The sequence below is a fragment of the Berghia stephanieae genome, chromosome 5 (assembly GCF_034508935.2).
Source record: "Berghia stephanieae isolate SIO BIC M18660-M18661 chromosome 5, UCSD_Bste_1.3, whole genome shotgun sequence".
NCBI lineage: Eukaryota > Metazoa > Mollusca > Gastropoda > Nudibranchia > Aeolidiidae > Berghia > Berghia stephanieae.
In genome coordinates, this window is record NC_088364.1 from 25,060,895 (window position 1) to 25,205,073 (window position 144,179).

Consider the following 144,179-nt stretch of genomic DNA (forward strand, 5'->3'; position numbering starts at 1 on the left):
TTATTATTTATATTATTATTATTATTATTATTAGTAGTAGTAGTAGTAGTAGTAGTAGTAGTAGTAGTAGTAGTAGTAGTAGTAGTAGTAGTAGTAGTAGTAATAGTAGTAGTAGTAGTAGTAGTAGTAGTAGTAGTATCGTTATTATTGTTGTTGTTATTATTATTATTACTACTAATAATAATAATAATAATAATAATAGATACTGCTATTCTTGGCTTATTAAAAGATAAAGTTACCGAAAAGAATTATTTCAAACAAATAAATATGTAATAATCTCGTTATTGTGGTATCTTGTTATTTGGGGTGCAGGGGGTACAATAATGAAGCCTCTTTGTAGTTTTCTTCAAGTTACGTGTAGTTTTTAATGAGGAAGGCGTAAAAGGCTCCATACACGCACGGTTTTGATAGGCGTCCGAACCACGATCAGGCAAACCGGGGTGAAAACGCAATGTGTGTGGCCAAATACCTGGCCGATAAACCTAGGTACGGTCGATCGCCCGCACAGCCCGCTTTGCTTAATATTTTTCGAGGCGATCGGCGATCGGGGGTGTGGCAGTATAAAAAATTGGACAATTTTTTTCGGATTTTCGCTGTTTTGACGTCAGATTCGTGATCAGCGTCGAATTTACAATAGGTTTGATACCAAGAACTATGTTTTTACTCCAAAAATTGATGAAATTAGAAATAAATTTTAATTAATATTGAGGCTATGTGGCCGACAGAAAAGTGCCCCTCCCTGTTTTGTGATGGATCAAGTGGTATGACTCTCGCTTTCGGATCGGAAGGTTCAGGTTTCGAGACCCGCTCTGAGTGGCGCAGAGTTGAGTCCTTGGAAAAGGCTCTTTACTCACATTCTCTCACCGTACTCAGGTGTAAAATGAGAACATGGCCGTTCGTTGTCTTTGTTGGGAAAAAATGTCACATCGCCTGACAGGCGTCATGTCTCGTCTTTCAAGTCTAATATTGCTGTTGCCTTGGGACCCCTTGTAAAGCGCTTTGAGCACGTGGATATTGCGCCAAATAAATGCTGTTATTTTTTTTTTTTTTAATAATATTTTTATAAATGTTGCGCCAGGAAGAGGTAGATGGCAAAAGTTTCGTTCTTGTTCACCGTAAAACTTATAAAGGATTTCATACAAAATAAAAAATAGTTTTCATAATTTTCAATGTAATGATATAATAATATGCCAGTTCTTTTTTTTTTTTTTTTCCTCCTCACCCGTTGACGCGACATGACGGTCGACCTTGACACAGACATTTGGGATTGGCAGATGCCAAAAAGCCTTGGAATGGGGTGGGCATTGTAACCTTGAATTATAATCTACAAACAACGCCCCCCCCCCCCCCCCCAAAAAAAAAAAAAAGAAAAAGAAAAGAGCTGTGTGCGTGTGTGTGGTGGTGGTGGTGGTGGTGGGGGGAGGGGGGGGGGGTGCGAATGCGAGTAGTCCCGAGGAGTACCCGTTTAACCTGCCACGGGAACACTGTCGATTTGTTTTATAAATAATAATAATAATAATAATAATAATAATAATAATAATAATAATAATAATAATAATAATAATAATAATAATAATAATAATAATAGTAATAATAATATAATAATAATAATAATAATAATAATAATAATAATAATAATAATAATAATAATAATAATAATAATAATGACGATAAATAAAAAATCTTTATTGTCCACAAAATGGAAAAATTTCCGTGGTCTACGTTGCTTTTAAACTTAAATCGGATTGCAAATGTATTGATGTTATGCGTATTGGAAAAATACTCACGACATCTCCATCGGGGTATAACATATTAACACACAAAACTGCAAACGCGAACGTTCATTGTCTGATTGATATAACTTAGTGATAAGTTAATTATAAAATGCTGTCTAAAAGCAATAACAACGGGTTGACTAACGTCAAATTCATTCCTTCTATTGATGCTCTGTGTTAAATTAAAATACTCACAAAGTCCGCCAGCCATAAATATCACTCCAGCCCAAAGATCTACATGGAACCTTGAACGTTATAGTCTGATATATTTTAATGAGAACTAATCATAAAAATGGGTGTCAAAAAACAATAACAATGAGATGAGTGACGTCAATTTGGTTCCTTCTATAAATATCCAAGAACTTTACTCACTCCATCCGCTCTCTCCTCCTTCAATACATATGAATCTATTCTCTCATCACTTTTTTGTGCGGCTATGCTTGTGATCTTGTGAAATGACACTCGCCTTTGGATCGGACGGTACTGGATTCGAGTCCCGCTCTGAGTGGCGCATAATTGAGTCCTTGGAAAAGGCTCTTTACTCGCATTCTCTCACCTTGTTCACTGTTAAAATGAGTACCTCGCTGTTTACAGCGTCGTCTCTGTCGGGAAACAATTGCAATATCGCTTAACAGTCATGTCTCGTCTAACATGTTTTTATGTTGGCCAAAGACCCTTATAAAGTGATTTGAGCACCTTTATTGAATATAGCGGTATATATAGCGCAAGTAAATTTTTCTCTCTTTCTCTTTCTCTCTCTCCCTCTCTCTCTTCTCTCTCTCTCTCTCTCTCTCTCTCTCTCTCTCTCTCTCTCTCTCTCTCTCTCTCTCTCTCGACATGTTAGATTATTATAGCTATTGCTACATATGATGCGAATATCTTGGACGGTTATTGATGCTATGAGTTTAGGTAAAATGCTCGCAACATCCACCAGTCGGAAATAACGTACCGTCATACAAAACTACGAGTAACCTTGAACGTTAAAAGTCTGATTGATATAATTTAGTGAGAACTAATTACCAAAATGACTGCCTTAATACAATAACAAAGAGTGGAATGATGTCAATTTCGTTCCTTCAACAGTCTAATTGATATAATTTAGTGAGAAGTAATCACTATTGTGGCAAGACGAAAGATAGAATAACAGACAGTAACTGGGATCGGTTCTGTCGGCCACATAGCCTCACTATTAATTAAAATTTATTTCGAATTTCACCAATTTTTGGAGTAAACACACAGTTCTTAGTATCAAACCTATTGTAAATTTGACGCTGATCACGAATCCGACGTGAAAACAGCGAAAATCCGAAAAAAAAATTGTCCACTTTTTTATACTGCCACGCCCCCGATCGCCGATCGCCTAAAAAAAAATAACTCCCCGTATGTGGGCAAAAATCATCTGCGATAAACGCAGGATGGGTCATACAAGGCCCGCTATATAGAGGCCTTGGTCAAAGCGATAGGTCATCCGTCCCGCTACCAGCGGATGTCGGCGTCTATGGGGGGGCTTCATATAGTCGATGGAGTAAATGAGAGAGATTTGATAGGGAGGATGTATGGAGTTGTTCTGAGAGGTTTGGTGGCGAGATTTTCTTGATAATGAGGTGTAGTTTTTGTTGTTGAGAATGAGATGTAGTTGCCAGTGCCGCTATTTTGGCAGGCAACGTGGCAGGCTTCTTGAGGCTTGGGATGAATGAAGAGGGAGTGATAGAACAAAACAAGATCTTATTTTGCGCAAGAGATATGCTGAGTTTTTTTTTCTCTCGCGCAATGCTCAGGGTCGTGATTGGTTCTAAGGAAGGGCGACACTGTCAAATAAAGAAATAGAAATAACACACTATTAAATCTTACTATCTAATAGTTTTATTTCAATTAGGATTGCCCTCAACGTGAGTCGGGAGGCGAATGACGTTGAAGCGAGGTGCGCCACTAGTTTTATCCTTTCTCCCCACGCAACCAAAATGTGCGTGGTATGTGCGACGGCGCGCAGCATACCGCAAGACGAATAGAAAGAGACCATAACAGAAAGTGCTATAAAAAAAAATACAAGAAGTATGAAACCATCATACTACATACTTCCCCCTCAAGACAAAAATCGTCCCCGATTTTCTTAATAAACTATAAGCAACTAATCCCAGATAAAGAGGAAAATATACATAAAAAATAATAATATAATAGCAATTAATAAAATAGCAATTATCGCAATGCCCATGCAATCATGTATGAGCGCTCATAATGGAATACAGACATATACATTACATAAAAAATTGACCTCAGCAATACAGAGCAATGAAATATACAATCCAAAAAAAATGAACAGGACAAAAAAAAAACAACGTAAGACTGCATAGGATCTGGTGCATAAACAATCTATTTTTTTAAAAACACTATCAGGAATAATAACCATATACAACAGGAGTGGCATGTCATGATTCTTGACATTTAAAGTTTCATCATATGTCTTATTCGGGATTTGAATCTGGATGACGCATTCGCTATGCTGGATTTAAGCTCCAATAATGGCTGCGCCATAGCAAATTCACCGGAGGTCATCCAATTCGGTCGTCTTCTCTGTCTCTGGGTCGATCAGGCATTTCGCTAGATTCTGATCCAGCCAAGGACCCCAGACTGTCGTTATCATTGTCGTCAAAATTGAGTTTTCCGTCCAGAGTACTGTCTATGTCAGAAACATTTGTCTGGACGTCGTCATCATGGGAAAAATTATCCTGAGGCAAAACCAGCACCAAATCGTCATGATCACTGGAGTCTGTTGGTACCATAACAGAGGGTGATCTATTTACAGGCAATTGGCAGTTGTTGGAAGAATCAGCGGACTCCTGTCCATCACCGCGATGCGCAGCCCGCTTATTCTTACTAGTGCTTGCCAAAGGTTCGGTATTACAAGGCAACTGGGAGTTGCGAAGAGTAATGTCACAATCATATGGCCAGAAGGTTGCGATGCAAAGTTTTTAGCCTACCCTTGCCGTCAGCTCATTTGACTGTGTACACGGGGATATCGTTATCAGGCTGACTGACCACAATAAATACATCAGACAACCATTTGTCGTCCAATTTGTGTTTCCCCTTATGTGCCAGGTTTCTAACCAGTACACAGTCACCAATTGAAAGGTTTGCACCTTTAGTTTGACTATCATGGTGTGTCTTTTGCACAGTTTGAGCTTTGTCTGTGTTAGCCTTAGCAATTTGGTGTGCGTATTCCAGGCGGTCTCGCATGAAGCTGACATAATCTGGATAGTTTTGGGACAGATCTTCTTGCCCATATGCTAGCGGAAAATCAACATCTATTGGCATCCTCGGCTCTCGACCAAACATAAGGTAAAAAGGAGAGAAACCAGTGCTAGCATGTTTTGTACAATTGTAGGCAAAGGTAAGCTGAGGAATAAAATCTTTCCATTTCGATTTTTGTTGGGCAGTTAAAGTTCCCATCATTCCTAACAGAGTACGATTGAATCGTTCAGTCTGCCCATTCCCTTGAGGATGGTACGGGGTGGTGTGCGACCTTGTGATGCCCGCCATTCGGCACAAGGACTGTATTATCTTGCTTTCAAAAGATCGACCTTGGTCAGAATGGAGGCGTTCAGGAAACCCATAATGTACCACAAAGTTATCAAACAGTAATTTTGCTGTTGTTTGAGCCGTTTGATTCCTAGTAGGGTAGGCCAGACTGTATTTGGTAAAATGATCAGTTATGACCAAGATGTTTTCCACACCACCAGAGCATGGCTCAACAGTGAGATAATCCATGCAGACTAGTTCCATTGGCCTAGTTGTTTTAATTGAAACTAGTGGTGCAGTCTGTGATGTGTCGCCTTTCCGACAAATGCATCTTTGACATCGGCCAATATGCTTCTGGACATCACTACACATTCTCGGCCAATAGAACCTTCGTCGCAAAACATCTAGAGACCGATCAATCCCAAGATGTCATTCGTGAGAGTACTCCATAGCTTTGAATCTAAAATGACTAGGAAGTACCAACTGATAAATATCCTGGCCGTTTTCCTGTCTTTTACGGTAGAGTACATCGTCTCGAATGGCCAGTCTCTTCTTTGTGCGCAGAAGGATGCGTGCATCCTTTTGACATAAACGAAGACCAATCTTTTGAGAAAGGTATGAGATAGTCTGAACTATCGACTTGTCTTTCTTTTGTTCTTCTGCCCAGTCAATAGAACTACTACTAAACAAGGTGTACTCATTGTCACCTTTGTCACATTTTACATCGTCCGTGTCTTCTAGGTCACTGCTTACCGCAAACAACGCAGCTTGAACTACCTCAGCGTCAATAGACCGCTGTGGCCATTTGATACGGGATAAGCCGTCAGCATCACGATTAGCAGTTCCAGGACGATAAACTATTTCAAAATTGAAGTCGGCAAGTGCTGTGACCCATCGTTGGCCAGTAGCATCAAGTTTTGCCGAGCTCAAGACATAGGTTAATGGGTTATTGTCTGAGTAGGCTGTGAAATGATGGCCATAGAGAAAATCATAAAACTTTTTGGTCACCGCCCACTTGAGGGCTAGAAATTCAAGTTTATGAGCAGGGTAATTTTTCTCTGATTTTGTCAGACTTCTGCTCGCGTAAGCGATTACACGCTTGACTCTATCTTGCTCCTGGTATAATACCGCGCCAAGAGAATCACATGAGGCGTCAGTGTGAAGGATAAAGCTCTTGGAGTAATCTGCATACCCCAGAATAGGTGCACTTGTAACTAGCTGCTTCATTTTATCAAAAGCTAATTGGTGCTTCGACTCCCAAGCGAGCTTCACAGGCCTTTTCTTCTCCGAAGCGTCCTTCAGGAGATTTTGCAAAGGTCTGGCTTCAGCTGAAAACTTGGGTATAAAGCGGCGATAAAACCCAACAAATCCAAGAAAACTGTGAAGTTCTTTAGATGTTTGCGGGACTGGCCAGTTTTCTACACAAGATACCTTTTCAGGGTCACATGCCACTCCTGATTCGGATACCACGTGTCCTAAATACTTTAATTCCTTCTGCAGTAAGTTACATTTAGAGGGTTTCAATTTCAACCCAGCTGCATCTAGTTTGCTTAGACCAAGATCCAACTTATCGAGATGTTCTTTGAAAGTCCGACTGAAGACGATAATGTCGTCTAGATACAATAGACAGGCGGTGAGATATGCATCACCCATGCATGTTTCCATACATCGCTGAAAAGTGGCAACTCCGTTTGTGACGCCAAAGGGTAACCTGCGACATTCATAAAACCCTAAATTTCCTACAGTAAAAGCTGTTTTATGAATGTCTTCTTCCTGCATTTCGATTTGCCAGTAACCGGATTTTAAATCTAGGGAACTGAAATACTTTGAGCCGTGGAGGGCGTCAAGAGTTTCTTCAATCCGTGGTATGGCGTAGGCATCCTTCACTGTCCGTGCATTTAGCTTGCGATAGTCGATACAAAGGCGTAACGACCCATCCTTCTTTCTAACAAGAACACAATTAGAACTGAAGGAACTTTGAGAAGGACGAATAACGCCAAGCTCAAGCATTTCCAAAATTTATTTCCGAACCTCTTCGACCATTGCAGGGGGAATGCGTCGGTGTCTATCTTTGAAAGGAGTGTCGTCTGTGAGTTTGATTCGGTGTTTAATTATGTCTGTATGGCCAAGATCAAGGTGGTGCTGTGATAGGACGTGCCTATATTTGTTTAAAACACGTGCTACCTGTGACCTTTGACAGTTATCAAACTCAGACGACATGCTATTGAGCATAATTTCCACTGGGTCAGAATCCGAGTCTAAATTGTTAGACGAATTCTGTGGGGTCGCGATGCTTGCCACATGTATTGAACAAATACTTGTGCGAGATGGAATCGTTACAGGTTTGCATGAGGAATTCCTGACAAGGACATGCACATCTTTGTGACCATCCACTGGCCGCAACCTCGTGAATGTTGGTGACACCTGAATACCGCCTGGGATACATGTACCGTTTTCCTCATATATTACGTCGCAGTACGTATCAAGGGAACGGCTCGGTCTACCAGGCAACATTCTAATTTCACCAGGTTGTAAAGTCACCTCAGATATGGTATGAACTGAAGCTATGGGTCCATCTGCACTGGTGACATTCAAATGGTTTTGTATGGCATTCAAAGCCATATGCCACCCAGAGGGAATTGATGGAATATTCCGAGCCGGTACTAACTCTCTAAGGACATTCATCCCGACAAGTACAGGGACACGTGAATTGTAGCGAGTATCCGGCACAACAAGAAAGAGGGAAGGATAAGTTTTAGCACAGAAATGCACTGTCAAGTCACATTCACAGACTCCACGGTACTTGATGTTGGAGCCATCAACCCCAACAACACGTAGAACAGAATGTAATGGGTCGATTTTTATACCTCTGTTCAAACAAAAACTTTCCGAGACACAAGATACCATGGAACCTGTATCTAACAGAGCCATTGCTTCGAAGCCATTAAGTGAAAGTAGAGTTTCATTGGCTTCTCCAATCAATCTCTGTTTAGGGCCTTGACATTGAAAAGAGCCTAATACCCGCCCCTTTGGTTTTGGCTCTGTGCGTTTAAAGGGCAGTCGCGTTGGCGGTGTCCTTCCTCACCACATCTAAAACACCGACCTCTGACCCCTTGTCGCTGATGAGAAATTGGAGCTCTGGACCGAAAAGATGGAGCATGCAGATTACGAAGGGAGTCAGCAAGATTCTCAACCTTTTGCTCTAGCCGAGCAATTGCAGTTTTATCCGGTGTCGCAACCTGTCCGGCTGCTAACACAACTGCCACATTTGATCTTGCTCTCACCTCCTCGACACGAGCTGCTACAAGGAGCTCTTCAAAAACGACACCAGCGTCGTATTTGAATTTGAGGGCATTTTTCACGGGTCCCTCTAACATTCCGTGAAAAAATCGAGACCTCAACATGTCCGCTCCACCTTCAGCAGTAATGAGAGGTGGCACTTTGCCTGCCACCTGTGCCACCAAGGCTTGAAGCCTAACAGCCCAAGCTGTGACTGCTTCATTCTCTACCTGCGACGCGATGGCAATTCTTTGCAAGAGATCGGAAGAAGGCAAAATATTACCATAAAGTCGATCAAGACTTTGAATGATCGCATCGCAAGTCACTTCCTCCCCCATCTGAAGAATGAGGTCGGCCGGTAGACCTTTTAGAGAGCGTCTCATGGCCGCCACAAGGATGCGGTCCGAGAACATATTAGAACACTGGAGGTCTTTAACTTCCAGTTTCCATTGCAGAAAGGAGCAATGAGAAGGGGACCCGTCATCCCCGGAAAAGGTGGAAAGTCGTGGAGCGTCAGCTCTAACGGCTGAGCAGGGACGGCTGGTAATAATGGGCAGGGTGGGCAAATACCAGCCTGTTTTTTCAAGTTATATGCTGTATTACCAGGTCCGAAATAATCAAATTTAAATTAGATAATTTCAAAAGTTACTACTTAAACTTGATGCTTCGTACTGAAATAAATATGTGTGTATTTTTGATAGATTGCGAATCACAATGCACCCCGTAATGCATAAACCAGGATACGCTCCTGGGGTCTGATTCATGGAGCGGGACTATGGTAGTCTCAGACTAAAGCAAAGTCTGAGACTTTGTAGTCTCAGACTTTGGGAAGTCAGAGACTACGGAAAGTAAGCTATTCATGGGGTCAGACTTCGTCCCTGACTATCAAGTCTCTGACTACGCTTGCGAAGTCTCAGACTACAGAGGTCAATCTATTTTTAACCGGGGATTCCTCGGAAACGTATCACAAAACGTCATAGAAATGTGTTACTTTTCCAGCTGCGCATGCGTCATACGAAGTGGCACAGAAATCATATCAATTTCTTCTTCGTGTTTGTTTTGATCGTTTTTTTGTTGTTGTTTTTTGTTTTGTTTTTGCCCCACAAATAAAAATGGTGTGAGACAAGTTTAAGGTGTAAAAATTGTTTGAGAATGTGTGTGTGTGTAATGTTTTTAGTAAATATAAATAACGATGGCACTTAAATGATTCTTAATCAACGGTGTAGCATTGTTCTAAGTCGAGAGCGGTGGGCGCTGTCTGAAGCATGGGGTCCCGAAAATACTAACGAAAGAGTGAAGATGGATGGAAGCGGTGGAAACAATACAGACAATGGGCGTTTCGGGTACAAACCCTTCGTCGGCACAACAATAAACAAATAAACGTTGAAAACAAATAAGAAGAAATTGCATCGTCTGTACTCAACGATGGTTGGAGTGTGAACGAATCGTTAGCGTGGTGTGATAGAAATGATGAGGCCAGTGAGAGACGTGAAGTTTCTAGAAAAAAATAATGGGCGATAAAGACATAATAGAAATGTAATAGCAGTAGTAGTAGAGTAGTAGTAGTAGTAGTAGTAGTAGTAGTATTAGTAGTAGTAGTAGTAGTAGTAGTATAGCATAGTAGTAGTAGTAGTAGTAGTAAGTAGTAGTAGTAGTAGTAGTAGTGTATTAGTGTAGTGTAGTAGTAGTAGTAGTAGTAGTAGTAGTAGTAGTAGTAGTAAGTAGTAGTAGTAGTAGTGGTAGTAGTAGTGGTAGTAGTAGTAGTAGTAGTAGTAGTAGTAGTAGTAGTAGTAGTAGTAGTAGTACTAGTAGTAGTAGTAGTAGTAGTAGTAGTAGTAGTAGTAGTAGTAGTAGTAGTAGTAGTAGTAGTGGTAGTAGTGGTAGTGATAATAGTGAAAGTAGTAGTAGTAGTAGTAGTAGTAGTAGTAGTAGTAGTATAGTAGTAGTAGTAGTAGTAGTAGTAGTAGTAGTAGTAGTAGTAGTAGTAAGTTACTATGAAACAGTATGTGTACCTGGAAAGGGAAAGTGTTTGAATGGACAAGATGAGGAGTGTATGTGCGATTGTTGAATCTTCGAGAAAATAAAATAAAATAAAACAAAACCAAAAAAAATAGAAATAAAAAAATAAATAAATAAAAATAAAATCAAAAACTGTCGGGTAGCCTTGTTCTAATCGCAGTACAATTACTCCCACCAGCGTATAGCACATATTATGATTTTGAAATTTAGTCTCAGACTACGATATTTACACCTGCTAAATCGCGGGTGTAAATTTCACCCGTTTAGTCCCTCGTTTAGTCTGAGACTTCGCGTAGTCCGGCTTCATGAATATCTTACAACGCCTTTTAGTCTGAGACAACGGATTTAGTCTAGGACTATCGTCGTAGTCCCGCTCCATGAATCAGAGCCCTGATCTTTTTATCATCAACCCCCCCCCCCCCCCCCGCCCCAACCACTCCACTCCACTCCGCCTTCATCGTCATCTTATCGTCACGTCGTCTGACGGTGAACTAACTCAGATTTTTGCTGTCTGGCCTCTCTAGTACTAGGTCGGGCTAATTCAAATGAGCCCACCTTATTAACCAGTGAACACTAAATAGAGATTTTGGCAAACGAACTTTTTCTTATTTATTGCCTTACTTGTGCTGGGAAGGTTCCAGTATTGAATTAAATTTATTAATTTACTAATATTATATCAATTTAGTATTAATTTGTGTTGTTTTTATATATTTGTTTATCCATTTAAATTATTTCTTTTTTTTTTCTCGTTTTCTTTAGTGTTTCTCAAAACTCATTTATTTAAATTGTTTTCTTATGTGCTTGTTGTTGTTTTTTTGTTGTTTTTTTTTTGTTTTGTTTTTTAACAAATTAATTAGTTCTTTTTTTTAATTCTTAAAGTAATTACCGCAGTATTTTTATTGCCAGACTAAATCATTTTGCAAAACAATGTAATTTTCTATTGTATTCCCTCTGATAAAACAAAACACTTTTATTCAAAAGTCACGACTAAATAAATATATAAAATACAACCACCATTTTGGTTTTCTCAACAATTGAATTAGTATACGAGAAATACTCTTCTGAGAAAGGAGAGAGTTGAATTCTAACTAAGTTATAGAGGAAATAAAATACGTTTAAAGGAAGGGTGGGCAGATTCCGTACTTGCCCGTCCTGAAACTAATACATACATAAGATGGTTCGCGATGAAGAGGCGGGAAGCTTGAGCTTGGTGGGTAAGGAGCAAAGATAACACGGTCGTTATTGTGACGATAGTCAAACGAATGCATGAGGAGCAGTGACTTCTTATAGGCTATAGTACTATCAGTAGACAATGATGAGGAGAGATTGGTAACATTATTTTTGTCTTAATTGTATTGTATGAAGTATTGTTTTTGTTTGTCTTATTTTGACTATGGAACTGATACTTGTCATAGCAGACCTGCCTACTTTAAATAGGAAAATAAAAATCGTAGTTTTCAGGGCTAATAAAATCGTAGATATTTTAACTACCTTTAAAAAAAATCACCGGAAATTTCGTCTGTTTTGATAGATATCAAATTTTAAAAAACGAGAAAAAATAATTGGAAACGTAATAATGATGGTGATGGTGGTATAGTGGTAGCGGTGGTGGTAGCAGTAATGATGATGGTAATATTATTATGGTTATTATTATTATTATTATTATTATTATTATTATTATTATTATTATTATTATTGTTATTATTATTATTATTATTATTATTATTATTATTATTATTATTATTATTATTATTATTATTATTATTATTGTTATTATTATTATTATTATTATTATTATTATTATTATTATTATTATTATTATTATTATTATTATTATTATGATCATTATTATTATTGTTATTGTTATTATTTTTTTTTCCACTTCCATGTATGTGGTCATCAAATTGTATGCTTTATTGGCGAAAGCATAAGATTGAATAAACTTTGTAATATCGTATGGTAACCATCATCATCATCATCATTAACAACAACAACAACAATATTAACAACAAGTACAACAATAGCAATAAAAACAATATCAACATCATCATACAATTTCCGTCATCGTCTCCACAACTATCATTCTAACCAACAGCACCACCAAGACCACTACCATAATTTACATCCTCCCTCACCGCCTCGTCTTCCTTCTCCTCCTCCTCCTCCTCCTCCACCACCACCATCGCTACCACTATTCCAACCACTACCACCACCGGCACAATCATTCTAACCACCAAGACAGCAGTAAAAATGATGCAATTTGAGCTCTGAATGAAACTCGAGTCATATCGCTGTTGTTGCTTCTCGATGAAAACTTTAAGGTTACTACGTACTACTGAAAACCAGAAATATGTAACCGAAATATTAATCTCGCCGTTGAGGGATTAAAGCATCTCTTTAATTTTTCGAGTGAACGGAATGGACTTGTATTGTCAAGGTGTTGTCGCATTATGTCTCGTCGCTTTATTTTTAGTTGTATTCTCTTTCGTGATTCATTTTTGATTACGTTTGGAATAATTAAAATCTACTGGTATTGTCATTTCATTGTGAAAGTGATTATTTGTGGTTGAAATATTTTTTGTTTAAAGGTGAAAAAAAAATTATTAAAAAAAAAAAAAAACAATAAAAAAAATTAATAAATAAAAAATATAATATATATATATATATATATTTATATATATATATATATATATATATATATATATAAAATATATATATATATATATATATATATATATATATATATATATATATTATATATGACCGAATCATCTTTGCCCCACCACTGTAAATAGGCTAGAACCGCCACTGAGACATTGACAGGTTGCTCCGTTTTCTTTGTTTCCTGCACTGCACTGAGCAATTCCATTCTTTGCTCGTTCGACAGAGCAGCGATGCCGTCGATCAAATTCTGAATCGACTCAGCCATTTTACTAGAGCGTTGGATATATATATATATATATATATATATATATATAATATATATATATATATATATATATATATAGAGAGAGAGAGAGAGAGAGAGAGAGAGAGAGAGAGAGAGAGAGAGAGAGGTAGTGAGACAGAGAGAGAGAAGGGGGGGGGGTGGAGTTGTAAGGACTGCAAAAGTGATTAACAATATGTGATGAGTGAGTGACGGGGAAGAGGGAGTGGAGGGAGGTGGATGAGGGGCGCGTAGAATGGTGAATGTCAGTACAAAGTAAAATAAAATTAAGAAATGAACAGCCAAAAGGGGAGAAAATCGGAATGCGGGAATTCCAACTAAGCCCCCAAACAAAGAAATGCATTTTCAAAAGTCACACTTCGTCTCTAACAAAAGAACAACTAAGTCCACTAAGTCCTGTCTGAAATTGATAGCAGGCAGGAGAAAAGGGAGACAGAAGGGCTTGTTTCCGGATTTACTTGGAATCCAATACTTGAGATATCTGAATAAAGCAAAAGAGGAGTTGTTGAATGTCTGACACCTAACCCAGTCAGCGAGTCTTAGTGTGCGCAATCAACCAGAAAGTATGACCTAACATTAACAACTGTCTTCCAAAAGAAGGAAAGATGGAAAAGTATTATTATTTCCATTTACTTGGAGGTTACGTTCTACTGATCATAACATACGAAATGATAAGTGTTCTGAGCACTCATGCTGTGAGTGAAGTGCTTGACACACGCAAACATATGTTATCAATTTCATGGTACTGCCCACAGACCAGAAAGGTACAAGTCAAAAACATAAACAAAATCACTATAAAATTTGCGTGCATGGACAAAGTGTCAAGAACAAATAAATGGAGCAATTATAAAATGAGCATAGTGAAAAAAATGTAACGGAAGAGAGATAAAAATACGAATTAAAAATTCATAATAATAAAAGCAAACAAACGAGGTAAATATTCACGTGGAGAGGGGACGAGGAGGTACTGGAGGTGGGGGGGGGGGGGGGTGGAAATATAAGAAAAAAATTAAAACAAATATGTCTCACCACTCGGTTGATCAGACCGGGCAGCGAAACAAAAGGCAAAAGAAATGAAATACAATGATACGTTAAAACACACAACAAAAAATGAAAGGAAATATAAAATAAAATTATCAGGCCTGATGTAAAGAATGTTTCTAAACATAATATTTTCACTGATTAGAGAAAATACGATTAACACCGCACATCAGATCATTCACTTCATTTCTTTGTCTCAGCGTGGGTTGTCATCACTGTTATCTAGGGTTGTCATCGGATGCCCTCTCTTGGTTGCTATGCATCCAACATCGCTATCATTTGGGCCTATTGCACAGTCAAAGCGGTCCTTATTTTCACAGTGTCGGGCCTTCCCATACGCTGGGCGCCAATGTAATAATCTTGTTATTGTGGTATCTTGTTATTTGGGTTGCAGGGGGTACAATAATGAAGCCTCTTTGTAGTTTTCTTCAAGTTACGTGTAGTTTTTAATGAGGAAGGCGTAATATAGTCGATGGAGTAAATGAGAGAGATTTGATAGGGAGGATGTATGGAGTTGTTCTGAGAGGTTTGGTGGCGAGATTTTCTTGATAATGAGGTGTAGTTTTTGTTGTTGAGAATGAGATGTAGTTGCCAGTGCCGCTATTTTGGCAGGCAACGTGGCAGGCTTCTTGAGGCTTGGGATGAATGAAGAGGGAGTGATAGAACAAAACAAGATCTTATTTTGCGCAAGAGATATGCTGAGTTTTTTTTTTTCTCTCGCGCAATGCTCAGGGTCGTGATTGGTTCTAAGGAAGGGGCGACACTGTCAAATAAAGAAATAGAAATAACACACTATTAAATCTTACTATCTAATAGTTTTATTTCAATTAGGATTGCCCTCAACGTGAGTCGGGAGGCGAATGACGTTGAAGCGAGGTGCGCCACTAGTTTTATCCTTTCTCCCCACGCAACCAAAATGTGCGTGGTATGTGCGACGGCGCGCAGCATACCGCAAGACGAATAGAAAGAGACCATAACAGAAAGTGCTATAAAAAAAATACAAGAAGTATGAAACCATCATACTACAAATATATTCACCGATTGGTGTAAACAAAATCAGCTTGAATTAAATGTTGAAAAAACGAAAGAACAGGTGTTTTGTGTAAATAATAAAAACGACTTAAAGTGTGTGACGATCGGTAAAGATGATGTTGAGATAGTTGACTATTTTAAATATTTAGGAATAACCATTGATAGTTCCCTCAATTTCTCTCAACATATTAATATAATATCTAAGAAAGCTGCTCAAAGATTATACATCCTAAGGAAATTTAGAACATTTCAAGTAAGGAAGAAAACGATGTTAATAGTTTATGACTCATTGATTAAAAGTGTAATTGCGTTTGGCTGCACCATATGGTTTGGCGGATGCCGACTTAAAGATAAATCAAAAATTTCAAAATCTATCAAAGAGGCATAAAAATAATAAACCATCCTCTTGATGGAGTAGAAAGAATTCATGGAAAAGCAATAGAAAGGAAAGCATTCTCAATTACCAACAATAAAAAACAAATTTTATATACCATGAATTTAGTCTTTTACCATCTGGGAGAAGGTTTTGTCAGATTAAATGTAGAACTAACAAGTATAAATCAACGTTCGGCCATCAGCAATAAAAATTTTGAATATTTCATATGGTACAGAAAAAAACAAGGATTGATTCGTTGACTGATTAACTGATTATTTTATTTAATGTTAGATTAACTGACCAATTGATAATAATGATAATTTTTTGTGTCGAGTTGCCACAATTGTAACAAATTGAAGAGAGGAAGAGAGAGAGAGAGAGAGAGAGAGAGAGAGAGAGAGAGAGAGAGAGAGTGAATGAGAGAGAGAGAGAGAGAGAGAGGGAGAGAGAGAGAGAGAGAGAGAGAGAGAGAGAGAGAGAGAGAAAATAAATAGGAGTGAAATATCTGTTCAATGTTACAGTTATCATTTAACGTTATAACAAGTGTAACTAAATGACAAATTGCCATATTTATGGACAATAAAGATCTATTATTATTTTTATTATTATTATTATTATTATTATTATTATTATTATTATTACTATTATTATTATTATTATTATTATTATTATTATTATTATTATTATTATTATTATTATTATTATTATTATTATTATTATTATTATTATTATTATTATTATTATGGTAGTAGCAGCAGCAGTAGTAGTAGTAGTAGTAGTAGTAGTAGTAGTAGTAGTAGTAGTAGTAGTAGTAGTAGTAGTAGTAGTAGTCGTATCGTTATTATTATTATTGTTATTATTATTATTATTATTACTACTACTACTACTACTACTACTACTACTACTACTACTACTATAATAATAATAATAATAATAATAATAAATAATAACAATAAATAGTAATGATGTACTACTACTACTACTACTACTACTACTACTACTACTACTACTACTACTACTACTATTACTACTACTACTATTATTACTACTACTATTTGTGGCGGGTTGTGTGTTATTTTTGTGGGTTCGAGTCCAACCGATAGCTAAATGGTCTGGGTTCGAACTAGTATGCGCGCTATGGCTCTCGTTACCAGCTGCGCCACTCAACCTATACCACAAACGGCTCAGGTTTAATCTAGGGGTGATTAGGAATTGCCTTAGGGTCCCTTATACCTTAATTGTATTAATTACAAGTGAGTCAAGACAATAGTAACGCCCAATACAAAAATAACAATTCTATACATAAAGTTTAATTAGATTGTTACAGGAAAAGATAGAGAAATAAGTGTTTAGTTTGTATCAGGAAGAATGGCTCTAATTCAGTGGATCTAATCTATTATCTATTTATTTATTCACTTTAATATAATCATATGTGTCGGTATGTGATTCATTTGAAAATGGTATAAGCCCGTTTGGCTTATTTTTATCCTGCCGGCTTGCTTGATTGAGGCAAATGTATCAGCTAGTTCCAGGGTTGGCTCCTGCTTGCAGGGTTTTCTGGACTTCACAAAAGTGTGTTGTAGTTATGGGCTGACAGGAAGGTTCTGGTGTCGGCGATGACTGATTGGGTGCCTCAAGGATTGGGTACGGAGTAAAGATGGTTGATAGCCACGGATGGTGACAGCCAAAGGCCTTCAATTAAGAGTTAAAACAACAAGGTCTTAGAGCCAATCGAGTTTGTCTTTCGCCACCGGATCGTCCTTGAGCGACACATCATAATAGCTTTTATTTGCCGACAAAGGCAAGGAGAAGCAGTAACTCCATGATAATGGTTAGTTATTGCATTTGTATCAAACATCAACTGACAGTTTGAACTATCTTACATGATGAGAATTTAACAGGAATGTGTCCGTTATATTTTATAATTTATTTATTTTTATCAATTATAATTGTGATTATTATGATGTGTGACCGGGGATGGGCGGTAGAGTACAGACATCAAGCAACATACATATTGAATATAAATGAAATAATAGCATAGATCATAAACAATGTTAACTATAGTATAATATATATAGATATAGTTTGTACAAGTATTTCAACTTACGAACATCCATGGAATAGCACAATTAAAATATATACAAAAACTATAATAGTAAATTAAGCATTGAATTCACAGTAATATCTCGTTCCACTTTGAATGTTAACCAATAATTTATTTTCCTTCAACCGAGAGAAGAAAAACTTTTACAAGTTTGAAATTGGAGGGATAGCTCTTCTTTCTTGGGATTCTTAGCGTGTGTGTGATTCAATTCAGAGATGAATTTGATTTTGTGAATTAAAGGGACGTTTGGAATTATGGGAATAGCCAATCAGAAGAATGTTCCTGTTTTAGATAGCCAATGATATTCAGATGCTTTGATTAATACTGAGTAAGGAAGAATTAACGGAGAGCTAGAACCTTAATTGCAATTTTAGCTACTCTTGAACGAGACAAGAACCTCAGGGTATATGCACGTTGGAGTCTTGTTTGGAAAAGGTAATTAGCAGGAGATATGAATACAATGGGCAGACAATTTGAACAGGTAAATAAGCCTTAAGCTGAAAGTGAGTGTTCCGTTATACAATGGGAAGGTTTCCCATATATTGACCAAATTTTCCGTTAGCAAAATTTAGAGCTTTATTGGAGAAAAGACTGTCCATGTTTTGAGTATTTTAACTCGAGGTGTTAATCTGCCTTGGCAAATATATATTGTCCACTAAGTTTGAAGTGGCTTTGAATGAGACGCTGACGAATGATAAAGAAATCGTTCGTCACACTATTACTACTACTACTACTACTACTACTACTACTACTACTACTACTACTACTACTACTACTACTACTACTGCCATTGCTACTACTACTACTACTACTACTACTAGTACTACTACTACAACAACAACAACTACTACTAATACTACTACTACTACTACTACTACTACTACTACTACTACTACTACTACTACTACTACTACTACTACTACTGTAGGCATCCTTCCGTCTCAAGAGATGATGGTTTGCGCCCTGTATGGCTTTGGTCTCATCAGTCTTGTTGAGAGCAGCGACGGGTGTGACTCAGCAGACCAATCCTTGCATGGCAGTCTCTACCGCAGTTGTTGCATACGTAGTTTGACTGTGTGTTTGGTGTTTGGATCTGCTGCCTCTCTTTCCTCCTTGCTCTCCTCTCCTCAAACTTCTTCTTTCTCCTCTCCTCACCTCTCTTCACTCCCTCCATCATCACATATCTCCAGCCGCTGCGGTCGTCAGCAAGCGATTCCCATGTGTTTGGGCCAATGTCTGTCAGTTTCATGTCTCGTTTGCAGACATCATAGAAGTGCAGAGCTGGATGGCCAGTTGGTCGTCGTCCAGAAGCTAGTTCACCGTACATGATGTCTTTGGATATGCGTCCACCGTCCATCCTGTGTACGTGACCAAGCCATCGCAAACGTCGCTGGCAGAGCATGAGATGCATACTGAGGGAGTTCGCTCTTTCTAGCACTGCATTGTTAGTGAGTCTGTCCTGCCACCTGATGCCTAGAATTCGTCGTAGACAGCGAATGTGGAAGTTTTCCAGGCGGTTCTCCTGTCGAGCATATGTTGTCCAGGATTCACTGCCATACAGTAGGCTACTGAGTACACATGCCTGGTAGACTTTGAGTTTTGGTGTTCAAAGTGCGTTGGTTGTTGGTCCACACTCTCTTGCTCAGGTGTGCCATGACAGCGGCAGCTTTGGCGATACGCTTGTCTAATTCTGCATCAAGTGAGAGGTTGCTGGTGATGGTTGTGCCCAGGTATGTGAAGTGATCAGTGACTTCTAGCTCCTCGTTGTCAATGCGAATTGCTGGTATAGAGGGGACATCCTGACACATTACATTTGTTTTCTTGATGCTGATCGTCAGCCCGAATTCCCTGCATGCGTGGGAAAACCTGTCCATCAGCCGTTGGAGGTCTTCCTCGGTATGCGCGCATAGAGCTGCATCATCTGCAAATAGCATTTCCTTTATGAGGACTGTGCGAACCTTGGTCTTTGCTCTCAGCCGTGCCAGATTGAACAGCTTTCCATCACTTCTGGTGTGTAAGTCGACTCCTTCTGGGGACTCTTTGAATGCAAACTTCAGCAGTAAGGAGAAAAATATACCAAAAACGTCTGTGCGAGGACACAGCCTTGTTTCACGCCGCTGCGCATGGGAAAGGCTTCAGAGGCTCCACCGTCGTAGCTGATTGTGCACATCATGTCGTCGTGGAAGGAGGCAATGATGCTAAGCTGTTGTGGAGGACAGCCAATCTTCTTTAGCAGCTGGAAAAGGCCCTTCCTGCTAACAAGGTCAAAAGCCTTTGTAATGTCAATAAATGCAATGTAGAGGGGCATCTGCTGTTCTCTGCATTTCTCTTAAAGCTGACGTACTGAGAAGATCATATCCACTGTCGACCTCTTGGCTCTGAAGCCACACTGCGACTCTGGGTAGATACGTTCGGCGAGGACAACGCGCGCAAAGACTTTACCCACAATGCTCAGTAGAGAGATTCCCCCATAGTTATTAGTCACTACTGTCTCCCTTGTTTTTGTAGAGGGTGATAATCTTGGCGTCGCGCGTATCCTGGGGTACCTTGCCTTCTCTCCAGCAAAGACACAGGAGTTTATGTAGTGGTTCCAAGAGGGCTGGCTTTCCACATTTGATGATTTCGGGTGGAATGCTATCTTCACCGGGTGCTCTGCCACAGGCCAGAGCATCCATTGCTTTCTGAGCTCCTTCATAATTGGTTCTGCGTCTAGCTCTTCCAGTACCGGCAGTTCTTCAATTGCGTCTAACGCTTTTTGGGTGACAGAGTTTTCTCTGGCGTAGAGTTCCAAGTAGTGCTCTACCCATCTTCCCATCTGCTTGTCCTTGTCTGTGATGGCTTCCCCTGTCTTTGATTTAATAGGCGCAGTTTTCTTTGTAGATTTGCCTGTCGCCTGTTTGATGCCCTCATACATGGCCCTTATGTTGCCACTGTCCGACGCCTGCTGGATTTTGTCCGACAACTGAAGCCAGTAGTCGTTGGCGCAACGTCGTGCTGTTTGCTGTGCTTTGCTGCGTGCAGCTCGCAACGCCTGCAGGTTCCTCTGACTTGGTTCACGTTTAAAGTTGACACGTGCGCTGCGACATCAATAACTGGCTCCATCTCAGTAATACTGACTTCAAACCAAACATTACTCTTGCGCTCCTTTTTGCCGTACGTCAGAACTGCAGTGCTGTAAATGACATTTCTAAGAGAGTTCCAGCTGTCCTCTGCGTTTTGTTCTGCTTTTCTATGAGCTGTGTTGAGAGTCTTCTCAAGTTGTTCGTTGAACTCTATGTTCTTTTCCCGGTTACCTGTCTTGCTGATGTTGATCCTGGGCTGGCCCTTTCTCTTTGAGTAATGAAGTGTCAGTTGGTGTCAGTTTCACCCTTGTGGCAACCAAGGAGTGATCGGTGTCGCAATCAGCGCTTTGATAGGACCTGGTGTTGCAAACATTGTTTATAGAATCGCGCTTAGTGATGATCATGTCCAGCTGATGCCAGTGTTTTGACCTTGGATGTCTCCATGACACATTGTGACATGCCTTGTTCTGAAAGTAGGTGTTCGTCACGCATAGTTTGCGATAGCAGCAGAGTTCAAGAAGCCTCTGACCGTTCTCATTCATCTTTCCTACGCCTTGGTGCCCCAAAACGGTTGGCCATGATTCTCTGTCGGCACCAACTCGCGCGTTGAAGTCGCCAAGAAGGTAGATATGCTCCACGTCTACTACTACTACTACTACTACTACTACTACTACTACTACTACTACTACTACTACTACTACTACAGCTACTGCTACCACTACTACTACTACTACTACTACTACTACTACTACTACTACTACTACTACTAATAATAATAATAATAATAATAATAATAATAATAATAATAATAATAATAATAATACACAATAATATATTGTGTTTATGTGTAGATGGTGTGTGAGTTTGCGTGTGTATCATCAGTTTTAATTTAATCTACCTATCAATTTTATTTCATTAAAATGAAATATTTATTGCAGTTAACCATCTTCCTCCTATATTCTTACTACTAATAAACTACTCTCTCTCTCTCTCTCTCTCTCTCTCTCTCTCTCTCTCTCTCTCTCTCTCTCTCTCTCTCTCCAACATGCCATCAATTTTTTTTCAGGACGATAGCGCCGTGCGTGGCACAAGGCTGAGTGCCATATCCCGTAGTTTATTTCCTCCATGATGTACATTGACTTTATTTCATATTATAATTTTATGTTTAAAACTATCTATAGTCCGTTCCACAACCCACGCGCACGCGTTGACGTGTACATCTTCACAACCTTCTGATGGATTTTATTTAAATTTGGCTCGAACCCTAGAATTGTTAGTGACATTAAGCAGATTTTTTCCCCAGAGGTTACAGTACCGTACTTTGGGATTTTTATTCTTTATGGTATATAAAAAAAACAAAACGAATGGTCTTGGATGAAGGAAAAAATGGATGGTTTACAATACACAGTGAAATATGTTGTGATTACGATCACTGAACTCTCCACAAATTTGACCAGGGGGTTACTTTTCACGAGATTCATATGCACTACTCATACTAACATTCTTGGATTCAAAATGACACAGAAAATCTACATTTATAAACATTGACAATAATATGGATTAAACATGCAAATTTGTCACAATGAGGAAACTTTTCAAGTATTTCTCCAGTGAGGTGAAGCGCGGAATTCTTTTGCATAGCATGAAATGAATAGCAATACTGTTAATAGATTGCCCACAACCAGGAACTCAAAGTGGAGAAGACAAATTAATAATTATGTAATTTTGATTATGCACCTCTTGAAAACTGCGGTTCCTTTGAACGGTTAAATTGTACAACAATTACATGGAATCTGGTGTTAAAGAAGTTTAGAGTCAGTGATATTTCACATTATCACATTGAAAGCCCCGCTCCAATGTGAACATAATTCAAGAATGGCAAACATGCACCCTGCTCGATGGGTGACCAGTGAGTTTTGTGCGAACTTTATGAGTTATCTTGCTCAACAGTTGGTCGGGGGTTATGTCTTTGTGAAAGGCATTTCTCCTTGTTCTATCGAAGACGGGCGTAAAAATTCGGAGCCTTTTTAATTTTTTTTTTTCACACCAATGTATTTGTCTGACAAATGTATAAGCACCTCACGGGCTGCTTGTGTCGTCCAATATATTACATGTCCGTTGTCCACCAAGGAAGAGATAACTTATAAACGCTATGAGCTTTTTTTCAACACTGTTAAGTACCTACTGAATAAACGATACTAGGCGGGTGGTTGGATGGGAGCATCACCCTTGAATCATATACCTATGATGTTCGCATGGGTGTACGATCCGATAGTGATGTCGTTTTCTTCTTCTCTTTACTAGCCTATCCTGCTTCTTTGGTTTGTGATTGTATTTTTGACAGGGGATATTTTTTCCCCTGTAAATCCTCTGCCTGTTTGTTCTTTGTTATTTATAATTTAGCTTATGATATCTTTAGGTTATGCTTTTGATTGACATTTGTACTATTTTGTTAGATTGCTTGTTTTTTTTGTTTCAGCGGTCTCTCATATAACCTCAATTGTGTTGGAAGAGACCTAAAGCAACAAACAAAAAAAAACGATACTAGGTCTACCTATTGTTACATCAAATAACCAAAAATTATTTGTTAAGCTACGCCACTGAACGCATCTTTGTTGTGAATAATTTCCCTACACAGGAAAGAGAATCAACACACCATTACTGTAAACATTTTAAGGTTTGAGTCATATTATTTTTTATTGCAAACAATGAAAAAATCAAAGGAATTCGGCACTGTGCGAAAGCTGTTTGGTCAAGATATCACTATCGGTATTCAAAATTCGTTATGTCACTTTATCAGCCCGCATGCAAAAAATCATGGCATCACATTAATTTCGTAACTTTGGAGGAATTTGCGGTATTCCGTGCGCACCTTCCTACCACTACGTTGGTGGTTGAAAACGCGAAAATATATTTTTAAAAAGCTCTCTTTTTCCACAATGCTTTATTATTAATCACCGGGAAAATTAAATTGGTCTGAAATTTGGCTCTCTTTTTATCTTTTCATTGTTTCATCACCACGAATTTGGCATTTCCGGCTCGCAACTCGCAACTCTCAACCCTTCCTTACTTTACATCCGGTTATAAAAAATTGACGAACGTCTTCCATGAGAGCAGCCTTGCACAGTCTATATATATTCTATTTGAAGGTAACTATTTAAAAGAAGAAAAAAAAAAAACCGCTTCAAAATGAAGGCACTGGTCAGCAGTAAACCTATAAGCAAGGCCCTTTAACTTTGCTTTTTGATTGAATTTCGTTGTCGGTGTTCATCATTCTTGGCTTGGGAGTTGAGAAGTTGATGAAAAAAATTGGGCCAAAACAATAAACAGAATTTTGTTTCTATCTTGATTCTTGATTGGAAATGTAGTTACGACAGTTCAAAGTCTGAAATTTCGGACTGATTTTTTTGCCGTTAATATGGGGTAGAGGCTAGGGAGACCAAGATTTTGGTCTCCCTAACTCTAACTCTAACTCTAACCTGAGAGGTGCGCCGGTGGAACCCAGGCTGTCATTATTCGATTCCCAGACGCCTGTCTGGGGATAATGAAAATTGGTTATCCCCAGACGCATGTAGCAAGTGGGCAGAAAGATTTTATGCAAAATGCCAAACTAGGTGTGAAAAATACCAAATATTCTGGAAAAAATACTAGTGGTTGTGTCCCAAAACAGTTAATATATCAAGTGATATTTAACACAAGTAGGTACTTTGGTAAAAGATTCAAATTGGATTGAGCTCAATGAAACCTTTATCATTTTAAAGTGCTTTTCAACACGATTCTAATGATACCAAAATTGTGAAAATCAGATAAGCAGGAAAAAAGTTATGTTAGTTTAAAGGCTGAAAAATGGTCTTCTATTTGCCTTTGTTATTTACTGACGGACTTTGTGACCTGAAAATTGTTGCATTTCCGGTAGTAACCACCATTTGGATTTCAAAACTGGTCTAAAATGGCCGCTAAGATTTGAGTAAGGATTTTACTGGAACGAATTTCATGGATGCGGTATACAACTTTGCCCTGAATTTAATTTTATAAAAAAGTAAAGATGTTAAATAAACGTGCCAGCATGAAATTTTGATTTACCAAGTTCTAATCTTTTAATTATCCAAAGCTAAATTATACCCTATTTTATCCATAATCAAAAGTTATACTAAATTGTCATTGATTTTAAAATAAACTACACCAAACGATAGAGTAATTTCTCCTGAAGAAAATAAGACATCAATCATTAAAATCCATCCATAAACAAAAAATCTATGGAACTTTTTCTGAGACCCATCACTCAAAAGTCCAAAAAATCGGGTCACAGCCACTAGGCCATTTATCGGCTCTCTGCTGGAGGGCCAAATGGACGTTTACCAAAGTACCTAACACAAGATGAAAGTAAATAGTGATCAAATGTAAAATCCAGCTCTTTTAAAAGAATTATTTTAAAGCAAATGGATCAATGAAATTTCTTTTGTTACTTTGATCTGAAAACGTCAAACTGGCAATTCGACTTTTTATTTTCATCCAGGAAGAAAGTTGTTAATCATCAAATCTGTTCATAGTCCACCAACCATTTAAATTTTCACTACCTACTTACCTGTTAACTTTATTGATCATCTCTTGTTTCTATAATTTGCTCATTCTGGCCACAATTTTGGGGATGACCGGGAACTTTTTTATTTCGCGGACGAATTCCTAGGCCATGGTGTTGTTCGCCCCAAAGCCCAAAACCGACACCTGTTATTTTTCTGTCTTCTTCGCACAAGACAATACAATTTAGTATCACACGTCCACAAAACTAGATCCAACAACATATTTTTATTCGAATCAGAGATGAAAATAACTACCAAAACGAGGAAGCAGAAATGGTGGAAATATGTTTAGCTCATATATGAATTTAAGATATTCCGATAGCGGTGTGGATAGACAGCTCAGTGGGTTAGGCCACCTTTCATTTTACTCCTTTTCGAACCAGTCGCGCCCCCCCCCCCCCCCCCCCCCCCCACACACACACACACACACACACACACTTTTTTTTTTTTTTTTTACTTTTTCTTTCTTTCTTCCCAATTGATTTTCATTGTTTTCACTTTTGTTCCGAGTTCCGAGCAAGAGTTTTTTTTAATCAGTTGAATTTTTTATATCTCCGATAATGTTATTTCATTATTTGATTTGCTCTAGATCTATTATTGTTTTTTTTTTGTTTTGGTCAAATGATAATATTAATAATAATAATAATAATAATAATAATAATTGTTATTATTATTACTATTACCATCATAATCATTATTATATTATTATCAATAATAATATTATTTTTATTATTAATACTCTTATTATCATACTATTACTATTATTATTATTATTATTATTATTGTTAACACTATTCCCTGCTCCGAGGGAAATCTCTCTTTTTCTTTTTTTCTTTTTATATTTTGACCTAAACCTTAGAGTTTTTTGTTTGCTAAACCTTTATGTAAATGTTCCATTTCTGAGCATGAATTTCTTAAATTGTTTTTATTTTTAAAACAATTATTGTTTTTTTTTCTCCTCTATCTGACCATTTGGTCGCTCTCTGAATATTTCTGGTTGTTTGCTTTTTAATTATTTATTCTTTTTAGACACTATTTGAGATCGGAGTGGGGACGAATATATTTGCTAGAAACTAGAAATAAACCAAGAGAGAGAGAGAGAGAGTTTAATATAAAAAAAAAAAAAAGAGGTGGGGGGAGGATGGATGGGACATTTATCCCTTTCAACGTTCTGTAAAAAGAAGACGGAATTTAAAAAAAAAAAAAAAAAAGTTACGTTACCAGGATTCGAACCCACAACGTCGATTCTGGTCAACCTTCCAGGGCAGACGACTAAACCATTCGGCCATGACACCCACTTCGAAGTCGACGCATATTGTGTATATGAAGTAGGGAAAATCCATGAAAATGTCAACCGAAGGGGTGTTTTACAAATTCTTAAGAACATATTAAAATTTGGTACCAATTTGTTGGAAAATCATTCAGGATTATGAATATAAGGATATTTCGTGCATATTTGTGGTACAGAATGCTTATTATAGCTTAATGTAAGGGTATCCTGTATTTGAAGAACGAAAAGAATATTTTCTCAATATTATAAATCTTGCAACTTCTACAAAATTATAACCACCTTTGCTGTTGTTTATTGATATTAAAACAATTATAAGTATCAGGAACCTATATAAACATTCAAATTTACGATTTTAATGAAATGTTGTCCTCATCGGTCGTTTTAATGACCTTGGGAAATTGTATGTCAGTCCGTTACCATTAAAACAGTATTTTTTCATCTACGAAAGATGTGATTGTTGTACAGACTCACTATTTCAGATTTTCTGTCCTTACATGAATGGCTTTAGCACTGTAAGATAATTTTTCAAGAAATTTATCATTTAAGGTACTTTTGTTGGGTAACGGACTGACATTTTTTAGGGTAACGGCCTGACAGTAACAGACTAATTCTATTTTAATTCAAAGACAATATATAAAAGTTGTTTTTTAAGTCTCAAGAGTAATGTCCACTCCAATGTGTTTCAACTGATCAGGCAGCCATTTTATAAACATTTGGATCATAAAATTTCAAAACTGGTCTTCAACATCAAGCCTGCTATTTTGCAATAGGTAAGTTGAATCTTTTAAAGCTTGTGAATCTTTTGATCACTAGAAGATTTTTGCTATGTTTGAATTAAGGGAAAAACACTGTTTATTGTTCTATAATATCCTTATGACAATGGAGCCAGTAGTAGTCTTCTATTAAAGGGGCAAGGAGCCCTGGGAGAAATAAAAAGAAAATCAAACATTTAAATTAATGTGAAAAACTTTTGAGTCACTTTAAATGTAGTGGGTCAGCAAGCTGTTTAGCTGTGTATAATGTCAATATTTTAGTTGTTACAAAGTAATATGATACAAGTTAAAAATGAGTTTTATTTTCTTAGTTTTGCTGTATTATTTTTAAGAAAACAAGATTTGCTTTTTATTCCGATTTGTCTTTCATAGCTTATGATGTAATTTCGCTCAATTTTCTTTATTCACAGGTTCAAGTTTCCTACTCTATCCATGGTTCAAATTATCAAGAAAGACTGAAAACTGATGGGTATTACATTGTTTATGAAAAAGATAGGCAACAAAAGCAGGAGTCTCAAAGAAAACTTGAAAGTGATTGTAAAGGACTCTTAAAAGAAATAACAGGATTTTTTCAAGCAAAATGGAAAAAAAAAGAGAAAAGCCGATCAAGTTACAACTCCAAAAGAAAGTAAACCAAGCACACCTAAATCCACATCTGCCTCACATTTCAGCACAGGAAAGTAAAATACTGAATTCAACTTTGAGGGTCTACAATCCTCCAAAAAAAATTTTAAAAAATTAAACTATGCCCGTCCTGCTAAGGGCATCCAATACATCAACCAATGGTTTTTGAAATATTTTAATCATGGAAATGGGGTTTCAAGATGAAATAAAATAATTTGATCGAAAATTTCTATTTGGACAAGAAGTAGGTACTCTTGGCGAGCACCAAGTGAAAAAGATTTCATAATTGTGAGAGATGAAAAAAGAGAAAGGACGAAAATTCAAAAAAGTTTCGTGTAAAAAACCCTGAAAAAGAGGTTGTCGATTGTTAGTGAATTTCATCCAGGAATCAAAATTGGCTTAAGTTTATTTTTCTCCCTCAGAACCTCAGAATGTACTTCTAAGAGAAATCCCACAATCTGCATAAGAAAATTGTAACAATCAAGGATAAAATGGTCCAAATGAAAATTTTGAAGATCTTTCTCAGATCTTATAACTGGCTTTCTGGTCAAGTGCAGATGAGGAAGAGATTGACTTCCAATTCTATCGACCAGTTTGAAGTGACGGCCATGCCTATTGACAATTCCTAAGCTTCAGGAATCAAGATGAAATACAGAATAAAAATAAGCTTCAAAAATAAGTACCAAATGAATGTTAAACCTTCCCCAGTTTTTAAGTCCTTTTTATCTACATTTTTTTTTTTTTTTTTTGGATAATTTAATTTCATAGTTGAAATAAAGTTCCTGTTTGGCTGTGACAGAATAGATTTCAACTCCGCGAATCATTATTTCATTATTTAATTTTTTCAAAAGCAAAGTTGGGATTGAGGTAATCAGATGTCACCCATCAAGTTACTCATCATGCCCAATGTAGCTTGACATCCATATAAGGAAGAGTATTGGTTTGATCAATCACAATGGGTATTCAGTGTTGCTCCTAATTACATAATTTGTTCTTTGCTCTGGATTTTATGTATTAACCGTTATTCCGAGTAATAAAATTCAGAGGTGTCAGTCCGTTACCATCCATTTGTCAGTCCGTTACCGACACTTTTTCAAAGACTGCAGATTCAAATTTTAGACAATCTTTTAAATATTGCTAGTGTGTTGTAGAACAACATCTCGTGGTTACTATAAAAGAACTTATTTGTTACTGGAATGTTTAACTTCAGAAAGTTTGATCCATCTACATATAAAATTGAAAAAGATGGATTTTCTGATGTCAGTCAGTTACCAATTTTATAATGTCAAAAAAATTCAAGTTGATAAAGATTCATCTTTATCCTTTTGATATATGATAAGGGCAGACATGATACATGTCCATGGGAAATATTAGCTCCATACAATAAATACATTGCATTTCAGAGCACCAAATGTATGCATTTTTGGTCTGATTTGTCAGTCCGTTACCCGTGGAATTTCCCAGTAACAACTGATTTTAATGTTGGTTAATTTTATGTTTTTATAGATATTTTATTAACTTTCCTTATTTCTATGTGTATCTGGAAACATTCCATATTCTGGAATGTGGATTATTGTTTAAAAGAGCGGAGTTTCAAATATGCGTTTGGGGATAATGAAAATTCGTTATCCCCAGACAGGTGTCTGGGGATAACGAATTTTTATTATCCCCAGACAGGTGTCTGGGGATAATCACAACGGTGGAACCCATGGCCCATATTTCATATATTCATATTTAGAGATATTTAGAAAGTAGGTACTTTGGTAAAAAAAAAAAAATACAAATTGGATTGAGCTCAATGAAACATATCATTTTAAAGTGCTTTTTAACACGATTCTAATGATACCAAAATTGTGAAAATCAGATAGGCTAAGCAGAAGAAAAGTTATGTTAGTTTAAAGTTAAATAAATGCTGAAAAATGGTCTTCTACTATTTCTATTTAATTTGCCTTTGTTATTTACTGACGGACTTTGTGACCTGAAAATTGTTGCATTTCCGGTAGTAACCACCATTTGGATTTCAAAACTGGTCAAAAATGGCCGCACTTAGATTTGTGTAAGGATTTTGCTGGAACAAATTTCATGGATGCGGTATACAACTTTGCCCTGAATTAAATTTTATATAAAAGATAAGATGTTAAATAAACATGCCATCATGAAATTTTGATTTACTAAGTTATCCAAAGCTAAATTATACCCTATTTTATCCATAATCAAAAGTTATTCTAAATTGTCATTGATTTTAAAATAAACTACACCAAACGATAGAATAATTTCTCCTGAAGAAAATAAGTCATAAATTTAAATCATTAAAATCCATCCATAAACAAAAAATCTATGGAACTTTTTCTGAGACCCGTCCAAAAAATCGGGTCACAGCCACTAGCCCATTTATCGGCTCCCTGCTGGAGGGCCAAATGGACGTTTACCAAAGTACCTATTGAAAGGTCCCAATCATTCGTTTAGACAGAAGAAGAAAAAACCCTGCGATTTTGGCTCCCTGGCATAAAACCGTATTTTCGTTTACGTAGTGTTTTTATGCACCTCCGTTGACAGTGTATCTTAACGGATCGTTTTTATACACCTCCGTCACGCATGCGCATTCCACCCAATTTCATTTGCGATATTGTGTTTCTGTATTTGGACATGGCGAAAGTTATATTGTGACATCTGTAGGATGTTTTTGTTAATAAATTTATATAAAAATAATAATTAAAAAAATCGAAATATTAAACCAGAAAATAGAAGTTGCGTTGAAGGTAAAATAATATTTTAGAAAGACCTTATTAAATGTGATGAACAGTCAGGTGGCTCCGTAGTGCAGTGGACACGCTGTCAGACTCCAACATTGAAAGTACTGGGTTCGATTCCCATTGTTGACATTTTTTTTTTGTTGATTTACTTTGTTTTTGTTTGTTTTTTTTTCTTTCTTTTTTTTTTTTTTTTTTTAAAAAAAAAACTTTTTATCATGTTGTTAAAAAACTTCGGTTTTAATTTTCTAAAATTATTTATTTATTTGAGATCAGTATTTGTGTGCCATGTTTCTTTTTACTTTTGATTTTTTAAATTATTGTTATTATTTTTTAATTTATTATCATTGTACATCGGTAATCACTAAGCAGCGTGCTAAACTACAATCTAAAACTATTTAAACCTCATGGACGTATGCAGCAACATTTTCATTAATTTACCATCACTGCCAACGGAGGTGCATAAAAACGCCACCTTTCGTTTAGGCGTTTATGGAACTGTTTCTTTATGTTGAAGAGGCGAGTTTTTTCTTCTATTTATTTATTGCTTGTGTTGCTCTTCTTGTTCTAGCTTTTTTTTTTCGGAGTGACTATGTACACGTACAAGGTAATCGGGCACCTAGCATCAGGATCTACATACACGGTAACCTTGTACCGTGCTTTGGGCGGGAGGGGCGAAGATGGCATTGAGCTTGGTGCACAGTAACTTATGACCTTGATTGTTTTCATTCCTACTCCTACCCCGTCCTTTGTTTGGTTGTGTGTTTGTATGTTATAGGCAGAACGTAAGCAATAGCTGGGCTGCCAGACGGCCAAATGCCTGATTAAATTGGCCAAACAGAGAATCTATAGTCAGTATTAGACACCCACTACCCGATGTCTTGGTTTGTAATTCATTAGCTTAGGCCTAGTGAGAGACAAATCCTACATGTATTTGCAAGCCGAGCTGAAAGTTTTCCTTTCACCGTGAGATGCGAAGGGGAAGGGATGACACTATGACAAGAAAGGGGGAGTATTGGGTAAGATGAAAGAAACAATGGGTCGCCTGATGACGTAGATCAAAGGGGTGTTACGGAGTGCTTTACGATATATGATGAGGTACTTTGGTAAAAAATTCAAATTGGATTGAGCTCAATGAATCCTATATCATTTTAAAGTGCTTTTCAACACGATTCTAATGATACCAAAATTGTGAAAATCAGATAAGCAGAAGAAAAGTTATGTTAATTTAAAGGTTGAAAAATGGTCTTCTTTTGCCTTTGTTATTTACTGATGGACTTTGTGACCTGAAAATTGTTGCATTTCCGGTAGTAACCACCATTTGGATTTCAAAACTGGTCTAAAATGGCCGCTAAAATTTGAGCAAGGATTTTGCTGGAACGAATTTCATGGATGCGGTATACAACTTTGCCCTGAATTTAATTTTATATTAAAGTTAAGATGTTTAGTAAACGTGCCATTAAAAAATTTTGATTTACTAAGTTCTAATCTTTTAATTATCCAAAGCTAAATTATACCTTATTTTATCCACAATCAAAAGATATACTAAATTGTCATTGATTTTAAAATAAACTACACCAAACGATAGAGTAATTTCTCCTGAAGAAAATAAGACATAAATCATTAAAATCCATCCATAAACAAAAAATCTATGGAACTTTTTCTGAGACCCATCACTCAAAAGTCCAAAAAATCGGGTCACAGCCACTAGCCCATTTATCGGCTCCCTGCTGGAGGGCCAAATGGACATTTACCAAAGTACCTAATATGATTCGTGCAATTTTAACCTCTTAACAGCGACGCTTTTTATAATTGCCGTGTCTGAACACATCCCAGTGTATTTTCACCCAGCCTTCGCGAAATTATTTTTTCACTTTCCAAACCCATCGTGATCCCAATGATAGCCAATTTTAACTGAGCCGCAGAGCGATAAATTTCACTGTTTCGTCTTAGCCGAAATTGATCACATTTACTTGGTGGAACCTAAAAGTATGAAAAAGTTTAATGCAAACGCCGGAAGTGCGTTTTGAAGACACCTTCAAATCGAAAGTTATATGATTGCTACAAGCACATCTTGATTGCCTCACGTTGTAAACAAACTGGTTGACCGTTTCTTCACTGATTGGCGTACCTAATTATAAGAAACAATGGTTAGTAGCCTAATTAATTCCGACATAATTAGTTTTCTGCCATTGTTTTGCTCAAGCGAGTTTGCTGTTTACTATTCATTTCGATTCTTTGGATTTTTCTGATACGAAGAGTTTCAGTGAGTTTCAGTTTCAGTCAATTTTTATAGAGCTCATTTACAGGTCTAGTTAAAGTAAGATTGAATCTCGCTTTTTATAGGTTAAATTGTATTGTTTGATTTTTTTTAAATCACATACACGCACACAAATACACATACACAGAGCGAGGCCCATCCACTGCTTGTATTGCAGCAGCAAACCAGTTACCGAAGTTATCGTGTACTTAGACACTGAGGCAAGGTGCCCTGTTACCGTGTACGTAGACACTGCCTTTATGGGGGGCGTTCTTTTTTGGGTAATAATGACGCCTCTCCCGATCCCCACTCCGCACCAAAAAAAAATGTCAGAGGAGAGATTGCAAGTTATCGGCCGGTCGCCCACACAAAATTTAATTTAGTTTTGTTTTTTTGACAATATTTCTAATTAGCTTTTTGCTAGGTTAGCCGTGTAAGTGTTTTCATTTATGGAACTGCTTCTTCATGATGTGGAGTGGGTTTTGTTTTTTAAATTTTATTATTATTTTTAAAAAATTATTGTTCTTTATTTATTGGTTTGTTTTTAGGCCGTCCAATACGAAATATATTTTTATTCTCTTTTTTTAAAAATTCAATTTTGGTAAGATATACCATGATTTTGGCTCCCAAGATAAAGCCGTGTTTTCATTTATGGAATTGTTTCTTGTACTATTATTGTGTTGAGAAGGTCAGTTTTTTATTTATTAAAAATTTTTTTTACTTGTTTGTTTTTGTTGTGGCCCTTTTATAGGCCTTGTAATAATATCATGCCCCTCGGCCCACCAAGAGAGAGAGAGAGAGAGAGACAGAGATTGTAAGTTATCAGCCGCCCATCACAAAAAAAAACGTTCCAAAACATGTTTACTTTTCTGGGGGGGAGGGGTTTACTGTTGAGTACAATGCAGTACAACGACGAATGTATGTAAGGGGGAGCCAAAATTTTGATCTCCCGAGTCAAAACGGGTCATTTTGGCTAGGGAAACCAAGATCTTGGTCTCCCGAGACACTTTCTTATTATTAGCAGTTTAGTGAGCAGTGGCAGTCAAATTGTGACCCAACTCGCCCATAGGAAAGTTGTGACTGGAAATTGCCGTTCACGTTTAAGGCAGTTCAAATAAAGATGCATAACTTCGTTGTAAAGAGGAATATCGCAGATATTTTGTATCATTATTTTTGTCTTTTCAATTTCCTTTTAAATGGTGCCAAGTAAAAAAAATTCATCAAAAATTTCAGGAGTTATATTATGAATTTAAAATTTGGCAATTTTCAAATGCGTTTATTTTTTTATTTACAGCGTGTGTTTTTAAAATAAAAAGCTGGTTTTTGAATGACATCTAAGCTTTTTCATGCCAAATTTCAGGGCTCTATGCGCAGACACTTTATAACTCTGCGCTGAAATGCCATGTTTTCATTATCTTCTCATCGTGGCTGCCCGATGACATCGATATTCATATCGATATTTTTAATGTAGTTATTTATTATTTTCAATTTAGTCCACAATATTTTCAGTCCTCTTATTTAATATGTTTTTATTTTGAATACATACTCAGGATCACTAGCATAGGGGCCTCTTAAGTTTGAAAACAAAAACAACAATCCCATTTTCAAGTGTTTTTATTTCTTGTCTTTAGAGTTGATCAACCAATCCTCAAGAATTTGACCATGGCAGACAGTGAGCCTCCAAATGTTGAGAGTGGGGAAACTTTTGATGCTGTGAACCATTCAGAAGATGTCACAAAGTTGGATAATGTAGAGACAGAGACAGAACTTATGACAGTTGACAATGAAGTCAAAGATGATCCTGTAACACCGGTCATAGAAATTGTTGGTGATGATGGAGAGGAGAAATCTTATGATTTTGTTTTAACTGGGGATTTAACTGAAGCTGACATATTAGATGAGACTTGTATGGATGATGATGGGGATGATGAGGATGGGAAAGAAAATCATGAAGGGGACGGTGATCATGAAGATATCAAGGATGAAGCGATGGAAGAGGATGAAGAGGAGGACGAGGATGATGATTCCAATGAACAAAGTCACCAAGATCCAAATGTTTTGCCACAAGTCAATGTGTCTGTTTTGGCTCGTAAGTATCATGATCAACATATTAAAAAATGTTATGCTATTTTTTTGTTTAAATATATGAGCACTCCACTAACCAATTTGTTGAAATAGGCTGTGGAGTGCAGGGATATTTGAGATTTAAAAAATATTGCGTGTTGGGGAGGGGGGGGGGGGGTTTAAAAGAGAGAATGAAATAACATTTTATGCATAAGAGGAGTGATGGCAATAATTAAAATAAATATTGAGAGGAATAGACATTATTTTTCCACAAAAATGGAAGTATAGAAGTCGAAAACGGAAGAATGAAATTAAGATAGAACAATAAAAGCTAAGTCGGGTGAAAATTGTCTTCCACAATATCACTGGCACAAAAGCGACTACATGTTTGTTTTTTTATAATGATGATAAATGGCATTTATATAGCGCTTTACCATGTTGTCACAGGCTTTAACCGCTTTACATTGATATAAAAAAAGAAATGTATTACAGTAAGACAAGTGTTAATGGAAAAGTGATACGAATTCAATTTAACAACAACAAAATATGATAATAGTATTGCATCTTATGACACAAAAAGATAAAACTTTAGGAGATGAAAGTGTTTAATGATGATAAATGGCATTTATATAGCGCTTTACCATGTTGTCACAGGCTTTAACCGCTTTACATTGATATAAAAAAAGAAATGTATTACAGTAAGACAAGTGTTAATGGAAAAGTGATACGAATTCAATTTAACAACAACAAAATATGATAATAGTATTGCATCTTATGACACAAAAAGATAGGAGGGACTGTTGGTGCACAAGGATTTGTAGACAACAGTACAAATCTTATAGGCAACTCTTTTTTTCCACAGGAAGCCAATGTAACTCATGGAGAAGGAGAGTTGCTAACGGGTATTTTTGATTATTGCGTACACAGAGTCTGGCTGCGTTATATTTTGAGCAATTTGAAGTTTACTCATTTTGTCTTTAGCTAAATTCGCTTGTCATGGAAAGATCTTTATCAATGATGACGCCAAGGTTTTTTTGTTTATTTGAAAATTCTATTGTACTATTTACAAGAGTAATAGGTGATTTATTTGCCTGTTTAATTTCAGTTTTGCTGTAATTTAATCTTTACTTGTTATGGTACATCCAAGATTTACTCTAATTAAAATAGCTCGAAATTCGTTGTATTAAGAATTGTAAATTACTTAGGGGTGCTGAATCATACATTTGCATATCATCTGCATAAAAATGATAACTCAAGATTGAATCTGGACATCACACTAGAAAGGGGCTGCATATAAACAGTAAAAAGGACAGGGCCAAGAACAGAGCCTTGTGGCACTCCAATTGAGACAGACCTGCCAACCTGTGTGACTCTGCGTATTTTAGTACAATTTTGCACCCAAATATGTGGATATGATTCCAAAGGATTTTTTTGTAATATTTTTTCCCAAAGTTGAAAATGATACATTTGATGCAATGGTACACACATGCATGTCCTACGTCAACTGTTGTATGATGCGTCACATTTTGTAAATTTGTACTAATTTTATAATTTCAGTTATATAATGTTGGTTTTCACTAATCTTTTTCTCATACCTTTAAGAGGATTTGCATAGTACAGGATTATGCATGTAAGCTTATTTTATAATTTAAATGGCCTCAGGGCTCGGGTCACATTTAAGCTGTTACTTCTTGTTAAATAGAAAATTTTAAGTGGAGATTAAATTGAACCAATATAGATACATATCTTGTTGTAGACTGCTTAAAAAATAGAAAGGAAAAATACCCATAAAAACTATTCAATCTGCTCTGCAATTAATTTTTTTTTTTTTTCATCTGAATGTCAATTCTTAAATGATTGTCTGCAGAGCGCAAATGGCAAGTCAAAGTGTACCCACTCAAACCATCTGACTTCACAAATGGTCAGATTTCTCGTGTTTTCAAACATGCAAGGGAAAGTCTTCTCTATCTGCAGAGCCCAGGAAGAAATTGTAGAGGGTAAGGACAAATTATTTGGAATTGAAAGCAGTATTTGTTAAAGCCTGATCTGTTAATGGGAATAGCTTATATGTCCCATATAATTTTTCACTGCACAACTTTGAATTTGAGTTGAGATCTTTACCGTCAAATATTTACAAGTTGTACCTTGTAAGGTACTTTAAGATATTGGAAATTAATTTTTTTGTTTTTTCTTTAATTAAAAAAGAAATGATTTGATTATATGATGACATTGCCTTTAAGGACAGTCGTATTTCCAGTCACTATAGAGATTTTTCACCTTGATGCATTCTAATCAGGTCAACCAATGTAAGTGTCTTTAAGACAAAGGGAAAAATTATTTTCAGTTCTAAAGTGTTTTGTTTTTGCATTAAAAATTGTCCTCTTTCATAATATTACAGTGAAAATAATCAAAAGCAGAGTTGAAATTGTTTGACCCAACGAGAAGCTGGTATTGAATCAACTTAGAGAAATCCCTCTAGAACTCAAGTTAATGAAAATAAATTTTTGAATTTAGGGTGCTATAGAATATATTATAGGAGCTTCTGTTTATTTCTTGTTGGGTTCGTCAGACAAGCCAGATATACACAGATTTGATTATATACCTGGTACTGATTTTTAAAAATCGAATTATCAGAGGATAGTGAGTGAAATTATTGTTTTTAAAATTTGGTATGTGTCTATATCGAACTACATCTATTCCATATCATTTTGTAAAAACAATTCACATATATATGAAGATGGATAACTTCTATTTTAGATCGAGACTTTTTAAAAACAATCTCTTTTGAAAATTCAAATTATTATGTTTGTTGCCCAGACCTGATTGGAATCCTATGTCTTCTGTTTAAAAAAAACAAACTACCCTTTTTCCTGTTTTCTCTTGTCTCATGATAGTACAGTTCTAGACCTTTGATCTTTTAAGTATTCAATCTTCCTTCATCTGGTGTTAAAGTAAATGCTGTGAAATTCCTAATAACAAAGACAGTATCTTGATTTGATATCATTTAACTCAGACATTTCTGAAGTGCCTAAAGAGGATATATTCTTTTTTTTTTTTTTCCCCAGGAAAGGTGAAATGTATGTATCATCAGCAAATCAAGCGGTTAGATGTGTGCTCAGTCTCATGCGTTTAGAGTTTTTCTACCCAGAGATAAATGTGGAAATCATTAGAAAGAATGAAGAAGGAGCCATTGAAGAAAAAGGTAAAGTTGCCACCTGCTTTACATTTTTGATCCATTTAGGAATGCATGGGTGTTAAAGGCTCCATACACGCTCAGTTCTCATCAAGGGTCGATCGCCAATCAGACAAATCGGAGTGAAAAATGGCCAAATACCAGGCCGACGAGCAGAGGGTCGGTCGCTCGCAAAGCCCGCCTTGCTTAATATTTTTCGAGGCGATCGGGGGCGTGGCAGTATAAAAAATTGGACAATTTTTTTCGGATTCTTCGCTGTTTTGACGTCAGATTCGTGACAACATCAAATTTACAATAGGTTTAATACCAAGAACTGTGTTTTTACTCCAATAATTGATTAAATTAGAAATAAATTTTAATTAATAGTGAGGCTATGTGACAGATGGAACAGTGCCCTTCCCTGTTCTGTGATGGGGTCTAGTGGTATGGCTCTCGCTTTCGGATTGGAAGGTCCAGGTTTCGAGACCCGCTCCGAGTGGCACAGAGTTGAGTCCTTGGAAAAGGCTCTTTACTCACATTTTCTCACCTTACTCAGGTGTAAAATGAGTACATGGCTGTTCGTTGTCTTTGTCGGAAAAAAAAATTGTAATATCGCCTGATAGGCGTCGTGTCTCGTCCTTCATGTTTAGTACTGCTGTTGGCATGGGACCTCTTGTAAAGTGCTTTGAGCACGTCTAGTGGATATTCCGTCAAATAAATGCTGTGTTATTTTATTTTTAAAAAATAATATTTATATAAATTTTGAGTCAGGAAGAGGTAGATGAACAAAAGGTTTCGTTCTTGATCACCATAAAATTTATAATGGATTTCATACAAAATGAAACAGTTTTCTGACTTTCGTAATTTCCAATGTAATGACATGATATGACAGTTATCATAATTAACCTTTTTAATTAAAATTCTTTTTGTTTTTGTTGTACTTCTTTTTTTTCTTTTCCTTTTCTCCTCGTTGACGCGACATCACGGTCGACCTTGACACAAACATAATTTGGGATTGGCAGATGCCAAAAATTCTTGACTACGTGATGACAGGGGTGGGCATTGATACCAACTCTCAAAATTGGATGTAACACCTTGAATTATAGTCTACAAACAACACCCCCCCCCCCCCCCCCCCCCAAAAAAAAAAAAAAAGAAAAAGAGCAGTGTGGGGGAGGGAGAGGGGGGGGGGGGGTGCGAGTATCTGCCACGGGAGCACTGTCGATTTGTTTTATAAATAATACTAATACTAATAATAATAATGCTTATGATGATCTCTCTCTCTCTCTCTCTCTCTTTGTTGTCCACAAAATGGAAAAATTTCCGTGGTCTACGTTGCTTTTAAAATTAAATCTGAATGCAAATGTATTGATGTTATGCGTATTGTAAAAATACTCACGACATCTCCATCGGGGTATATGATACTAACACACAAAACTGTGTAACCTCGAACGTTTATAGTCTGATATAATTTAGTGATGAGTTTATTATAAAAATGGCTATCCAAAAGCAATAACAACGGGTTGACTGACGTCAAATTCATTGATTCTCTTTGTTAAATTAAAATACTTACAAAGTCTGCCAGTCGGAAATAACGCTCCAGCCCAAAAATCTACATGGAACCTTGAACGTTTGTAGTCTGATATATTTTAATGAGAACTAATCATAAAAATGGGTGTCTAAAAACAATAACAAGATGAGTGACGTCAATTTGGTTCCTTCTATAAATATCCAAAGAACTTTACTCACTCCATCCACTCCCTCCTCCTTCAATATAAATGTATCTATTCTCTCATCACTTTCTTGTGCTGCTCTGCATGTGGTCTTATGATATGACACTCGCCTTTGGATCGGACGGTACTGGGTTCGAGTCCCGTTCTGAGTGGCACATAATTGAGTCCTTGGAAAAGGCTCTTTACTTGCATTCTCTCACTTTGTTCACGTTTAAAATGAGTACCTCGTTGTTTACAGCGTCGTCTCTGTCGGGAAACAATTGTAATATTGCTTTACAGTCATGTCTCATCTAACATGTTTTGTTGTTGGCCAAGGACCCTTATAAAGTGATTTGAGCGGGGTCCTTTATTGAATATAGTGGTGTATATAGCGCAAATAATCTCTCTCTCTCTCTCTCTCTCTCTCTCTCTCTCTCTCTCTCTCTCTCTCTCTCTCTCTCTCTCTCTCTCTCTCTCTCTCTCTCTCTCTCTCTCTCTCTCTCTCTCTCTCTCTCTCTCTCTCTCTCTCTCGACATGTTACATTATTATAGCTATTGCTACATATGATACAAATATCTTGGACGGTTATTGATGCTGTGAGTTTAGATAAAATGCTCACAACATCCGCCAGTCGTAAATAGCGTACCGTCACACAAAACTACGGGTAACCTTGAATGTTAAAAGTCTGATTTATATAATTTAGTGAGAACTAATTACCAAAATGGCTGCCTTAATACAATAACAAAGAGTTGAATGATGTCAATTTCGTTCCTTCAACAGTCTAATTGATATAATTTAGTGAGAAGTAATCACTATTGTGCACAAGACGAAAGATAGAATAGAGAGACAGTAACTGGGATCGGTTCTGTCGGCCACATAGCCTCACTATTAATTAAAATTTATTTCTAATTTCACCAATTATTGGAGTAAACACACAGTTCTTAGTATCAAACCTATTGTGAATTTGACACTGATCACGAATCCGACGCGAAAACAGCGAAAATCCGGGGGAAAATGTCCACTTTTTTTATACTGCCACACCACAGATTCTCAAAAAAGATCTCACTGTGTGTGGGCAAAAGTCATCTGTGATTAACACAGGGAATGGGTCACAGCGACCCAGCAGTGCCTGTTCGGCGATCGTCCCTCGATAAGATCTGTGCGTGTATGGGCCCTCTTAGGGAGGTATTTTGTTATCCTTGTTTTGGAATGAGACCATTTACTTTTGCTTAGGCATTTCTTGCGTCTTTTGCTGGGAGGGAGACAGTCACATGGATCAGTATTGATGGTTTTCCTCGGATCTGCAGGGTCAGACAGGGTGTCCAGGCAAGTTGGATAACCGGTTTTTGGTCGGATAAATCAGTGATGATAATCTTCCATGGAATTCCGAGGTTTTGAGAGTTTCTCAGAAATTTTCTGCTGAATTTGCCCTGTCATACATTTTCCTCAAAATCACAAAATCCCCATTATGTCTTATGTCATATTTTGACACCTGTGCTCAGTCTTGTGAAATTTGTGAAGGTCTTGTTTTTATGACGTTGGGCCAGACAGAATGGCACCTGTTGTCACAATTGACACAGAAGACCAGTGGTGTTCTTTGATTAGTTAGTTGAAGTGGAAGGGGAGGGACAAATGGGTCTGGATTTTTTTTTTTCTCTGTTGTAGGTGCCTATTGCCTTTTTAATCTCTCTCTCTCTCTCTCTCTCTCTCTCTCTCTCTCTCTCTCTCTCTCTCTCTCTCTCTCTATATATATATATATATATATATATATATATATATATATATATATATATATATATATATATATATATATATATATATATATATATATACGAGGGCTCTTTCATAATTAACCGAAAAATGCCTGTAAAATCAGCGTTTTTTATGCTATCAACAAAATTCTTGCACGTGTACATACCTTGACTCGTCCTTCATTTTTCTACGTAACAGCCAAGTCTGTCGACACACTTCTGCCAACGCCGCACCATGGAATAGATACCTTCTCGGAAGAAATTTCCGTCAAAGTTTTGTAGCCATTTCCGCACATGGTCAACAAGCTCTTCATCGACATCAAAGCGCTTTCCTGCCAGCTCATGTTTTAGTGGCCTAAAGAGGTGATAATCAGATGGTGCAAGGTCTGGACTGTGTGGTGGGTGTGGCAAAATCTCCCATCCATATTTCTCTAGCCAACCTTGCGTCACTCGTGCTGTTTGGGGTGTAGCGTTGTCGTGTTGCAAAATGACCCCGTTGGTCAACTGCCCTGGGCGCTTTCTGAGAATGGCCTCCCTAAGCTTGTCAAGAGTTTGGCAGTAACTTGCACCTGATTGTTTCTCCAGGTTGTAAGGTTTCGAACAGAATAACACCACGACTGTCCCAGAAAACAGTTCCCATTATTTTCTTTGCTGACCGCATGACTTTGAATTTCTTCGCGACAGGTGAGGATGGATGTTTCCATGTCATCGAATCTTGCTTTGTTTCTGGGGTGCAATGGTGCAACCAAGTCTCATCACCGGTGACTATGCTGTCAAGAAAAGTCACATCGTACCCTAGAAAGTCTCCGCCGGCGTTGGCAGTATGCCCGTGAACCCTGCGTGAGCTCTTGCTTCTTCTCAAAAGTTCCCTGCAGTTGTCCAATCTTTGTTCTTTATGATTGTCTGTCAATTGCTTAGGAACCCATCTTGCGCTGACTTTTCTGTAGCCAAGTTCATCAAATACAATTCTATGGGCAGAAGTTTCCGAAATTTCAAGACTGTTTGCGATTTCATGAAGTTTCAACCTCCTGTCTTGACGAATAAGCTCATCAACTCGCTTCACATTGTCTTCTGACGTCGCAGTTATCGAACGCCCTCTCCCTTCCCTGTCTGTCAAGTCGGAATGGCCGGCTTCAAACAAATTACACCAGTGATAGACTTGTGTACGGCTTATAACATGCTCACCATATACACTCTGAAGTTCTTTATGAATTTCGGTAGGATTCAGACTTTTGGCGTTCAAAAAACGTATGACAGCTCTGATTTCCTCCTTTGACCAAGTTTCAAGGTGGGCCGCCATCTTTAAAATCGTCTAGAAATTAATTGTGCAAAATGATGCACTTCATAATTTCTGGGAATATCCGTAAGGAAATAAGGAATATCATGTCATTTACAGAATTAAAAAATCTCCACTGGTTGCTGAGCAATGGGCATTTTTCGGTTATTTCTGAAAGAGCCCTCGTATATATATATATAATGTAAATTTTCACTCACATTTTTTTTGCCGAGACGACTCGTTTCTGTGTTCCTTACACTTCCTCAGTCGGCATAATCCATTTCTATAATATTAATATATATATATTTCTTTCCCAACTATCCATTAAATCATCTGGTTATGCAGAGATAACATATTAGAATAAAGCATGGTGATTGGCTTAATCTACTCTTCTTTTTTTAACCTTTGGACTATGGTTTGAAATTTGAGAGATTCTTGGGTTGTATTTATTAACTGCATAACTTCTAGGTTTCAGTAACAAAGATATTGTAGCCTGCTTTATAAAGTAAAAATCAAAACATCACTTTTTGGCCTTTTATTTTATAATATTGTAGTAGGCCTTTTTGGCCTTTTATTTGAATAATATTGTAGTAGGCCTTTAAAATGTGGAAAAGACAGTTTATTAAATGTTTACAAAAAGTAAATTGATGTCTAATGATAAGAATGGATTTATACTGGTAGTAGTAATATCTTACATCATACTAATACAAAACTATTTTTACATTTTGCTTGTGTTTGATAGACCGAGAAATTTTCCTCCTTTTTGACAAATTGCTATTATCATCACTGACAGTTACAAGAAGGACAATCTAAAATATCACTAACACACACACACACACACACACACACACACACACTTTCAGTTATTACTCAAAATGAGATTATTTTTCTTGTGAATATTGTTGTGGTACTTGTGTTTATTATTGTGTTGCTTTATTTGGTAGTGTAACCATTGAAATGACCTAGAATGTTTTAAGTGCCATGTCTCGCATTTCAGCCCAGTTGTTGATAGCTATTAGCAGCCATAAAAGTCTTCCGGCTGCAGCTGGTCATTCTGACCGTCCATGCCAAAATTACAAGCTTTCCCGGCCATTGGCTGGCCTTGCTAAACTTCAATACACTGAGATATTTTTTTTTCTTGTAAATCATCTCTTCATTGTGTATTGATAATTATGCTGCTATGTGTCTTGTGGTATAAAACTCGCCTTCGGATTGGAAGGTCCTGGGTTCGAGCCTCACTCAGTGCATAGTTGAGTCCTTGGAAAAGGCTCTTTACTCACATTCTCTTATCATACTCAGGTGTAAAATGAGTGTCTGGTCGTTAACAGTGTTGTCTCTGTCGGAAAAGATATTTATAATATTGCGTCGTGTCTTGTTCTACACGTTTCGTGGAGCTGTTGATCAGGGACCCCCTGTAAAACTCTTTGAACACATGTAGTGGTTAGTACGCTATATAAAAGCTTATTTTTTTAAATTTTTTTTTCTAATTATGTATTCTGTTTAGGATATATTCTGTAAACATTAGATTGTATTCCTCTTAGTGGGATCCTGTGCTTATGTCTGGATGAGACATCAGGTGATCTCAAACTAGTACATTGATGGTGTGTTCTTGAAATTTAAATCTGTTCCCTTTTTGAAGCAATTCCCCTTTGACTTACTTTTACTTTGGTGCTTTAGTAGTAAATCTATAGATTTTTTTTACTATTCCATTTTCTTCTTTTTGCTGACGCTGATATGCCCTAAATGTGTTGGAAGCACCGTAAAACACTTTAAAACAAAACAAACAAATTGTTATGGTTAAATTTTACCTGCTTTTTCTTTTATTTACCCATTCAATTTGTGATTGTTCATGTTTGACTATTCTGAAATTCCCTATTTTTGCATTTTGAAAAGTTGGCAAGTTATCAATAGTTCCTTTATATTGGCCTCCATTTCAAATGAATGAAAACAAGAAAACATCATTTCACAGCTTGTCAGCACTGCTGTTCTAGATGAAAGATATTTCAGTTTTATTAATGTTATTAATTTTCCCTGGTCGTGACTATAACTTTGGAATTTTAAAAATGTCAACTGATTTTGGAAATTTCATCTGAGTCAAAGATGTGAAAACTTTAGGTGAAAAAGATTAATGAAATGATACATTTTAGTTTATTCCTTTCATATATATTTTTTTCAAGTATTTGATAGGAAGATAATCGAAGGAAACAAATCCACATTAATGGTTTATAATCTCTTTCATGTTTCAGCCTATCTTAGGTTTGACAGTAAACTGACACAAATTCTCACCATGCGCCCATTCCGTAGGGGGCAAGGAGGTAAGTATAGATGTGTACATTTTTTACTCTGAATCATTCCACCTCTATGTGATTGCTAAATATCAGTCAGATTGACAGGATTTAATAACCATGTATACAAATCCTTGCATATTAGCTAAAGTTTGGTTGCAAGTTCAATGATAAAGTTGCATACAATCCAACTTTATAATATGATCTTGACATGCAGTAATTCTAAATAGGCATTAATGGAACAATTTAATTGGGAGAAAAAAGGTCAAATTTCGGTCATGGATCACTGTTCTGTAAAGACCAAAGGTCACTGCATATCATTTCCGTTTTTAAAAAATAGTAATAGCGTAGCCATCATATTTCCAATGTGAGCGTAGGTATGCTAAGAAGAGAAGCTTCTTTGAAAAGATTGACCAAGCCAGTGCATTTGTAATCATTTTAATTTTTAATTTCCAGTTATAATTATGTATCTGATATCAGATTTTGGTTGACTGATAACCTGTAGGAATGATTTTTATTTAATACTATTTTCTAACAACAGATTTTTATTCATTCAGCAAGTGAATTCAAACTTAACCTTCATGAACCCTGAGCCTGAAGGCTTCTCCAAATATGTGGATCCTGAATGTCCCAGGTGCATCGGTTTTTGAACTTTTGTCTACAGTGACCATCTGATAATTCAAAGAATTCCTGGGAAATCATTCATCTTCATCCATTGATTGGATTCTCATATTTTACAATTGTTGTCATCAAGCCACCATTTGCCTTGCTACAGGTCAGATTGTTCCAGATTTGCCAACTAGAAGGAAATTGCTTATTCTAATAAACAATTTTTGGCAAAATACAGAAAGAAAATTTACAAGAACATGCCAAGATAAAAAGGAGCAAAATGTTTCACTATCTGTAGAAATTGATTGTCTTGTATTGTGACACATTCAAGAGATGAAGAGTGATACATACAGTTATAGCAGGGCAGGTCTTGAGCTCTCAAAGAATATTAAGGCTCCCCTACTCTCAGCTGGCTCAATCCATCCCTGATGTTATGACATTTGTTGTTGAATTAGATTTTGCACCATGCTTCTGGAAATGAAAATATGTCATATTTTGTTTTAATAAGTGTGAAAATTTTTTAAACACATAAAATGCAAGCAAAAGTAATTACAATTTTCCTCATTCAATGCATTGGATGGGATATTGTCTCTGAGCTTGATTTTTAGCATTGGGATGCGAAATCAGAGCAAATCCATGAAAAATTTTGCGATTTTCAAAACTAACTTAGGTTAATTTCAAAACTTGTGAAAATGGACAGTTTTTTAAAGGGGTGTGAAAGTTTGTTTTATTCATCAATTTTCAACCCCCTGTTTTGAGGATTCCATGGCTATTTTTCAGCATTCATGTTTTTTATTTTAAAAAACGAAAAATGATTTGTTCATTACATTTCGTTCTTTAGTACTTGCAAGGCACGCCTCTATTTGTGACATTCCTTTCACCATTGCAGTTTATGTATTCTAATCCCAGCTTTACGTGGGGTCATTTTATATAATAGCTGCATTCCAGGGGTTGTCCCAATTATTCTCCTCATTATTTTTGGTTGCTGATATTTCTTCATTTCTTTGGTCTTCCTGGCATGAAAATTTAAGAATTGATATGTTTCAAATTTGATCCTACGAATCACCAAAGATTGTCCAGAAAAATAAGTAAGCTTTTGGATTCTACGAGGCTTTAAAACGTAAGCTTTGAGAGTACTCTAATCCAAGTAATCCTCCAGCCTTTCTCATGGGATGCTGTACAGGATAATTTTGCAATCTTATCCAAGACGCATTACAACTTTTTGAGCTAAATTATTGTAAGACACAAGACTAATGTACAATGAATGCTTTTATGGTTGTTGGGGGAGTCAGATGTGTGCAAGTGATTTAATCAATTTTTCCCCGTTTTCTAAAAGTTTGTGATCCAAGAATATGATTGTGAACTTCAACAATTCTATGTGCAATCAGTTTGTGCCAGCCTTCCCTGCCATGGTTTGCAATTAAACCCTTTGCCACATCACTGATGAGATTTTGCTTCCCTGGTTTCTTGGAGTGTTTGTGCCCTCCATTTAATAGGACAGGATCTCACCAGTTGTGGTCTTCACAGTGTTTCTTGTTTCATCTCCGTCAGGCAGGAAAAGGGACAGAATGATTGGTTCGGTTTTTTTGAAAAACTTACCTGCAGGAACCACCAAAGATACCCTTCGTGTAATGTTTCCATTTGCTCAAGAAATTAATTACAACCCTGAGAAATTTAAAGAGTGGTAAGTTGATAGTGACAATAAAAATGTCACGCTTTGTTTCATTCTCTAATATAACAAAATGGTTTGAGATTTAAAGAAAGCAGAACTGTTTTCAAGGTGTAATGAGACACCACTTCTGTTTACACAATTATACCAGTCTGACCTTCATGATTAGAGTACAGTCAAACCTGTGTCCAAGACTGACTAGATTTCAATTACATCTTGGACCTAGTCATTTTTTTTTTTAGATTTCATCAACCTCAAACACATTTTCTGGGATTCTCTTTGCTAGCAACCCACAATATATGATTAGAACGTTATTATCACCATCAATTTGGGGCTCGATGGCTCACACAATGAGGGCATGCAAAATGCTCATGATATGCTGGAGTTGTTATCAGATCATAGTGGACATGGCCACAATCCAGCATCCCAGACAGATACAAAAATCATTTACATTACAAGGATGTCAGTGAAAAGTGGTGGCTGCTGTTGGAGGAGGATTTTTGGGACAGGTTTGACTGTACATTTTGTTTGCAATCAGCAATCTGCAAGAATGCTGAGAACTAGTAAAAGTGGATTCAAACGAATTCTGTATATCATCAAAATCGAGATGTGGATCAAGAGTAGCTTAATGATTCTCTTCCATTTTTTGAAATATTAATGTTACCACCCAAGTCCAGTTTTAAACTTTATGGGCAAAATCCATAAATTCAGAATTTTTCTTTATAATGTCATAAGTCAAGGCATCTTGCATCGAACACAGAAAGTATTGATTCATGACATTAAAAGAAATCAGTTTCTAAAGGAAACTGATTCTTTACACGACTGATGAATGATAATTTTACCCTCATTTATAAGTGTAGTTGTCCATGACTTGGTTCTTTGTGAAGTCCTTTTCAAATGTTCTATGGATCATGAAACAGGCCAATTATCTGCCAGTGCCCTCAGTATTGTTTTGCTGCACTTATGATGATGATCAAGTTGCCGGACCAACGTACATTCTTTAAATTTTACCCAAAAAATCTGTCCTGGAAACATCTTCAGTATTTTGTCATAGCAACAAATTCATTGTTTGTGAAATTATCCATTTATGTCGAGATTGTTTAACATTATCAATTTGATGCCATACCACATTTATTTGATAATGTTTGGCAACGTTTTTGACTAAGTGATAGTTTTGTGATGTTGTCTTTTATTCCTGCTCATTCTCATGGGGTTGCAAAATGTGGTCTTGACTTGGTCGGTTCATGTATAAATTATTGGAGAAAAAAAGTTATAGCATCAAGTAATAAGAACACTTAACAAATCAAGTTTAATTTATTGGTTTTATATTAATTAGGTTTAATAAATTTTTTTCCTCCTAACCCCCTGTACTTAAAAAAAAATAATTAAAAATTGTATATATATATATATATATATATAATATATATATATATATATATATATATATATAATAATATATATATAATAATATATATATATATATATATATATATATTCATAAGTTCATTAGAGTCTCCCCTTAAAGAGTGATTGGGCCTTTATAAATTTTTTATTTGATGGAGAGTGCATTTCAATAAACCAACAAGTCTATCTTGTCCAATGTGTCAACGGTGCTTTCTTCCTTGCATCTTAGAGAAGAGAGAGGGATAAAAGCTGGCTTCATTTAAAATGTTGCCTCTCAAGGCCTTTTGGGTTTTTTTTTTTTTTTTGTCAGCCTCACTTGTTTTGTATTTTTGCACTCACAAAAAAAAAAGGATGTGCATTTCATCAGAGAAATGTTTGCACATCTTGTTGTCTTAACTGGTTCATTTTGACTTATCTATTATTAACCGTCTGGCGACTGCACCAACTGGGCTTGCCACTAACTTTGAAAATGTGTGTTGTATCAACAATTGTCCAAAATATCACTTGAAGTAAGAAATTCAACTTTTAGAAATCAGTACAAACCAATTGAACCTGAAGAAGCTTATACAAAAAAAATGTCAAATTCAATAAATCAAAAATAATTCAAGGTCCTGTCAATTTTAGTGTCTTAAAAAAAAATCTCTTTATAATAATCCAAATCATAAGTTCCCATATACTGTTGCCTATCTAAAGAAGTTTGTTTCTCATTTACTGTTTACGGGTTTGATTTTTTTTTTTTCTAAATGAGGTGATTTTTATGTCTTTGGTGTCATATACTTTGCTCAAACTAGCATTTTTTCATACCTTAGTTATTTGTGTGCTACTTTTCAAGGGCCGTTTAACTTTGTATATAAAAGTGTCAGTTCAGAGAGGAAAAAAAAAATTGCAGTTTTGATTAATGAGGACCATCCTTTTAATTTCCCCTTATTTTTAGTTACATTGAGAAAAAAGAGGTACAGTACAAATAATTTAAATTGCTTGGGAGTATTAAAAAAATATTTTCTTAATTTGGACTTATTCAGTGATGCATTTTGAGTTGCAAGACAGTATGAACTGTAAAATGACATTCATGCCTTCTTGCCCTCTGCTAATCTGATCCATCATTAATGTTATAAGTTACATATTTATTGGTAACTTCGATATTGCATTATTGCCTATTGAAATCGGAATATAAAATAGTTTTGAAATATATATTTTTTAAATTAACAATCGTTTAGTGGTAAATCTTGAATTGATTGAAGTCACATGATAGCCTCTGGTTGATAAGACTGCTCTGCACTGAGAATTTTAAGATTTTCTCTTGTGATCTGGTTTGAGCTTGAGCTTTAAAAAAAAATTATATGTATATCGCGCAATATCCATTACACGTGCTCAAAGTGTGTTACAGGGGGTCCCAAGCTAACAGCAACATGGAAGGTGAGGCTTGTTTCAATTTTTTTTTCGACATAGACAATGCTGTTACTAACCAGGTACTTATTTTACACCTGAGTGCAGTCAGAGAATGTGAATAAAGAGCCTTTTCGAAGGACTCAACTTTGTGCTGTCCAGAGCTGGACTTTAACCTGGGACCTACCAGTCCAAAAGAAGAGTCATACCATTAGCTCATAAACCCCCATCAAGTCTCTACCAACAAACAGTGCCTCTTGTTGTTTTGTTTCCAATAGTTGTGTACCGAAATTCAGGTAATTACAATGCTGATTAAATTTTTCATTTTGGTTGAATGAAAATTATTGATTCATCTCCTTGCTGTTTTGTTTCCAATAGTTGTGTACAGAAATTCAGGTAACTGCAATGCTGATTAAATTTTTCATTTTGGTTAAATGAAAATTATTGATCCAACTAATCACTCTTTTGTTTTTAAGCACTGCTCGTTTAGTGTTGCCATACAGAAGTCATGTAATTCCCTGTCTCAAAGCTTTTGCGAAAGTTGAACTTGGAGGAAATGTGCTGGAGTTGTATCCGCTAACCAGTGAGTAATATTACTAAACTAGTTTGTAATGCTTATATTTCAAGTCTCTGTATTTTAAATTTTTATAAGTATTTTTTTTTTTTAATGTTTATCGAATATCAGTAGTAGGCTTTTTTTTTGGCTCAATTTTAAAAATGATTATGATTGATAACTGAAGATTCATATAAGATACCCTGGCATTTCTCTTTATTTGTGTAACAATTTTAGTTCTGGTGTATCCATTTTGGTTGGGAAAGGGTATTTTATGTATAGTTGGGACTGCTTATTACTTCAGGCTAAATAAAAAGAGAGTACTCTTGGGATTTTTTTCTTCCCTCTTTAATCTGGTTCCATTTGCCTTATTGGTTTGTAAACAATCTATAATATTTTAACCGTCCAGTTATCTTCTGATTTCATGGTGTCGGAAGCTCCCCTTCCGTGGTGTTGACAGACCTGTTTAAGTTAAAACCATCAAGCTTCAAGGTTGATAATGTACAGTTAAAAATATTTAATAAGGTGTTAATTAATTTTGCTATTTTCACTTTATTCAGAATCTTTTTAAAAATTACTTTAAGGTAGGCGGAGTTCTCCTTTTAGGGCAGGGGAGCATTATCTGCCTGGGCCAAATTTCTTATTTTCCTTTTATCTGTTTCTTTTTTATGTGGCTTTGTTTCCTTGTTTTTAGAATAATGGAACATGTTTTCACCTTGGCCCTACCATTACCCTGGCATTTTGCAACTGTGACCATTTCAAAACTAATGTGCTGTTAGAAGTGGTCCTGAAAACTGAATTGGTTAACAATTTGCCTTAAAAGCAAAGGCACTGGTCTTGGTACTGGGTGCAGTAGGTGCATTTTATTCTTATCTCTGTTTATCTAGCAGGGATTAGATAGCTGGATTTGTTAGATTTAGTGGAAAGTACTTTTCAATGAACTAGTCTCTTATCCATTTAATTTAAGTAAGCATTTGTTACCATCCTGTTAACGCCAGAGAAGCTGGACAATACTCGATTTATGGGCTCTGAGGGATTACTTTTCTTTTTATTGTGTCTCTCATGTCTAAATGTCAAGGTACAATGGTAACTTATGATTCAACCTATTAGTAGAAAAAGAATAAAAATGAATAGAGAGGAAAACAAAACCACATTATCATACCAACATTCACAACATCACTGCCACAGAATCATCTTGTATAAACATGGGTGCAGTTGTCCCCGGCTATTTGTCAACCATGAATGGCGCTTTCACTGGGGAAAAATTTCGGTTGGGATCTAAAAATACATCACTACCACAACCACCTCCACATCATCCCTACTACAACCCCAACAAATCATCATCACCATTGCAACCACTGCTGCAAAAGCCACCAAGCTATCATACCACACATCATCATCATCACTACCACAACCACTACCTCATCATCATTATCGCCACCACTACTTATTCAACCTCTACCACTAGTACAACCATCACCTCTACCACTATTACAGCCAACACCTCATCATCGTTATTACTACCAACATTACTGCAACTACCACTTCATCATCATTATTACTACCACCACTACTACAACCACCACCACCACATCCTCATCGCGAATGTCGTCATCATTACCAGTTGGTGTGGTTGGTGACATTCTGTCCACATAAAAGTCATTGGTACTAGCAACCATGTATACAATAACACCCCCATTCTATCTGGACTTTTGAGCTTTTTCTTTTACTGGCCTTTCCTTCAGAAACTGAAATTGACTATGCAGGACCCCTACTTTTATGTCAGTAGTCTTAATATTATTACTGTTATTAATTTGTAAACTTTATTTTAGTTATTTGCTTACAATATGTATGTTATCATAAAATATAGTTTGAAAGTGTTTAAATTATACCTTTGCCATGTATTTTGATTTTAAATGTTTCCATTTATTATTATTATTATTATTGTTATTATTAGCATGCATTCCTGTTCTACGAACAGAGATGGGGAGGGCTAAGCTACCTGATTTGCAAAACACATAACACGCATTGACTATAAAAAAAAAAGTGAACTGAAACCGAAACGTTTTCAAGATGTAGATCTACATCTAAATCTAGAAATTCTAACTTCTGTCTGAGTCATTGGGTCATTCATGCTAGGATTGATTTTTGATCTAGAAGAGTGACCTAGAATCTTGACTTCGTAAAAATTATGTTTATAAATCTATAAAGATACATGAAATCTATAGAGCTACAGTGTTTGGGGCTTAGCTCCATTATGATATTATTATTATTATTATTATTATTATTATTATTATTATTATTATTATTATTATTATTATTATTTAATCTGTAAATTCTCAGTCAATTAACTGAAATCAGTCAATTTGTCAAATTCAAATATTTAAAAAAAGGAAAGAAATGAAGAAAGAAAGAATTTACAAATCGTAGTCGAATGACCGTAAAGTAATTAGGAGTGTTCCACAGCGCTACGCATAGCTCATGGGGCCGTTTATATTGACGATGGATATATTGCCAAGGCTAAGCGACGCTTTTTAGAATTGGCGTGTCTGAACACATCCCTGTATTTTCACACAGCCTTTGTTAAATTATTGTTTCACTTTCCAAACCTGTCGTGATCCTAACGGTAGCCAATTTTAACTGAGCCGCCTAGCGATAAATTTCACCATTTCATCTAAGCCGGGATGCCACTTTTCCGGTTTTAGCCGGAAATCCGGTTTTTTTACCACCAGCCGGTTTTAATCCAGAACCTCCAGTTTTTGTCCGTCGTCACTATTCAAAAAAAGAATAATTTTTTTTTAAAGAAGAAGAAAAAAATCGCGGTAGTTTATCTCCGCCCATCCCCATCACTGAATTTGCCGTGTCAAACATTTCCCTCAAAACCACAAAATCACCATTATGTCTTATGTCATATTTTGACACCTGTGCAATAGTCTCGTGAAATTTAGTGACTGTCGCGTTTTTATGACGTCGGGCCAGACTGAATGGCACCAGATGTCACAATTGACACAGACGACCAGTGGTGTTCTTTGATTAGCTAGTAGTTGATGGTTTGGTTGAAGGGGAAGGGAGCGACAAATATCTCCTCTCTCTCTCTCTCTCTCTCTCTCTCTCTCTCTCTCTTTCTCTCTCTCTCTCTCTCTCTCTTCTCTCTCTCTCTCTCTCTCTCTCTCTCCTCTCTCTCTCTCTCTCTCTCTCTCTCTCTCTCTCTCTCTCTCTCTCTCTCTCTCTCTCTCTCTCTCTTTCCCCTTGCCTTTCTTTCCATTTCTCTTTTCTTCTTTTTTTTTTTTGATATAGAATTCCTAAGATCAATTCATAAATTATTCTCTCTTTCGCAACCATCCATTAAATCATCTGGTTATACAGAGATAATACATTAGCCTAGAATAAAGCAATGGTGGTTGGCTTAGTTTATTCTTCTGTCTTTTTACATTTTGACTATGGCTTTTGTGAGATTCCTGGGTTGTATTTATAAGCTGAATAACCACTAGGTTTCGGTAAAAAATAAAAGATATTGTAGCCTGCTTTATAAAGTAAAAATCAAAACAAAACTACACTTTCTGGCCTTTTATTTGAATAACATTGTAGGCCTTTAACATGTGGAAAGGACAATTCATTAAATGTTTACAAAAGTAAATTTATGTTTAATGATAAGAATGGATTTATACTAGTAATAGTAATATATTACATAATACCAATACAAAACTATGTTCCTGTTTTTTTTTTACACTTGGCTTGCGTTTGACTGATAGACGGAGACATTTCCTCCTTTTTGACAAATTGCTATTATTATCACTGAATGAAAAACACTCACCAAAACCACTACATCATCTCTAGCACCACTACTATTACAACCACCACCACATCATCATCCCTACCAACACTACTACTGCAAATAACACCACATCATCCCTACCACCAGTACTACTACAACTACCACCACATCATCATTCCTACCACAACTATTACAACCACCACCACACAATTATCTCTAAAAGACCACCACTACTACAACCACCACCAGATTATCATCCCTACCACCACTACTACTACAACCACCATCACATCATCATCTCTAAGACCACTACTACTACTACTACTACTACTACTACTACTACTACTACTACTACTACTACTACTACTACTACTACTACTACTACTACTACTACTACTACTACAATCACCACCACATCATCATCCCTACCACCACTACTACTACTACAACTACCACTACATCAGCATTCCTACCACAGCTACTACAACCACCACCACACAATCATCCATACGACCAGTACTACTACAACCCCACCACATCATCATCCCTACTACAACCACCAAATGTAATTACACTTTCAACTTTTGAAATTCTCCGAGTCGTGTCAGGAATTGCTGCGAGCCAAATTTTGGATCGCATCTCAGTGAATTTGAGTGAAGTTCAAATTTAAAGGTTATGGTTGCATGGTGGGGCATGATCTTCACAATGAAAAAGTTTCTCCTTTTATGTGACCAGTCATTCTCACCCTGATAGCTATATAATTTGTCTGTATTTTGTTTTCAGCACCTTATTTTATCAATTTGAAAAACTGTTAACTCCCTTTCTTTTGTGTGTTATTTGCTCTCAATTGCAATGATAAGTACTGAAACAATATTCCAAATTTGATATTTTCAAATCCCTACAAAGCCTTGACGTTGATTTGTATCTCGTCGCGCAAGTTTTCAGGCTTTTTTAATTTGCCTGGTGGCATCCCTCATCTAAGCCAAAATTGGCCACATTTACATGGGGGGTTGTAAAAGAATGAGACTGTAAAATGCGAACCTTCAAATCGAAAATTAGGATAGATTGCTACAAGCACATCTCGATTGCCTCATGTTGTAAACAAACTGGTTGACCATTTCTTCACTGATTGGGTTCCAAATTATAAGGAACAATGGTAAGTAGCCTAATTAATTCCCGCGTAAATTAGGACATTTCTGCCATTGTTTTGCTCAAACGACCTTGCTGTTTACTGTGGCGATTTACCATTCATTTCGATTCTTTGGATTTTTCCGCTACGGCCACGCCTGCCGAAGTTTCTTCATATGCTGATAATTCACTTCTCCTACTTAATGATTCAGTGTATTGGCCAGAAGTCATATTTATTTCAGTTTTTTTTCCTGTCATTTACTGATTGAAAATCAAGTTTGCTCATTGCTACATTATTTTAATTAATGTGCTCACATTGCCTGAGCTGTTCGTGGATCGCAATTCAGACTTGTTGAGCATCGATAAAGATGTGAGGAATAAATTCAATTGGTCATGGCACTAGAAGTTAAAGATGATAATGGTGATTATTTTTGTCAGAAAAATTCAAAATTTTGTGAATTCTTTCTTTGATGATGTCATCTTTACTTATATGAATGACATGCTTATTTAGCATTCCTTCTACATCAAATCAATGGCAGTCATACTTCCAGTAAGTAATAACACCCACTATTTTAATGTATTGTATTTATCACTCTCCTCACCAATGATGCCCTTATTTAAAAAATAACAAACTTGACTCTTCAGTTTGTCGAAGAGTTTCAGTCAATTTTTATAGAGCTCATTTACAGGTCTATATTATTATTATTATTATCATTATTATTCAGAGAGGAAAAGAACACGAACAGATGACGATAATGATGCATCTGAAGCAAAACAAAGAAGGAAATCAGATGACGCTAAGGAAGAAAAACCTGTAAAACCTGAGGAAAGTAAAGGTGATTCAAGGAAACCATCTGTTAAAAAGAATGGAGCCAATCGAGATGCTTCAAAGGACTCAAAAGAAAGATCTAATATTAAAACAGGACAAACCAGAGACAAAGATGAAAAGGATAAAAAACCACCTCCAAAATCGTCTCAAACAAAGAAACCTGGAGGAAGATTTTCTCATTTTAGAAAGGTAAGCATGTTAGTATTTATAGTTTTGTAAACAGATTGTGAAAATATATGGTTGCAACACATCTTGGCATTAGCCTGGAAAAATCTGGTTTGGAATGATCATTCAATATGTTTGCACTTTATACGTGTCCTTCAGCACATAGAGGCACCTAAAGTTTTTATTGTATAAATCATCATTTTAAGGGTAAAGAATGTTGATTTTTATTTTATTTGTTACAATTTTCAGGACCAGAGAAATGACAATAGCACAGGTAAGGAGAGAAACTCCTTATCTTTTACAGCACCATCAAACAAAAGTGGAAAACCAGCCAGTAGAGGTAGAGGGGGAAATGTAAATCGGTCACGACAGGATCGCTCCCCTGCCTCATCAACTCGAAGTTTCAGGAATGATAGAAATAGCAGAGATTTCAGATCTTCATCATCACGCCTTGGGAGCAACAGAAACCCTCGTATGGGAGGTGGTGATCGTATTGGCAGACAGTCTCAAAGCAGTGTGGGAAGGTCAGGCTATGGTGGAGTTTCCAGTGGTTTTGGAATGGGAGCTATGTCTGCTTCTGATGCAAGTGAGTGTAGTTTTTATGACTCTTTTACAAATGATTAGTTTTGCTTTGTTTAAATGTTAAGCAACTGTGGGCATTCACCTGGAAAAGAATATAAATGCCATTACTAACATCTATTTACAAAAAAAAATTTAAAAAAATAAATATTACATCAAAATACGGAACAATTTTGTCCTAAATCCCTTCAGCCAAAAATGTTAAAGAACACACAAAATGGTTGTGCTTAATATTAAATCCAGAAAGAGGGAAGTAAAGTTCTGTCCAGTCAGGAAGAATGGTGGTGAAAAGTTGCTTTTCTTGTAAATTCCATTTTGGGAAATAATACAGTGTTTCATTCACATTTTAACAAAATCATAGTGCAATAGCATGTCTTACTCCCTGAAGGAATTCGATGATTCCATTACTTAAGTTCGGGTTCATGTAACTTTGGTCAACTGAAATTGAGAATTTTTTTCCAGATTCAGATTTCTAAAACAAAATTCATGAGAAATATCAATGTTAGTTAATAGAAATGGATTTATCACAAACTTAAGTGGTCATTATGGTCAGTACACCTGCTCTTTGATTGGATGTGTCAAGCAGGGATGCCACTTTTCCGGTTTTAGCCAGAAATCCGGGGTTTTTTTAGCACCAGCCGGTTTTAATCATGAACCTCCGGTTTTGTCCGTGGTCACTATTCTAAAAAAATAAAAAATAAAAAAGAGGGAAAAAATCGCGATCGAGATATGAGCCAGAACTTTTTCGCCTGGTGAATAATTTGGGCTGTCACCGCCGGTCGAATATTCGGGCACCTAAATGGCCGTTTATCTCCGCCCATCCCCATCACAATTCCTCCTTTTTCAAATTAAAAAAAAATAAACAGTGATTTTGAGAATTTCTCAGAAATTTTCCGCTGAATTTGCCGTGTCAAACATTTTCCTCAAACCCACAAAATCACCATTATGTCTTATGTCATATTTTGACACCTGTGCATAGTCTCGTGAAATTTAGTGACGGTCCCGTTTTTATGACGTCGGGCGAGACGGAATGGCACCAGATGTCACAATTGACACAGACGACCAGTAGTGTTCTTTGATTAGCTAGTTGATGGTGGAAGGGGAGGGACAAATCTCTCTCTCTCTCTCTCTCTCTCTCTCTCTCTCTCTCTCTCTCTATCTATCTATCTATCTATCTATCTATCTCTCTCTCTCTATCTCTCTCTCTCTCTATATATCTCTCTCTCTCTCTCCTCTCTCTCTCTCTCTCCTCCTCTCTCTCCTCTCTCTCTCTCTCTCTCTCTCTCTCTCTCTCTCTCTTCTCTCTCTCTCTCTCTTCGTCTTTCCTTTTGCCTTTCTTTCTATTTCTCTTTTCTTCTTTTTTTTTTTTGATATAAAAAAGTAAAATAGAGTAAAAATCACAACAAAACAACACTTTCTGGCCTTTTATTTGAATAACGTTGTAGGCCTTTAACATGTGGAAAGGACATTTCATTAAATGTTTACAAAAAGTAAATTTATGTTTAATGATGAGAATGGATTTATACTAGTAATAGTAATATATTACATAATACCAATACAAAACTATGTTCCTGTTATTTGTTCACTTTGCTTGTGTTTGACCGCTAGACGGAGACATTTTCCTCCTTTTTGACAAATTGCTATTATTATCACTGAATAAAAAACACTCACCAAAACCACTACATCATCTCTACCACCACTACTATTACAACCACGTCATCATCCCTACCAACACTACTACTACAAATAATACCACATCATCCCTACCACCACTACTACTACAACTACCACCACATCATCATTCCTACTACAACGACCACCACATCATCAGCCCTACTACCACTACTGCAACCACCACCACACCATCATCCCGAGCACCACTACTATAATCACTACCACATCATCCCTACCACCACTACTACTACAACCACCACCACATCATCATCCCTACTACAACCACCAAATTTAATTACACTTTCAACTTTTGAAATTCTCCGAGTCGTGTCAGAAATTGCTGCGAGACAAATTTTAGATCGGATCTCAGTGAATTTGAGTGAAGTTCAAATTTATAGGTTATGGTTGCATGGATGGGTCATGATCTTCACAATGAAAAATTTCCTCCTTTTATGTGACCAGTCATTCTCACCCCTAATAGCTATTGATATTAATTTGTCTATATTTTGTTTTCAGCACCTTATTTTATCAATTTGAAAACTGTCAACTCTCCTTTCTTTTGTGTGTTATATTTGCTCTCAATTGCAATGATAAGTACTGAAACAATATTCCAATTTTGATATTTTTCAAAGCCCTACAAAGCCCTTGACGTTGATTTGTATCTCGTCCACGCAAGTTTTCAGGTTTTAAAAAATTTGCCTGGTGGCATCCCTGGTCAAGGGTCTTAAATCCAGATAAAGTGTAGGTAAAGGTTTTGTGAGTGTTGTGAAATGGAACTGATTTCAGGGGTTTTTACTCTCTCTCTCTCTCTCTCTCTCTCTCTCTCTCTCTCTCTCTCTCTCTCTCTCTCTCTCTCTCTCTCTCTCTCTCTCTCTCTCTCTCTTCCCCCCCCCCCCCCCAATCATTTATTGCTCATACTGTTGTGTTACCTCTGCTGGACATTTAAAAATTATTTTTTATTATATAGCTGATGAACGTGTTCTTATACGTCTGATGGCATGACATTTCACTTCCTGGTACCGCGCATCTGATATCAACAGTTTGAATTTTAGACAGTTGGTGCTGTAAAATGCTTGTTGCCTCGTTTGCTACAGATGTTATAAATTGAATCAAGGCTGTCAGATTGATAATTTTTATATTCCCTGATGATTAGTTGAAATTGGCATCTTTGCTTATTGAAGCAGGCTCTGTACCATACTGTAATTTCCTTTGTTGGAACCAGGGAGTTTTTGTGCAGTTCAAACAATTATAGTTTCTTTAAGATGTATAGGTGTTGGATACATTTGTTGTGAATAATAATGTGTCTTGAAGCGGAGGTCTTTGTCAACGGTGATACATGATATTTGAAATGGTCAATAGTTTCCACAGTATGGTCTTGAAATTTTGTAGGGTTTTCTGGATGCTGTTTTGTCATAAGTCAAAAATTTGCTCTTTGGTCTTGGATATGTATTGTTGATACACCATGAAGGAAATTTGTTAATTTGCTGGTGGTATACATTTTCTGACTGGCTCTCATTCAGGCTAAGCACAGCTGGTTTGTCGGCATATTTCACGATGTTGCAATATGGTGTCTCTGATACACAGTCATATGTGTAGATAATACAATGTAACACGCTTTGTCGAAAACACATTGGAGACATTCTTTGTTCAATGAACAAGGACAGATTTCCCAAATGATGTCCTTCATTGTCTTAGTGAATTTTTTATGGCATCCACAGACTGCTCCACGAAAGAAAAAAAACTGATTTACCCCCACACATTGACATTGCTCATGAAGTGAAAGAGAGAGCGCAAGCGCACTGTGCGCTGTTCCATAGTATTCGTGACCATATTGCCTGAACCTGACCCCCAAAAAATATATTAATATTAAACAATCAAGTCCTAAAATAAGACGATTGTGAAAAGAAAATTAATTACTGTGAGCAAAAGCTCAACCATGGTTTCATTTATTCCTTGATCACCACTAACAATAACTCTCCCTTTTAATGTGACACAGTTTGTGATTAGTGCTTTTTCAAGGTAGATCCTTTTATATCTGTTATCAACTAAAGAGACGTCCTTAGAAAATTCTTCAAAAACAACAAAGTTTTCAACCAGTCCTGAAAGACTTTCACTCTGAATCCCAATAGAATCAAGTTTCAAAAACTTCTGAGAATGGACTCTGTTTGTTCTTGAGCCCAACAAAACAAAGTAGAATTATTTTTATTCCCATCAAACACATTTTCATTGTCCTTCTTATAACTGCTGGAAACCATCCACCCAAATGTTGTGTTCTGAACCACTAATCCCTATTAATGTTTCATATCATCCAATATTGATCTAACCCAATGACTCCCATAGCGGGCAGGGAGGTACTTGCTGTGTCTTCTATCCCCTCATCTGTTTTCCAATTGCTTTCTGTCTTTGTCTTGGAGTGAGATTGCTTGGTTTAGTCCTGACCTTGGTCGGAGTCCTTGGCTGAGAGGGAAACAGTCGAATGTGTAGTTATAGTTTTGGGAGATGATATTTTTTTCCTTGTAAATCATCTCTGTTATGTACTGTTACTCTTTTAATTTTTAACATATGGTTTGTAGACATTTGAGTGTATTCCTCTTAGTGGGGGCCTGTGCTTGTGTCTGGATGAGACTTTTAGGTGATCTCAAACTAAGTACAATGATAGTGTGCTCTTGGAATCTACATCTGTTTCCTATTTGAACCAATTCCCCTTTGTCTGCCTTATTCTTGGATGCTTTAATTGTAATTCTGGAACTTTTTACTATCCCATTTTCTTCCTTTTTACTGGCGCTGATATGACCTTAATGTGTTGCAAGCGCCGTAAAACCCTTAAAAACAAAACATAACCCAATGAGAACATCAATTTTTTCCATTGGCTGACAAATAGTATCTATGGCATAAAGTATTATTTTTTCACTCTTTAAAATCATTTCATAAATAAAACATTCTCTTTGTCCTTGTCATGCAGCAAATATTGAAAAAGAGAGAAGTTCTTCTCCAATACAATTCAATTTGAGTCATTCGGCACAAGTGTTTGTCATATAACTGGAATCACTTCTTGAATAAAAAAGAAAATGTGTTCCATCCACCAAGTGACGTTTGAACGCACTGCATCAAAGTGCTCTTATTTGTCCATTGATCCGTTTTACACATCACACAGGTTGAAATGCTAGGTCCTGTTCGTCCACAGCCGGTTCCTTTGCCCTCCCATGGTGGGCAGGAGGTTGCGCTGTGTCTCCTATCCCCTTATATCTATTTTTCGGGTTGCTTTCTGTCTTTGTCTTTCAGAGCTGAGAATCTTCCATCTAAATGGTGGTTTATCTCTGCCCATCCCCATCACATTTCTTCCTTTTTCAATTTTTTAAAATGAATAAAAACCACTACATCAACATCACTACCACCACTACTATGACAACCACCACAACATCATCATTATCCCTACAACCACTGCATCATCATCCCTACCACCACTACTGCTACAACCACCACCACATCATCATCATCATCCCACATCATCATCATCATACTACAACCACCACCACTTCTATAACTATCACCACATCATCATCCCTACCACCTTCACTACTACAACCACCATCACATCATTATCAATGCCACGACCACTACAATCATCACCACGTCATCATCCCTACTACTAAAACTACCACCACATCAACATCCCAACCACCACTAATACTACAACCACCAACACATCATCATCCCTACCACCTCTACTACTACAACCACCACCACGCCATCATCCCTACCACTACTACTACTTCAACTACCACCACATCATTATCCCTACTACAACGACAACCACCACCAGATCATTATCTCTACCACCACTACTACTACAACCACCACCATATCCACATCCCTTCAACCACTACTACTACAACCACCACCATGTCATCATCCCTACCACCACTACTACTACAACTACCACCACTTCATAATCTATACCACCACTACTACTACAACCATCACCTCATCATCATCCTTACCACAACAATGACTACAACTCCCACCACATCATCATCCCTACTACTACTACTACTACTACTACTACTACTACTACTACTACTACTACTACGACTACTGCTGCTGCTGTTGCTACTACTACTACTACGACTACTGCTGCTGCTGTTGCTACTACTACTACTACTACTACTACTACTACTACTACTACTACTACTACTACTACTACTACTACTACTACTACTACTACTACTACTTCCTCCACCACCACCTTAGTCTTGATCTATGCGCTGAAAAATTTCCTCTTTTTTGTGACCAGTCTTGGAATGAGATTACTTAGTTTTGTCCCTGATGGCAGCTGATTTAAAATCAAGGGGACTAACACCAGTCTATAATTTGAATTGTTAACATCGAAAGCTGCCAAAGACCATACATGAACCTGAGTTTCTTCATATGAAGTCCATAAATCCTTATTTTTGTGAGAAATATCCAATAATTATTGAATGTGAGTGTGAGAATTAATTATCTTTTCTTACCTCCCAAATCTATTAACTAGAAGTTATTTAGCTTCTTTGTAATTTGCCTCAGTTAGATCAAGTCCTTGTAATCAAATCCTGGCTTCACCTGTGTTGGATGTTTTTAGATATGAGAATTTATCAATCTCTGACAAGTGTGTTATTATATCAACAAAATTATCCCAAAAACTCTGCCATTCTACAAATTCGCCTGAAAATGTTGGCAAATTAAGCTAGGGTAGTTTGGCATCAATGTTTACTTTTTATTTGCATTTTGTGCTGTTTACCAAAATATGAATCTACTTCACATGTCTAACTTCTTTAAACAAAGTTCTGCTTTCAAAAGAATTCCTACTTTGGTCTGTCTGCATTCAGCTGCGTAATAAATTTCCTTTTCTATTTCTTCTAACAAAAGTTCATACTTGGATTGGCTTTCATCGTATTTTCAAAAGTTTTTCCTTAAAATCATTGATGGAATGCACCAACCTGGTCACTTCATATTCTTGATTCAGCAGTTCTGTATTATCACATAATGTTTCTAATTCAATCCCACATCTTGTGAGATGAATCTTACACTGCATTCTCTTTTTCTTGATATCAATCATTTTCAATGACTTAACACATAGTTTTTCTTTCAACAGATATAGGGGCTATTCAAATTCAAACCAAAATACAATCTCGATATACTGCCAGTTAAGATTGATTACGTCATCAGTCAGTAATCCACTGTTTTGTCTGTTTGATACAAACTTGTCTAGTCAATCAAAACATCCCAGGTTTCATTCACTATGAAATACAATCTAATCTAAAGGCAGTACAAAATCAGTATTGATTGACACCTTATATTTAAATCCAAGCATTCAACAACATCATGATTCTCTAGTGAAAGCACTCTTCTGCCATCTTTGTTCAACCAACAATAACCATCCAAAAAAAAAAAAAAAAAACAGATTCAAAGGATTTAACTCAATAATTAAAACGAACTAGATCATTGCGGGTGGTTGGATGGGAGCATCACCCTTGAATCATATACCTATGATGTTCGCATGGGTGTACGATCCGATAATGATGTCGTTTCTTCTTCTCTTTACTAGCCTATCCTGCTTCTTTGGTTTGTGATTGTATTTTTGACAGGGGATATTTTTTTTCTGTAAATCTTCTGCCTGTTTGTTCTTGGTTATTTATGATTTAGCTTATGATATCTTAAGGTTATGATTTTGATTTACATTTGTACTATTTTTGTTAGATTGCTTGTTTTTTTGTTTCAGCGGTCTCTCATATAACCTCAATTGTGTTGGAAGAGACCTAAAGCAACAAACAAACAAAACAAAAAACTAGATCATTACAAATTACTAAGCAGTGTTTCTTTCTTCTTCTTCTTCTAGGTTCCATGCCTGGTCCAGGCTTCGGATACTGCATGAATTATCTCTCTCCATTCCTCCCTGTCTCTTGCTTTTTCAAACAGCTCTTGGATTGTTAGGTTGGTGAAGCCCTTCAGTTGGTCTATGAGTGTTTTTCTTTGTCTCCCCCGGGCGCGTTTACCAGGTATTTTTCCACAACTTGCCAGGTATTCATTCTTATCTTTCCTTACTATGTGTCCGAAAAAGGATAGTTGTCGATCCGCTATTAAGGGCATTAGTTTCCTTTGTTGGTATGTTTGTTTTAGCACTTCTTCGTTCGTTTTGTGTGCAGTATCCTGCATCCTTCTCCAACACCACATTTCAAAAGCTTCAATGTTCTTTTGTGTTTCTGCATTTGTAGTCCAGCTTTCGCATCCGTATAACAAGATTGGCCACACGTAGCACTTCAAGACTCGGAATCTAATCCCGAACGACATCTGTTTGTTTTTCAAAATGTTTCCGAGGTCCATAAAGGCCTGTTTGGCTTGAGTTATTCTTGCTCGTATGTCTCGGTTACATGTTCCATCTGTTGTCACTATTGAACCCAGGTATTTAAAACTTTCTACGTTGGTAAGTTGCTCGCCGTGAATCGTTATATTGCAGGTGTTGTTGTTTTCGGGGTTTTTTTGTATTACCATGCATTCCGTTTTGGTGATATTCACTTCCATTCCCTTGGCTTCACTATCTACTACCACTTTGTCAACAATCTTTTGAAGTTGGATTTCTGATGTTGCAACGAGTACCGTATCGTCTGCATATCTTATATTATTTATGTTGTGACCTCCTACTTTTATTCCCTCCATATTAGTTATGCCCCTCATGATTGTTTCTTGGTATAGATTAAACAGATCTGGTGAAGCAACACACCCTTGACGGACTCCTTTCTTAATAGGAATGGAATTTCCTGTAGAGTTTCCGATTTTGATAGATGCCTGCTGGGTTTCTTTACAGCATGTAAATAAGCAATGGTAGTCGCTATTTTGCCAACAAAAAGGCATGAAATTACGAGACCAGGATACACAAACATTGAGATCATATACTTATACAGTAGGCTACATCACAGTTTGAGCCTCTTGTCTTACAGACGTGTTCATGGATTCAGGGAAACAGGGATTCTATTAACTTTTCTGTCTGTCCGTGTAGTTTGGTGATTATGTGTTGCACTGTATACAACATTACGAACTTAATCACCCTTGAGGACATCCCTTTGAAAGGGATTTTGACGCTGATGTGTGACAATTTTTTTTGCAGTGTGCAACATATGTGTACAGAAATTGATTCTTTTAAAATACTTTTATATATCTTTTATACATGTGATCTCCAAATGTTTCCTTCAATCTTTCGACCAATATGGTTAATTTTAAAAAGTTTTGTCTAGCATGCATATAAAGTTGGATGGATTTTTTCCCCTTTATAAATTGATTATACATTACTTATGTTAAAGTCAATGTCAGTTTTTTTGTTAGAATGCTTTTTTTGTGACCATCCGAGTTTATCCCTTTTGGCAGAGATCCTAGTGTTTTCAGATTAGCATAGGGATATACTATTCTGTTTCACTAGTCCCCTTTGTCTTAAAGTTGCTTTGCTGCTTGAGTGATAAACCTAAATATATTTGAACCTTCAGTTATCGTATTTTTTTACCTGGTGCTGAAATGACCTAACTTGTGTTGCAATCGCTGGGTAACATTAAAAACATGTTTTCTGTGAGTAGATTTCACTAAATGTAAGAAATGCATTAAACCAAATGAAAGTATTTTCCTTAACTGATATATATTACTGTTACCACTATTGGTTCCACAACAGATTAATTAAAAGGATCTTGCTTTATCACAACTACTGATATATATATATATATATATATTATATATATATATATATATATATATATATATATAATATATATATATATTATATATATATATATATATATATATATATATATATATATATATATATATTTAAGAAAACTAGTAAAAAGCCAGCAATTTCGCGGGGAAGGAACTATTTTCATTCGATATTAAAACACCATCATTTAATGAGGGCAGATTGGTAAACAACGTTGTCTGTGCAACTTGGTACATCCTCTGTTGATTTTTCTGTGTGGCCCAACATGAAGTGTAAGCCGCTATAGCCTCTGGCCCGTGACACAGCAACATAAAGTTGTCCGTGTATGAAAACAGGTTGTGGTAAGAAAATCAACTGCGAAAATAAACCTGAAGTAGCAGACGTGAGCAGAGTTGAAAGACGATCCTGATATCGAGAACTTACCTTACAGTACAGTACTCTGGTGATCATGTTTGGTGGCGTTTGGCACCGTTTTTATGCACCTCCACTGGAGGTATACAAAAACACACCACTTTTATGCACCTCCGTTGGCGTTGGATTAATGAAAATGTTGCTGCTTGAAGCTCGAAGGAAAAAATAACGATAAGTGTTGAATTGTAAGCCTCAATTTAATAGACGAAGACATACTGTGGACGTTTCTGATTTCCCCTTTATCAACAAAACACGACGAGTAAGACACTAAGAACGAATGAGAGATGTGTAGTGTGAATGGCGTAGATAAGGTAAATAGACATAAGCAATGATGGTATAGGAAGTTTTTGAAAAACATCAAAAACAAACCAAAAAAAAAAAAACCCCAATAAAATGACAAAGAAGCGGTAAACGAATACACTGATGATAATGATAAAATATTATAAAATGATAACAATTGACGTTTACATATAAATTGACTGCTACCGTTGTTGTTTTTAAACAAATATAATAATAAATAATGATAGATTAATTTAAGGTTTTAAATATATGTCCAGTAACTATAACAACGAAAATGATGTCTTTCTCAATAAAGTAAACACTTTAAAAAGATGTCCACAATGGGATTGAACCCAGTACTTTCTGACAGCTTATCCACTGCGCTACGGAGCCACCTGACTATTCATAACATTAAGGTCTTTCTAAAACCTTATTTTACCTTCAATTCAACTCCTATTTTCTTGTTTTAGATTTCGATTTTTTAGACTATTATTATTATTTTTTAATTTATTACCAAAGAAGTTAAACCTGGGTATTATCCACCCGAAACCATCACATTGAAAACATCAAAGGGGCAATAATAATACTTGATGTCATAAATAGATGAAAACTGTTGAAAACTTAGTGTGGATCTGAAATCCTTAAAGTAATTAAGTGAATACATTATTTTGAATGCGACGATTTGCATAAAAACGTCAAACAGACAACTTTTTACAGTGTCGAAATTGGTTGTTTTTGAGAGTGTTAGTGTCGTCGGTACATATTTCATGATATCGGTTTGACTCAACGAACATTCAAACTGACTTTAAATTATAAAAGGAAATCAAGTTATCTGTTTATCTATCTGTAAAAAATACATTTCTAGTTTTCAAATCTTCCAGTAGAGTTTTTCTTATTGACTCAAATGGCACAATGTTCTCCACAAGGCTAGACTATATTTTTTAAAGAAAGGATTTTCAATTCCATTGTATTTATCTTCCAACAACAGTCTATACATTTTTATATTTCACTTTCTAAACTTCATTACACAGTTCCTTCCCGCCTCCCCTCTTTTCACTTAATTAATTGTGCACCTTTTAGAAATATCTAACATTCTATTTTAATTCGTGCTTCCTTACAAATAGGAGCATACTAATTTCCTGCCAACCAATGTTTTGTTTATTCATCTTAACTACGCCACTACCACATTATCTCATTCATCTGTGGTGTTTCATTCATCCTGTTTTGTTGATAAAGGGGAAACCCGAAACGTTCATTTGATCTGTTTTTGTAATTAAATTGAAGCTTACATTCAATTTCACATTATTATTTATTTCTTCGAGCTTCGAGCAGCAACATTTACATTAAGGGAATACATTATACTGGGGATGTAGGAGCTTTCGGAATGTCTCCCCTTTACTTAACTTATGGAAAAACAAACATCCTAGCACCTTTACTAAGACTTATGACCAACCCTAATAGAAAAAAAAATCCTCCGATCTCGAGCTAACCTTAATAGAAAAAATGATGACATATTGAATAAATAAACGCCTGACAAAAGATCAACGGTGAAAATACAAATTTAAAGAATACTGGGGATGTATGAGCTTTCGGAATGTCTCCCCTTTACTTAATTTATGGAAAAACAAACACCCTAGCACCTTTACTAAGATTTATGACTAACCCTAATAGAAAAAAAATCCTAATAGTAAAAAAGACCCTCGGACTGCTTTGCACTACCTTTCAATACTTCACTAAAATCAAAATAGCGGCTGAAAATTAAAACAATGGTCAAAATCCATTTGGTTGTTCTTCCTGTCGTAAAAACGCCAAACTGACAACTTTTTACAGTGACGAAATTGGTTGCTTTTGAGAGTGTTAGTGTCGTCGGTACGTATTTTATGATATCTGTGTGACTCAACGAACTTTCAAACTGACTTTAAATTATAAAAGGAAATCAAGTTATCTGTTTATCTATCTGTAAAAAATACATTTCTAATTTTCAAATCTTTCAGTAGAGTTGTGCGCCGTATAATTTTTTTTATTGACTCAAATAAGCACAATGTTCTCCACATTGCTATATTTTTTAAAGAAAGGATTAACCCTATTTCCATACTAAAATAGAAAGTCCTATTTCCTGATTTGGGGTCCATTTGGCCCCCATGACTTGCAAAGAGAAAAATACTAGAAAGTCCTATTTCCTGATTTGGGGTCCATTTGGCCCCCATGACTTGCAAAGAGAAAAATACTAGAAAGTCCTATTTCCTGAATTGGGGTCCATTTGGCCCACATGACTTGCATAGTAAAATACTCGAAAGTCCTATTTATTTCTTATTTGAGGGCCGTTTAACCCCCATGATTTTACTACGGAAAAGTCAGTTAAAATCATATTTTCTCATTAAATGTATATAGGCAATATAAGTTGACATCATTTTGTTGTTTTTGTTGTGACATTATGCATCTATTTATTTAGTGACATAGTCGTGTCAATACGATCCACAACTTACTAGTAGATGGCATCTACAATCATTGACTTGGTCATTTTGTTTCCTGTTTGCTGTCCAATATGATGAGCGCCAGTTTCAGTTACCTACTTTTTCATCAACTCTAATTAAGAAACATCCAAGTAAGTACTAACTCATTACTTTTTTTCCTTAGATGTGTGATGTATGAAGATTATTCTGACACCTATCCTATGTAACGAAAAATGAATTGATAGTATCGCTAATTTTATGATTGTAGTACCAGCTAGAATCGCCAAATATGAAATGATGAAACAATAATGGATAAATGAAAGCGCTAATACTCAATATAATGTTTCTTCCAATACTTGCCTTACTTTCGCTTCTCGATTATCTTTTATTCTTGTGTGTACCCTACCTAACCACATATTTGTTTGTAACTTCTTATGACAAGTGATTTATTTTCTTGTACCGTTATTCAATCTCTAGGTGAACTAAATTAGCTTAAATGTCTACATTATGTTTCAATCATATTGTATTGATATTATTGCTTTAGAATTTTTGAATCTGCTAACTAAATGATTTGTATGTTGCTGGGTGTTTTTTTTTAATTTTCAGCCATCTGTTGTGTGGTCTAAATTATGTTGCATTGGACCTAAACCATGACGAATGGAGAAAGTGTAATATCCTTGGTAGTTGGAATGCTCAGATATACATTGAGTTGCAGTCTGCTGGGGCAACCCCAGTGCATGAGGAAGGTATGTCACCTACTATTTATTTAAAACTGAATGGTACCTTTTACATTTATCTGTGTAATGGTTGTTAGCTCGAAGTTAATAACAGGCATCATATGAAATCTAATATGTTTGCATTGTTGGCTAGTTACAATGGGATAATGTGTTTATTTTTTTGTTTTTGTCGTGTGTTTTAGTAATTTCTTTCACTCCCATGATACCTTCTATGAAAAATATTATGCTGATCTCCAATGAGAATATGAGTTTCAATTCTGATTGTTAGAATGTCATTTCTCCAAACAGTAACAGCATTATCAAGTATGTTTCTATTGTATGAAATAGTAAAATAAATATTAAGTTGGTGTAAGATTAGCTTATCTTTAACCAGTGAATTGACAGAATATCAGCAATTAATAATGCAAGATAAAGATGACCTGTTGCAAATCGAGTTCCAGGTAATGGATGATTTTCCCCCATGATGATAATGATGAAGGTATAAATTAATAATATTAACAACTCATACATTATTTGATTTATTGGCTGCAAAGACTTCAGAGTAAAAGTCGTTTTTTTTAAGATGAAAAATCGAACAGTTATACCTCTTTTATCTCACTTGTTGGATTTGACTTTCAGCATATCACAGCAAATCCATGAAGACAACGACAAGAAGTCATTCCTTGAAACATTTGGGAAAATTACATTGTCTTGTAATCACATTATTCTCAGATACTTTCATATTTGATGTTTTCTTTTATTTCTACATGACAATAATTGTCAATTGGGGATTCCAGTAAAAAAAAGTTTTCAAAATAATAATAATATACTCACATCCCCAAAATTCTCTTCCTCCCTCCCCCCCCCCCCCCCCTCTCTCTCTCTCTCTCTCTCTCTCTCTCTCTCTCTCTCTCTCTCTCTCTCTCTCTCTCTCTCTCTCTCTCTCTCTCTCTTTCATCACCATTTCCAGTTGTGGGTTCCTTCCCAATATAATTTTTTTCTTCTAATCCTTCAGACACTGGCAGTATTTCACCATTTCATTGGAATGGGAATGATACAAGCTCTTCAAATGAAAGCATCACTGATGAAGAAATGCCACTGATTCTGCTGCAGCCAGATCCAGAAATAGATGCCACCGATTCTGAACCTGAGGTAGATGAAGCTGAAGAAACAATAGAAGTCGGCAACTTCCAAAATACATTGTTTGTGGAGGAATGCACTGCTTGGAATAAGAACAAAATTCCACACATAGGAAGAATTCTATCAAAGTTCATAAATCCAAAAGAACCATGTCATGCATTCAAAAAAAATTGAAAAAGCCTGCCTCCGGAGTATTCTATTTTTTTCACTAAGAAAATGAAAAGTACTCTTGTGGTGATATGTACGAAGAAGGGACAAGAACAAAATGTACAAGTGCAAGATGGGAGAATAAGATCAACAGCACAACAGGAAGAGGAAGAATGCGACAAGGGGAAGATCCATAAAATGTCCAAGGAAAAAATGATGTAAAGTTCAGAAAGACTTGCAGCAGATGTGGAGAATTTACATGTTCACAGCGTAGCAGAATAATATGTACTTTTCTTGAAAATGAATATGTTCACGTGTTTTGATCAGAAAAAATCATATTTCTAAAACGATATTTCAGTGATAGTGGAACTTTTTTCTTGCCTTTTAATTCATAAAATGTACTATAGCTGAGCCTCGGATTAATTTTAATAAGTTTTGAATTATGTTTTGTTGTTGTTTTTTTGTTTGTTTGTTTGTTTCTAATGTTTTTCTACATTTTAAAGGTATTATTGCATCAATGAGAATCAGCATAAATATAGTCAATTGTTACCATTATCAAATTGTATTGGATGATCCTAGGTATTGTTGGCACATGTTTTTCTTCGACTCCACTCACTTGTAAAAGTGTTGTCCATGTCTGAATTGCAATTACTTCATAAAAACAACAATCTTTCACGGAAAGGAGTTGATGATGATGATGATGATGATGATAATGATAATAATATTAATAATAATAACAACCACAGCAATAATAATAATGATGATAATAGTAATAATCATCATCATCATCATCATCATCATCATCATCATCATCATCATCATCATCATCATCATCATCATCATAATAATAATAATAATGATATAATCATAATAATAATAATTATTAATAATAATAATAATAATAATAATAATAATAATAATAATAATAATAATAATAATAATAATAATAATAATAATATAATAATAATCATCATCATCATCATAATAATAACATCAACAATAATACTAATAATAATAATAATAATAATAATAATAATAATAATAATAATAATAATAATAATAATAATAATAATAATAATAAAAATTATAATGAAAATAACAATAATAAAAATTATCTATTATTATTATGATGATGATAATGATGATGATGATGATTATTATTATTATTATTATTATTATTATTATTATTATTATTATTATTATTATTATTATTATTATTATTATTATTATTATTATTATTATTATTAGACGTCTACGTATTATTATTATTATTATCATTATTATTATTACGTATTATTATTATTATTATTATTATTATTATTATTATTATTATTATTATTATTAATATTATTATTATTATTATTATTATCATCATCATAATTATTATTATTGTTATTATTATTATTACTATTATCATTACTATTATTATTGTTATTATTATCATTATTATTATTATAGAAAATTGTGGAATCAAATGAAAGAAATAGCATTCCTTTGTTGAAGTCTTTAGTATTTTTCTATATAAAGTCATGGGGGCCAAATGGACCCCAAATCAGGAAATCGTACTTTCTAGTATTTTTCTCTTTAAAAGTCATGGGGTCCATATGGACCCCAAATCAGAAAATCTCAAATTCCAGATGAGCATGTTCAGTGTGAGTAAAATATGCACGTGACAAGCATGAAATTTGGCATGGTCATGGGCCTCATCATTCTAGGAAAAGTCACCAAATTTCAGGTCTCTGTGTCAAAAATTGACTGTTTTATGAATAAAAAACACCCCCCTGGGGTCTTTTTGGCCCCCAAGTATGGAAATAGGATTAAGATGCATCAGGAATTTGAATGAGCGGGAAATATTCTGTTCTTCCTTTTAGGCTTGGCTGTTAGTGCTGAGGCGACTAAAGAGATGATGTTGCTACAGAACCAGCTGGGTATGGCCATCAAGAATCAGCTTGCAATGTTAAATCAAACAACAATGGCTGTGGAGCAGGCAAAGAGGGGATTGGGATCTGCTGCTGATTTGTCATCATCATCTTCATTGCTATCCAGAACGTCACAAAAAGGTATGTGCATTGCTCAAAGTATGCTCTGAAACCACAAACTCTCTAGCATGATCTCCTTGGGACATGCAAAAAAAAGTTTGAGGAAACAGTATTCAAAGAATAATGAATTAAAAATTTAGGGACATTAGAATGAGTTCCAGGAACAGTACTTTAGTATATGTCTAAGTAGGTACCCCAAGAGACAATATTTATGTATGTATATAAATATATATTTAAAATGGGTTTCTCTGACTGTATTCTTAAAACATTTTGATAATACGAAAATACTCTTTGAATTTTGAAATTCATTCATAAATTTAAAAAATGAATGGGAATTCTTTTTGCAAGAACCTAAAGAATCTTTTTGCATGCCAATTGAATGATCCAATTTGTACAACATGTATAAAAAACTGAAGTGACTTGAAAAAAGATGGATAGAAAGATAGTGAAACACACTTTTAAAGCACAGTGACTAGATAAATAAAAGATAACAAGATTTGAACCAGACACAAATATTTTCCTAAATCTACAGTCTGTTGAATCCCCCCTCAAAACTCTCAGCAATGCAAATGTTTTGACGAAATAGCATATTCCATATACTAAATGAACATTATGATCATACAAAATGACATGTAATTCATGTTAACGGGTAGAGGGTATTCCAGGGAAGAGGTCCATTTTTTTCAGACATTTTCTTCAAATGGTCTTTGCAAAATAAAAAAGTGAACATCAGGGAACACGCAAAATGCATAAAAGACTAAATATCTCTCGAAATAATGCAGATAGAAGAAAAATATCACACATTTTAGGAAACGACCTGCTGAATTCAAAAATCATGTTAACTTTTTGGTAAAGTCAATATTTCCTTCTCAAAATTCAACATGAAATTATGAATGATAAGCACAATGTTTGAACGAGCAGTATAAGATAATGAATCAACCTCTTAAGAAACTCATATCATCCCAAGACATCATGTTTTCACTTCCATGGTGCTTTATGGACTTGTCTGGGAATTATATTGCTTGATTTTGGCTTGTCCCTCTCTGAAATCCTTAACCGAGAGGGTGCAGTAAATTGTATTATTCCTTTTATGGAGGATGATTTTTCCATTGTAAATCGTCTCTTTGTATGTTATTAGGGGTATAGATATATCAGTTGGCAGTAGAGTGCTTCCCTCTTATACGGGATCATGCGCTTGTGCCCGGCAGGTGTGTCTTTTCTGGCCTCAACTCCCTACCACCCCAAAGTCATTTAGCGCCTTAAGGTCTATGATGCGTAACTGTATCCTGATTTCTGTATTACTGAATGCAGAGACGCCAACTTCAAATTTGGCTCACAGGAGTTTCAGGCACCACTCGTAGGAATTTCAATGCCGAAAGAGGAATTTCCGCACACAAGAAAAAGGAATTGGAATGGTATTGTGTTTACATATTATTGTATTGTTCTAAATAGATAACTGATTAGAATTATATTATGATACATAAACACATTGCCAAATACAATCCCAAAGTTTCCTTATTTCAAATGAAGTAAAGCTCCAAAACCTAATGGTAGACATTGTAGTACTGTTGATTGGTAGGAGGATGATGTGGTGTTGGTGGTTGTAGTAATAATGGTAGTGATGATGAAGATGTGATAATCGTTGTTGTTAGTGGTAGTGATGATGATATGGTGGTGGTGGTGGTGGTTGAAGTAGTAGTGGTAGTGATGATGAGATGGTGGTGGTATAGTGGTTGTAGTAGTTGTGGTCGTGATGATAATGATGTGGTGGTGGTTGTAGTACCGGTGGGTGATGAATATGTGGTGGTGATGGTGGTTGTAGTACAAATGGTAGTGATGATGAGGTGGTGGTGGTTGTAGTAGTATTGGTAGTGATGATGTGGTGGTGATGGTGGTTGTAGTACAAATGGTAGTGATGATGATGTGGTAGTGGTGGTTGTAGTAGTAGTGGTAGTGATGATGTGGTGGTGGTTGTAGTAGTAGTAGTGGTAATGATGATGTGGTGGTGGTTGTAGTGGTAGTGATGATGTGGTGGTGGTGGTTGTAGTAGTACTGGTCGTGATGATGATGTGGTGCTGATGGTTGTATGAGTAGTGGTAGTGATGATGATGTTGTAGTGGTTGTAGTAGTAGTAGTAGTAGTAGTGATGATGATGATGTGGTAGTGGTGGTGTGGTTGTAATAATAGTAGTAGTAGTAGTAGTAGTAGTAGTAGTAGTAGTAGTAGTAGTGGTAGTAGTACAAAATACACGTCAACCTATTATCCATTTTGATCCAGTTTTAACAGTGTAAAGAATGATTATTTAACTTCTACACATATATTGCTCCACTAGCCGCTAGTACCTCTTATTGTTCCTATACACAGTCTATCATGAAAGCTTTAGAAAAAATTGAATTATTTAGAAAATGAAGTGGCACTTCGAAGTCTTTTTATTTCTCCAATCTCCAAATTATAACTGTTACAAGTACCATTTTTCCCAAATAAAAAACACATTCGCAATGCTTTTTTCAATTTTCTAACACATTGGGACGAATCCTTATGTGATATTTGACTATTTATAAACTATAAGTAGTGGGTATTCCCATGCAATTGTTTTAAAAACGACATCACACCTTAGACTGTAAAATTCGACTATAGTTCGACTATAGTTATAACGAGGCCAAACATTCATTTTGTCATGTCAACAACATGACCGCCATGAGTGTAAAGTGTGTGTATAAATTCATCACTTGTTTTTTGCAGACTACTGTGAATTATTTTTTAAAAAGGTATTCTGAATTAAATAACTAATGAAATCTGATCAGGATTTTGATTTGTTATATGTCAGACGCTCATGACATTCTCATTCCAGGTTGTTCTTGTTTGCAATTTTTCAAGTTTTTATAACATCAGGGTTTTTATGAGGGTTAATACAAAGGTCCTTTTTTCTCACACTTTGTCACATTTTCCATTTTTATAGCACCTAGAGCAAGACCAGGTCCAAACAGAAGATCAGTTGACCAGTACAGACCTGGCACTTCATTAGATGACAGTGGTGATCCATATGGTGAACGTGAAAGGCCCAGGCCAAAAACTGCATCAAGTTAGTTTTTTGTGTTCCATTTTACCTTTAGTCTTAGAATTTTTATTTTAAATTCAATGGCTTTGGAAGGTTTGAATTCCAAAATCCATTAATAGACCATTTCACATTTTACAGTGTTTGTGATAAGTTGAAAGAACCATTCGAAATGTAAGAATGACGCACCAAAAATCTATTTACTTACTTTTGTATAATTTAGCTCTTATACCTCACCTCATCGGCTTGATGCATATATTTAAACATTTGATATCACAAAATGTGTTGTGCAAAACGATTTCTTGATCTCGTGCTCCCAGTCATTAAAAGAGTGGCAAAAGCAGCAACCCATGTGGCAAACAGAAAGGAAAGGTTCTTTAGAGGTTTAATGAAGTGAACCTGACTACATGTTGTACCTCCCAGTCTTTCTTCACTCTTGTAGGAGCGTGACCTCAGGTCAGGGCATCAGTTACCTGTTGACTGCTAGGAACTCACAGTTATTACACACATTTGTTTACTTTGTTCAATCCGCTATTTTACATTTAACTCAATAGTGAAGGCAAAGAGATTTGAACAGAAAACATTTAGCAAATAATGGGATCATCAAAATAAATTATATGAGCAAATGTCAGAAAACTTAGATCAGATTAAAGACAAGCATTAACAGAATGTCGACTCTATGAGATTATTAATTTGAAATGCCATGTCTGAGTATGGATAAACTTTCTCTCGTTTTGGGGTATCTAGAAGATTTGTTTAAAGTTACAGGGACTATATATTTGATAGTGAAGCGTTATCGGATAACAGAAACAGTTTTAGATTGTCAATGCTTAGTTTGACCATGAGTTACATCTTGTGAGGAGAGGTACATCATGACATTGCATCTAAGAGACAATGTTCTTTGTTCTATTTATCAGCTTTGACTGTATTCTAATATTTTGATATTGTTTAGACTTGTGACAGCATTAAGTACTGCAAGGATTAAGTGTTTCAAAGTGAAATTGAATGACAAGTGATGAACCAGAATAGTTAAAGGGCTGGTGATTATGTCTTGCTCACCTTTAAAACTACTGCAGTTATTTAAGCACAATCAGCATATTATGGCAGACGCTCATCATGTTTGATTCATTAATCTCATTTGATTTTAAGATCTTGTCAACATAAATATGTACACTAATTTATAGCTTTGTTTGTCTTTATTTTAAGGCTGTATATAACACTGTGACCCGGTAGGTTAAGGGTTCGAGGTTCGCTTGAGGCATTTACGTTTTTTTTTCTTCATTGGGCAAGATTATTAACCCACAGTTTGCTCACTGTGGACAACAAGGGTGATTCATGTTGACTTCAGATGTTTGCTTGATGGATTATCTATTTTTTTTAAATTTTCTTCTCATTTCACTGTAATTCTAGTCAATCTGAGCCAGCTTGGAGAAAATACAATAGATACTGTAGACAAGGCATTGCATAATAAGCTGGACAGTATGATTAGATACCAGTATCGTGTCAACTGTTAGATGACTATGATTATATGATTTATTATAATATTCATTACTGATTATTTTGAGTGATCAGTTCTGGATGCAAATCATAAATGTAATCCAAGCTATTCATTGTGATGTTATTCTTTAATTATAATCCATAAAAGAAAAAAGTGTTAACACCCTGCTAATTGTTTTCCTTTTGTCTCTTTTATTAATTTATCTCTTTTGGTTCATTTCAGGACCACGACGTGGCAGTAGAGGAGGGAGAGGAAGAGGAGCTGGAGGTGGAGCAGGAGCCAACGCTGGAGGTTATAGCAGTAGAGCGGCAGCAAGCTATAGGGATGAGATAGATGATTGGGAAAGAGACACTCTGTCCAGTCAATATCAAGATCCCTATGCCTCCTCACAAGATTATGCTTATGAAGGGCAAGTATCAAGCAATATTTATATATTTTTTTAAACATTCATTTATTTATCGTCGATTACATGTTTTTTAAAAGCATAAATAAATGATTGTTTTTTTATCCTTTTCTCAATACATTAAATATATTCAAACATATCATAGAGTCAGCAATTTGGAGAAAAAAATATTTGATCTGAAAATAAAAATGTCTGTGGGTTTGTAGATATTGAAAATATTCAAAAAGATGTAGCCACAACAAAATTTTCTCAACAACAGTTATGGTTGATGTTTATTTTGTGCTGAATTAAGAGAAGTAAAACATTTTGTGAAAATGTAAAGAAAAGAAAATCCATTTCATAGATCAGATTTAGGGTACAGGTGAGGGCTGTTAGGGAAACATTTTCACATTGTTAAAGGCATCTGGACTTGACTTGAAAATGTATAGTATTACATTTCTAGCAATTTGACATTTAGTGGTGTTTAAACAAAAGAGAACTGGAACACATAGTCTCCTGGCAAGTTTCTCCCATTTGAAATTCATTTTTTTAGTGTAATTATTTTGATTATTTTCTTTGTCTTTCTTTCTATGTTTTTTTTGTGTTCAATATATTTTTTTTTCTATATTAAAATCATTTTCAAAAAAATATTTTTTTATGTTTATTTGCCTATTTTTATTCATGCCATGCTTGAATATTTGTAACTTCAACATTTGCTAATTTTTCTTGTGTTTTTTTTTTTCTCTTCTCTTTCTCTTTTCTTCTTTCCTTTTTTTTTTTCTCTCTTTTCTTCTTTTTTTTTTTTTTTTTTTTTTGTCCTCTTTGTTTTTCATCAATTTTTTTTTTTTTTTGGCGGCACTTTTTCAAAAGATATGTTTGTTTTTTTGGGTTTTTTTTCTTTTCATTATTTTTTTCCTCTTGAAATTTAGAAAACTATCAGGACAAGTCTTGATGCCCCATTCTTCATTCATTACCGTACTTTATTTTTACATAGTTTGTTGCTTTTAACATGGACATAAATTTATTTTTTAAATACTTTATTTCAGGAACTACACAAGCTTCGGATCATCTGGAAGGTCAAACTACGATTATAGTCAGGACTATGCTTACTTCTAAATCATGCTATCAATTTGTCAATGTATATATCAATTTGATTAAAGATAAATATATTGTTATGAACAATCAATCTAAAATAAGGGCTAATCCATGGCTTGTCTTGACCTGCCCAGTCAATGCTTTATATTGCAATGATTGATTGACTTTACTTTTCATACAAAGAAAGACTTGAAATATTACTGGTGACTCCAACTATGCCAATACAACCAGTTTACACTCAGAAAAATTCCATTTATTAATTTTCAAATCTGGGACAATACAATCAATAGTATTGATTACAGGGGTTATTTGGTTGGGTTTTTTTTAGTATGGTAGTTGCTCATTTTTTCATTATCTTCTCTTTTACTTTTGCTTTTATCTATGTTGGTCTGTTTGATCACTTGCGCCACTCGTTTTTTAAAACTTTAGTCAACATAATTTTAGATTTTTGCTTTCTAAAAGTTGAAATGTGTACTATGTGGTCAAGGTTTAACTATTACAAATATTTATTTTCATTCAAGGCATCATTAGTCTAGGACCAGGAACAAGCATAAAAATTCATGGTGGGACTTTTCAAATACGTCTGTTTCTTACTATCTCCTTTAAAACCTCTATATCTGTTGACCCATTCAATGTAGCTTTCTGGTCTTGTCATGAAGTGATACTTTGGTTTCACCTAGGTTCTGTTTTGGACATTTCTCAAAAACTGAATAATTATTTATACTTTTATGATTGGTTAGCATCTTTTGACCTCCTAAGGTGGGCGGAGAGGTCACTGTTGATGTCTTCCATCCCCTTATATCACTGATATAGATCAGTTTTCCTTTTCCATATTGCTCTCTGATCTCTGTTATAGTTTTTATTTTGGATATATTGTAGGTATTTTGTGTGCATTTAAGTGTATCATTCATTGTGGGATCCTTTGCTTTTGCCTGTATAGGATTTTAAGACTCCTTGATGTCAAAATAGAGACATTCATTTATTGCTCATGGATCCTTTGATTCAGTCCCCTTTGTTTTACTTTTTCTTTGGTACTTTCACGTCAGATCTACAACTTTTCATATTAAGAAACTAGGGAGCATGCACCTTTTCCTCTATTGTCTTCCTTTTTACAGGCCCTAAAATGACCTACAAGTGTCGCTACTTCTGTTCTCTGTTCGAAGTAGAAAATTATTCAATGAGTGACAAGACTGGTGTTTGGGTAGTCTCTGTCAGTTCAACAATCATTTTATGACAAATGAAAAAATCCTCTTCAATTTTAAATAATTTGTTTTGTTTAAAATTTTAAGTATTTTTTTAAAGCAAAAAAGTATTTCGTTTAACTTGAATTGGTTGACTTTATAGATGCTTAGGAGAATCTGGAATTGTCCTATGTGAAAGTCTTTAGTCTGTAGGGGCAGTGAGCTCTTGATCCACAATTATTTGATTATTTAAAAAATTTCATTTTTATGGCATTAATGTGATTTTATAAGCATTGCAAGTGCCATTTTCCCCCATAACAATAATAATACATGTTATTGTTACTTGCCATTCGGTTTGCCGCCAATGAAAATTAAAGTAAATTGTAGTAGGGTGTAATTAGTGATGCTGTTGTTATTTTCTTTAAATTTTTAAATAATTTTTTTCGCTTTGATTATAACTTCTGAAGTATCAGTTGGATGAGTACAATGAAATTTGGTTGAGGGAATCTATTCAGGGATGATTTCTTTGTGACACTTGATAGTGCTCTTTGGTTTTAAGGTTTTAACAAAAAATTATTGTCATATTTTATTTAGGCTCTTACTGTGGAGTGTTCAATAATGGGATTGTTTTAACTGTTGAATATATCAAAGTTATTGAACGTCATGATTTGAAACAATCAATAATATAAAGAAGAAATATTGCTTATCTGTTGGTTTTTAAATATTATTTCAAGTGTTTATTGTTACATTTTCAATGTTAAATGTTTCACCTGTCATAATAAAACTTTTTAAAAATTTTTGATAAAGATATTCTTTCAATGCATCTTCCCTTTTGGTGATGATGGTGGTTTTGGAGGGGAGGGGGCTTCAGTGGCTGGGGTTTGGTTGATTCATATGGTTTTGCGGTCTGTTTTATAATCTTAGAATCATGAATGGATGGCGTCTTTTGACCTCCCATGGTGGTGGGAGAGGTCACTCTTGCTGTCTTCTCTCCTCTTATACATATGTTTTCCTTTTCCAGGTTGCTTTCTGTCTTTGCCGTGGAATGAGACTATTATGTTTTGTCCTGGCTCTAGCCAGGGTCCTTGGTTGGGAGACTGGGTGGGGTTCCTGACCTCCCATAGTGGGCAGGGAGGTACTTACTGATTACTGTGTCTTATATCCCCCTATATCTGTTTTCCAACATTCTTTCTGTCTGTCTTAGGATGAGATTACTTGTTTTTGTCCTGGCCCTGGCTGGAAGAAAACAGTCAAATGTATAGTTTTGGGAGATGATATTTTTTTCCTTGTAAATCATCTCTGTTATTCACTATATTATGTTTTGTTTACTTATATGATTTCTAAACATTTGAGTGTATTCCTCTTATGAGGGGCCTGTGCCTGTGTCTGAATAAGACTTTTAGGTGATCTCAAACTAAGTACATTGATAGTGTGCTCTTGGAATCTACATCTGTTTCCTATTTGAACCAATTCCCCCTGGGTGGGGATCCTGACCTCCCATAGTGGGCAGGGAGGTACACAGTCTTCTATCCCGTTATATCTGTTTTCCAACATGCTTTCTGTCTTTGTCTTGGAATGAGATTACTTGGTTTTGTCCTGGCACTGGCGGGATCCTAGCTGGTAGGGAAACAGTCAAATGCATAGTTATTGTTTTGGGAGATGATATTTTTTTCCTTGTAAATCATCTCTCTGATGTATTAGTATATTTGTTATTTTTTAATGTATAATGTAAGCATTTGAGTGTGTTCCTCTTTGTTGGATTTTATTCTTGTGTCCGGATGAGACTTATAGGTGATCTCAAACTAAGTACATTGGTGGTATGCTCTTGGAATCTACATCTGATCCCTATTTGTTCCCAGTTCCCCTATGTCTTACTTTCTCTTGGATGCTTCAATTGTAATTCTAGAACTTTTTACTATCCCATTTTCTTCCTTTTTACTGGCGCTGATATAACCTAAATGTGTTGCAAGCGCCGTAAAACCCTTAAAAACAACAACAAACAAACAAAACAAACAACCAATTCCCCTTTGTTTTACCTTTTCTTGTGTGGTTTGATTGTAATTTTAAAACTTTTTACTAACCCATTTTCATCCTTTTTACAGGCGCTGATATGACCTTAATGTGTTGCAAGCGCCGTAAAACCCTTAAAAAACAAAAACAAAACATTGGTTGGGAGGGAAACAGTCAAATGTATTTTATTAGTTTTTGGAGATACATTTTTCATAGATCACCTCTGTATTAAAACATCGCTTTTGTTTTTAATACAGTGCAACCTCTGGATAAGGGCATCATCGCCCTGGATAGGAAAATGTGGTTATTCCTTTGTTTTTCAAGATTGCGGAAAAGGAGGTCGTGGTAAGACGTGATAATAGTGAGACCCGTGATAATACCCATGCGATGCGCGGACCAGTGCCTGCGATAAGACACTATCCCAACCACGCTGGAATGTGTATTTAACTTCCTGTTGCCAAAGGATTTACCAGATAAGTTTTCACTCTGGGATGTGTATTGTCATTGTTTTCATCTTAAACTGCTTGAATACCGCCGTTTTCCCTCTGTCCTTAATCCGGGCTTGGGACTGGCATGAGTGCAGTTGTTTTATTAAATGCCATTTAATAATGTAACGAAACAAATCTTGATTCTTGGATAATGCCAGGGCTGCCAGTTGGCCAGAGGTCCTCATGGTCAATTTCAATGTTTAAAGTTGCCAAATAGAACCTCCCCTAGCCGAACACTACAATATTTTAACCCATCTTGAAAAAAATCATCAGCTTTGATAAACAAAAAATTGACTATGAAAAATATTATAGAAGTAATAGAAGAAAATGTCAATAAACAGGGGTTTTACTTAATTGATTGTCTCTATTTTGGGGTTTTCATTACTAATACTAATACTGATAATATATGGCAAAAAATCTGGACCAGAGGTCAATGTTGCTATCCAGGACTTGTTATTCACATGGGTGCAAGAGTGCCGGCCTGCCGGCCGATTGGATTACCGAAAAAAACGTCGCCGGCTTTTTGCGATTTGGATTTGATTGACAAAAACCCTATGTTATCCCCTGAGACTGTGATAGGACGCTTTTAATTTTTTAGTTTATTTTTGTATATTTTAAAATTGTGCAACTTGTGACAAAAAACTTAACAAATTACTGCATTACAATTACAACCTTTGGATTAAACATACAAAATTTGTGGTCTACTATTATGAAGACTAGATGCTGAGAACAAGACTTCAAATGACGAGGTAAGTCCGTGAATCTTGCAGGCTTTTTCAGATTATATGTCTGGTCATAAGTAAACTTGCAGGCTTTTTGAGGTCCAGTTGCTTGCACCCATGTATTCACTGTACGATATGAAACCATTTGAGTGTAATCCTCTTAGTGGGATCGTGATCGTGCGTCTGGAGTGTTACAAGTGCAGTAAAACCCTTTAAAAACAATTTCCATTTCATCTAAGATTTTGTCAATGTTAACAGAATAAACGCTGGGAAACTGGAAGGAATGTTGGCTACTTTAGGCTAGTGGCTTGTTCATCTGTCCACATCCTTGTATCTCTTCTAACCCCCTAAATAATTACAAGAAATGTAGGGAGTGCCAAAATGAAAACTTTTGCGGTGATGGGGATTTGAACCCAGGACCCGACTGTTACAGTATCCTCAGCCTGGCCATGAGAGGGTTGCTGTACAATCGATGCCATCCACCACTCAAAAAAACAAAAACGTACTATTACTATTACTATTGGAGTCCCTCTTGCGAGGTCAACACACAAACACCACGAACGTTTACTGGCGAGCTACGAAGTTGAAGATCTAACAACCACCTTATTCTCATTGTGATTTGAAAGTGATCCTGAGTCAAAAATCAAAATAACTTGTTACTTGTAGATCTCAAACCAAGGTACTCTAGTAAAAATTATGTAAAGCAAAATTCAGTATGATTTGATACCAAACAATTAGTATACTATACAAGATTGAAAACCCACCATGGCTTTCGGTTCATGTTTGGACAGATTACAATCATTTTGATTTTTTAAAAACCTTATGGTATTATGAAAGTTATTTTTATTGCCTTTATGATATGCAACACGTTATGATTTAGCCTTTGCAAATTAGGTCTACAGCAAAAATAAAAATATATTTAAAAAACACGCGTTCAAAATTAAGAAAAGCTGTTGATATAAATGGGAATCATCCGAAGAATTGTTTAAATATTTGGATTTTACCAAAAAGTTCCGAAAAGCACCAATTTTTTTACATCACATGACGATGAAAAATCGTTATCCTCGGTATAAATTTAAAAATTTGCTGATGACACTGCCCTGAAAGGGATAATATTTAAAGATGATGAAACCGCGTACAGGTCTGAGATCGACATATTTGTTGGTTGGTGTGAAGATAACTCCTTGAAACTAAATGTAGGAAAAACCAAAGAAATGACTTTTAATTTTAGAAAGAACACAAATTCCATCAGTCTGCTCAAAATTAATAATCAAACTGTTCAGCAAGTTTCGGTTTACAAATATTTGGGTATTTTAATTGACAACAATTTGCAGTGGCATCTACAAACCGATGCTGTTATCACTAAATTGAACAAAAGAATGTACTTTATTCAGAAGCTTTCAGAATTTGACATAGACAAAACTACATTATGCACCCTTTTTTTATAGATCTGTTTTTGGAGACCGATATTATTCTTTGTATTACAGCATGGTGTGGAAATGTCAGTATTTGTAACATTAGGAAAATTGATCGGATAATTAATAAGGCCAGGAGTTATACTCAACCAATTTCAAATGTGAAAGAACTGTTCAGTAAACGGGAGAAAGTTATGAACGATCACCCCCTTCACAAATATATTAAGTTCTCCACGAGGAACCGTCGTCTTTTATCAATAAAGACAAAGACAACGCGTCACCTTAATCATTTTTACCACATAGTGTTCGAACTTTTAATGCGCAACTGTGATTTAAATTAAATACAATTTTTTAAAATATACACACACAAGTTCGGACTAGAGGCCATAAGAATAATCTACCTCGATTTATAAAATGAATATATAAAGAGTCGCTATTAATTCTTAATTCTCTATTTATACTTTTTTTTTTCATTTACATATACATTCAAACTAGGGGTTATAGGGACAACATATTTCACTTTGTAAAATTTATATATATATATATATATATATATATATATATATATATATATATATATATATATATATATATATATATATATATATATATTATTTAAAATATTTACCACAATGTTTGGGGCAGTCTACATCGATGTTTCAGGCTTAATTTGCCATCTTCAGGACTGAGTTGTTTTGTTGACTGTTGTTGTTTCTTGAAGTGGTTCCGGTTTGAAGTTAATTAAGAGGAATTTGCGCCGATGGGGACACTTTCCGTAGATCTCATTTTTCATGTTGAGTGTGGCTTCATGAGGTTGTTTGATTATGGTATATTTTTCTTCCAGGCATAAGCTACATTGTTTTGATGTTGGTGTGTATCCTGTTGCTTTAGATAAAATTTTCCATGAAATGTTGTGGTCTATTTTGTTGTCTTTTAATTTCCAAATATGTTCGCTGAGTTTTGTGGATGTTTTTTTGTTAGTGTTTCTAAATGTTGAGGTGTGGAGGTTGTATCTTGTTTTGAAATTATTTTCTGTTAGTCCTACATATTTTTCTTGCTTGTTTGTTTTAGTTTCTGTGACTGTGGCTTGGTAAATTAAACTTGATTCTAAGCATTGTTTGTTTAGCGGGCAATGTTCTTTATTTCTGCAGTTGCATTTTCTAGTGGGTGGGTTTTGCTCTTGTCGGTGGTTTATTAATATTTTTTTGTTGTGGCTTGAAATTATTTGTTCTATGTTGCGCATACACGAGTAACTTATTTTTATGGTATTCCTGTTGATAATTTTATGTAGCTTGTGGTTTTTTGGAAAGTGTGTATCAATTCGTTTCAGGAACTGCTGTCCTATGTTTGTGCTGACGTTTATGTCGAAAGGTGGGTTGAACCAAGTTATGTGTCGTTTTCTTGTTTTATGTTCTTCACTTGTGTGTTGGGGTTTACATGAGAGGGAGGCGTCTGTGTATACAAATGGTGTGTTGTATCCACTTTTTGTGAGTGCTTCTTTGTAGGGGGTGGCTGCGACGTTGAATATCTCTCTGTTTTCCGAAAGTTTGCTCACCCTCAGTGCAATGTTTTTTGGTATGTTTTCAATGACGGGACGGGGTGGTTGCTGTTTTTATTAATGTAGCTAATGGTGTTGTTTGGTTTTCTGAACGGTTGGAATGAATTGGATTTTATGTCGAATGTGATGTCGAGGAAGTCAACTGTTTTTTTGTTTGCTTCTATCGTGATTTTTAAATTGTTGTTTTGGAATATTTTACAGATTTGTTTTTTGATGTTTTCGTTCGCTCTTGGTCGTCTGTTGGTTATAGCGAGTCCGTCATCTCTATAGAGGCCGATGTATGTGTGTGTATGTTGTAGTTGTGACAGGATGTAGAGTCCGACCAGTTCGCATGTTTCAGCACCGTCGAACGAACCCATTGTTACGTCGAAATCATTGTGTCGCTTTGTCCACGGTGTGTTGTCATAGTATAGTGTGCTGTGCTTGGTGTGTTTGATGATGTGTTTTTCCTCTTCTGTGATGTTCACAAACAAATCAACAAAGACTATAAGAAAGACAGAACACATAGAACCGAAGAGATCACAAAAGAAGATAAGAATATAGCGAACAGACTTGACCTTAGCGATCGAATCGATATAGCACCAAGAAGAGAAGCGTTCATCACATTAAAAGATCACAAGCCTGACTTCAAAAATAATCCAAAATGTAGACTAATAAATCCATACAAATCTGAAATTGGAAAAATCAGCAAAAAGATATTAGAAAAAATAAATAAAAACGTCAAAGAAGCAACTAAATTCAACCAGTGGAAAAACACCGATGAAGTCATTGAATGGTTCAAAAATATCCAAAACAAAGAAAACTGCACCTTCATCTCTTTCGACATTTGCGATTTTTACCCCTCCATCACTCCAGACTTACTAAACAAAGCATTGGAATTCGCAGCAAAATACACCAACATCACAGAAGAGGAAAAACACATCATCAAACACACCAAGCACAGCACACTATACTACGACAACACACCGTGGACAAAGCGACACAATGATTTCGACGTAACAATGGGTTCGTTCGACGGTGCTGAAACATGCGAACTGGTCGGACTCTACATCCTGTCACAACTACAACATACACACACATACATCGGCCTCTATAGAGATGACGGACTCGCTATAACCAACAGACGACCAAGAGCGAACGAAAACATCAAAAAACAAATCTGTAAAATATTCCAAAACAACAATTTAAAAATCACGATAGAAGCAAACAAAAAAACAGTTGACTTCCTCGACATCACATTCGACATAAAATCCAATTCATTCCAACCGTTCAGAAAACCAAACAACACCATTAGCTACATTAATAAAAACAGCAACCACCCCCGTCCCGTCATTGAAAACATACCAAAAAACATTGCACTGAGGGTGAGCAAACTTTCGGAAAACAGAGAGATATTCAACGTCGCAGCCACCCCCCACAAAGAAGCACTCACAAAAAGTGGATACAACACACCATTTGTATACACAGACGCCTCCCTCTCATGTAAACCCCAACACACAAGTGAAGAACATAAAACAAGAAAACGACACATAACTTGGTTCAACCCACCTTTCGACATAAACGTCAGCACAAACATAGGACAGCAGTTCCTGAAACTAATTGATACACACTTTCCAAAAAACCACAAGCTACATAAAATTATCAACAGGAATACCATAAAAATAAGTTACTCGTGTATGCGCAACATAGAACAAATAATTTCAAGCCACAACAAAAAAATATTAATAAACCACCGACAAGAGCAAAACCCACCCACTAGAAAATGCAACTGCAGAAATAAAGAACATTGCCCGCTAAACAAACAATGCTTAGAATCAAGTTTAATTTACCAAGCCACAGTCACAGAAACTAAAACAAACAAGCAAGAAAAATATGTAGGACTAACAGAAAATAATTTCAAAACAAGATACAACCTCCACACCTCAACATTTAGAAACACTAACAAAAAAACATCCACAAAACTCAGCGAACATATTTGGAAATTAAAAGACAACAAAATAGACCACAACATTTCATGGAAAATTTTATCTAAAGCAACAGGATACACACCAACATCAAAACAATGTAGCTTATGCCTGGAAGAAAAATATACCATAATCAAACAACCTCATGAAGCCACACTCAACATGAAAAATGAGATCTACGGAAAGTGTCCCCATCGGCGCAAATTCCTCTTAATTAACTTCAAACCGGAACCACTTCAAGAAACAACAACAGTCAACAAAACAACTCAGTCCTGAAGATGGCAAATTAAGCCTGAAACATCGATGTAGACTGCCCCAAACATTGTGGTAAATATTTTAAATAATAATTCGCTCCATTACTACATGTCGAGCACTTTTCGTACCATATTTGTATCAAACACGATTCAATATATATATATATATATATATATATATATATATATATATATATATATATATATATATATATATATATATATATATATATATATATATATATATGAGTGTTGGTGGGTACTGGTTGGTACGAGAGTGCTCGATAATTTAGGTTAGAGCATATAAAAATAATAAATTCACTCCACGTATTTTTAGTTTTAGCCGAAACAATCGTTTCCTTGTCCTCCATTTCATCAGTCGGCATTTATATATATATATATATGAAGGTTTGCTCCCTGTATGACTTTGGTCTCGTCAGTCTTGTTGAGAGCAGCGACGGGTGTCTACCGAAGTTGCACACGTAGTTTGTGTTATTTGGTGTTTGGTTCTCTCCTCTCCTCAAACTTCTTCTTTCTCCTCTCCTCACCTCTCGTCACTCCCTCCCTCACCGCATGTCTCCAGCCACTGCCATTGCCATCAGCAAGCGATTCCCATGTGTTTGAGTTGATACCTGTCAGTTTCATGTCTCGTTAGCAGACATCATAGAAACGCAGAGCTGGACGGCCGGTTGGTCGCTGCCCTGAAGCTAGTTCATCGTACATGATATATTTGGGTATGCGCCCATCGTCCACCCTGTGTACGTGACCACGCCATCGCAAACGTCGCTGGCAAAGCATGAGATGCATACCGAGGGTTCGCTCTTTCTAGCACTGCATTGTTGGTGAATCTGTCCTGCCACCCGATGCAAAGAATTCGTCGTAGACAGCGAATGTGAAAGTTTTCCAAGCGGTTCTCCTGTCTGGTCTATGTTGTCCAGATTCTCTGCCGGACAGTAGGCTACTGAGTACGCCTGCCTGGTAGACTTTGAATTTCGCGTTCAAAGTGAGTTGCTTGTCTTGTCTAATTCTGCATCAAGTGAGAGGTTGCTGGTGATGGTTGTGCCCAGGTATGTGAAGTGATCAGTGACTTCTAGCTCCTCGTTGTCAATGCGAATTGCTGGTGTAGAGGGGACATCCTGACACATGACATTTGTTTTCTTGATGCTGATCGTCAGTCCGAATTCCCTGCATGCGTGGGAAAACCAATCCATCAGCCGCTGACGGTCTTCCTCGGTGTGCGAGCATACAGCTGCATCATCTGCAAATAGCATTTCCCTTATGAGGACTGTGCGGACCTTGGACTTTGCTCTCAGTCGTGCCAGTTTGAACAGCTTCCCATCATTTCTGGTGTACAAGTGGACTCCTTCTGAGGATTGTTCGAATGCAAACTTCAGCAGTAGGGAGAAAATAATAATAATAATAATAATAATAATAATAATAATAATAATAATAATAATAATAATAATAATAATAATAATAATAATAATAATAACAATAATAATAATAATAATAATAATAATAATAATAATAATAATAATAATAGATCTTTATTGTCCATAAATATGGCAATTTGTCATTTAGTTACACTTGTTATAACGTTAAATGATAACTGTAACATTGAACAGATATTTCACTCCTACTTATTTTCGCGCTCTCTCTCTCTCTCTCTCTCTCTCTCTCTCTCTCTCTCTCTCTCCTCTCTCTCTCTCTCTCTCTCTCTCTCTCTCTCTCTCTCTCTTCCACTCTTTCTTTCACACGTGCGATATACACAACATAAACATATTCATTTCGTTTTCAATTTGTTACAATTGTGGCAATTCGACACCAAAAGTTATCATCATTATCAATTGGTCAGTTAATTTAACATTAAATAAATTAATCAGTTAATCAGTCAACGAATCAATCCTTGGTTTTTCTGTACCATATGAAATATTAAAATTTTTCATTGCTGATGGAACGAACGTTGATTTATACTTGTTAGTTCTACATTTAATATGACAAAACCTTCTCCCAGATGGTAAAAGACTAAATTCATGGTATAAAATATGTTTTTTTTATTGTTGGTAATTGAGAATGCTTTCCTTTCTATTGCTTTTCCATGAATTCTTTCTACTCCGAACAAAGCCGGTGCAAGTACACAATCTTGCTTCACTTCGCTGTGCATGGGGGATGGTTCTGATGCTTAACCGTCGTAGCTGATGGTACAGAATGCTTTCCTTTCTATTGCTTTTCCATGAATTCTTTCTACTCCGAACAAAGCCGGTGCAAGGACACAATCTTGCTTTACTTCGCTGTGCATGGGGGATGGTTCTGATGCTTAACCGTCGTAGCTGATGGTACAGAATGCTTTCCTTTCTATTGCTTTTCCATGAATTCTTTCTACTCCGAACAAAGCCGGTGCAAGGACACAATCTTACTTCACTTCGCTGTGCATGGGGGATGGTTCTGATGCTTAACCGTCGTAGCTGATGGTACCCTAAATGTCGTCGTTGCTGAACACATGTATTTATGGAACGACTGTATCATAAATGGGTGAATTTCTACTTTTGACCAGTCTATATTAAATTTAAAGATCTACACGAACTATTTCTCAAAATTTTGCTCTCAAAGTAACGTTAGAAGTGCGCAATGTTCACTTTTACAAGTGACGTGTATTGCTAGTTATAAAATGTAGATCTTTGACAGATAAGGATTGCCATTCGTTTCTTCATATTCATATAATGTACGTATATCATATACGTTTCAGTTAACCGAACATTTCAATTTAATACATTTCTTTAAAAGGTATTAGTGGAAAATTTATAATTTTGATACTGTAAAACATCTATGAGTTCCGATCCTTACCAGTTATCGATTTTTAATAAGCGAAATCCTTTCCTATTGTTTTGGAATTCATGAAGAAATAATTTCTAATACGCTTCAACAATCGTAACGTCACTTCCATCGTAATGACGCATGGTAACTTAGTAACTGGTTCTAAACTATCGGAACAATGGCGGACGCCCTTATGAAATATTTCTCCGATAGCATAAACGCGTACCCAGAGGAAAAAAAAAACATAAATCTGATCATGTTTTGACTTTTACACTTTCTGATCACAAGACATATGAAAAGTTCTAGCCAGCATGAAGAATAAAAGTACCGATTTTCTTTGTTTAGAACCGCGATGGCCGCCGTTGCTGGGCGACGTGACATCAGACTATTGCATCCAATTAAGACAAATTGATTCAGAGGTTCATACAAATTTTTACAACTGTGGATTGAGGGGCAGCTGACAAAAAGAAAATTCAAGGTTACACATAGTTTTGTTGGTCCGTTATACTTCCGGATAGCAATGATGTGAACTTCTTAGCCAAGTGCATACTATCTATACTAGATAGAATGCGCTTGGCTAAGAAGCTCATAACATTGCCATCCGGAAGTATAACGAACCAACACACAAAACTGTGTGTATCCATGAACGTTTATAGTCTGGTTAATGCAGTTCAGTGATCATTGCTCATAAACGCGGATAGCAAAAAACAATAACAAAGACCTAAGTGACATCATCGTCGAACTATTTATAGATAGTATGCGCATGGCTAAGAAGCTCATAACATTGCCATCCGGAAGTGTAACGGACCAACACACAAAACTGTGTGTATCCATGAACATTTATAGTCGGGTTAATACAGTTCAGTGAGTATTACTCACAAACGCGGATGGCAAATAACAATAACAAAGGCTCGATTGACGTCAACTTCATTCTATCTATAGTCTGACACTAACTATAGGAGTCCGACTTTGTAAAAATTAGTCCGAAGGTGCGTAATTTTAGTCTAGATCTACTAGGACTTGCTTGGTTAGCTCACATAAAAAGCAATTTTTAAAAAGTCCTTGGGACTACGTCGGCGACTAAACGCCAGTCCGCGTTCATAAAAAAAAAAAAAAAAAACAAAACAAAAAAAAAACCCCCAAAAACGGGCACCTGGGCCCATTTTTATGCAAGTGGACTAGATTCAGTTCTTTACTTGTCTAGTAAATGACCTCCTCGTCTTAACAAAACAAAATGCATCAATGGGAGCGATCTATATTGGGTCCACATTTGTTTTCGTCTAACCAAATTTCAATCACATGATTTGTTGATGTTCAACGACTGGATATTTCTGAACAAATGTAAACACGCTGCTTTTTAAAAATGAAAGTTATAAACATACACATGTGTCAAGCTGAATAAAATGACCAATCGTGATATTGGGTAGTTCGAAAACTGTGAACACTTTTCACTGTGTGGGTCATTTTGAGCACATTTTGCAATGTGACCAATGTAATGACCCCGAACACATGGAAAGGTAAGGATTAGCCAGTAAAGACCCCACTTGGCTTACCTACAAAGGAAAAGAACTCGTGACCATAATCGTTTTACTTCTTTTTTTCCCCTAGTTGTGTCCCTCGTTGCCCTCACTTCGCTGAATGCGAGCAAGCACATCGGCTAGAGGGCGCCACACAGCCAGCGGGAGATGCGAGTCGATCAGCCAGTCGTCACAGGTGATAAACGCTGGAAGTTTGAATGTTGTTTATTGTTTGGATCCGTCGGTTAAACGAGTCCTTGTTCAACGAAGGTTCAAGGAACTAATCTGTGTCTTGAAAGCCGATTTGAAATGAGTGCATTCAAGGTGATAAAGTTGAAATTCTTGGCATGGGATAATAATCTCGAGAAAAACTATGTCTCTTAAACGTGTGCGGGACACAACTTTGTCAAAGAATTTATCAGTGGCATCAAAATGTCTTGCCATAGTTTTGGTTTCAAAAGGGAGAAAAACCTCCCAGGATAATGTGTGCTCCAACTCCAATGATGAATGGGATGATACAGTTGTTGATATCGCGGATGGAAATGTCATTGTACAATCATCAGAGGTTCATAAAGCGCTTTCTCCTCATGGATATAACGGAAAGGAATTACTACAAGACTTCAAAATCAGGAATAAAACCTGTTATTGGAATCCCTCTCTCGTGGAAAGCATCAAAAGTTTGGAGTATAAAGGTTTTGTTGAACCATCCACTATTTTGGTTTCTGGAGAGGATATTCACATTGAAAATATTAGGTCTGCTTGGGGTCGACGTGTATTGAGAGCGCCTGCAGGCTTTGTCATTGAAAGAATCGGTAAGCAAACCTTACCTTAATTTTTAATTAACTGAGACTGGATACCTGACTGATTGATGATAGAGATATGGATTGAATGCAAAGAATGAACCTTAAATTTTAAATCCTAAACTGAAATGTAAAAAAAAAAAAAAAAAAGAAAATGCCATGATTTTGGATTATTATCCTTATATTGGACAGACGTTGCTTAGATTTTTTTTTTTCAAAGTGTAAGATTAAGAAACTCGTTCAGCAATTGGTCAACCCGCCTTAGTCTTAGACTAGAAGGTACACATTAAATCATTAAAAAAATTGGCTTCAGTATTGCCACTCTCTACTCTACCTCTTTTTATTGCTTGGTCTTCTGTCTACTTTCTTTTGTTTCTATAATTTGTTTATTCTTATTCTAATTTTAACCACAATTTCGGGCAAATTGATGGTTTGATTGTTGGATTATTTCGCAAATGAATCCTCTGTGCTCTTTCGACTTAACAGTCTAACACTCCGCTGCCGCTAGCTTATCTCTCTTCCTGTTTTCATCATATTAATATCAAAGTGCTTCTTCGCATTACTACTGCGAATAGTGATTTTCACAGTAAATCACTATTCGCAATAGTAGATGCACTCTCCCGTCTCTGAAAGTTAGTTTTTATCTCCCCTCACTTAAAACAACACTATTTTCTGTTCAAAATGGCTTGAAGTTGAATGAGAGTGTGTTAATTTGAGAAGGAAAGAAAAGGAGGGATGATTGAAACATTTTGTGTGACTGAGAAGTGAGATTTTGAACGTTTCAATTTTTCTTTCAAGTCTTGACAAGATCGTGTTTTGTATTGTTTTCGTTACCCCAATCCAATCCATCGATGAAACTTTCCCAGTCCCCATTACTACCACTACCACGACAACCTCCACATCATTATCAAAACTGTAGCAACCACCACCACCTTTACTTCATCATCATCATCATCATCGCTACCACCACTACTACAACCACAACCATCACATCATCATCGTTGCTACAAACTACAGTAACCACCACCACCACCATTACCTCATCATCATAATCCTTATCAACCACATCATCAACACCACCACCACAATCACAACCACCATCACTACACAACTAAAGACTCATCGTCACGAAGTTCAAAATAATAATATTAGTAATAATAATTATAATAAATAAAATAAAAATGAAAAATAAAATAATAAATTATTATTATTGAATATATTGTAATAATAATAATAATAATAATAATAATAATGATGTAGTTTATTTATATTTTGCGTCCGATGATCTATACAATAAACCTCTAGGCTTGTAGCTACTACTGCAAATACTCCTCTATGGCAGTTAAGAGTTGGACGATTTACCAACTGGCACAGTCTTTACTAAGGCAAAAAGAGGAGATGTGAGAAGAAAAGGAGAAAATGGGAGAAAGAAAGAAAAGAGAAAACGAGAGAGTATTATTAATTATTAATATTGATAGCAATGATGGGTGAGTGCGAGAAAGAGAGAAAATGACAGAAAGGGAGACGGAGAGAAGAGAAAAAAATGACAGAGAGAGACAAAGAATAAAAAATGACAGAGAGAGGGTAGAGAAACGGAGAGTATTGATATTAATAACATCATTCCGTGGCAATGGCATCACTTCCTGACATTAACGCTACTCCGCTGCAGTTTTATAAGTGGTGCGATTTTTCTAATTTCAAAAACATATTTGCTGAGTCGGTTGTGGTTTATGATTCCGGCCAACGCCGTATTACTTACTGTGTTTCCCATCAGTTTTGATATTGCAAGTGATGGCAAACATTATATTTGTTCTATTTCCATAGCTGCCAGCTTTTCAAAGGGGTGAAAAAACGGATCATAGTAAGTACAATACCGCCTTGACCCAAAACAGCAGTATATTTGGACTGTTATATAATATTATTGTCAGTTATCAGTATTGATAGCTTCCGTGGAAATTCCGGGATTTTAGAATTTTCTCTGAAATTATCCACTGTTTTTGCAGTATCACACATTTTTCTATGAAAGGCACTCGGGCAGCTTCGCGGTAGATCCATGGAAAAGTCACCATCATGTCTGTTAAACTTTGACACCTGTGCTCAGTTGCTTGAATTTTGGTGACTCTCGCATTTTTAGGACGTCAGCTTAGACAGGTTGGCAACAGTGACCCAAGACCAGACAAGATTCTCTCTATCTCTCTCTCTCTCTCTCTCTCTCTCTCTCTCTCTCTCTCTCTCTCTCTCTCTCTCTCTCTCTCTCTCTCTCTTCTATTGGGTCTCTTTCTTTCCTCTCCTACAAAAATGTTATGACCTGGAATTGCTAGATCCATACCAGTTTGCATACCAGCAACATCTCAGTGTAGAAGACGCACTATTAACCGCCACAAATTCGATCTCAATCCACCTTGACCAAACGCCTTCGAATTACGCCAGAATCCTGTTTGTCGACTTTTCGTCAGCTTTTAATGCCATAAACACAGATATTTTGCTTTGAAAGTTGTGCAACATGGATATTCCAAACTACCTTATTAAATGGTATTAAGAGTTTCTGACCCATAGACCGCAATGTGTAAAATTGGGTGAACATATCTCCAACAATAGAACGTCGTCGAATGGATGTCCCCAAGGCTGCGTGAGTTCCCCAATCCTGCACGTCTTATAGACCAATGACTGCAGACCATCCTTTGAAAATTGTTTTATAGTGATATATGCAGGTGATACTGCTATTCTTGGCTTATTAAAAAAGATAAAGTTACCGAAAAGCATTATTTCAAACAAATAAATATATTCACCGATTGGTGTAAACAAAATCAGCTTGAATTAAATGTTGAAAAAACGAAAGAACAGATGTTTGGTGTAAAAAATAAAAACGACTTAAAGTGTGTGATGATTGGTAAAGATGATGTTGAGATACTTGACTATTTTAAATATTTAGGAATAACCATTGATAGTTCCCTCAATTTCTCTCAACATATTAACATAATATCTAAGAAAGTTGCCCAAAGATTATACATCCTAAGGAAATTGAGAACATTTCAAGTAAGGAAGAAAACTATGTTAAGAGTATATGACTCATTGATTAAAAGTGTAATTGCGTTTGGCTGCACCATATGGTTTGGCGGATGCCGACTTAAAGATAAATCAAAAATTTCAAAATCTATCAAACAGGCATCAAAAATAATAAACCATCCTCTTGATGGAGTAGAAAGAATTCATGGAAAAGCAATAGAAAGGAAAGCATTCTCGATTACCAACAATAAAAAAACATATTTTATACCATGAATTTAATCTTTTACCATCTGGGAGAAGGTTTTGTCAGATTAAATGTAGAACTAACAAGTATAAATCGACGTTCGTTCCATTAGCAATAAAATTTTTTGAATATTTCATGTGGTACAGAAAAACCAAGGATTGATTCGTTGACTGATTAAATGATTAATTTATTTAATGTTAGATTAATTGACCAATTGATAATGTTGATAATTTTTGGTGTTGAATTGCCACAATTGTAACAAATTGAAAACGAAATGAATATTATGTTTATGTTGTGTATATCGCACATGTGAAAGAAAGAGAGGAAGAGAGAGAGAGAGAGTGAATGAGAGATAGAGAGAAAATAAGTAGTAGTGAAATATCGGTCCAATGTTATAGTTATCATTTAACGTTATAACAAGTGTAACTAAATGACAAATTGCCATATTTATGGACAATAAAGATCTATTTATTATTATTATTATTATATTATTATTATTATTATTATTATTATTATTATTATTATTATATTATTATTATTATTATTATTATTACAGTAAGCAAGGTGGTCGAGTTGAAAAGCAATTGTTCAAATGCTTAATTTAAATTGACTATTTTACCTTTCTTTAGATGTTTTGCATGTTATTAAAGATTCATGAGTCTAATTTATAAGCTTTATGACCACTGGGTGTAGCAACAAAAATATTGTAATGTGCTTTGTAAAGTAAAGACAAATGCTTTCTGGCCTTTTGGTCAAGAGTTTATCAGAATCTCTTGATGTAGTGAGAGGTATGAGTAATATTGTATCCCATTAATATTATTTTTGGGAAAGAATTCGTTAGATGTTTACGATGTTGATGTATGTATTAAGTTTTAAGTTTGCCCAACAACTACCACCAAATCATCATCCCTACCACCACTACTACAACTACCACCACATCATCTTCCCTACCACCACCACTGCTACAACTCCCACCCCATCATCATCCCTACCACCACTACTACAACTACTACTACCACATCATCATTCCTACCACCTGGGTGGGGATCCTGACCTCCCATAGCGGGCAGGGAGGTCCATCCTGTGTCTTCTATCCCCTTGTATCTGTTTTCCAACATGCTTTCTGTCTTTGTCTTGAAATGAGGTTACTTGATTTTGTCCTGGCCCTGGTTGGAGTCTTGGCTGGGAGGGAAACAGTCAAATGCATAGTTATTGTTTTGGGAGATGATATTTTTTTCCTTGTAAATCATCTCTCTGTTATGTATTATTATTTTTGTTATTTTTAGTGTATAATGTAAGCATTTGAGTGTATTCCTCTCTGTTGGATTTTGTGCTTGTGTCCGGATGAGACTTATAGGTGATCTCAAACTAAGTACATTGGTGGTATGCTCTTGGAATCTACATCTGATCCCTATTTGTTCCCAGTTCCCCTTTGTCTTACCTTTTCTTGGGTGATTTAATTGTAATTCTAGAACTTTTTACTATCCATTTTCTTCCTTTTTACTGGCGCTGATAAAACCCTTAAAAACAAAACAAAATTCCTACCACCACTTCTGCAACAACCACCACTGCATCATCATCTCTATCACCACTAGTACAACAGCTACCACCACTTCATCACCCCTACCACCACTACTGCAGCAACAAACACCACATCATCATCCCTACCACCACTAGTACAACAGCTATCACCACACCATCATCATCCCTACCACCACTAGTACACTACTAGAGCAGAAAATCAAAACTAAAAACCAAAAAAATATTTATAACCCTCGCTCAGAAACAGTAGTTATTATTATTCAGTACAGTTGGTGTTTTTTTCTGTGATTATGCACCCTCATCAACTCTGCAAATGTGGTCATAGTTAACTGCCCTGACCGGGTGCATCTACAGCACAAGCGATGAAAAAGCTACTGTGGTACCATTCATGCCCAAGCAACAGCAACACCTAAACTCCACCGCTCGAAATTCATTTCGGAGTGGAAGAGGAAGTTTGAACAACTTCGTTCAATATTGGGAAGCTGTCAGATCAGGATCTAGCCTCAAAGAGACCACGGGTCAGAGTCACCTGTTCCAATGCACTTCTGAGGCTCTTGGTGACCTTATGCTGAAAACCGACCCCCAGATTCAGTCTAGATAGGAAGAAGATATATTATGTGCTATGAGGTCATTCGCTGTTGTCCCAGTCGCCAAAGGCAGACTACGGACCGAGGTGATGCAGCTCCAACAAGCATCCAATGAACACTTCAGGACATTTGCTGCTAGAGTGAAAGCTGAAACATATGGTTTCAAAACTGTTGTAGAGTGCAGATGCAGAAGATCAGTCACTGCACTGTTCATGGTATCCTGCTGGCTGGCATTGCCGATAATGACATCAGAAGAGAAGCTTTCAGTACAACAACTGACAGAAGAAGGGTATCACCGCTGTCATCGGTTTCGTGGATGGGTGTGATATGGCCCACAACGCTACACCATCAACTTCAATATCGCTGCTTTTTACCTTCAAGTACCAACAATCTGCACTCCTGAACTGTCCTCCTGCGAGAAAGGATGCATCCTCAGCGATACCAAAATCACCCAACTCCCAACCAACAAAAAGTCTTTGCCTTATCCAGACTGTGGAAAACAATTCCAACCCTTCAAACAGCGGTCGAACAGATCCTGGAGTAAGAAGGCACATTCCAAATGTCTTCAGTGTTGGTGGTCAGATCAATTCAGACCTGTGAAGATCAATGCTGCACTCTCAACAAGCGAAGATGTCTCCAGAACACTGGAGTTGTCCTAAATCCTGACAAGTTTCAGTTTGCTCAATGGGAGATTGACTTCACAGGCTTCCAAGTCTCAGGGGACAGAATAAAACCTCTCCCGAAATACGTTGAAGATGTAACCAAGTAGTCAACTATGCCCCAACCCCGGGACAATCTGGAGCTATTCCGCCCCTTTATGAACCCGAAATACCAATTTTTTTGGACCTCTGGATTAGAAAAAGCTTTTCAAGGATCAAAAGAAGTCAGAATCATGAGCTTTTCAGCCAAGCAGAGGGCAATATCTATTTAATGTACAGAGCGTTTTATTAAGGGGTCCTAGAACTAAGACCAGAATGTTTCATCATGATGAATGATAACTCTTTTGTTTAGATTTCAATTCGATTTATTGTATATAACAAATGGTGAAATATTCTGGGAAGACGTAAGCGGTAAACATATTGTTCAACAACCAAACAGCAACTAATGAACTTAGTGGGCGAACCGAAATGTACTTCTTTTTAATAATATTACCTTTTCCCTCAGTCTAGTTGGTAGTGAAAGATATGATGAGTGGTGGAACAAACAAGTACAGTTTCCCGCTCTCTCCAGAAGTTAGCTAGATTATCAATGATAATTTATAATCTCAATTAGTGCAGAATAAATGCAATTGTTAAAAATTGTTCTCCTTTTTTCATTTTTTTGTCACCAGTCACAATTAGCATTAGCTCAGAGAGAGAAATACATCACAAACAGAAATATTTTAGGAGAAATCAGGTAATTAGAGCAAAACCGACAAAAATTAAATGATAAGCCGAGAAAAAATATGATTCATTACATTTAAAACTCGTCCAGAAACAGTACGCCAAGGAAATAAAACAACGTTAGAAAAAGAGAAGAAAGAAAAGTAGCATACTTGGATCCACGTATAGGTGTTAAATTGGAAAGGTGGTCGAACCCACTTTCTCTCTATCCACAGAGACTTCTGCATAAGTTCATATCACGGATAATTTTCCAACAATTTGGAGTAGAAATTTTGCTTCATTATTTTGATTGTTATTGGTATCTCTGATTTGGGGTATGTTGTTGGATCTAGTTTTGTGCTGGTGTAATACTAAATTATATTTATTATTATGACTAGCGGAAAAGAAATAGTAAAGGTTAGCGGCTGAGAGACAGACAACACCGGGGATTTATTTTTAACGAATTTTTAATGAATAGTGGTTAGTAGTGACATTTTTAATAATGGGTTGACTAAAGTCCGATTTGTTGATTTATAATTTTCTTACTGGTTGAAACACTAGTGGAATGCCAGTTTGATGTTTTTCAGTTCCGATGTGAAACGCTTGCATTTTATTGATTCCCTTTGGCATGAACAAAAACGGGATTTGGCATCTTGATTTACAGAGAGAGAGAGAGAGAGAGAGAGAGAGAGCATTTGATAACATAATGGAAATTATCTTGTCACTGCTGCAAATTGTCATCTCTATTAGATTGAAGACCACTCTCACAAGTATCTCAAAACCTTCAACTGATTTACTGGGCTGGCAGATGTATATCACCATCACAACTTCTTTTGGGACGTCAGCATCATCATCTCAAACCATCACCACTGTTATAATTACAACCACCATCACAGCTTTGTCACTGCCACAGCCACCACATCACTTCATCCATCACCACCATCGCTACAACCAGCATCTCCTCTTCTACAGGCACTTAGCATCAATACTACCAATACCAACATATTTGGGGTCTTTTGGTCATTTCTTTGAGTGTTTCGAAAGCAATATCCGTAGATATTGCAATTTCTGGGCCTTAAACTGATTTAAAATGGTCAAAAGTTTCTCGATAAACCGATAATTTTGTAATTACTAGTGATTTTTTTTGTATTTTGCGCACTTTTATTTTCCACACTTGCGGACAAAACACACTTTTTTTCTAAAAAATACACTTTTTAGGATCATAGAATACACTTTTCATTCTGGGAAGGTTGGCAGGTCTGTTAATTTTGTCAAACAGCGCCTCCATGTCTGTTTGGGACGCCAAACGTTTCGTGTCCCTTGGAAGTATTTGAATTGCCTTCGCTCGAAATAATGCAGTAAGATACGATCGGATACTAAGCTGTCCCCGTGGAATTATGCCATTTTTTGGGGGCAAAATTATGCCCCCCAAAAAAGGTAAATTATGCCATAAAATCGACATTATGCCATAATGTATGCCAAAAATCCGACATTTATGCATGTTCTTGCGTGCTTTTCTGACCCCCAAAACCTAATTTTTACAATAAATATGAATTCTTATAGGTTTAAAAGCTACATTAAGTTGTTTCGTTTCATTAAAAACAACTAAAAAGCAGATATATATACCAGACTACTTGACAATGTAGAAAGAAGTAGGTACACTATTTTAAAGAACATTGATTTTAAACCCTTAGCATGCTACACCAACCTCTGTGGCAGAGTAGCGTGTTAAGAATGGGTTAATTAAAATAATGTCACCTAAAATAGCTAATGTTTACATTGTCAAATGATTAGGGGAAAAAACAAACCAAGATACACATGAATGACAATGATAAATAAAAAGAAACGAAATTCCAACAACAATATTTTATTTTTTACTGTAGTAATAATAACAATAGTTGTAATAGTAGTAGTGGTAGAGGTAATGGTAGGAGTAGCAGTGGTATTAGTCGTTGTAGAAGTGGTTGTTGTAGTAATAGTAGTAGTAATAGTAGTTGTAGTAGTAGTAATAGTAGTTGTAGTTGTAGTAGTAGTAATAGTAGTTGTAGTAGTAGGAGGAGGAGTAGTATTAATTATTGTTGTAGTGGGAATAGTAGTAGTAGTAGGAGGAGGAGGAGTAGTAGTAATTATTTAGCTTTTTGCTGTTGGATGCGGAAGACCAAAGGATGCCGATGCGGCCGCATTTTCCTGGAGGGACAGACTAAGTAATGATAGTGGCATTTAATGGAAATACAATTGAAACAATATTAATACTATTATCATCTCCTCCTGAACAAGTAAAAATTAACTGTATTGCTGATCATGTTGTGCTTCGTGCTTTTTTCCCCAACCCAGATTGTGCTTTTTCCAAGAGTTCATTCTGACCTCTTTCTTTAAAGATTAGAAGAAAAAAATATTACCTGACCGCTCTGGTTTTGGTGTAGTATACGTCTTATATCAGGGCTGAGAATCTTCCGCCTAAAGGCGGATTTCCGCCTAAATGGTAGTTTATCTCCGCCCATCCCATCACATTTCCTCCTTTTTCAAATTTGCCGTGTCAAACATTTTCCTCAAAACCACAAAATCACCATTATGTCATATGTCATATTTTGACACCTGTGCTCAGTCTCGTGAAATTTAGTGACGGTCCCGTTTTTTATGACGTTGGGCCAGACAGTATGGCACCAGATGTCACAATAGTCACAGAAGACCAGTAGTGTTCTTTGATTAGTTGGTTGATGGTTGAAGGGGAAGGGACAAATGGGTCTGGATTTTTTCCCCTTGTTGTAGGTACCTATTGCTTTTTTTCTCTCTCTCTCTCTCTCTCTCTCTCTCTCTCTCTCTCTCTCTCTCTCTCTCTCTCTCTCTCTCTCTCTCTCTCTCTCTCTCTCTTCTCTCTCTCTCTCTCTCTCTCCTCCCCCCCCCCCCTTTGCCCATTCTTTCTATTTCTCTTTTCTTCTTTTTTTTTTTTGGATATAGAATTCAAAAGGTCAATACATAAGTTATTCTTGTAAAGAAGTCTCTCCCCCTCCTCCCCCCCCCCCCCCCCTCTCTCTCTCGCTCTCTCTCTCTCTCTCTCTCTCTCTCTTTCTTTCTTTCGCAACCACCTTAAATCATCTGGTATATAGAGATGATATATTAGAACAAAGCAATGGTGGTTGGCTTAGTTTAATCTTTTTCCTTTTTAACTTTTGACTATGGCTTTAAATTTGAGAGATTCTTGGGTTGTATTTATAAGCTGACTAACTACTAGGTTTCTTTGCTTGTGTTTGATCGATAGACTGAGAAAGGTTCCTCCTTTTTGACAATTGCTATTATCATCACTGAATAAAAAAACACTCACCAAAACCACTACATCAACATCTCTACCAACACTACTATTACAACTACTACTACAAATAGCACCACATCATCCCTACCACCACCACTACTATTACAACTACCACCACATCATCAACCCTACTACCACTACTACAACCACCATCATATCATCATCCCCACCACCACTACTACTACAAATAGCACCACATCATCCCTACCACCACCACTACTATTACAACCATCATCCCTACCACCACCACTATTACAACCATCATCCCTACCACCACTACTGTTACAACCATCATCCCTACCACCACTACTCCTACAACTACTACCACTACTACAACCACCATCATATCATCATCCCTACCACCACTACTACTACAACCACCACCACATCATCCCTACCACCACTACTATTACAACCATCATCCCTACCACCACTACTATTACAACCATCATCCCTACCACCACTACTACTACAACTACCACCACATCATCAACCCTACTACCACTACTACAACCACCATCATATCATCATCCCTACCACCACTACTACTACAACCACCACCAAACCATCATCCCTACCACCACTACTACTACAACCACCACAACACCATCATCCCTACCACCACTACTACTACAACCACCACCAAACACCATCATCCCTACCACCACTACTACTACAACCACCACAACATCATCATCCCTACCACCACTACTACTACAACCACCACCACAACACCATCATCCCTACCACCACAACTACTATAACCACCACAACATAATCCCTACCACCACTACTACTACAACCACCACCAAACCATCATCCCTACCACCACTACTATTACAACCACCACAACATCATCCCTACCACCACTACTACTACAACCACCACCAAACCATCATCCCTACCACCACTACTATTACAACCACCACAACATCATCCCTACCACCACCACTACTACAACCACCACCAAACCATCATCCCTACCACCACTACTATTACAACCACCACAACATCATCCCTACCACCACTACTACTACAACTACCACCACATCATCATTCCTACCACAGCTACTACAACCACCACCACACAATCATCCATACTACTACTAGAATCACTACCACATCATCCCTACCACTGCTATTACTACAACCACCACCACATCATCATCCCTTCCACTGTTATTACTACAACCACCATCATCCCTGCTACAACCACCAAATGTTGTAATTACACTTTCAACTTTTGAAATTCCACCGAGTCGTGTTAGAAATTGCTGCGAGACAAATTTTGGATCGGATCTCAGTAAATTTTAGTGAAATTCAAATTTATAGGTTATGGTCGCATGGATGGGTCATGATCTTCACGATGAAAAATTTCCTCCTTTTTTGTGACCAGTCATTCTCACCCCTGTATATGTATTTAGACATAGACATGGAGGTGATCATTTAAAAAATAATTTATTTATTTTGGGGGGGGGGGGGGGGGGGGGGGGGGGGGTCGTCTTGTTGGGTATCCATATCAGAGCGATCCGCAAATTTGGGCAAATTTCCCGAAGTTGGCAAATTTTGGGAAAATTGGCAAATCGCGTGGCAAATGTTGGGAAAAAAAAATAGAAGCGAAAACAAAATAACGAAAAAAAAAAGGTGCGGAACTTGAGAAATGTTGCAGCTTTGCCTGGGCCCAAACCGAGGGAAGCTACTCTCTACGGATAATGATCCTTTAAAATCTTTGTAACATCGCTATTCATAATGTAGCCTCCTTAAATGTAATAGTCTTTTATATATATATTTTTTTCTGTATCGCGTGTTAATTTTTACTGAAACGCTTAGTTCTCCTCGGCAAATGTTTTGGCAAATTTTGGGGGTTTTTTGGGGGCAAATTTTAGGTCCCAATTTGGCAAAAAATGCAGATGACAGGTTGGGTGCAATACACCTTTTAGTCTCAATTCCAGCGCATTACTTTTTGTGAGTAGATCATATCGATATTAAAAACATTAGTTTATCCACATGACTGATATGTTTGATTATCTCTTCTCTTGTCTATCAAGTGGTAGAATAATTAATGTTTAATTCTCCACGAAAAGTAATAATTCTCAGCTAATGTTATGGAAGACCCGATAATCTCAAGAATAGGGCGTCTGTCGCTATTAGCTAAAAACATTTGGGGGTACACTATGGCCACGAAGTGTTACTAACAGTTGCATATAGAGTTTATAGTACTAGTACAACGTGCGCTTTTTTCAGGTCTGATAGCCGAACGCAATTATGGGCTTTTTGGAATGGAGTTTTTAGAAATTCAGACTTATGAGTCTAAGCACATGTTTCAAATTGACAGCTCTTTCCTCAATGTTTGAGTAAGATTGTGTAGTTTTAGTTATAATTGGTCGACTTTTCCCTGTCTTCATGCTGTATAATTTTTGCATAATACAATTCATCAGACAATCCAGTGCCTCTGTACCAGACCTGCCTACGATTACGCAAAAAATCATTCGTAGATCTACGAAATTTTGGCTCCAATTTAGAACTCGGTGAACATCTCTAAGTCAGTCATCTTATTGAAAATAAAAATTGATGCTTGACTACATTTTAAAGTCTAAGGCCGGTACCGCACTACAACTATTAGTTGATCAACTAAAAAATTGAAATCGTGTTGTCGAGTTGAGCTACAATATGTCTTACCCCACCACAACTAAATGGTTGGTCGATTTTTTTACCAGTTACGTCATTGTAGGGCCTTGTCTCGATCATTACAGAAATGGATGTGACAGAGGTTGCTTGTATTTATGCTTTGACATTTTCCATTCGGAAAAAGAAAAGAAGGGAAATTTTACAGCCTTTACCAGGATCTTCGAGATTACCCAAAAAGTTGTTTGTTTTTTTTGCATATTATAGAATGAGCAAAGAAAGTTTTGACTTTCTACTGCAATCAGTGGGACCTCTGATTACTTTCCAGGATACAAGTTTCAGGAAGTGTATATCACCCCAGAGAGAAGAGGTTTGCTCTCAATCAATGAAATAAGTTTTTCCGTCCAGTTTGCATCGACATCCATATTGTCTCTCGCGTTAAAAAATATAGACCTCTCTGTATGTACTACAAGGAACACTAAAAAGTCAGACAACTTTATTATGTTTAGACACGGAACAGCGTGTAGTCGACTCGTGTCAGCTCAACTATCTAGTGGTACGGTGACTTTCTCTATTTCTCACTAGCACAAAAGGATTGACCAACAGTTGAGTTGAAGCCAGTTTGTTCCTCGGCACAAAATTTCACGATTAAAAAATTGAGTTGAAGAAGTGCAGTCGCGTCTTCTTATTTTCATTGGTTACATTCAATCCTTTCAACTCAATTTTTTAGTTGATCAACTAAAAGTTGTAGTGCGGTACCGGTCTAACTATGGCGACTACAATTTTTCTCTCCTAAGACCCCTTCCGCACTAGGACAGGACTGTCCTGGGACAGTCCTGTCCCAAATCTGTAACATATAGAATTTAGAGAAACCTACCGCACCTATTGGGACGGGACAAAACAGTCCCGTTGTGTCCCAAGCCGTTGTGAAATGCTACAAAATCAACGGGACAGGACTGTCCCAGTCCCGTGTTCATATCGTTTGTGATAGTAGAAAAATATAGCAGCCTTCCGCACCAGGTCAAAAAAGTCCCAGACTTGGCGGCGCCGTGTCAAAATTGAAATGCCTGTCTTTATTTTCTGCATCCCTACTACTGCTACTACTACTACTACTACTACTACTACTACTACTGTTTCTACTGTTGCTTCTGTTGCTTCTAATGTATATATAATATATTAATACCTACATCCCCTATATTTTGTATTTATTTCCAATTCCATTGTATTTATTTTCCAACAATAGTCCACACTTTATTTTAGTTCACTTTCTATACTGCATTACACAGTTCCTACCCGCCTCCCCTCTTTTGACGTAATTAAGTACGCACCTTTTATAAATTTCTATTGCTCTGTTTTAATTCGCGCTTCCTCACAAGGTAGCATACAATTTCCTGCCCATCAATGTTTTTGTTTATGCATCTTAACAACGCCACTACCACATTATCTCATTCGTCTGTAGTTTTTAATTCATCATGTGTTGTTGATGAAGGGGAAACCCGAAACGTCCATTTTATCTGTTTTCGTATATTAAACGGAAGCTTACATTCAATTTCACAGTTATAATTTATTTATTTATTTCAATTCTGAATATAAAAAAGCTAGAACAATTCAAAAAATAATTCTATGTGATGAAACCACGTACAGAAGGCATAGCAACATAAACATTTTCGGCAATTTAAAATAATAATAATAATAATAATAATAATAATAATAATAATAATAATAATAATAATAATAATATATAATAAATAATAATAATAATAATAATAATAATAATAATAATATTTATTTATGCATCCCAAAAAGGAAATTTTTTGTACAGACGTGTTATAATTTACACAATAAGATAAAAATACAATGGAAATAGGATGTATATATAAAAAAAGGAGCAGCTCTATAACCAGAGCTGCGCTTTATAATATGAATAATATCACACTGTAAAATAGTTAAAACTGTCACTATAAATTGAAAATTGAAAAGATTGCAAAACAAATAAATTAATAAATTAATATTTATATTTTTAAAAAGTAAAAATGAGAAATAATTATATAAAATGATAATTGCTTGTTGTTATAAAGCCTAATACTGGACGGCAGAAAAGATTTTCGGTGTCTCTCTGTTTTCGTTGAGATAGAGAAAAGGCGACCACTTCTTTCTGACATAATAATTGATGGTCTTAGTGGATGATACTGGTCATTTAATATTTTAGTTATTTTATTTATACAAAATTTCTCGTATAAAAGATCTACATCGTCAACATCATTTATATAGCGTTTAATGGTTTTTTTAATATTTGAATTTATTTTGTTCCTTTCCACTGCTAAGCAATTGCCTCCCCAAGCTGTTATACAAAATGACAAAACACTTTCGATTACTGCTCTATAAAATAATGTGCAGAGGGTTTTATCTATTCTAAACTGAGAGAGTTTTGATAAAAGATATGTACGTCTGCACATCTTATGCCTAATTATTTTCAAGTGTTCATCCCACTTGAGCCTGTCATCAATCGTTACACCAAGGTATTTGTAGTGAGGAACTCGCTGGACGAATTGGTCCTTTAATTTTAACGGTTCTATCGGTTCCTTCACTCTCCTAAAGTCAATCACTAGCTCCTTTGTCTTGCTTATGTTAAGCTCTAGGTGGTGGGCATCACACCAAGACACAAATCTATCAATTTCTTGCCTATAAGCCACTTCGTTGCCATTTGTTATGAGGCCTTGAAGCGGTGTCATCTGCAAACTTTATTAAAGGTACACTCAGGTTTTGACTTCTACAGTCATTCGTGTATATTGTGAATAATACAGGGGACAATACACAACCTTGAGGAGCACCAGTATTTGTAGTTATACAGGAAGATTTGTTTTGTCCTAATTGAACATATTGTGCTCTCTCCGTAAGAAATTCGAGCACCCAAGCAATTATATACTTGTTTAAATTCAGACTAGTCAATTTTTGAACAACCAACTGAGGTTGCATTGTATTGAACGCTGAAGAAAAATCTGCCATAGCTCCTATTTTTTCATTTTCAATATCAAATTTGTTTGCTGTGTCGAAACGTGAATAAAATTTATTTAAAGTTTCAATTTCGATATCTTCTGATATAATCGTGGGCTTTGGATTATAGTTAACAGCAGTTTTAAGCCCCCGCCACGTGTCCCGTATATCCCCAGAAGAAAAGCATTTTTCAATTTTATTTTTGTACTTGTCTCTACAACTAGATATTACCCTCTTTATCTCTTTTTGTTTTGTTTTCAGATCTTTTTTGTTTCCACTAGTATAGAGAGTTTTCTTTTGGTTCAATAAAAGTTTTAGATCTTTTGTTATCCAAGGCTTGTTGTTAGGATAATATTTTATTTCTTTTTTACAAGACACTAGCTGTTCACAGAATTTTAAATACTCACTCACACAGTCATTCAGCTCATTCACACTATCACATGATTCGATAAAAACATTCCAGTCAGTGCATTCAAAACAACCAAGCAAATCTTCACACACACTTCCGTTCCAGATCTGTACACTTTTCTTTACTGGTTTTACACGTTTAAAAACAGGGCGGTAGGTGGGGAGTAGCAAGAGCATGCAGTGGTCAGATAAACCTAATGGGGCACGGGGTAAACATTTATAACTATTTTTAATATTACACAGGAATAAATCTAATGTTTTTTTGTCCCTTGTCTCGCAGTCCACGTATTGATGAAGTCCCGGGAGAGTAAAATCGTTACATTGGTTAAAATCGCCAGTGACCATCAATACGGCATCGGGTGACTTAATTTGAATGTCCTGTATTTCTTTCCTCAAAATATTTTTCGCTGTGGTGTTGTCTGATGATGGTGGAATGTAGACGTTGATGATGATGACATGTACCCAGGGTAGATAATATGGTCGTGACGAAACAGTAATAAATTCAATATAGTCGTCACAATACATTTTCTTTATATGACAGTTATTGGGGTGGCACCATTTGTTGTTAATTATGTGCACACCCCACCCCCAGTTCGTTTATTTACATTAGTCCGATCTCCTCGAAATAGTGAATATTGTTCAATATTAAAACATGATGATGGTGTGTGAGGAGATAGCCAAGTCTCTGTTTACGCTATTATGGAGGCTTGACGATAGTCACTATTAAAACGACACAGTGAAAACAGTTCATCAATTTTATTTTCCAGTGATCTTACATTACCTGTCACTACACAGGGTAAAAATGGACGAAAAGGCCGTCTGTTAAATTTTGTTTTTATTCCTCCTTTTCTCCCCCTCTTTCTTACTTTAATAAACGATGTGTCAATAGTGGGTGGTGGGGGTGACACGGGTTGGAGGGATCGGAGAGTCTCTGGAGTATAAGTTATCGATAGGCTTTTGGCAGCAAAATTACAGGCTAAAACACCATTTATGCTTATAAATATACTAATAAATATAAAAATCAGGAACAATATATACTTCACATCCATTTTGAATAAAAATTAGGCGTAAATTCCGACGATTGAATGATAAATGAATAAAAATATGTGTAGAAAATAGGTAAACATTCACAACACGTCTGTTGTCGCCGGAAGCCAGCGCCAGAAAACGTATGTTTATAAATGTAATTTAAGAAGTGTCACACTTTGTGACACAGCAGTAACGTGTCTAAAACCGGTCGCACATCTATTCGGTAACTTGTGGGATCATTTATCTTTATCGTTATTTATTTCGGGAATCCTCAATGAAAATATTTTTAAGTAAGTCCTTCTAAGCCACTTGGACTCATTGTAAGACAAATTAAGTCCTTTAGAGCCTTGTAGCCAATGGTGCAGGAGTTATTCCGGTTTCAATAGCGTGAAGCGGACAATTAACGTATTTGTTTGAAAACCTTTGAATAGGACGCTAGGCTATCGCAGATTACTATCCCAGCTTGACAGGTACCCTTTTACACCTGAATGGAGTGAGTGATTGGAGTAAATTTTCTTGCTCTAGAAAGTAATTACAAATTGGCTTCGGTCGAAATCGGACACAGAACCTCTGAGTCCAGAGTACAACGCGCTAACTATGGGCCATCTTGCCTCCTAAGCTTATAAATCCGGAACTTATCCATGTTTCTGTAGCGTTGAGCAGACAGATAACAGTTTAAAATTAAAAAAAATAAAATTCCCTTTTTCATCCCATAGGGGAAATTTTTCTCGAGGGTCTATTCCAAGGGAAGACTGGAATAACCCAGGCGTCAGACGCAATGCAGCGCCGCAAATTGAGCTAGGGCGAGGTATAACCCAGGCGTCAGGCGCAGTGCAGCCCCGCATATTGAGCTAGGCGAGGTGACTTTCTCAAGGCAGCACAGCGCATCAGCGGGTGATCGAACTGATGCCTTTCGGGTACGAAGCAAAGACCGTACAACCGAGCCATGCTGACTTTCTATTATCCTCTTGAATGATGCTAGTCCGTCAAAGATTACTTTCATCAGCGAACTGGTACTCATTTGCACCTGGGTAAAATGAGGTGATTCCAAGAAAGTCATTTTAAGATAAGATCGGAGATCACCATAGAGTCTACGGAATTGACCCTTGAGCAATCTTTGGGTCATTAAAGGATGCACCCAATATTGTTTTCTCTTTCAATTTGTCATTTTCCCCCGTAGTAAAGCACAGAAATATGCAACCTCTATTTCATCCATTACTACTACTACTACTACTACTACTACTAGTAGTAGTAGTAGTAGTAGTAGTATAGTAGTAGTAGTAGTAGTAGTAGTAGTATGTAGTAGTAGTAGTCAGTAAGCAGCAGCAGCAGCAATAATATTACTCTTGCTATAAGAATATTTCATGATTATATAAATCTTATGTAAACAAATCCCATTGTACAGTGTAAAAGATCATTATCGTCATGTCGTATCTTATGTTGATTCATAAAATGTGAATTATTAGAGTTGCAATGCCTACAAATAAACTTTTGAATCTTGTAAAAAAAAATAAAAAAATAATGCATTCCTGTCCTAGTGCGGAACCCCTTTAAGACTTTTATGAATTTTTTAAAGTCTCAAGTAGACATTTATGTGGTTTTGTGGTATGACACTCGCTTTCAGATCGGAAGGTCATGGGTTCGAGCCTTGCTCGGCGCATAAAGTGTAAAATGATTACCTGGCCGTTAACAGCGTTGTCTCTGTCCGAATAAATTGTAATATCGTCCTACATGTTAAGTGTTGCTGTTGGCCCTTTGTAAAGCGCCTGGAACACGTTTAGTGCATATTGCGCGATATAACAGCTCTATTTCTTTTTATCTGCTATTGAAGACCGTTTATCAAAGCCGGTTTCAGTGACATGTTTCTTGTTGTGTATTACCCTATTCTTGGTAATGCATGTGTTTATGTTATATATAAATAAATATATATATATATATAATATATATATATAATATATATATATATATATATATGAGAGAGAGAGAGAGAGAGAGAGAGAGAGAGAGATGTGAATGTGATTTCATTCATAATCACCATACGACCGAGAACTGTGATAATTTGCTATCGATCATGTGTCAATGATTGGATCTATAACCTCAAAGCTTATCATTATGATTTCATTGTAAAACGAACCCCTGCTGTGCTTATCACCATAATCAACCTACAATCCTTTCTATGCATCGTTCTAATAATTTCTCTTCTTTTCATTTCCTATACACTCAAGGCCTTTTTGTCGTCAAACGACTTGTATAGCAGCAACATGGCTAGCGGGGTCGTGCCTTAATTTGAGATACCGTTGTTGTAACCCGAGCTGTCCCCTGGTATACCGTTATTATAAACTAAAGGATAATAACATATCTCTTCTTCCATCCCCAACCGCGGTTTCCTCACCTGCTGTGGTGGTGTTATTTTCACATTGATGTTGACACGTTGTGTCAGGAAGAAATCGCCTCGCGACTTGCATGTCAAACATGCCTGCATGTCTACCAACTGTTCTATCCCGTCGCACTTTTTATGCGTCCCATAGGATTGTAAATACTGGGGTGGCTCATGGTGGGTTATCACCTGTGATTTTATTGTTTTCTTTCTTTAGGGCATTTATTCAATCCTTATTGCCTGTCGTAATATGTGCTCGCACACCATCCATTCTCAAAACGTTTTAGGTGCGCATTTTTTCCGTGTCATAGAGTCCATAATAAATTCTTTATGATAAATTTCAAACAATTATCTGAAGGCAGTGCTTTTCCATTTTCAGTTTGAATGCATGGGGAGATTTTGCGCAACTTGCCTCTCTCTCTCTCTCTCTCTCTCTCTCTCTCTCTCTCTCTCTCTCTCTCTCTCTCTCTCTCTCTCTCTCTCTGTCTCTCTCTCTCTCTCTCTCTCTCTCTCTCTCTCTGTGTGTGTGTGTGTGTAGGCTATGTGTGTGTCTCCATATTAAAGGAAATGACGAAGGCGGTTATTGTGACTTTTCTCTATAAACCACCGAGGTCGTTTTATTCAAATCAGAGTATTATTATAAGTTTGAAGTCGTCTGTTTAAAACAAAAATTACCTACGAAGGGTTAGAATTGTGACTTTGATTCTATTGAGGGGCACGATTGGAGATACAGAAATGACCCTATTTATTGATTCACTTAGGACTGTTATTAATATTTTATGGTTTATTTTTTGGTTTTATATATCAACCTCTCTCTCTCTCTCTCTCTCTCTCTCTCTCTCTCTCTCTCTCCCCCCCTCTCTCTCTCTCTCCCCCTCTCTCTCTCTCTCTCTCCCTCTCTTCCCCCTTCCCTTCCGTCTAGTCAATAACGTCAACGTCGTCCAAGGATAGTTTGAGGAAAACGGAGTTAAGAAATATACGCCGAGATTGTTTGCTTATTGCATGCTGTCTATAATTTGTATATTTTTGCTAACTTGTCGATAGTCGGTTGTGAGCTGCTAAGCTGATGGATAAGAGGTTTTGGGTTTTTTAAAATGTTTTTTTCCCCGCGTAAGGAAATATTGGGTTATGGAATGTAAAGAAAATAGGTCTAATCTTATTTCATTTACAAAAGTCGTGGAGTGCAGTTGAATAAATCGAGAAGGTGACTACAACTTCGCGACTCCAAATTTGCCTTAATGAGATTGGGTGAAGGAAACAATTAATCTCGAATAAAATTTAATTTAGAGAAACCCAGTTGCTTCCGAAAAAAAAAAATGGAGACAATTCGGATGTAGGCTATAAGGAAATCCGAGGGAGTGAAGCCATGATGTATTTACTACATTTCATAGAAGTAGGGCAAAAATGGGGGAAAATATAAAAAAGCCCGAGAACATTACATTGCGCGTTTACAACTTTATTTGACAGATAGAGTTTGACAATATGAGATAATGGGTATGGAGGCACTTCCTGTACTGTATATTCTATCCTCCTATATATGTTTGTCAACTTGCTTTCTGAATTTGTCTCGGGATGAGATTACTTGGTTTTGTCCTAGCCCTGGCAGGGAAACAGTCAAATGTATAGTTAGAGTTTTAGAAAATGATATTTTTTGTCTTGTAAATACTCTATCTGTTTTGCATTGTGCGGTATTATGTTTTGTTTACATATGATTGTAAACATTTGAGTGCGTCCCTCTTAGTGGAGACCTGTGCTTGGGTATGACGAGTCTATTGGGTTATCTCAAACTAAGTACTTTGATAGTGTGCTCTAGGAATCTACATCTGTTTCCTATTTGAACCAATTCTCCTTTGTCTTACCCTTTCTTGTGTGCTTTAATTGTGATTCTAGAACTTTTTACTATCCCATTTTCTTCCTTTTTACTGCCGCCGATATGACTTTAATGTGTTGCAAGCGCCCTGAAACCCTTAAACTTAAAAACAAAAACAAACGATATGAGATGCGCACATAAATTAAAGATCAATAGAGGCTTATTCGTAAGTTGAAGGCAATTGCTTCATCATCATCTCCTGCTGATTGAAACTCATTTTTAACTTAGCTACACTAAATAACGATTCCATGGCGGTCAATGCACTCTGCAAAGATTGGGTCATATTCCCGTAGGTACCCACAATTTGCTATTTTTACGGACCGTCCGTAGGAAATCACGTGTTTTGATTTCAAAGCCTTATGGTCGCAAAGTTAGAGAGAGTGAGAGAGGAAAATTCCTTTAAAAGTTCTCTAGGCTATCGCTCAATTTCCATGCCCATGATTGCTAAGTCGACCGCTCACTGGTATTATTGGTGGCCGTCAACATAGGTTGTTTTTATAATTTTTGTTTGTTTGGTTTAGTATAACTGAAGTTTACCATTTATATATTACTGAGGAAGTTTTTGTAGATTCCTGATTTTGAAATGTTCAAGTAAAGCAGGTTTGGGTACCATGTCGAAACTGCATTCCAGACGCGTCACCCTGATGTGATAAACCAAATAATTGACGTTTTCCTTCCCGTTTCCAAATTGATTGGGGATCCCGATAGCTCAGTTAGTAGAGCACTCGCTTCACACGTAAAGGGACCGAGATCGATCCCGGGTGGCGTCGAGCTGTTTGTTTGACGCCCTGACCACCCAGCAGTGATTGGGTAGCTGGGTCTGTTAGATCTGGCGGAAAGTTACTCTTCCCTTTCAAGATGATCTCTCTCTCTTTCTCTCTCTCTCTCTCTCTCTCTCTCTCTCTCTCTCTCTCTCTCTCTCTCTCTCTCTCTCTCTCTCTCTCTCTCTCTCTCTCTCTCTCTCTCTCTCTTTCAGTCCACAACCCAGCGATTGTATACTGTATGCGTTGTGCCATTCTTTGCCTTTTAAGTCAGATTCCCTTATATATTTACCGTTTTACTCTAGAATTTCTACCTTCCTTAAATCTTGTTACGTTTTGCTGTAAATAAATAATATTGACCTGTCGTCAAGGAGTGGAGCTTATTTGATTTATTTAGACTTGTGTCATTCTCGGGACAGTTTGCATAAGGCTCTGGGACACACCAACGTCCTCCGAAAGATATTTACGTATATTTTTCAAAATCTTTCTTTTCTTCCCGATTAAATAAAAAATTATATATATATATATATATATATATATATATATATATATATATATATATTATATATATATATATATATATATATATATATATATATTATTAATCTTATTTTGTCATCGATCACATCGTTACCCGCACGGCTTGTGGCAGTCAGATCAAGTATTTCAAGATCAAAGGATTCCGATAACTAATTTATTCGTAGAGGGGAAAAAAACAAAAAAATGAAGTAGCAGGGAATATTCCAAGATATCTTTTAAAGCTTAGCTGTTTTTCACAGTTGGTTGATCCAAGTTAAAATCATGCTATGCTGAGGAAACGGGAAATGAAATAGGACGTGGATCAATGATGCAAGATATCATTGATTTTTCATTCCACGCTACCCGTTCCGTTCTTCTGTTCTTATCTGGCTTGGTTTATCCCATTATCTGAGCAAATTTACTACAGTTGCTAATGGGCTAAATTTGGATGTTGTGGAAAAGGAGGTGAGGGGGGTGGGGGTTGATGGGTTGATATTGGTTTTTGCATGTGCTTAATGCATGGTATGGTGGATATGATTCTCTTGATTAGAGGCCGTACGTTCAAAGTATGGTGCCAAATGGAATGGGTTATATAACGCATTGGTACACAATGTAATTTTGTCTACCACAGTCTCTCTCTCTCTCTCTCTCTCTCTCTCTCTCTCTCTCTCTCTCTCTCTCTCTCTCTCTCTCTCTCTCTCTCTCTCTCTTCTCTTCTTCTACTATTATATATATATATATTATATATATATATATATATTATATTATCTACTATCTATCTATCTATCTATCTATCTATCTATCTCTTGTTCTTCCCCCTTCCTCTTATCTTACCTTCACATAATTATTCCCTTTTAGTCATATGTATTCGGCTTCTATACCTGTCTTGTCGTTCACCAGTTGTGATTGGTTATAGTGGAAAGTACTTTGCGACTTTGGTATTGTCCGTTTCATACTATTGAACCCGGGATAAACTCCGACTCCATGTGCAAAATGACTCTGAAAAACGACTTACTATTATGCCTTTTAAGTTGAAAGATCCCGACTCTTCTATGCTATCAATTGTTTTAGTATTTTAGAAAATATCTCTTGATGTCAATGAGAACCTTAAGGCAAAACTCCGCCAAGTGATGATTTTTATTAGTGGAGTGCCTAGAGCTCAACTGGGATTCTCTAATCTCTTTGGTTTTGGCTGACATCTAAAGATTTCAAAAAGAAAAATTGCTGTGTAGGAATGTGGTTGTGGTCCTAAAGAATAGGAAACGTTTAGTTATTGGAAGATGCTATTTATTTAAGGAACGCAAGTGAGTTTTTTATTTTTAAACCGACAAAGCAGAGAAAGTCACGGGAATGAAAGAGCAGTTGGGCTTCATTCACGTCTGCAAATGCCTGAAGACAATCGGCAAAGAAAAAGGAGGATCAGATTGTCTCAATTTCTTTGCAAATTGAGGGGACTGAGACTTCTTTGAAAGCATTGTAATTGCAATGTTTCATGGAGTGTAAATGACTGATAGATTTTATGTAGAGATGTGCACAGTATGGTGCTTGAGCATCATGAGTTGTGACCATAGTTCATAAAATGACACAAATGTGTTGACTATTTTTCTTTCAAGATTTGAGTGGGGACTCTGTGTTTAGTTCCTTTATGATTTTTAAGTCTAATGTTTCTTAAATAACTAGTAAAAAGCCCGCAATTTCGCGGGGAAAGAACTATTTTCATTCGATACTGTACTCACCATCATTTAATGAGGGCAGATTGGTAAACAACGTTGTCTGTGTAATTTGGTATATCTTCGGTTGATTTTTCTGTGTGGCCCAACATGAAGTGTAAGCCACTATAGCCTCTGACCCGTGTCACAGCAACATACATTGCATATGACAATTTTACCGGAAACTGTCTTCTATTTAGAATAAATGGTAAGCCTGAATCAGTTGTTGTCGTCAGGTTGATTCTAGGGATAAACACTATGTCGCCAGCTCTACTACCTGTAATTATCTTGGCTTCTAATACTTTTGAACCTAATTTAGTTATTAACAAACGGGTGCCATTTAGGGGGCCTGATTTAGGATTTATATTTCTAAGCAGCATGACTGACGTGTTGGCTTTTAAATGTAATGCAAGTGGATTAAGTCCGGGAGGTGTAAGTTCGTTCAAGAATTCAATCGGGTATAAGTTGATTTCAGAGTCACTTTGAATGGAATCAGCACTGCGGTAAATTTGTTCAGTTGATGAGGTCAACCTGGACAGAACGGATGCATTTATTTTGTCAACATTTTCATGGGTTGTAGTCAAAATTGCTCTCTCTCTCTCTCTCTCTCTGATAGATAACGTTCATTCACAAAGTTCAGATTCAAATAATTGTATTAGCATTTATCAAGCATTCTGGGTCATTTTCAGGAAGGGTTAGCGCTGCAGGTAATTTAATAGAAGACTTTCCTATTTCGCTGAAAACCGGCTCTGTACCATTTCCAATGCGGAGAAGCCAATTTGCAAAACAGTTATTGTCATCAGTAATCCTCATGTTCTTGTTCAGGTGAAAAATGGTGACAAAATTCCAAATAATTGACTTGTTAAGTGTGACACTTAATATATCGGCTTCACTTCCATTGTTAACAACAGGTAGAATTTGCCGAAAATCCCCTCCAAGTACAACCACTTTGCCCCCAAAAGGTTTTGAACTGCCTGTTATGTCACAAAATGTCCTGCTCGCACATTCAAACACACGCCTGTCCATCATAGGTGCTTCATCCCAAATTATGAGAGAACTACTCTTCAGTAACTTAGCTGTGTCTGATTGGCGACTGATGCTACAGGTGCTGTTATCCGTTATTGAAATTGGAATTTTGAACGTTGAATGTGCTGTTCTACCACCGTGCAATAATTCTGCAGCAATTCCAGATGATGCAACAGGTGTAGCTGAAAGTCCTCGACCTCTGATTTCTGCAAGCAACGTGTTATTTTCATAGGTTTTGCCAGTTCCACCAGGGCCATCGATGAAGAAGACATTATTCACCCGGTCTTGTTCAGGTACGTCAATTGCTTCCAAAATGGCAGTAAATGCTAACTGTTGGTCATGATTCATCTGTATTTTTCGACTGTGCAATTTGTCGTTTCTCATTTGGATCCCATACTTGACAAGCAGTTGCGTATGATTCTGTAGGCTCAGGCAGTTGATAATCTTTTAATGATCTATTGTGAATCATGAGAAGCCTGTTAACGTCTTCAAGTGTCTTACTAACGCAAGCTTCAGCAGTCATACTTTCAACACGAGAATAATCTTCAGCTAGCTGGTCTTGTAAAGTATTCCATAAGGAAAAAGGATCTGTGGGGTTGCAAAAGATCAAAATCGTGACAAAAAGCTGTCGGAGTTGGCTTGCTGAGGCAACAAATGCTGATTCTGCCATGCAGTTTATCCACTCATCATCGTCCTCCAATAAACCCATAGCAGACGCGGCCTGTCGAAAAGTATGGTGTAATGTTCCTACTTCTGATCTCTTTAGGTCTTCAAATGATTTTGCTCCCCTTACATGCTGCAGCAATAATCTAAGAAAGAAGCGCTCCCCTTCTGCTGGTTGGGCGCTGTACATTCTACCGATTGCCAGGCGGTTTCTCTGTCTCTTCTTCCAAATGCACATTCTACTATCCCATGTGTAATGTTCCGGCATATCAGTATACAGTAGAGTATTAGCCTCAGGGTTTATTGCATTCTCCTTAAACCATGCTGTTAGTGCGGTGTCTTTCAGTCTCCTTACAGCTTTTTCCGCATGCCCTTCTCTGTAAGTTACAGACTGCTGGTTTTCCAAGTGCAAAGCTAAACGTTGAACTGCCGGGTATCGGTCTTGCATGTCAAATTGGAATAATCTCCAGCAAGATTCACTTGCTGAAACATAACGTGCATCAACAAATCTCCTAATTTCATCATCTTGTTCCCCTTGGAATTCTACCATGACTCTATCATGTCCTTTGTCCTTTGTACACATACTTATACATATATTTCACCGCTTTTATGCTGTTGCACACCTCTGGTCGGTCTGCAGCTGTTTGTTGTGAATGCAGTTCATTTGTTATCTCTGGCCAACATGGATTACAGGTCACAGTAAGGAATAAGTCTGGTTTACCATATCTGAGAACAATTGACATTGCATCTTGGTATAATTGGAGCATGTTTCTTGGACCCCCTGTGAATGAAGATGGCAAAACAATTTTGGTCCCTACTGTAGCTCCATGTGCGTCACCTGGATACACTGCATCCACCAGTCCTTGATACAATTCTGCTCGTAATGACTGTTGATTAAATCGAATGTATTGCAGGCGTTGCTCTTCAACTTTAGCATACTGATCAACACAATATTGTTGCAGGAGACGACCTCCGTACAAGATTGCATTAAAACTATCTCTCTCCATAAGTCGATAAGCATAAAATAATGATGGACTGACTTAACATAACATGTGGTATAGGGCAAAATAGGATAAGATCCTTTGAATGCCCTTAATATTAATTAGTAATGCCATAAATCTATTGATTAAAGATTACAATAACGATACACGTGGTAAAGATAGTATTTCAACTTAAATGTACTCATGTACTTGTCCGGTTCGCTTTCTGTTGAGTTTAATTTTGGGCACCCAACCTTCTTCTCCTTTTGGAAAGAAAAGCACATAATGCAACGGATCAAAGTGAGGATGTGTTTCACTGATACGCATAATTGACTGCTGGTTTGGATGGTCATCTGATTTGCGGTATAATACAATATCCCTCCGGTTACTACAGTTGATAGGGTTATTTGGGAGTAAAACAGCAACTTCTGAAGCAGTCGGTAAATTATATCTACGGGGATCTTTTGATGAATCTGCTCGCAGCACCATTCTAATATCATTCCCTTGATCTCCAGCATCTTCAATAGCTGCAGCGGCATGCTTATATAATTCAACAAAGGGACTAACTGTAGCCATGATGGTAGATATAGTTGTCAAAATATCAGACTTCTATGCCAAAAAAGCCTATTTTGAATTTCGTGTTCAGTGTCATAAATGTAAAGTTGGGCAAATTTTGGTCTATCATTATCACTGTTGGGTTGAATATGACCTATTCTATGGTAGACGGTACCACTAACTCGGAAACAGTATATCCCAGGAGGCAAGAAATCTTCGTGTACACCCAAGGAGGCGAATGCAATCATAGAATTGTAAGCACGGATGTGTTCTCGAAAATGCTTAGAATTTGTGTCGTTACACGTGTAAAGACTATATTATCCGGAAGGGGTTGTAAAGGTGCCAGTGATACTTCCCCGTTGGCACAGCATAGCGAGGTTGATTCACCGTGCCATAGTTTTGCTGAACAAAAACGACAAACTTTGTTCATGCGTCCTGTGTTGTGTGGTGAGATAAGAGGTATTGTAGTTGTATCCTGTTCTTGATCTGCAGCTGATGTAATTTCCACTGTTTGAGCTACATTTTGTTGAGGAGCAGTTTCTGTATTATTAGTATTAGTAGTAGAAGTAGCGGAAGTAGTAGTCGTAGTAGTATTAGTAGATCTAGTTCTGGTTCGAGTTTGAAGTGGAGATAAGACATGAGTTTCTTCCTCTTGAACTGGAATGTGAACTACTTCTACGTCAATACTGTGTGGTTCTTCAGCTTGGCGTACACATCGGCCTGAATCATTTTCTTGATTAGCTTGATTACGATTAGATGCATATTTTGCCATGCCGAGTAAAATCATCAATATGGGTCTGGGGAAAAGCAAAATTACAGGTCTTGGATTTTTCTAGAGGAAGTCTGGGTTATTTCTTTTCCAAAGGGATCCCTAGGATCCCTGTATTATATAATAACAATAGTTGAAAATTATGACAGAATAACTAAAGCGCTTGTTCCGATATCTCAACCTTTGATAAAGTGAAATATTAAGTTGGAGGTAATTTTTTAATTTTCAATAATAATACAAAGAATAAGGAAATGGGCCAGAACTAGGTTTTAGTCCCGGATGCAAATGTTTCTTAAGTCCTATCCAATTTAGTCAACTGTTTCTGTCCTTTTAATGCCATAACATTTGGGATAAATGGATCCTCGGCTCTTTGGGCCCCTTGAGCTCTGTGGGACTACTGGAAGTGACTTTCCTATTCTACTCTCTCTCTCTCTCTCTCTCTCTCTCTCTCTCTCTCTCTCTCTCTCTCTCTCTCTCTCTCTCTCTCTCTCTCTCTGTGTGTGTGTGTGTGTGTGTGTGTGTGTGTTTCAATGCAGTTTTATACAGCAAATTTCATCGTTATTTTAAAACGTTTGATCCATCAGGTGATGTTAATGGCATACAGATGCAGGAGATACCCCAAACCCAGTTCATGCCTCTGCCGGATGCACTGTGTAGCGTGATCATGGAACTGAATGTGCAGCGTGTTGTGGCGACCCTGGACGTGATCCTGGACAAACTGTCTCTATGGTATAAGGATATGACACTTCCAGACCACCAGGTCATTGTGGATATACTGGGTGCCCTCATCAAAGACAGGAAAGTTTTTCATACTGGTAAGTAGCTCTGTATCAATATCCTATTTTACCAAAGGGGAAATCTTTGTAGAATAATATTTTTTGTTTGTCACCTTCCGCCCCCCCTTTTCGCAAAAATGCTTATGTGCGAGAAGAGACCATATTTCCCAATTCTTTTCCGTGGGTGACTTGAAGAAAGCTGTGACTTTGGTCACTTTCCGGGATGAAGTCTTCAGCATCATCTTTACCGTCACCATAATTCTCACATCCATCATCATCGTCGTCATCATCATCATCATATCATCATATCATCACTACCACTGCTACTATATATTCACAACAGCATCATTATTATCACGACCACTGCCATTACTACAACAACCACGACTAGGTCATCATTACCACCAGATCATCATCACCACTACGATCACTATACAGCCATCACCACCACCACCACACCATCATCAGTTACATCTTCATCACTACCACCCTTAATATAACCACCTCCACATTATTATCGCTATCACCTCTACTACAACCACCACCACATCATTACCACCTCATCTACAACCGCCACCGCCATATTATCACACTACCATTACTTCAACCACCAACGTCATCATCACCATTGCAAAACACATCCTCATTACCACTACTACCGTTAGTACTACTCCCACCACCGCATCATCATCATTACTACCACAACCACTGTAATCACCTCAACAACCACATCATCAGTTAAACCACGCCAGACCCACCATCACTACATCATGATCTCATCACGACCATTATCACCAATAATATAACCAACACTATCATTTCTACCACTGCTGCAATCCTGTCCAAAACATTATCATCATTACTACATCAACGCTACTACTCTCTTCATTTTGACATTTTTCAGACTTGCCAACCTGTACGATTTTCCGTATTTTGGTAGGATTTTGATAGTTAATACGGAAATAGGATGAAATAAGATACAAAGTAGAACATTTGTGCGAAAATTAGGAATAGGGGGCGGGAGATAATTTATTTAATGGCCCTCACTGATTGTGCGGCTATGTGGTCTAGTGGTATGACACTCGCTTTCGGATCGGAAGGTCCTGGGTTCGAGCCTCGCGCTCGGCGCATAGTTGAGTCCTTGGGAAAGGCTCTTTACTCGCATTGTCTCACCGTACTCAGGTGTAAAATGAGTACCTGGCCGTTAACAGCGTTGTCTTTGTCCGAAAAATTGTAATATCGCCTAACAGGCGTCATGTCCCGTCCTACATGTTAAATGTTGCTGTTGACCAGGGACCCCTTGTAAAGCGCTTTGAGCACATTTAGTGGATATTGCGCTATATAAAGCTCAATTATTATTAAAATTATATTATTGACTGTTATGGTCTATTTCGTTATAATCCTATATGGTCAATCAATACACATTTGGTGTGTCTGGTTAGATTACGCAGTTGATGTCAGATGTCATAATATTGGGTGGGGTTCCTGTCCTTCCATTGTGGGCAGGGAGGCACTTACTGTATCCTCTATCCCCCTACATCTATTTTCCAACATGCTTTCTCTCTTTGTCTTGGAATGAGACTACTTGGTTTTGTCCTGGCCCTGGCCAGATACCCTGACTGGGAGTGAAACACTCAAATGTATACATAGTTTTGGGAGATGGTATTTATTGTATTGTAAATCATCTCTCTGTCATGCATTGTATTATTTTTTCTACTTATTTATGATTTGTAAACATTCGAGTGTGTTCCTCTTAGTGGGGACCTGCGCTTGTGTCAGGATGAGACATTTAGGTGATTTCAGTGTGCTCTTGGAATCTACTTTTGTTCCATATCTGAAACGATTTGCCTATGTCTTACGTTTTCTTTGATGCTTTTATTGTAATTCTATAACTTTTGACCATCCCATTTTCTTCCTTTTTACTAGCGCTGATATGACCTAAATATGTTATTGCACCGTAAAACCCTTAAAAACAAAGAAACAAACGGTGCTATAATAATATGTTGCAAGGGAGATATTATCAGGTTACCCCAAACACTGTGGTAGTGCATGTATAAGTGCGTACTGTATTTAATTTTGGCAGTATGTATGTCTATGTTTGGGGAGTGTGTGAGGTTGTGTGTGTCTTGGAAGGGGGGGGGGGGGAGGACATATCATGTTTGGTTATTGAGAGAAAGAGAGAGAGAGAGAGAGAGAGAGAGAGAGAGAGAGAGAGAGAGAGAGAGAGAGAGAGGGGGGAAGGACATATCATGTTTGGTTATTGAGAGAGAGAGAGAGAGAGAGAGAGAGAGAGAGAGAGAGAGAGAGAGAGAGAGAGAGAGAGAGAGAGAGAGAGATGTGTTGTTGTTTTTTTAATATTATTATCTTTTTTAGTTGTGGTCCTTTTGTTGCTCTCGGTGATATGAGTTGCCGCTTAATTTTAAATTCGAAGGGGGAAAAAAAGTGAATATCAAAGACAGGCCTGATTTTTGGAAGACCACTGGAGTTCTGTCGATCTCGATTCTTTCTTATTGTTTTATATTCCTGCAGAAATCGTTTATACTAAACGTTAAACCATAGGTACACGACGACGTAGTTACCTAAGCTACACATTTACATATTCGGCCTTAAGTAGTCGATCAATTGACAGTGGCTCGAGAAAACGGATCTTATATTTTGGTTTTGTTTGGCAACGGTCTTATCAGTCGTGAGTATGAGTTGGGGGGGGGGGGGGGGGGGGGGCGGTGTGGTTTGTATAGGAATAGGGGCGGGAGATAATTTATTTAATGGCCCTCACTGATTGTGTTGGCTAATCCGCTTACCTCTAACAATAAAAACATACCAGTCCGCCTTACTCTGACGGAACGTTTATTTTTTTTCATTTTGTCATGACAGCGTTTACTACTTCCTTCAAATATCGGTCGGTTAAAATGATCGTCAACATGTCAGAAAGTCTCAAATTTGAGACTTCTAAAGAATCTGGTTTGAGACTTTTTCACTCATTGAGGGTCGTATTAAACAATCCATATTTAAAGTAAACATTCTCTGACAAAAATGAGAAACATGCTTTAGAAGAAAGAAAAATAGGATTACGGCAGCATTGTTCTCGCCATTGCTGAGACAGATACTCTTACGCTGATAGGACACTGTTTCGTAGGATCATGACAAACATCGCCTCTTTTGTTGTCAAGATTGATTTTACACAGAAGCAAATATTATACCAAGTATGGGTAAGGTATGCGGGCATTTCGCATAATTTTATCCAACCTTTTATAGTTTGTTAATTTTAGGGGGGTTTCCGCCCTTTTGAGGCATTTTAGCGCCCAACATTTTATTAAATAATAACAGGTCAAGATATTGTCAAATTAATGTGATAAGTCGATATACAGAGGAAACGTATATATATATATATATATATATATATATATATATATATATAATATATATATATATATATATATATATATATATATATATATATATATATATAGTATAAATATAATGGGATCAGAGTAAAATCCATGCAGTTCCGGTCCCTGTTTTTCAAGATAGTCACAGAAAATAATTCGTAACAACAGCTGTCGTTGTAGCAACAACAGTTGTAGTAGTAGTCGCAGCAGCGGCAGCAACAGATGTAGTAGCAGTCCCAGCAGCAGCGGTTGGTGTTGTAATATTTACATGGCTTATTGGTATCCCAAAATTAAGGAAAAGATTATTCTTACAAAGCACCACCTTGTGTTTCTTGATGGACAACAATGTTAAACCCTTAATGTGACCAGCCCTGTCACCATATTCGAATCCCGTGGAACAAATTCGGTCTCAAATTTAAACTCTAAAAAACCGCCCAATTTCAAGAAGAGACAATGGTGAACTTCTTACTTTTGCAACTGAAGTTTGAACCAAGATAATTATCGAAACTGTCTTCAGTCTTACACTGTCAACGGGGCGTCGAGTAAGGCCCTTGGTTGATACTGAAAGGGCCAAATAAGATATTGATTACAGAACAATTTTTGCAACTTGCAACTTTCAGTTTTTAAAAAGTTATTATATCCTGTACGGCAATGACGTATCGCCTGTCAATAAATCTGTGTTTTTATGAATCCTCCACTATTCCTCTGTCAGTTGATATATAACACGTGTGGATTTATTTTGTATTTAAAGAGGGTGACAGAAATATAAAATATAACGTTAATTTTTACCATTACTGTATAATAACAATGATCACGCTCAATAAAAGACATCACCATAGGCTGTCCAGATCCTAGGGAATCTTTTTGGCTTTCACTGGCCTCATGAGAATGAAGAGTCAGAGGGAAGAAATATGTTTACCCCGTTTAAAATATGGCATATGGCAATATGATGTATTGTTTGTTTGTTTTTTTGGGTTTTTTTTTTAATTTGGGAAGGGGGGAGGGGGGTGGGGGGTGTCGACTTGTTTGTTTAGTTTTGTCAGGGAAGGAGTATTCAGACCAAATACACTGTATTATATAATCAAAATATAAGTTTCTTTACATTTACAATATTATTCTCTTTTGGCCCTTGAATTTACACATCGTAATATCGTTATCTACGTATGTGGTTCATTTGTTGTAAATGCAGAACTGCTGGCAGTGGTCTGAGTATGTCTGCCTTGGTGTTTTGAATAACAATGATTTATGACGCATGCTAAGTAGCCTTGATTACAGTACAGGGATGATATTTTATTACCGTTGCCAAAATAAAGCATCGACTGCAGACCCAATGCGCTATCTTATTCGTTTATATTTTTTTAATCGATTTTTTTAAAATCGAAACTGGACTACAACTTCGACAATGACCTAAATGTGTACATTAATGTGGTTACATGTTTTGTTTTAAAACAGTTGGCAGTCCCAATCTTGATTTCATCCAGTCACTTCCAGCATATTTATTAACCAATCCAAGGTGGAGCATTCAATTGTTCATCGGTTATTGGTGACCAACCAGGAGTAGCAGCTATCCTTTACAGACCCTTGATTTATGTGGATTTAATATGTTATATACGTTTATTATTTGGGGGGGGGGGGGGGGGGGGGGGGAGCAATATTAATCCAAAGTCGAATTTTTTTCTTTCAGATCTGGATTCTTTATACCAAATTTTCGGGGGAAAATGTACAAATATAGTATTTGTACTCAGATATAAGCTTACCAAAATTGGTTCACTACACCAGTTCTATAGCATTTTAAATTGATAATTCATAGAAATAAGTAGACTAATAAGAGTAAAATTATTACATTTTGGTTTGACACATAGATATTTTATTCTTCTACAACTGATTAAGATATACAATATATATATATATATAATATATATATATATATATATATATATATATATACATATATATATATACATATATATATATATATATATATATATATATATATATATATATTATATATATATATATATATATATATATATAATATATACGTATTTTCTTTGTAGTCTCTCTTAAGCTTATTGGGCTTTTTACACCCGTGTCACAAAATATGATAGAGAACTCGCTGAACATCTCAGAGGGACCATTATCGATGCAATATGAATGCTGTAAAGACTTTTCTCTGACACCCCTGCTCCTGTCTATCCAGCAGCAGATATTAAGTAGTTGGGCCTTTAAGATCTGGGGGGAAATGCTTTTTGGTAGTCAAGGTAGTAGACGTTTGATATTGTTCATTCAGCGATACAGAAACTCCGACTCTGTTGGATCCCATGAATCTGACCTTTTTTGTTTGATTTTGCTTTAGTGTATTTAGGGGCGATAGAGAGAATTATAAAGGGAGTTAATGTGACTCATATGTCAGGGAACAAAAAACAAACAAACAAACAAACAAAATACGTTCGTTTCGGCTTAAAAATACGTGAGTGAATTTATTTATTTTTATATACTCTAACCTAAATTATCGATATATATATATAATATATATATATATATATATATATATATATATATATATATATATATATATATATATATATATATATATATCAAGGACAACTATACTGAAAGGACATTCATATGGAATCTTCAGGCAACGCTAGTGGGGGCCAACCAAAAATATAGAAAATTCAAACCAAAATAACAGCAGGGGCATTATATGGCAAGATCTACCATTTTAGAGAGTGATTGTGAATTCTGGGTCCCAAAAAATATTAATCCAAAGTCGAATTTTTTTCTTTCAGATCTGGATTCTTTATACCAAATTTTCGGGAAAAAATGTACAAATATAGTATTTGTACTCAGATATAAGCTTACCAAAATTGGTTCACTACACCAGTTCTATAGCATTTTAAATTGATAATTCATAGAAATAAGTAGACTAATAAGAGTAAAATTATTACATTTTGGTTTGACACATAGATATTTTATTCTTCTACAAATGATTTATATATATATATATATATATATATATATATATATATATATATATATATATATATATATATATATATATATATATATATATATATATACGTATTTTCTTTGTAGTCTCTCTTAAGCTTATTGGGCTTTTTACACCCGTGTCACAAAATATGATAGAGAACTCGCTGAACATATCAGAGGGACCATTATCGATGCAATATGAATGCTGTAAAGACTTTTCTCTGACACCCCTGCTCCTGTCTATCCAGCAGCAGATATTAAGTAGTTGGGCCTTTAAGATCTGGGGGGGGGGGGGGGGTGCTTTTTGGTAGTCAAGGTAGTAGACGTTTGATATTGTTCATTCAGCGATACAGAAACTCCGACTCTGTTGGATCCTATGAATCTGACCTTTTTTGTTTGATTTTGCTTTAGTGTATTTAGGGGCGATAGAGAGAATTATAAAGGGAGTAAATGTGACTCATATGTCAGGGAACAAAAAACAAACAAACAAACAAACAAAATACGTTCGTTTCGGCTTAAAAATACGTGAGTGAATTTATTTTTATATACTCTAGCCTTAATTATCGATATATATATACATCAAGGACAACTATACTGAAAGGACATTCATATGGAATCTTCAGGCAACGCTAGTGGGGGCCAACCAAAAATATAGAAAATTCAAACCAAAATAACAGCAGGGGCATTATATGGCAAGATCTACCATTTTAGAGAGTGATTGTGAATTCTGGGTCCCAAAAAATATTTATGATTATTATTATCAGCAGTGAATAAGAGTAGCCAAGAAACGGAAAGGATGAGTAGTTAGATATTCTAAACACTGACCTTATAGTGATTGATTCAGGATGACTTCTTTGGAAGCTTGATTAATGAATGTACATTTAAGTGATGATGAGGATAGGATGAACAATTCGATGAAGGGGAAAGGAGATGTACAATATCAACAAAGGGAGGTAATCTGTGGAGGCTGATCCCAAGAAAAATATGAAAACCAAAATATCTACTAAGGGATGCACTACATAGTAGTTGTAATTATGATCTCTCTCTCGAATTTATTAATTTTTTAAATTTTTTGAACACTATTTCATCCCTATAAGGGACGATCGGTCTGCCAGGTAGAATTTTCATTGGAACACCTGCAGACCAATGTCTTTCACAAATAACAAATTTTGTTGGATGTGGTTTAATATCATCACGAGGAGGGAGTTTGTTTAACCATGTTTACCGTTCTGGTTCCTCTTTAGGCAATCTGAACACGCAACATTTGTTGGCTTCATTGTAGTTACCATTGCAATTCGCAACACCACAATTTTCCCCATCTTGAATTTGCTAACTAATCACGTCCATGAACATCAGACCCGCAAGAGGCAAAAGTTCATGTGAGGAAAAACATTCAGAGTACTGGTTCATTCAATATAGTCAATGGAGTAGCATCAAATTCCATTCCATTCCATATTCATAGAGTTAATTAATAAAGTAACATATCAGATCAATGAGACAGAACTATATATTTAGAATACAATAGTCGGATTTTTAATAAGGGGCGCGTCTTTTTCTTCTTTTTCTCAGCTAGCTGTTCACGATGTACAGCTGCAAAATGTGTATGAACCTCTGGATCATTTTTTCTTAATAATTTTTTTTTCACGAATTTTTAAAACAATAGGTTTCGCTTATTACAGCTATATTAAAATCGATAACTGGTAAGGATTGGAACTAAAAAATGATTTATAGTGTCGAAATTATGATTTTCCGCTTATCCATTTTGAAAGAATTTGTTAAAATGGAATGTTCAGTTAATTGAAACTTATATGATGTTCGTACAGAATCCGAATATGAAGGAACGACAGACAAGTTTACATTTTATAACAAGAAATATACGTTATTGATGAATACAAATAAAAGTGAACATTACGCCCTTCCACCATTATTTTGAGTTCAATTTTTTGGAGAAATAGCTTGGTATTTATGCCAAAGAGGATTACATAAATTTAATGTAGACCAGTCAAAAGTAGAGATTCATCAATTTATGATACAGTGTTTCCACAAAATGTGCATGTGTTCAACAACAACGTAACAACAATAACATGCGAACCTCATGGTTGATTGTGAAATTCCAATTCCATAGCTGTCCTCTTTAATGGCTTATCGACAGATACAAGTAGACTTCTTTTCGCAGCTTTACGAGAAAGGAACCGAAAGAGATTCCGTATCACATCGTATTATTTAAGAGCTTATAGGTTTAAAAGAAAACTTTAAATGCTATGTGAAACGTTCATGCATAGATACAATTTTTCAAAGTTAAATATAAACATTCGATGTTAATTTGACAATTTTGAGTATTTAATCACTTGTTCAAATGAGTTAAAGAAAGAGATTCATATCAGTCTTCGGTATTTGCGACGTAATGTAAATAAAAAGCAATAAATTATAAGGTCAAAATTGGATGCAAACTACATAAGTTGTTACTTTATAACAGTTAATATGTTTTGCGTTTATTCGGAAAATCGTATGATGTGAACTCATAACCACTAGCCGGAACTACCGTGTCACAAGATTTTTTTGAAAAATGATGAATTCATCTCTTACTTTGTGGTGCGAAACTGTTTACATATTTAGCAGTGTAAAATCTCTAATTTTATGACAGCGGGTTTAAAGTGGAGAAAAAATCTTTTTTTTTTTTTTTGTGATATGGCACCACAATTAAATACGGGCCAAATTCTTTATTCGGTTAAGAGAAATTGATTTGGAGGTTGACAATAAGTTTTACAACTTTTGATAGAGGGACATCTGAAAAAAACTGGAAAAACACGCGCCATTCATAAAAAAAATATGACTACTAACTACTATAGTTCATTCCTTACAGTCAATGTCAATGAGTAGCATTAGAATCAGATCCATAGTTCCCTTCCATAGTCATAGAATTGATTAATAGAGTTACATCTTAGATCAATGAGACAAAATCCATTATTCCTTTCCATAGTCATTGAGATAATAGAAATAGAGTGAGTGAGTGTAACTGTAACTGTAACAGTAACTCAATAACATCTCAGATCAATGAGGCAAAAGTCTTAGTTACTAGTCCCATACGATTGACAGTCATATCAGCAACACCAGATCCACGTAATGGGCATAACTATATATTCAGAGTCCAAGTTCCATCATATATGAATATGACATGGTGATATCAGACCCACTAACTAGCAACTGTAGTTGTAGTAGAAATAGAAAGGACTGTTCAAGTTCAAGTTGTGAAGTTGACGTGACGAGCAAAGGGTCCCTCTAGACTTATACAATAAAGTCAATATTTATCAGTTAACCATATAGAAAAAATATATAAATATAAAGCCACAGGCCATAATTCATAAGAAACAGTAATTCAAATCAGGACGTCGGCGTCGGCGTCGGAGTCTGATTCTGATCACCATTATCTGTGCGACTCGACAGAGCAAGCACGACAATGGGTCCATCTATCGTCTGCAGGAACTACAGCCAGATGCTAATTCTAAACATGTCTTAAATAATTATTACGCAATTATTATTCGTACTTACCACTTTTCAAAGATCCTGGTTCGATAAATTAGCCATAGACGTCTAGTTATTAAAAGGTATTGAAATCAGATTCGTACTTTCGATTTCAAAAAAGATAACAAACCCAATCACTCAGTTTGTAAGAGGGCGTCATAGAAAAATAGTTCATACTTGCCTGTAAAATTGTTGATAGCTCACTCCTTTTTGTATATTTTCACATCATTCAAGACATAAGAAATATTATTTCAAACTTATGGTCGCCAATTTAACCAATTTATTATAAAGTACCGAAATGATAAGGACAGAATCAATTATTGCGCATTCAAGGAAATTGTACCAAGGCAGAAAAGTGGTAGTTTTGCTTGAAATCGTTATCCAACCAATGGCCCCAACGAGCGGGGGCTGAAAATCGAGGGCGAACCTCCTTTCTAAAGTCCTCCTTGATATATATATATATATATATATATATATATATATATATATATATATATATATATATATATATATATATATATATATATATATATATATCGTGTTTACTTGATAAATGCCGAAATGTTTGTATCCTACATAATTTAGCTTTTAATTAAATTTAATTTACAATACATAGCTTCGAAACTTCGGCATAAGCGCTCTATAAATATACATTTATGATATAATTTATCATCATAATATTTTGTTCACAGTGATGGAGCATGTCTCCTGATTCATGTGTGGTTCGGTGGCTCACGACTACGGTGTCTTGTGGCAAGTCAAACGATGTTAAACGTAGTCAGTGGCCGGATTGGTGACAGTATTCCTGAAAAGTTCTAATCCCGACGTTGAAGCTTTGTGTAAAACACTTTATATACACTATCCCACTCAATTCAAGTGTGAATGGGTATCTGGTTCTAGGTTGTGTCGGATATTGTAAGGATGTTAGTGCGAATAGGACTCCTAACAGGCGACTTGTACTATATGAAATAGAAATATTGTTCTATATGGCCTGATGAGGGAGGAGGAGGGTAAATAAACTTTTTCAAACGCATTGAGTATGGTAAAATTGTGGAAATGCGCTATATAGATGTTCATATTTATAATACATGCAGGTATTCGTCACCCTCCCCCATCCCCGAGACTATGCTTTTACTTGTCTTCTACCTAAATAAATATGCGGTATAATGTTGGCATGGATATCTATCTGTGACAGAATCTCATTTGATAAAACAAGAGAATGATCGAGTTCTTTTGATGTGGACACTGATGACTATTATGGAGGAAAGGCCTCTAATCAGTCCGTCGTTGGACATTGTAATGAGAGGTTGTTGTTTTTCACGTACGTTGGAACACTCACTTAGTATGGTACGAATATGGTTGTCTTGTGATTCGCGATGGTTGTCGTTACTTATACACAATTTGATTTTCGTTTTATTTTCTCCTTTATTTTCATTGTCGTTTCTTTTTCCTTTTTTTTTAATTTTAGATTTTTTGTTCACTCTCTCTCTCTCTCTCTCTCTCTCTCTCTCTCTCTCTCTCTCTCTCTCTCTCTCTCTCTCTCTCTCTCTCTCTCTGTGTGTGTGTGTGTGTGTGTCTGTTAGTCATGAGGGAGAGGTAACGTCTTTTGTTAGTGTGCGGCCGATTTGTTTAAATCGTTTGATCGCTTTTATTTTTGGTCAGTTTAGTCTCTCCTTGGGACAAGGCTTTTCGCTCAAATTCTGTCACCGGAATCACGTCGAAGACAAATTGAATAGCGCTCGGTCTCGTTAAAGTGTTGCTATTGGCTTAGGACTACATGCAAAGCGCTTTGAGCATATAATTTGGTGGCTATTGCCCTTTATAAAAGCTCGATTTTTTTCTTTTCTTTTTTTTTTTTAAAGGTTCGGCGTTCTTCGTGTAGATAATTTCAGTAAAAACGCATTTTTCAATCGATTTGATTTTTTCTTATATCGGGAAATAAGAGAGTTGCGATTACGCATCGAAAAAGAAATAGGCTTCTCATAAGTTTTCAGTAATTAACTAAACGAAGCAGGTGTTTTGACATTCGTAAAGAGAGAAACGAACCAAGGAAATTGGATTTCAATTGTTTTTTGTTGTTGTTTTTTTTTTTTGTTTTTTTGTTTTTTTGTTTTTTTTTGTTGTTTTTTTTTTTTGTTTTCGATACATGACATGTGCACGGTTGTATTAAACCTTGGCGTTAACTTAATGGCCTCGTGCTTTATATTAATAATATCCTTTTCCTCTCTTTCCTCCTCCTCTCTATTTTCATATAATAATGTGTATGATATCAACTCCGTTTTGCCATGTTTCCATTAGCTTTGAGTGAACGATAGGCGATCTTGTAAGAAACGTCTAGTTTACGACCGTCCTCAAGCTATCTCAAGGCTTTCGACAATGGGCTCAGGTTTTTATGAGGCGGCGAACCACATATTGGATTCCCCTTCTATTCTCCATGTCAAGCTTTTTCGTGCTGCCCTTCTTTGACATTTATTCACAAGTGATTGGTGTTCAAATTGGAAGGATACAGCCATCTTAGCATTGTGAATTTGCGTTTTACTTTTATTATTCGAGAAATCTCAAAACCCTTCTGCCGCTTAAAAAAAACAAAACAACTTATTGAAGCTGAATTGCACTTCTTATCTCGTCCATTGAAGTTTTAAATTATTTTTTTTTGTAGTATCATTTCCATTATCCCCTCCAATTGGCGTTCCCTACTTTTTTTCTTCTTTTCTCATATTTCGCAGAATCAGACCCCCCCCCCCCCCCCTCCGTTTAGAAGAATAATATAAAACAACAACAACAACCACAACCACACACACGCGCGCGCGCGCAAAAGAGGAAAACAAAGTAAAACAACAAATAAAAACAAAAACAATATTTTGCATTGTTACTTTCTTTTCAAGCGTTGGCAGGTTTGCAGCATTAGTGTCGAAGCGAAATAGTAGCAATTATATCAGGTGGTCACCCCCCCCCCAACCCCTCCCCAACGCGACGCTATTTATTTCTTTGTATTGTAAAAAGTTGTCTATAAAGATATCTTTTCCAATTTATTTTGTTACTATTCGAACTACTCTTGCAAATATAAAAATAATTGGACGAGCAATTTTTAAACAATATACAATCTTATAACACCACCTAAAATCGTTATCGACAAAAAGACGCGAATTATTGTGGCCTTTGCGCGTTGTAATTCTTTAAAGAAGACGGGTATAAAAATCACGTTGTTGGTGTTTATTCATGAATGCCTTTTTACAATAGGGACTGACACGGTTGATCAACGATCATTATCTACTCGATATTTATCATTAATCTTATCTATAACTTTAGACAGCAACGGACAAGAAATGGTTTTATCGCATTTCATTGCATAGTCATTGTATTACCTCTCCTTATTGTTGTCTTACCTAAGATCCATTCGCTCCGAGCTCCCAATTTGTTGAGGTAGAAAATTATGTCTTGTTTTTTTTTGCCCCCTCTCCCGCTAACGTGAACGAATATCACAAACATGACAAATTGGCGCATCTTAATGAATGATGATATGATTATGTGATTTCCAATTTCATGTGGCTTTAAAAAAAAATAAAAAAATACAAGGATTTATATATCTTTATTAATTGTACAGGAGACCATTTCTTTCTTTCTTTCCTCCCCTCCTCCTTTCTTTCTTTTGTTTGTTTGTTTCATTGTCTCTCCTTTTCTCAGTTGTAAATGACCACTAGAAGTGTCAGTTCAGTGGAACTTCTTCAAAACGAACAAAGCAAATCGACAATTTGTCAGATCTTATCTTGTCTCTGTTTGTTGTTACAATTGTCATCAAAGCTACAACATAATTCAGTTGTCTGGATGTTTGGCTTCATTAGATCATCGTCATTATGTGCAATTCCCTTTAGACTGATGATATGATGGGATGCCCGCAGTGGGCGGTAAGTAATCTTTATCGGGCCTCGGGGAAAAAGACTTGGTAATTTCCCGAGGGTGGATCATTAGGCCATCCGAGTGTCGATATTAATCCACTGCCGTCATGGTGCGTTTTGTACCTGCATGCCGATTTCTATAGTGAAAGAGCATTTGATAGGATATTGCTTAACATGAAGCGTAGAATTTTAAATATATCTTCTCTTCTCTTCCGTTCTCTCTCTCTCTCTCTCTCTCTCTCTCTCTCTCTCTCTCTCTCTCTCTCTCTCTCTCTCTCTCTCTCTTCTATTGGGTCTCTTTCTTTCCTCTACTTTATCTCTTTTTTTTCTTCTTTCTTCTCTTCTTTATTTCTTGCTCCCTTCCTTTCATCATTTCAATCTTTCCGTTTTGATAAAGGGGGTGACTATTTAAGGCGAGTGTCATGTTTGTTTATGCTGCTATTATCGTCTCATAATCACCTCTTGTGATTCGCTGTCATTTATTTATTCATTCCGATAACAGTCGGTCTGTTAAATCCACGAGTGTGTTTGAATACCAGAAGCCTTAACCCTACGTACCTTTATTGTTGTGATCTAATTTGTTTTTGGAATCGCATTTCAACAAGTGGAATCTGTGAATAGATATTGTTATACGATTTGAAACATAGTGGGAAGGTTGGTTGTGTTTCTAACGTGTTTGTTTTCGTTTGTAGGGATCGGGTAAAACTTAGATAAATCAACTAGCCTATTACGCGGGCTTTCTTTTACTCTTTTATATTTATTGATTTTTTTTTACAAATGGGGTTGATTTTACTGTATCACATCATATCTTACCGTTTCAATCAAGAGTTCAGTGAAGCCCGAGTTGCATCACTGTTACTCTGTTGTCTTTGAGAATACGACTCGTGGGTGGTGAACATATTTGTAAGACAATTCGCTATTTCGACTTCGGAATGACACAAAGAAGGAATTATAAAAAAGTTCTTAAATTCTCGAAACAGAATCTGTTCGCACCAACCTGCCCTGATTGAAAATCACCATGCTGTCTTCTCCTGTTTACAAGTTTTCTGCTGTTTTAAACAAAAACAAAAAAAAAAAAAAACCCACAAAAAAAAAATAAATGATGTTTGTGAAATAATTTTGTAATTACTTTGATTTCAATTCTTTTACTCTTGAAAACATGCCGAAATAGGATTCAATAGTCTGATGTCGCGTCCCAGCAACGAGCAGCTTGGTTCTAAACAAAGAAAATCAGTATTTTTTATTCTTTATGCTGGCTAGAACTTTTTCACATATTATGTGATCAGAATGTAGAAAAGTCAAAACATAATCAGATTTATGTTTTTCTCCTTTGGATACACTTTTATGCTCGTCGGTGAAGTATTTCATCAGGGCGTCCACCGTTGTTCCGATAGTTTAGAACCAGTTACTAAGTTACTATGCGTCATTACGAGGGAAGTGACGTCACGACTGTTGAATCATATTGAACCTCAAAGAGAGAGCTCCTCAACTTGGCCATATTCATGCTAAGCGACCAGTAGCTGTTGCACAACTTTTCAATATTAGAGCTACCTGCTATTCTATATTCCTGATGAGAGCAACGCTCGATAACAACGTGGTAGAAGTCAAACAATCTTAATTATCTTTCAAATGTTTATATATATAAATGGTATATATATATATATATATATTATATATATATTATATATATATATATAATATATATATATTATATATATATATATATATATATATATATATATATATATATATATATTATATATATATATATATATATATTATATAATGAAAGGGTATGTGAAGGATCAAAGGCGGGCAAATCACATTGAGACGTAACAAAGGCCAATGATGATCGAACATTAACAGAACAGTCAATCCCTCTCTTATGTCTCTGACATCGCTATGGAAAACATTTCAAGTTGTGCAATGTTAAGAAGACTTGCAACTGGAACTCAGAGAGAGAAGGCCTTTTTAAAACATCAACAAACTGAGAATAAGACCTTCGTGTTCGAGTGGCCAGCTGTAAATCCAGACCTTACTGAGGTTTTAAAAAACCTACAAGGGAACAAAAGGATCAAGCAAGAGATGCTTACGAGCCTTGGAACATTGTTGAAGCAGAATGGAATGGCATTACAGCAAATGACATAAACCCTGCGATAAACTCTATGGGGAGAGTTGTCCGAGCAGTGATTGGAAATCGTGGTGGCCATACGCGGTACTGACTCCTCTTTTACCAAAGCAGAAACATACCAACTTATGTCATCGTTACTTTTAAGATTGTGCATGTATTTTGATGAAATTTGACTCACATATTATATAAAAGATATTGCTCATTTCTGTAATATAAGTGTTGTCCAATTTTGTCTCTTCTAACTCAAATGGATTAACTCAAAACAAGTGTAAAGTTAGTTTTGCACATGTGTGTATAATGAATATGTATATTGTCATTTATGTGCCACCTCCATCATCATCATTATCGTCGTCGTCGTCATCATCATCACCTTTATCATTATTATTTCTATTTTGTTTATTTATTATTTTTATTACTACTACTACTACTACTACTACTACTACTACTACTACTACTACTACTACTACTACTACTACTACTACTACTACTACTACTACTACTATTACTACTATTACTATTACTACTACTAATTTTGTTTATTATTATTATATTTATTATTATTATTATAATTATTATTATTATTATTATTATTATTATTATTATTATTATTATTATTATTATTATTATTATTATCGTTGATATTAATTTATTGATTTTTGCTCTGGGTGTCCATAAAGTCTGGAGAGTAAGAGTACAAATTCCTCTTTTAAAAAACGATTCTTATTCAATTGGGATGTAAATGAATCGTACTTTAACAACACGTGACCTCTGAAAGTATTTTTCAGCCAAATCTCCACAATCTATAGCATAAATTAAAAATTAGAAATATATAGTGAAATACTACATGTACCCAGACATTATGTATATGTGTATATGTATTTATTATTTTGATTTTTATGTTGTATGTAAATATGTCCGGGGTCCGGGGGGGGGGGGGGGTTATGCAAATATGTGCGAGTGTAAACCTTATATTATTGCTAAAACTCGGGGAAAGAGACTTATGTTTTACATAGCATTGAGAGGATTGTCCCATAAAACTAGCTAGACTATCTATGCTATTCATTCAGAGACGGAGAAAAATCTCAAGAGGGATTATAAGTCAATAACCGTCCAGCACTTGCTGTAAAATACGTACCGTGTAGTACTCATTGACAAAACAACTTTTAGAATGTATGTCAGAAACCGTTACACCATAATATTATATTTCGATCTGAATCACCCACACAGCCAATTGTCAAACAACCTTAAACCTGAAACTTCATTGAGGTCTCGGGTTTAAGATTTGTTGGCGTTTGGGGCCATTTTAATCGATCAATATATAAAGTAAAAGTTGTCTGTCCAAGATGGAAACATTGTGATTTGTCAGTATAGGGCAATGCTTGTCTTGTCTTTGTACACAGTTACTTCTTATCCGAATTTCCAGGTACACTTTTTGACCCTCCTCTAACTCACTTATTTTATACATAAATTCCCTTTTTTCTTTTATATGAGCGAGATATGAAGACAAATATACTTTAACTTCAGACACAGAAGAGAGCATAGACACCATAAAAAGTTCAGAGAAAGCTCTCTTCCCCCCCCCCCCCCCCCCCCCCCCACCACACACACACACACATACACACACACACACACACTTTCCCCTCCGTCCCAACCCGTCAAGTATAGAACTGAAACGTGTAATTTGGTAACAATTTGTGATTTCTTTATTGGGATAAAAAATTCTGGATCACTCTTGAACTATAATGTATAATAAATGAGTTAAGTCTTTACTTTTTACCCGAAACCGATATTTTGGCCTTTTAAGCGAGTCACGTCGCCCTAGCTCATTCTGCGGCGCTGCACTGTGACTGACACCTTCGTTATTCGAGTCTTCCCTTGGAATAGACCCTTCAAAACTATTTCCCTTCGGAGATGAAACAATGGGGTTTAAATGAAACTCTCGTACATTCCATTTTCTTGCTTTTGATATTTTGTAATACATACTTTTATTGTCAAAAGCGTCGTTACACTCTCAAAAATATAGGGACCGTACTCATGCTGTTTATGCTTTTTGATTTGCATGATTAGATGATTTCCTCTCCCAAGTTCAAAGTAATGTCAGTGCTCAAGTTGATCTTTGTCCTTTCATCATTCTGTAACTTACAAAGTAGAGGCAAACAGGGGGCCCCTTTAAGTATGAAAGCTTTTGAAGGCTGTCTTTGATATAAGTTACTTACATCAATAGACTGATAAGGGCGTCTTAAAATCTGAAATCATGATTTGTTCATAAAGTTCTCTCTCTCTCTCTCTCTCTCTCTCTCTCTCTCTCTCTCTCTCTCTCTCTCACTCTCTCTCTCTCTCTCTCTCTCTCTCTCTCTCTCTCTCTCTCTCTCGCGCGCGCGCGCGCGCTCTCGCTCTGTCGATCGCTTTCCCTCTCATCTTTCTCTTCGTTCTTTTTTTGGTTTGTTTTTAAATGTTTTTTTTTTTATTGAACTTTATATATAACAATATCCACTAAATGTAAATGTGTTAAAAGTGCTTAACACGGGCCCCAAGCCAACAGTAAAACTTAAGCATGTAATAAAAGCCGATTATTCGTTTTGTTTTGTTTTTCTTTTGACAATTGCAACGCGGTTAGATACTTATGCTACACGATGATAGAATGTGAATAATAAGCTTTTTCCAAGGACTCAACTTTGCGCCGCCCACAGCGGGACTAGGGAACATTTCAGGTTTGAATAACTAAATGACGTCTATAGCAACATCAGTCTGGTTTTTAACATATAAACCTAAATCTCTTTTTTGTCCTTTTTTTTTTCTTCTAATTCTCACTTGTTATCGCGTTGTTTGCACAATCGTCAGATTTAAAGCTTCACGTGACCACCGCCATTTTGAATACTAGCCGCACGCGACCCTCCAATTGGTCCCAGTTCTTTTGCAGCATGAGTAATGTGACGAAGCGAACGGCTTCTCATTTTTGTTTTCAAGTGACGCATGTCTCTCACCGGGGTAGGTACTCAACACTCTGCTCTTTGCATATCCCCATTAAATAAGTCTCGGAGGCCAGGAAATTGGATCATCATGGCCGATCCATCGGTTTGGGATTGTTCATTCAAAAATTCCCCCACATTTAAACTCTTCTTCGTCTTCATCATCATCATCATGCAGACACATCGAGTTGAGGATCGGCGACATTTGATTATAAAAGAAATTAGCTAAAAAGAATAGAAATCCAGTGAGTGGGGGCCCCATCTTTTTTGGAAGAATATAGCCTGCTTCAATGATTGCCTTCTGTGTCCTCGAATAACGTACATACTTTATGGATAACGCCCTCTGATGGCGGCCTTCTTCCTCTTTGTAGCGCTCCAGTAATTGAGCCTTTTGATTTTTAAGTTATTGTTCCAGGCCAGAATTGTGTTATTAGCTGGGGCTTTTTTAAATCGGTATTTTTCATGCGACTTTCCTTCTCACATGAGTTATCGATCCAGTCTCATGAAACCATAAGTAGATTCTATACCATAGCTTTCTCGCTATTACCGGTCATTTTGCCATTTCGTTGTTTTGAGAAAAAAAAAAAAAATAAATAGAAAGAAATAAAAGGAAGCTACTGTCACCATCTTCCAATATTGCGTCAATCCACCAAAATAAGTTGATATCCCTAGATCGACGAACACATCGCCTTAAGTGGTATGACTCTCGCTTTCGGATAGGAAGGTTCAGGTTTCGAGACCCGCTCTGAGTGGCGCAGAGTTGAGTCCTTGGAAAAGGCTCTTTACTCACATTCTCTCACCGTACTCAGGTGTAAAATGAGAACATGGCCGTTCGTTGTCTTTGTTGGGAAAAAATGTCACATCGCCTGACAGGCGTCATGTCTCGTCTTTCAAGTCTAATATTGCTGTTGCCTTGGGACCCCTTGTAAAGCGCTTTGAGCACGTGGATATTGCGCCAAATAAATGCTGTGTTATTATTATTTTTTTAAATAATATTTTTATAAATGTTGCGCCAGGAAGAGGTAGATGGCAAA

At 36.3% G+C, this 144,179-nt stretch overlaps 3 protein-coding genes and 1 long non-coding RNA gene across 4 annotated transcripts in view; 3 read left to right on the forward strand and 1 right to left on the reverse strand.

Moving 5' to 3' along the window:
• Window positions 1–24,194: 24,194 nt before the first annotated feature.
• Window positions 24,195–82,397, forward strand: LOC144972647 (uncharacterized). The gene is made up of 13 exons (XM_078914126.1): window positions 24,195–24,300; window positions 35,061–35,518; window positions 37,361–37,490; window positions 38,559–38,695; window positions 45,651–45,719; window positions 47,850–47,982; window positions 51,234–51,340; window positions 56,939–57,231; window positions 57,457–57,793; window positions 74,213–74,401; window positions 77,340–77,462; window positions 79,156–79,342; window positions 80,362–82,397. The coding sequence occupies exons 2-13, from the start codon at window positions 35,092–35,094 to the stop codon at window positions 80,429–80,431; spliced, it is 2,202 nt and encodes a 733-aa protein (XP_078770252.1). The 5' UTR covers window positions 24,195–24,300; window positions 35,061–35,091; the 3' UTR covers window positions 80,432–82,397.
• Window positions 66,316–72,505, forward strand: LOC144973799 (uncharacterized). The gene is made up of 3 exons (XM_078916693.1): window positions 66,316–66,497; window positions 70,945–71,084; window positions 72,070–72,505. The coding sequence occupies exons 1-3, from the start codon at window positions 66,316–66,318 to the stop codon at window positions 72,366–72,368; spliced, it is 621 nt and encodes a 206-aa protein (XP_078772819.1). The 3' UTR covers window positions 72,369–72,505.
• A 327-nt stretch (window positions 82,398–82,724) lies between the features above and the next one.
• On the reverse strand, window positions 82,725–87,792 carry LOC144972649 (uncharacterized). The gene is made up of 3 exons (XR_013645399.1): window positions 87,664–87,792; window positions 86,855–87,105; window positions 82,725–82,827 (listed from the first exon to the last, which is right to left on the reverse strand). It is a non-coding gene; the product is annotated as an uncharacterized LOC144972649 (long non-coding RNA).
• Window positions 87,793–94,485: 6,693 nt separating this feature from the next.
• LOC144972650 (uncharacterized) overlaps window positions 94,486–144,179 on the forward strand; it is a 68,517-nt gene continuing 18,823 nt past the window's right edge. The window contains exons 1-2 of the mRNA XM_078914127.1: window positions 94,486–95,145; window positions 124,053–124,283. Coding sequence (XP_078770253.1) covers window positions 94,707–95,145; window positions 124,053–124,283 — 670 coding nt within the window. The 5' untranslated portion in view covers window positions 94,486–94,706. The remainder of the gene's footprint in view (window positions 95,146–124,052; window positions 124,284–144,179) is intronic.

What these genes read in the sequence shown, in the direction of transcription:
- LOC144972647 (XM_078914126.1), top strand. Translation starts at nt 35,092, where the DNA reads ATGGCAGACAGTGAGCCTCCAAATGTTGAGAGTGGGGAAACTTTTGAT. An exon ending in CCAGGAAGAAATTGTAGAGG is followed by an intron (nt 37,491 to 38,558) that starts GTAAGGACAAAT and finishes TTTTTTCCCCAG; the next exon opens with GAAAGGTGAAATGTATGTAT. An exon ending in GATTTTCTCATTTTAGAAAG is followed by an intron (nt 57,232 to 57,456) that starts GTAAGCATGTTA and finishes TACAATTTTCAG; the next exon opens with GACCAGAGAAATGACAATAG.
- LOC144973799 (XM_078916693.1), top strand. Translation starts at nt 66,316, where the DNA reads ATGGTAGTCGCTATTTTGCCAACAAAAAGGCATGAAATTACGAGACCA. An exon ending in CTGTCTGTCCGTGTAGTTTG is followed by an intron (nt 66,498 to 70,944) that starts GTGATTATGTGT and finishes TTTAATTTTCAG; the next exon opens with CCATCTGTTGTGTGGTCTAA. An exon ending in AACCCCAGTGCATGAGGAAG is followed by an intron (nt 71,085 to 72,069) that starts GTATGTCACCTA and finishes CTAATCCTTCAG; the next exon opens with ACACTGGCAGTATTTCACCA.